The sequence below is a fragment of the Globicephala melas genome, chromosome 6, assembly GCF_963455315.2.
Source record: "Globicephala melas chromosome 6, mGloMel1.2, whole genome shotgun sequence".
In the NCBI taxonomy this organism is placed as follows: Eukaryota; Metazoa; Chordata; class Mammalia; order Artiodactyla; family Delphinidae; genus Globicephala; species Globicephala melas.
The window spans coordinates 74604612-74748790 of record NC_083319.1 but is presented as its reverse complement, the minus strand read 5'-3'; the positions used below and the strand labels follow the sequence as shown (position 1 = coordinate 74748790).

The window sequence follows — 144179 nt, the reverse complement described above, 5'->3', positions numbered from 1 at the left end:
AAGTTTTGCCAAGCATTTGAATCAAAAAGAACCTAAAGAAACTAGGGAGAAATACCTACTGCTAATACCTATGTAAAATACACTGTGGGTCACCTACCGTTTGAGACCTTCTTAAAGATTTCTAAGTTCATAATTCATACAGTCTTAAACAGTAACTTGCTATTTATTTATTTTATTTTGCGATACGTGGGCCTCTCACCGTTGTGGCCTCTCCCGTTGTGGAGCACAGGCTCCGGATGCGCAGGCTCAGCGGCCATGGCTCACGGGCCCAGCCGCTCCGTGGCATGTGGGATCTTCCCGGACCGGGGCACGACCCCGTGTCCCCTGCATTGGCAGGCGGACTCTCGACCACTGTGCCACCAGGGAAGCCCCAGTAACTTGCTATTTAAATTGATTTAACTGATATTCTTGTTCAAAGGCATACCCTGTAGAATTCTCTCTTTGCCCTCAGAAATGTCTCACTGAAAAGAGGCACCAAGTTTTCATGAAAATGTCATTTCGTGTGCAAAAAGCTGGATTTTAAATCTAGGGCTTCCCTGGTGGCACAGTAGTTAAGAATCTGCCTGCCAATGCAGGGGTCATGGGTTCGAGCCCTGGCCCAGGAAGATCCCACGTGCTGTGGAGCAACTAAGCCCATTAGCCACAACTACTGAAGCCCGCGTGCCACAGCTTCTAAAGCTTGCGTGCCTAGAGCCCATGCTCCGCAACGAGAAGCCACTGCGATGAGAAGCTGGTGCACCTCAACGCAGAGTAACTCCGCTTACCGCAACTAAAGAAAGCCTGCACGCAGCAACAGAGACCCAATGCAGGCAAAAATGAATAAATAAATAACTTTATTAAAAAAATAAATAAATCTAACCATCCTACTTACTGAGTACATCATCTTATGCAAGTTATTTCACTTTTAAGTGCTTCAGTTTTCTTCTCTATAAAATGGTTGGTTTGGAATGCCCATCACATAGGTATCATTATTGTAAAAATAAGCTTAAATTATGATGTAAAGCAAAGAATTTGGTTCCTGTTCCATGGTGGATAGGCTTAGTAAGTGTTAACTTTCCTAGCCTACCAAGTCTTCCAAGGCTCCTAGCCTTTCAAGTCTTTGGACTTGGAACATCTTAGAGATAAGTTCAGATACCGAAGAGAGAAATCCTATGCCATTAGTAAGTATTTACTGGACATTGAAGACAAACAGCTCAGATGTGGAGAGGCCTAGAGTCACAAAAACTGTGGTTATATTTTAATAACTAATTTTGGGAATGAACAAGCCTGGATGTCAAAATTTGAGATCTTTCATGAATGAGAATCCTGGCGTAAATGACCATCTCACTCTATGATAGGCCTTGATCACAAAGATCATTTATGTTAGTTTTAAAAGGCTGATTAAAACAAACAAACAAAGCACTACTGAGCTTTAATTTACATCTAAAATTCATCCATTTTAAGTGTACAGTCCAATGATTTTTAGTAAATTTACGGAACCATCATCACAATCCAGTGTTAGAACTTATGCATTACTCCCCAAACGTCCCTTGCATGCATGTTTGCAGTCAATCCCTGCTCCCACCCCCACCCCAGGATAACACTAATTGACTCTATGTCTTTTTCAATTTGCCTTTTTTCAGAAGATGTCTTTTTCAGGAGACTTTAGTCACACTGATTCACACAAGGGTTAGGAGAGTGCATGAGATTAGATTTCTTAGTATATTAACACCTTGGAGGCTGCTGGCTTCCCGGTGATAGAAACCAGCTTCTCAGCAGCAACTCTGAGAACTCCCAGTCCTATTGGAGAGAAATAGGACCAGAAGGCAACTAGCTGCCAGCTGGGGAACCATTATCATTCAGGGTCCCATCAGGAGACAGAAGCCGTGTCAGTTATTTTAACAGAGAGAATGTAAACAATTGTTAGACGTTATTAGAGAATTGAAAAAGCAACCAAAGAGCACTGAGGTATCACAGAAGGAAGACTAAATAGACATTGTCTCCAAAGAATACATACAGATGACCAACAGGCACATGAAAAGCTGCTCAACATCACTAATTATTAGAGAAATGCAAATGAAAAGTACAATGAGGTACCACCTCACACCGGTCAGAATGGCCATCATCAGAAAGCCTACAAACAGTAAATGCTGGAGAGGGTGTGGAGAAGAGGGAACCCTCCAACACTGTTGCTGCATTGTAAATTGATGCAGCCACTGTGGACAACAGTATGGAAGTTCCTTCAAAAACTAAAAATAGAGTTACTATATGATCCAGCAATCTCACTCCTGGACATATACCCAGAAAAGATGAAAACTCTAATTCGAAAAGATACATGCACCCCAGTGTTCCTTGCAGCACTATTTACAATAGCCAAGACATTGAAGCAACCTAAGTGTCCATTGACAGATGAATGGACAAAGAAGATGTGGTACATATATGCAATGGAATATTACTCAGTCGTAAAAGAGAATGAAATAATGCCATTTGCAGCAACATGGATGGACCTAGAGATTATCATACTAAGTGAAGTAAGTCTGACAGAGAAAGATAAATATCATATGATATCTCTTATATGTGGAATCCAAAAAATGATACAAATGAATTTATTTACAAAACAGAACTAGACTCACAGACATAGAAAACAAATTTTGGTCACCAAAGGGGAAAGCAACGGCGGGATAAATTGGGAATTTGGGATTAACAGGTACATACTACTATTATAAAATAAACAAGGTCCTACTGATAGAAGAGGGAACTATATTCGGTATCTTGAAATAACCTATAATGGAAAAGAATCTGAAAAAAGAGATGTACACACACGTGTGTGTGTGTGTGTGTGTATAAAACTCCCTTTTCTGTACACCTGAAACACTGTAAATCAACTATACTTCAATTAAAAAAAAAAAGGTATCATAGAAGGGAGAACTAGCAGGAATCCACTATCAGTTTTTATGTTGGGAAGTGAAGGAAAAGCTTGGAATTATTACAACTCAGAAATTTGGAGGAGGCTCATTTTTGGGCCGGGATCCACACCTTTGAGGAGAGGGGGCAGACAGCTTGTCCTTGTGTCTTCGGGAAAATTTGGTGGGACTGATCAGCAAGTGTTAAAAAAACCCCTGCAAACTGGATTCAATTGAATTCAACTTCTCCTACTGCAAGTAGTGCTGCCTCTGAGGTTCAAAGGTGGTGGTGCTGACAATAACAGGAAACCAAAAGGAAACAGACAGGGGCAGACAGGTTTCTTTCCTTCCTCCAGGTATTCAGTCTTCCCCTCGTACCCGCTGCTGGCAGAGCTTCACAGAGGGTAGTGGGCAATGCTGGAAGCTGTTTCACAGAGTCCCGGTCCCGGCATCACAAAGCTGAGTCAGGAGGCTGGTCTTGAAGCTGGGATGAGCAACCTACTAAGTGACACGAGGTTCTCAGATCCAAGTCAGACTGATTTTCAAACTTGTGTTCTAAACCACTACTCCATACTACCAGTTTTATATTTATATTCTACCTCGTATTTAGCACGTCCTAAATACCTGTACACTTCAGTAAGTGAATGCCTCAGTTCTCCACAAATTCAGGCATTGAGAATCAGGATATATTATTTTCACCTTGTGGAGACACATTCTTTGTTTCATAGATTTCTTCCTTAGGTTTTCATCCAAAAATAGCAACTTGGAATCACATTTTAACATCTGAGTTTAAAATTTTCTTGATATTCCAACGGTTCCACAAATTCTTTGTAGAGCTATTCCCAGTAATGCAAAGGAACAATACACATTTCAGGCCTCCTGATGAGTAGCTATCAATTCAATTGTATGAGTGAGTTTGGATGATATATCCTTGTGTGTGGTGTGGGAGACATTGTTCCTCTTTAACATAGTATCTTTTTCAAAGGAAGATAAAACACAAGTCATCTGTCTCTAAGTCATTTGGGAATTTCATTTTCTTTTAAACTCTGGGCAAATTGAATTAAGTTTTTCCTATAATTGCTTTTCTTCATACTTTACATGGCTTTCATGTACAACCCCCCTTTATAATGCATCTTCCTATATGGATATAGGTATAAAGATGCAGTGTTACCACAAATGTTTTCAGTCATCCTAATGCCTAGCAGAATGATCAAGAAATATTTGTTGAATAAATATATGCATGAATAAATTATTTTCCTTTCTGTTATTTTTTTTTTTTATTTTTTATTTTTTGCTGTACGCGGGCCTCTCACTGTTGTGGCCTCTCCCATTGAGGAGCACAGGCTCCGGACGCGCAGGCTCAGCAGCCATGGCTCACGGGCCCAGCCGCTCCGCGGCATGTGGGATCTTCCCGGACCGGGGCACGAACCCGTGTCCCCTGTATCGGCAGGCAGACTCTCAACCACTGCGCCACCAGGGAAGCCCCTTTCTGTTAATTTTTAGAAAGTTATTTTCCCTAGAAATAACTTACTTATCTGTTGTCTGGATGGGCATATTAGAATTCAAAAATCAAAATTCAAAATGGCTATGTGGGTGGGTGTGGGTGTGGGCGTGTGTTTTAGTGGGTGTAGTAAGTAGTCTAGGCTTTGTTTATTTTGTATAGTTCATTTTGCAACTTTGTCATTGGTTTGAAAAGCCAATGTTAAAACATTTTGGCTTAAAATGATTGGAAGGTACAACTCAACAACAAAAGGCAAAAAACCCAATTTGAAAATGAGCAAAGGACTTATCTCCAAAGAAGATATACTAATGACCAATAAACACATGAAAAGGTGCTTAACATCAATAGTCATTAGGGAAATGCAAAGCAAAACCACAGTGAGTACCACTTTATACCTACTAGGATAGCTATAACAACAACAAAAATGGAAAATGTTAAGTGTTGGTGAGGATGCTGAGAAATTTGAACACTTGTGCATTGCTGTGGGAATGTAGAATGGTGCAGCACTTGTGGAAAATACTTCGATGATTCCTCAGAAAATTAAACATAGAATAGCTATATGACCCAGCAATTCTACTTCTTGGTACCTACCCAAGAGAATTGAAAACAGGTGTCCAAACAAAAATTTCTACATGAGTGTTCATAGTAGCATTTTTCATAATATCCAAAAAGTGGTAACAACACAAATGTCCAGCAACCAATCCATGGATAAACAATTGTGGTATATCCTTACAGTGGAATATTATTCAGCTACAAAAAGGTACTGATGTATAGATATACCTGGTAAACATTATGCTAAATGAAAGAAGCCAGACAGAAAAAAGCCATATCTCGTATGATTCCTTTTATATCCTATATATGTCCAGGATAGGCAAATCCATAGAGGCAGAGAGCAGATTATCTGTTGCTAGGACCTAGGAGTGAGGGGTGACTGCTTAATGGGTATAAGATTTCGTTTTGATATGATGAGAATATTTTGGAATTAGATGGTGAAGCAATACACTGTGAATACAGTAAATGTCACTGAATTGTACAATTTAAAATGGCAAGATGGTGAATTTTATGTTATGCGAATCTTACCTTAATAAAAAAACAAATGATTGATAGGAAACACATTTAGATGAAAGAGACATTTAAAAGAAAGGGGAAGGGGTAACATGAGGAATGAGGGAACAAGCCAGGGACATAATAATAGACCCATTAATTATAAAATAGGAAGTAAACCTAAATTTCTTCAGCTTTTGTCCTTTCCAAAATCTTTAAATAAGAAGACTTTTATTAAAAGTGAAAATCTACAAGGTAAAAAAGAGGAAGAATTACTGTGTATTAGAAAACATCAAATATGGAAGGCTGTTAGAGAGAATCTGATTTTTCTTGAAATAATTAAACAAGCCACTGTATCTCGTCACTGTGATTGGTGTCACCAATAAGCCTGTCTTTCTGTTGTGTTTTTCCCACTTAATAATTTCATAATCTTATTCATACACATTCATAAGTGAGAATTAAAGTGACACTGATTTAAATATGCAGGTGGAAGACATTAGAGCATATACCAATCCAATTTACCTGTCCAGAGGAGACCAAGGTATAATCAGAAAAGGACTTGTTTAAAGTAAGAGTAGCATTTCAATTTTGAGTTTCCTTTCCAGTGATATTGCTGTATATTTCTGTTTAGTCCTGCGTGAATATGGGAACACCAGACACTACATGGAAACTCTTGTTCCCCACCTGATGTTTCCAGTGTGACTAGGATTAATGATCTAAAGAGAGGTAGGGTTTGTGTCTTCCTGAATACTCTCTCCAGGACTGGGTGGCCATTTCCACAAAGTGACAAGAGCTAAGTGACCCTCTGAAGCTGGATGATATGGGAGAGCAAGCATGTGGGCATAATGATCGTGGGCCTGGCTTCATTAGTGCCTGCAAGAGTAGAATGGGGCTGATATTCAGATGGTTTGCCCCAGGACAGCCTTAGACGCTGTTAAAATTCTGGTTGGCAAATATTTAATGACCTGAGCCTCACCCCTGTCCTGCGATCCTCTTCACAATCCAGAAACTAAAGAGTTAATGCATGGCTCATCAGAGAGCTTCTAGGTCCCTGAGTTAGTGCCTTAGCTAGTGCAATTTCTGATCGGCTGTTTGCAAAGTGCACTGAATATTTTTCCTGGAGGAAACCCACCAAGATTGAATTTTTAAAGACCCTACTCTCCCATCCTAACCCTCTGAGTGTATGTATTCTCAAAGTAGGAAGTCTGTCATTCCTGTCATTCCACCCAAACACCCTAGTATTTTTTTCTTTTTGCGGTACGCGGGCCTCTCACTGTTGTGGCCTCTCCCGTTGCGGAGCACAGGCTCCGGACGCACAGGCTCAGCGGCCATGGCTCACGGGCCCAGCCGCTCCGCGGCATGTGGGATCTTCCCAGACCGGGGCACGAACCCGTGTCCCCTGCATCGGCAGGCGGGCTCCCAACCACTGCGCCACCAGGGAAGCCCCATTTTTTATTTTTTGAAAAATCCTTTCAGTTCTCTTTGATTCATGACTTCACATTTCAAATAGCCCTCAGATAGTAATTAAAAATTTCAGACTCAAGATATTGCCTCAATGTTTTTTCTTTGTAGTGGTTTTATTTTCTAAGAAATATTTAGTTTGATACCATCAGCTAAAATCCTGTGTGAAAAAATGAGTAAACAAATAGTAGTTGGAACCTGTTATCATGATCTCTAGGTCAGTTTTGTCTTTACCACAGTAACTGGTTTGGTCTTTTATTGGTCAACAGTAAATGTGCCATTCAAGAATGCCTGCCTTATGGTGAGCTGGAATTATCCTTTTTTCCCCTGAAGCAGTGAAAAAACATCTTGAGGTACAGGCAAGTTGTATCATTGGAGGGGGTGGGCGAGGGCTGGCAGGGGCATAGAATAGTCTAGTTCCAGCTTCCACAGACTGACACATCCCCAGACCACTGACAGCAAAAACATGGAGGTGGACAATTCTCTGAGCTCAAGCAGTCCTTGCTGAGATTTTTTTTTTTTTAATGGAACAAAGGGGAAAAAGTCTATTCCTTTTCTTCCATCTTTTATTGGCTGAGAGGTCTGTCAATTGGTTAATAATTTTTGCAGTTCTTAAGTATTTCAAGAGAATTTGCTTCCCCAAAATATTGAACAAACGGGAAGAGAGTCTCAATGCCAAATAATTTCTATTTTCTCTCCTTTCATTCTGGAGAAGATGTTAATTGATACTCACATTATGGTGGAAAATGCCCTGTATCTATTACCCCTCTTCTCCTTCATAAAAGATTACAGATTTTAAACTGGAACATTGCTTTCCAGCTAAAAGACTGAATTTCCCAGCCTCCCTTTGTAGTTAAGTGTGACTAAGTTTTGACTAATCAGTGTAATTGAAAGTATTGTTTGGGTTATCAAATAGAGGAATGTGCCCTTTTCGTCCCTTCCCTTCCTTCTATCCCTCTGCCTCTGCCTGGAATGAAGATGTAGTGACAGGAGCTCTAACAGACATCAGACATCTTGGACCTTGAGGAGAAGGGCCAGGCCTAATGGATAGTAGAGGAGTGTGTGACAGTGGTCCTTGACCACTTTGTGCAAACATGATACCTCCCCTAGCATTGCCTACATCCAGACTTTCCTAAAAATGTGGATGTGGAATAAAATTCTACCTTGTTTAAGCCATCCATACTTTGGATTTCTCTTTTACTCAGAGCCAAACTAATTTTAACTAATTCAACTTCCAATATTATTTCTACCTTGAAGATCGAGGCTTTTATCATGGCCTTCTGTTGTTCTATATAACACTGCAACCTTATTTATTTAATAAATACTCAATGAATACTTACTGTACACCAGGAATTGTACTAGGCACTATATATTCAGTGGTTAGCAAAGCAAACATAGTCTCTACCATTTGGAGCTTATAGTTTAGTGAGAGAGACATAGTAAAATGTGAGAAATAATCTCTTGTTTCCTACTTTTGCTACTTTTTCTCCTCTCCTGTCTCCACTGAATTTCATTCAATTTGTGTCTTAAAGTCAGAAGAAGGGACCATATAACTTCATCATTTCGTGAGATATAAGCATATTGGCACATATGACTATCAAAATAAGACTCTTCTGACCCTGGCTACTTTCTTTCCACATAAGATTTTAGAGAATCCTATATGAAAAGCCAATTTTAGCAGCCAGTAGGTCTTCAACTTGAGGACTTTCTGTCCTAGTGTAGTAAGGTGTCTGTGCGTGTGTACATGCACATGCATAAGTTTGGGTTTCTTTGCTCCCATTGTGAGTCATCAAATGTTAGGATTTGTTTCTGTCTTCATCCGGCCTCTGCTAAAAATCCATATTTGTTCTTGAATTGCCTTTTAAATGGTCCTCAATCATCTTACGGTTTTCCTAATTAGGTATTATCAACCCACACATTGTCAGAATGATGGTCATGACTACTCTCTCATTCAAGGTCCTAACTCATTGCTAGGACCATAGCAGAAGCCATGCACCCTGACCTCTTTGTTGACTCTGTTGGCCATGTGGGTCTTCAGAGCCATGGAAAATTCACAAAAGGTAGCTCTGCCTAACACTTTGTTCTGTTGCCTTGTCCTCTCTCACGGATGCTATAATTTGGGATACATATAGGTAGGTCCCTTTCTCATAACTCCTCATGCTTTTGGCTTACTCCTTCCTTCATTGATCTGCCCTTTGATTTCAATCTTTCTCCAACATTCCCTCGTCCACTGTGTTGCATCTCCTGTTCCACTAGTTGCATCTCCTGTTCCACTAGTCCTGTTCCCATGATTGTAATGACTTTTCACCTGGGTTGGGTAGCAGCCAAGTATCAAAGACATGATTTCCTTTGACCAAATTCTTGGACCGTCTGTCCCCCAAAAGAGTGGTACATTAATAGACACTACATATTTGTATGGCATCTTTCATTTAGCCAAGGAGTATTTTTGTCACTGTGTCCTTATTTTTGGACTCATAGCTTTAGTAATTCTTTTTTTTTTTTTTTTTTTTTGCTGTACGCGGGCCTCTCACTGTTGTGGCCTCTCCTGTTGCAGAGCACAGGTTCCAGATGCGCAGGCTCAGCGGCCATGGCTCACGAGCCCAGCCGCTCCACGGCATGTGGGATCTTCCCGGACGGGGCACGAACTTGTGTCCCCTGCATCGGCAGGCGGACTCTCAACCACTGCGCCACCAGGGAAGCCCTTTAGTAATTCTTTTATCACACTTAGGACCACTTCAGAGACTCAATTAGTGCTCAGTGAGTAAAATCCAAAAAATATTCCTTTTCCAAAAAGCACATTGCAAGAGCTGAGGAACCATAGTTTGGCCATGAAAGCAACCTAAGAGAGAACAGTTGGAGTTCATTTTCAAGAGAGGAAATGGTTTACTGACTTCAAAAAGTCTAGTCCCTGCTGAAACAATCTGAAAGAAGCAATGGCACTGGGTCCATTAAGTTCAAGAAACGATAAATTTCAGTTATTGGCACAAACATTAAGTATCTTGATATGTAGAGCCAAAGTCTGATAATATTGCTAAATTTGGGTTCATCATGACAAGATATTGAGAAAACCTTGAAATTTATGACATGTTAGGGCAATGTGATATGTCACTTAATTGATGAAAAATCCATCCTCTTTGAATCATGTTATGAAAACTGCTGGCAAAGAAAAAAGAGTCCAAAATTCAGGACTGATAAGCGGAAGCTTTGGAGGCAAATACTGATTAGACTGTAGCATTTCTATCAAAATATCAGTCTCTTCTTTCCAAGTGGTGGGAGTTGCTTGCTTTTATGTCCTTGAGAAGCCTTAGAGGTGCTGAGGGTGTGGACATCCAAAATAGAAAATCTACGGTTGCCTTTATTTAAACATTCTCTCAATTCCTTCAGTCCTTATAAGAGCATAGGTAAACAGAAGAGGAACCAGCCATTGTAAAAATGGGTTTTTGAGTCAGATTCACCTCAGAAATGGTGGAGATGGTTTGCAAATCTGGATGTCTATTCTAGTGTTTAAGACCCTATTTTCCCTCTACTGATAGCGTTCGATGGTCTGCCAGGATTTCACGTTGGTTCTTCCCTCAGATACTATCTCTCCGATTGCTCTTTTCTCCTCATTATGGGTCATATATTCCTGCTGCTTTACATACCTAATAATTTTTTATTAGAAGCTGGCTACTGTGAATTTTACCTTGTTGGGTGCTGGATATTTTTGTATTCTTGTAAATATTATTGAGCTATGTTATAGTACACAGTTACTTGAATGGTTTGAACCTTTTGGGTATGGTGGGACCAGAGCACCCTGTAGACTTAGGACTATTTTTCCATCACTACTGAGTCACCACCCTTCTGAATATTCTACCCACTGCCCATGAATTATGAAGATTTTCCACCTTGACCTGTGAGGCTAGGAATGATTCCTAGTCCAGTGGGAGCACTCTAGATTGTTCCCTCTGCGCCCTCTAGGTGATTCTTCCCATGGCCTCAGGTTATTTCTTCACTCACATGGACTCAGCTGAAGACTTGACGGGGACCCTTTGCAGATAGCTCTGGAGTTCCATCTCTGTGTATTTCTCTCTTCTCTGGTATTCTGCCCTGTGAACATTGGCTGTTGTGACTTTTCAAGACAACAAGCTCCATCCCCTCAACTCTGTGGGAGGAGGTCATCGAGAGGACATGACTGCCAGTTGATGTACAAGCTGGACCCAGGCAGTCTGAGACTCTTCATCCTCTCCCTTGTCCTTGGAATGTATGGTCCATGCACTGGTCCTGTACTAGGAGCCACTTCAAAGATGCAGTCTTGGAAGAGCCCTGTGTTGTTGAGACAGTCTAGACTGTGTAGTGACTTTAAGGCCCTTTAAGGCTTCTATGTAAACTCTTAAGATTCTGGAGAGCTGTGCGGGGTTGTATTCGCCTTGCAGCCTCCCAAGACAAGTGTCATATGTAAGTTCCTTTGCTTATTTGTCTTTTTTTTGCGGTACGCGGGGCTCTCACTGCCGTGGCCTCTCCCGTTGCGGAGCACAGGCTCCAGACGCACAGGCTCAGCGGCCGTGGCTCACGGGCCCAGCCGCTCCACGGCATGTGGGATCTTCCTGGACCGGGGCTCGAACCCGTGTCCCTTGCATCGGCAGGCGGAATCTCAACCACTGCGCCACCAGGGAAGCCCTCCTTTGCTTATTAAAACTACCATCTACCAATCTGAAGTGGTCTGCCTCTTTCTTTGATTTTTTTCTTGCCCTCCATGTGCAGGGGCCAGTTTTGAATTTCACTTGGGCAGCCCTGGAGGTTGTGAATGAAAAAATTCAGGGAGAACATCAGTGTCTCTTGCATTGTTCTCCCTTCCTCAGCTGCAGCCTGAAAACTCTCTGGAGGCAATAAGATGGGGCATTCATAGGGCTCACTGCACAAGTTTCTCTGTCTCAGGAATCACTGTCTTAAGCTGCCTGTCCAGTGTCTGAAAATCATACTTTGTCTTTTTTTTTGTAGTTGTTTCAGGTGGAAAGGAAATCCAGTTCCTGTGACTCCATCTTGTTCGGAACTGACGTCCCATTGCAGGTATGTTCCCTGGGCAGGGTATCACAGCAGGTATGTTCCCTGGGCAGGGTCTCTACGCTAAACAGGGGTCTTGCGTCAGGATCCTGGTGTCTAAGAAGGAGGATCAAAGAGGTATAAACTCATTCCAGTATAAACTCAGCTCTTACTCATGCAATTACATTGCCACACAAGTTTCATCTCTTCAGTCAGTCATGGTCCCAGATTGCATCCCTAAGAAAGTTTCCTCCTTGGTTCATTAATTCATCCGTCCATCTATTCATCCATCTGTCCATTCGTCCATCCATCCATCCACTATTAGCTAAATATCTTTTACATAATGAAACTCACTTAATTTTTGGAGAATAGCAAAGAATAAGACAGACTTGGTGACTTTCTTCTGGGTGCCTAGACTCTAGTTGGGGAAAACAGCTGATAACGATCCAGATGGTTAACTGTGGTATAGGCTATGAGGGAAAAGCAAAGGATGCTATGGGAGCATATAAGTGAGGGCCTAACCTGATCTGGAGAATTAAGAAGATTTCCCCGTGGAGGTGACATATAAGCTGGGATTTACAAAGAGGTGATTATAAGATAGAGACTGTTTTTCTCTAAAGGGCCTGAACTATTCCAAACATATTTTATTGAGCATTTAACATAAACTCTGTGTCCAATAATGAAAACACTTCTGATTTATTACCCAAGAAAACTAACCTCAGTTGCAGAGAAAGACAGTAAAATGAAAAATGCATATCAAAACTTTCCTAAATCATTAGACATAGATTAGAAATTAGTGGTTAAAATGTTAATAGCGATACCTTTGTATTGTGGGACTCTGAGTGATTTTTCCTTTTTCCACGTTTCTGTTATCTCCAAAATTTCTGACGTGAACGTGCATTGCTTTTGTAGAAAGAAAAAAGAGAAAGCAAGGGGGAAGAGAAAAAAAAACATATGGAGTATAATACAGGTGCTATTCTTTAACAGGTATTTCATGAACTGATGCTTTAAGTACCACATTGTGACATTATGTGTCATGTGGCAAAATATCGATGCTGTTTCCAAAAACATTCTCAAGCTGATCAAGTAAGTCATTTTACCAAGCATTTAGAAAACAAGTTTCAGGACTTCCCTGGTGGCACAGTTGTTAAGAATCCACCTGCCAATGCAGGGGACACGGGTTTGATCCCTGGTCCTGGAAGATCCCACATGCTGCAGAGCAATTAAGCCAGTACGCCACAACTACTAAGCCTGCACTCTAGAGCCTGTGAGCCACAACTACTGAGCCCACGTGCCACAACTACTGAAGCCCGCCCGCCTAGAGCCCGTGCTCCACAACAAGAGAAGCCACCGCAATGAGAAGCCCATGCACCGCAACGAAGAGTAGCCCCCGCTTGCCGCAACCAGAGAAAGTCCGCGTGCAGAAACGAAGACCTGATGCAGCCAAAAATAAATAAATATATTTTTAAAAAAAAGTTTCAAAAGAGGATTTGTGTTCAATTTCTGTAAAGTGTGAAGTTTGCATTTGATATTGGTCTTGAAGGTCATGGGCAGATGTGCTTGGTAACCTGGTAGTGAGCCTGTTGTTGGATGCCTATCTCTACAGACCAGTGCGGTTTCTTGGCATGTGGAAATCATGGCAGCTCTGCTCCTAGGAGAATTGTGTGGCAATGTCAAAGGGAAGGAGAATGGGGGAGAGCTCTTAAAAATAGTATGCTACTATTTTTAAGCAAAACTCTTTCATAGTCAGAGGCATAGCCTTTCTAAGTTTGGAGTTTTTAAACTGCATGTACTTTTTTACAGCTTGTCATGTAGATCCCTTGTGTGTCCAAATAGAGGAATATGGGACCAATTTGGAGTTTTGAACTATTTATATATTGTGTTTATGAAGGAAGTAAGGGGTTTCTTGGATCATTTTAACTTAGTTTTTAATATATCTGTATTAGTCACATTGATAGAATATAACATTTGTAATTCATGGAGGAGAGTTGATGGAAATTATTCAACTCTGGAAGGGTTTTCTAAATTCATGAATATGAGTACATGATAGGTATTATTAGTAGTAGGCTTGAATAATTTTAGATTTTGGTGGCTGTAATGATATCAAGGTCCATATCTTAAAGCTCAGAAGGTTACAGTCATGGGTGGCAGATTGTTTATTCCTGCCTGAAATTCTTACCATCAATTTTCATAGATTTATAAAAGCTTTTATTTGATATTGAGTGACTGTTTTTGAAAACATTACTGTATATTTTTATAAAATAGAATACGTAGGCTTTTAAAAATTAAGGTAAAATTAATCTAATCTAAAATTAACCATTTAAAGTATATAGGTCAGGAACTTCTCTGGTGGTCCAGTGGTTAAGACTTCGTGATCCCAATGCAGGGGGGCACGGGTTTGATCCCTGGTCGGGGAAGTAAGATCCCACGTGCTGCACGACATGACCAATAAATAAATAAACGGGCTTATCATATTAAAAAAAAATATGATTCAGTGGCATTTAATACCTTCACGATGTTACGCAAACATCACCTCCATTTAGTTTTAAAACATTTTCATCAGCCCAAAAGGAAACCCTGTATCCAGTAGAGCAGTCACTCCTCATTCTGTCCTTCTTACCAATCTGCTTTCTGTCTCTACAGATTTAGCTATTCTGGATATCCTGTATAAGTGGAATCATACATGTGACCTCGTGTTTATGGCTCTTTTCACTTAGCATGTTTCTGAGGTTCATGTTTTAACATGTACATGTTTTAGCATGTATCAGTACTTTATCTCTTTTTATGACTGAATAATATGCCATTATATGGATATAACCACATTTTGTTTATCCATTCATCATTCAGATTGTTTCCTCATTTGGCAATTGTGAATAATGCTACCATGAACATTCATGTACAAGTTTTTGTTTGCATACTGGCTTTCAGTTCTTTTGGGTATATGCATAGGAGTGGAATTGCTGGGTCACATGCTGATTAATTCTATGTTTAACTTTCTGAGGAAGGATCAAACTGTTTTCCACAGTGGCCGCTTCAGGTATATTCCCGCCAACAGAACCCATAGGATTTTAGATGGTTTTTTTTGTTTTTTGGTTAGCCAAATGTTTGACATCTTCTCCACTCATGAGAGCATTGTTTGATTGAAGCTTTAATCCTAAGTAATAGTCATTGAACACGTACATACACAGGAAGAGGAAAAGAAAGGCCCAGCCTTAAGGATCCTCTTCTTGAACTATTTTGACTTGACTGCATAGCACCCAAATAGGAACATGTCTTAGAGAACATTTATTCATTCTGCACATGGGAAACAATGTCAGTCGAGGTGGAATGACTTGGGAGATAAAAAAGAGGTCACTCAACCAGTTAGTTATTGGTAGAGTTAAGGCTCAGACTGTGGTCTTGCAACTCTGAGCCCACTGTTCTTTTCCCTGCGCTATGCACTTAACCCACTCATTTTTTGATGGGTGAAATTCTTAGATTATGGTTTCCTTCTTTTTATTTTATTTTATTTTTTTTGCGGTATGCGGGCCTCTCACTGTTGTGGCCTCTCCCATTGCGGAGCACAGGCTCTGGACGCGCAGGCTCAGCGGCCATGGCTCATGGGCCCAGCCGCTCCACGGCAGTGGGATCTTCCCGGACCGGGGCACCAACCCATGTCCCCTGCATCGGCAGGTGGACTCTCAACCACTACGCCACCAGGGAAGCCCTATGGTTTCCTTCTTTTGCTCAGAAATCTTCTTAGGAAAGTGGTGGATATATCATCAAATTAGAGCCAGCTTTATTTATTCATTTATTTCTTCATGCATTTATTCTAGAAACACTTAAGGAATGCTAATATATACCAAAGAATGTGCTGAGATCAAAGGATACAGTAGGAAACAAGCAGTCATGGGACTGATTTCAGAGTGAACGTTCTGATAGTAAAGATGGCCATATGACAAACAGTTACACAAAGAATGGGTTATAATTGGGCTAAGTGCTGTAAAGGAGAGGTACACGGTGCTCTGAGACTTTATGGGAAGGACACCTGCACTATTTCAGTTGTTAAATGTGTCAGGGAAAGCACTTAGGTTTATAAAATCTAATGTGGTTTGATTTCAGGGTCACCTGGAAAACTCTCTTAAGCCTCAAAATTCTTCCGCCATCTGCTCATTTATGTCAGGATTTAAAGATTTGATGTGCCAGTTCTATGTTTTCTAATGTACAGTTAAATTTAAAAATCCATTAAATTTAAAAATTCATTTGTGGACTCCCTAAAATGACCTCGCATGCCACCTTTGGTCTACCTACCACACTGCTCTCACTGCTGCTCTAGGTGCTGATGGCTCTTCTGTCATTTTGAATCCAAGAAACAGAGCAGTCCAACTCCAAACAGGGGTATGTCATCCATATAGCAGCAGGGAAGGAAAAGGCAGTGATGAAAGCTAGAGGAAAGAAATGGGAAAGATGTGGGGGACGCAGTAAACAGAAGAGATGCAAACTGAGATAAGGAGGAAGACACGAGGAAAAAGGATGAATTTGGTTGGAGAGAAATAAGGTGATCCTCAGGGAAGCTGGGCTCTGATCGTGGGCAGCTTCACTCTCTTAGCAGAGAATGAAATAAATACCCTCCTTTTCCATCTCATTCCATTTATTCCATTCATCAGTAATTTGGATACAACTCACACACCATGGAAAGAGAGAGGGAGTGCCCTGAATCAACTTCAGTTCTTTCTTGGTGTGTCGAACGTGAGCATAGTTTTCATTTTGAAGTTTTCAACTGTTTTTCTCTTTGTCAAGAGATGGAGATTTGAATTCCTCTTTGGGGCACATCATTCTGTTATGTTTTGCACATTTGTAAAGGTACTTGTGAAAAATCATGAGGTAGATTTTTTCACACTAAGAAGTTTATTATTTTCTCTGCAAACATAAAAAAAATGGCTATTTATGGTTGAACCAGGAATCTATCTTGGAGAGTTTGCTGGCTTTTATTTTCTTGGTGGAGGCGGTTAGGGGAAGGGGGTTAGGAAAATGCTTTTGTTTTTTTTCTATATCTAAATTTTACTGTTAGACTGTTTTGTGCCTATGAACTATTTTTGTGGAAAATTCCATTTTCCTGTTAGTAGTCATGGGCAAAAAATGTGAACCTACTAAGACTCAAAGTTTTATCTTCTGCCTTCCGGTGGAAGAAAGACCAAAAGGAAGCTGGACTTAGTTTGACATAATTCAAACTTGACATCTGTATTAGCTTGCTAAGGCTGCTGTAACAAAGTCTGCTGTAACAGACTGGGTGGCTTAAACAACAGAAGTATATTTTCTCACAATTCCGGAGGCTACAAATCTGAGATCAAGGTGTTAGCAGGGTTGGTTCCTTCTGAAGACCTCGAGGAAAGAATCTGTTCCAGGGCTCTCTTCTTGGCTTGTCAATAGCTATCTCCTCTCTTTGCCTTCACATCATCTTCCCTCTGTATGTGTCTGTATCCAAATTTCCTCTTCTTGTAAGGATACCAGTCATGTTGGATTACAACCTGCCCTAATGACTCAACTTAATTACCTCTTTAAAGACCCTCTCTCCAAAATACAGCCACATTCTGAGATACCAGGGGGAAGAATATTTTTTGGGGGAGGAATACGATTCAGTCCATAACGGTGTCCTACACATTATTTCAGTTACATTAACCTGGAATTTACTAAGATTTCAGAGCATATTCTTTTGCAACTGTTGGGGCCATAGGTTAAGTCTATGATCAGGGTTTTTCTTGTAGCAAGTTCTACTATTCTGGCAAAGACCGAACCAGAGACAGAAAGGAAAATTGAGAAGTCAGGCCAAGGATTGGAGGGAGGGAAAATCTTGTTTCTCTCCGGGCTTCAGGGCAGATGGACCTGGACTTTAGGTTGTGGGAGTGTATGGCGCACGTAGTGGTGAGGGTAAAGAGGAGTCAGTCTTTTGGGAGCAGGTTGGGAGCTAGGCAGCGGGACACTTTAGGAGATACCATTGAGCGTAAGCGTGGGGCCCATGGGCCCCCAGAGTATCACATCTAGTAGCAGGAATACCTTACTGCGTGTAATGTTATTTCCTCCACTTATGCTTAAACTTCCAGTGTCTTGTAAGAAATTCAAGCTAGGTCTCAGTGATGCTATTGAGAATCAAGGGAGAGTTATCTTCCAGACTTGGGCTTGAGTGACATAGGGAGACCAACACAACTTCCCAAACCACCTCCTATGTGTCCTGTGAGCTGCAGCAGATCATGTCTAGGGATTAGCCTGGAGGCTTGATGAAGAACTAGAACAAGAAGAGCACAGACTCAGAAATAACAGTGGGTGTGTGTACTTTGAGCTGCAGTGTAGCTGGTGGAGGTGCTAAGCCATTGTAATTTGGATGTTAATATAAATGTAACCTCGGTTTATTGTCATTAGCAGTGAGGCCTTGGGAGAACGTTCACAGAGCAGTCTTTTTTACAATCAGATGTGTCCATTAAAAATCCTTTACTGGCTATTCATCCATATGAAGGCAACAAAATGTTCGAGAAGAAATGAAAACTTTGTAACTAACTAGACTTCTGCAAGTGCTAAAAACAGTTAATAGTCTCAAAGTTTTGAATGTTTAAATAGCAACTCAGAGGCACTTACTAAGATCCAACTTTAGTATACATCGACTACTTCAAGAAGCAGTAATGCTTCTCATTCTTTTCCGACCCAGGATCTCATCCAAGAACATGTTTTCCTTTAGTTATCGTGTCTCATCAGTTTCCTTCAGTTTGGAACAGGTCTTCAATCTCTTCCTGTCTCTCACATCCTTAACAGTCTTAAAGAGTATAGGTCTTTCATTTTACAGTATGACTCTTACTTGGGCCTACCTGATGTTTCCCCATGACCACCAGATTCTAGTGGAGGATGTCATTTAGAAACCACCATCTGGGTATTCAATGTGATCGTTGCTTCTAGGGTACCCCTGCATCTAGACAATCTCAGAGGATAGAGTTAGGAATATATATATATATATATATATATATATATATGTATGTATGTATGTATGCATGTATGTATGCATGTACATGCATTATTCACACATCTACATCAGCTGCTATTTCCATATTTATCTGAATGTGTATATTAAAAACGCTACAAGTTCATACTGAGGCTTAAAACCCCAGTCTAATACTTCAAGGTTCTTTCTAGTCTCCTCTTTTCCATGCTTATAAAATACCTTCTCAGACAGTGAGAAACCTGGCTTCTGGTATCCTAAGTGTATTTACTTATTTGCTCTATCAGTTAACTTATATGCTCAATTTCCAAGCACTCCAGTCCCCTTCCCTCTGCCGCTTCCAGGCCATACCCTCTCCTCACGCAGCTTCTTCAGATGTCAGCATCTCTGCCTCAGCATGGGAAGTCAAAGGAATGTGAGAATAAAAGGAAAGTTGGAAAGGGAAGTGAAGATGGAAAGGGCACTTTTCTGTTACTTGTAGCCTAAAGCATGCTAAATGATGCAACCCATAATACACTATTGCAATTATTTGTTTGCAAATATGTCTGCCCCACTTGGTTATGAGCTGTGGAAAAGACTCATGTCTATATCTATCTCCAGTGGTTTCCACAGTGCCTGTCACATGGTAGGTGCCTGGTAGTTGCATTTGGTGCCAGTGACACAAAAACGATTAAGACATAAGTTTTGTCCTCAAAGAACTAGTAGGAATAATTAATACAATCAGACAACCTCTATAATAGATACAAGTGGGAAGTGCTATGGGCATAGAGGAAGAATGCATAAGTCTAAATGGGACTTGCCAATATAAATAGAAATCAGAGCTGTCTTCAGATAAATATATATGTTTTAAATATATTTCTTTAATTTGTATAGACATTAACTAAGAATTAGAAGCTGATTGAAGGATTATATATTCTGAGTGAGTGGGTTAGAATTAGAATTAGGAGCTGAATGAATGCTTGAATTAAAGTCCATGAAAACCATGAGATGCTATCTTCCCAGCGACAAAACCTCTTTTAGTAGCATTTACTTAAAAACCTCAAAATAATTTAGTCTTTTCTAGCAGGAGGAATCAGGACTGATCTCATTTCAACAACACTTAACAACAATGGTGACAACTTGCATCTCCATAGTCCTTTAAAATGTCTCTGACTCTGAGCCCTGAGAGGGTAGGAAATGTGTCTGCTGTCTTCATCAAGGCATCCTCCGCTCCCAGCTAAATACTGAATGAAAACGCTTTCCTATGTAACTTTCATCCGGTTTTCTGAATGCACTGAGAATGGCAAACATGATACCCAAGATCAACAGATATCTATTCTTTTTAAATAGAGCTGAGGACCTATATGTCTGAATTAATATGCCACCTGTTTGCCTGCTCCCACCTCTAGTTTCTTTTTTTTTTTTTGTGGTACGCGGGCCTCTCACTGTTGTGGCCTCTCCCGTTGCTGAGCACAGGCTCCGGACGCACAGGCTCAGCGGCCATGGCTCACGGGCCCAGCCGCTCCGCGGCATGTGGGATCCTTCCGGACCGGGGCACGAACCCGTGTCCCCTGCATCGGCAGGCGGGCTCTCAACCACTGCGCCACCAGGGAAGCCCCCCACCTCTAGTTTCTTGAACTGCCCTTTCCTGGGTTCTAAAGACTCCCTATTGGCTCCACACATCTCCCTTTTTTGCTCTTCACTCAATCCCCCTCCTTGTGGACCGATCAATTTCTCTTGATTCACCTTTCTGGCAAAAGACAGTGAAACTTCTCTTTAGGAAGCAGTCTCTGGGTATTCCAGGACCAGGCAATAGACAGAAAGCAAAGTCAGAGAACAGAGCCTAAAGTCACAGAATGTGAGGGTAGCAGAGCCAGAATTTGATTTTTCAACTCCAGGGCAGTTCTGGTAAACCACACTGAAAAGGAAGCCAGAAATGGCAATTTTCACATTTCTGTAGAATTTTTGGAGAGTCTGGGCCCCAAGTTGGTTCAATTAACTCACATTTATGTGCCTTTAACAACAACCTCATATCCCATGGTTAGACTATATAGTCAGCAAGTAAATCAGTTCACTTGGGTCATTCCTTCTGTCTTTATAACTTAAACAATATGGTAGCTGGAAGTGATCAAGTCTAACAGCAAACATGGAAAAGATCACTCCAAATAAAATCTTAACTAATGCATGTCTGCTGTGTAAGTGGCTTGATGCGTGGTAAATTGCATTTGCACTTGGCCAAATGGTAAGTGATGTATGTTAGGCACAAGAATAATAAATACAAGGGACAATCAATTGAACTGAACTAAAGTGGTGCGGTTTTGAAAGACGAGTTAGAGTTATACCTTCCAAACATGGCTAAAAAAAGGACTCAATTAAAAAGTAAATTGGAAAACTATAAAGTAGCTGACACAAATACAAGGTTAAGTTTATGGAAGTTATAAATGCTAAACAGTTTCCCTCTACGATTCCAATTTCTGCCCACTCTCTGATTCTTCTCGTGCCTTCCATTTCTTTTTATGAGTATTATTACTCAATGGGAGAACAATCAGTTATATCAGGGCCATTCATTGTAAAGTTTGTGTCAATAATTTTTATTGAAGTAGGACAAAAACAGAGGAGTTTGTGTCCACAAGCATGCATAAATAGGAGAGAAAAGCAAATTATTATGCTATCAGGGTACCAGGAGGAGTCTTTGAACAGAAGGGGAAAAAAGGAAAAACTCTCCCTGTGGAGAGAATAGAATGTGCTTCATTTCAATATCTCTTACAATTATGAAAGAGCCAGAGCATTCCATGGCTTTGAACAGTCTTTGTGAGCAGAGCTTTGTGTCAGGACCATGGTTATGATTTTCAGGCCCTGAGGCTGGTAGTTCAATAACTAGCAGAAATAGTCAGGGCTTTGGGGATGGAGAGTGATCTGAGGGGTAAGAACTGGGATGCTCTAGCCAGAGTGATGGCAAGAAACCCTTCAGGGGGTTTTTATTTTAAATATGGATTTTTTGGTACCCTTATGGAAACGAAACCTCCCGGGGCACGGTGGGGAGGCACATCCTAAATTAACTATCTTTCCGGTTTCAGGGCTTGAAAATTACAAACATATAACTAATACCAGGCTTGGTGCCATGGAATGTTCTGATTGGAGGGACATGGCAACTGTGGGAGGAATGAGGTGGGCAATGAAAATCTCTCGGTTGGCGTGCTTAAATGGATACTCTGCCACTAGAATGTGAGCTCTTCCAGACAAGGGAGTGTCCTCATTACTTTTGGATCCCTAGATATCCAGTGTCTGGTATATACTGGCACCTGGTGGGTAGATCCTTTTATGTTGGTGTGGTCACCTCCAGATTCAGAGCCAGGTAAATTAATGACAATCACAAGGTTGTTAGGCTGGTTAAAACCTATTTTAAATATCCAGCAAGAGGGTTGGGATAAAAGCCAATAAGAGTAATATTGAATGACTAATTATCACGGCCAGAAGTATCATCATTAAGCAAAGCACAAGGGAAAAACGAGGCAGAAGGCTTGGACTCTGTTCATGTTGCTCTGGAGTCCCCAGGATGCTGCACTGTTGCCCCCTGCACTGCCATCTCTCTGTCTAACTGCAAAGGAGGAAGCTAGATCTTGGTGTGGAAGGCTGGGTCCACTCTCTCCTCTCTTTTTCAGAAGGCACACACAGGAGTTCAATCAGAAGAGCCCTTTTGGTGAACTATCAATGTGGCAAGTTGCATCCTTTTATCAGACCTTGGATCTGGTTTGTGTCATATGCAGATTAGCCTGCCCCAGTGTGCTGATCTCAATAGAGTTAACTGTTTACATAAAAAATAAATGCCAACCCCAACAGGCTGACTGGAAGAAAAACATGTTTACAGGTTAATTTCTTTACCTGTCTAGTGCATACCTCTCATTTATTACCAGGTGTTTTTCTAACGTTGTCTTTGTTCCTCTGCCTTTCATCCTCTATGGTTGAAGCCTCTTGCTCTTGCTGACAGCTTTGACTTGGCTTTTTAGTTCTAATATCGAAAATCAAACTGACGTTTACTTATTTTTTATGGTTAATTCTTTTCAACAAACATAACACAAAAACACAACAGCAGGGCTTCCCTGGTGGCGCAGTGGTTGAGAGTCCGCCTGCCGATGCAGGGGACGCAGGTTCGTGCCCCGGTCCGGGAGGATCCCACATGCTGCGGAGTGGCTGTGCCCGTGAGCCATGGCCGCTGGGCCTGCGCGTCCGGAGCCTGTTGCTCCGCGACGGGAGAGGCCGCAGCTGTGAGAGGCCCGCGTACCGCACACACACACGAAGAAACCAAAACAACAGCAGCCAAAAATTTAAAGACCACAGGTTAGAAATCACTGATCTAAAGCTAAGCCACCCTACCTGGCCTGCCCCCAGGTATGCAGAGACCAGCTAGCTCCAGATAAGGATCCACAGGTGAGTTTCACTGGTTCTGCATAGTGGTGTGCGTGTATGCGTGTGTGTGTGTATGTGTTGGTGCGTATGTGTATTTAGTGAATTTGTTGCTACTTTTAAAAAGTGAGTAATTTCATATAAAACCAGTCTCTGCATCCAGCTTCTTTAGAAACTGACAAGACATATGGATTGAATGGTAGGGTCTCACTTACAAACACTGGGAGTGTACTTTCCATTCTCAGGGTTGGCCTGCTTCATTCCTTTACATTTCCTGCCTGGTTCTGATGGGCTTTTCAATTTGCCACCCCCAGCTAGAAAAGAGTAGCCCTGGTCTCTTGCTTGGCTTTGAAGATCCCTTGCTTTGCGGTCTTCCCTCCAGCTCCTAGTGCGTTAGTAATGATCGAAGCTCTTTAATAGCAATGAACCCTTGAAGGCAGTGCAGATTCACATTCAACAGCAATTATCAAGTGTGTTCTAGGGGGTCAGTTACTGTGTTTTCATATACATTGGCTTTTCCAAGCTTGAGCTTACTGTACAATCACTCAGTCATCTAGGAGAGACGTAATCTTATCTGATGTCCTTCAGACCTGAGGTTAACTTAGACCTTCCATGAGCACTGCCAGCAGGTGTCAGCCACCACCACCCCTGAAACCCCCCAAGGCTTATATGTACAATGAAAAGCTATGGCCGGAGTTGGTAAAGATCAGGTTAAAGTTACTCTTGAGCTCCCTGAATTAACCGCTAGAGATACCCTAAGCTAATGGAGGTGGTGGGGCCTTTCCACAGGCACACCTCACATCTCCTAACTCAAGACATTGCTGTAGCTCCTGGGGAGCCCTGACCACTGCTGAAGAAGAGAAGTAAGATGCTGATGAGGGAAGAGTTGATGCGGTACTGGCCAGCCTGTAGGGGTTGGTTGTCCTTTGGGGTCAGGGGAGGTACTGGCCAACATGGGAAGACGATCGTGCAGTGATGGTCTTCTGGACAGGGCGGTTGCACTCAGCAGCATGAGGTGATGTCACGTGCTATATTGGGTATCCGTCTTCCATGCTTCCCCATATGTGCCTTTCTTGCCTAAAGGGATACACTCTTACATTCTACAGTTAAACAAAGGCAACACCTGAAATCCTTTGTAAATGGCCTGGTATATATTAGGATAAGACCTTTCCTCAAGAGGATAATGTGAAGGGGAGGAGGTGTTACACGGGGATGGGAAGAGGATGGAGAGGAGCTAAGTGCAGGTCAAGAACTCAGCAAAGCACTTATGGATGGGAGGAGATTGGGTGATGACACCCTGAAGCCAGAGGGATCTTGTAAAAATGCAAAGCTAATCATTTCCCTTCCAGGCTTGAAACTTTCATGCCAACCCTGTCCAATAGAAATATAAGGGCTTCCCTGGTGGCGCAGTGGTTGAGAATCTGCCTGCCGATGCAGGGGACACGGGTTCGAGCCCTGGTCTGGGAGGATTCCACATGCCGCGGAGCAACTGGGCCCGTGAGCCACAACTACTAAGCCTGCGCACAGGCGTCTGGAGCCTGTGCTCCGCAACGAGAGAGGCTGTGATAGTGAGTAAGCCTGCGCACTGCGATGAAGAGTGGCCCCCGCTTGCCGCAACTAGAGAAAGCCCTCGCACAGAAACGAGGACCCAACACGGCCAAAAATAAAAAAAAAATTTTTTTAAAGAAATATATTGGGCTTCCCTGGTGGCGCAGTTGTTGAGAGTCCGCCTGGCGATGCAGGGGACACGGGTTCGTGCCCCGGTCCGGGAAGATCCCACATGCCGCGGAGCGACTGGGCCCGTGAGCCATGGCCGCTGAGCCTGCGTGTCTGGAGCCTGTGCTCCGCAACGGGAGAGGCCACAACAGTGAGAGGCCCGCGTACCAGAAAAAAAAAAAAAAAGGAAATATCCATAAATGTGAGCCATATATGTAATTTCAAATTTTTTAGCAGCCACATTAAAAAAGTAAAAAAAAAAAGATGGGTGAAATTAATTTTAAGAATATATTTAACCCAATATAGTAAAATATTATGATTTTAAAGTATAATCAATATAACAATTATTAATGCAGTATTTTACATACTTTTTAATATGAAAAAACATTTTAATTTAGTCTGTATTTTATACTTGCAGCATCTCTCAATTCACACTAACAATATTTGGAATACAAGTTAGGCACACGGTGTTAGTGGCTACCATGTTGGATAGCACAGGCTTAGATGGCTTTTATGTGGTTCAGTAGGCTCTTGATAATAAATATAAAGCATGTTTTTGTTGAATTGTTTTCCTCTCTCAAACTTCTCCGGTCTTGAAAATATAAATTCCTTTGCTGGAAAACTCTCTCTCACATTTGCCTGAATAATTTTTACTTATCTTTATGTATTTATATGTATATTGATTTGAGTTCATGTTGGGCTTTCCATTTATTTTTCTTTATTTTATTTTGTTATGAACCCCATTCTATATGACTTACTGTAGCTCTTCGGTGCATTTTAATATCTAGATTCTAGAGAAATGGAAATCTTATTTTTTTCCTTTTCAAAGATTTTTTAAAATGTTTCTCACTTTTTTACTTCCTGTTGGATCTTAAAATCATTTTTTTCTCTCTTCCAAACAATACCCACATTAATTTGGTAAAAATGTTTATCTTTGCACATATGGAGACTTCCCACCAAGAGTGATGTTATAACTTTTTATTTGACTGTTCAATATCCTTCTTTTTTGCCTTGAAGCACACTTTCCTATGCCTTCTGAGATACCGAATGATGAAGGATGGTTTCCCAAGAAGCTGACTTTGAGGCTGATCTCAATCAGCCTGCAGAAGGGTGCTCCTGGAATTGCTACCTATGAAGAAGGAAGGGAATCAGGATGGAGCAGAGATATTGGGCTCCACAGAGGCTTTGGCCAACCTCATGAGAGCTCTGAAACCCTTTAGAGATGTCCTGAATTGTGGTGAGGGGCATAGTCTTTAGAGCCTCTGGACAGCTTTGGATGTGGCTGTCATGAGATGTGGCTGCCCCCCGAGGAGGGGGTGTGTGACCCCTGGTAAGGTAGCTCTTTGCAGCTGAGGGTAATTTCCTAGGTGGAAGGAATAAATCCTCCAGCCCTGAAGGGGGCTCTAGGTAGCACATGACACCCCACTCTTCTGGTGTACCTACTGTATCTCTGGCTGCTCAGGCTTTGCAGGCATTTTACAGGGTCTTTTTTCCCCTCTACCCCAACTCTAAATATTCAAGTTCTTCTACTCATTCCTAGGTTCTCTTATATTCCCTCTCAACGTTTCTTCTTCTTCAGTGAGTATTTCCTGAATTATACATTTTCCTGCTGGGATCAAAGTTGATTTTAGATGCATGTTAAACTGGAATGTAACTATCATAATAGGAGATTTCACAGATATTACAGCTTTGAAGGAGGTTAAAGTGGGTATTTAAGGGAACATTTTGGTACATTTCTAGAAAAAGTAAATAAAGCACATAGATGTGCTACACAGATATGGCAAATAGCGTGACTCAGTTTGGAACCACTGTCCTAGGCAATTTCATTCTCTTCCTGGCTTAATATGCTATGATATGCTGACAGCTCCACTTATGTCTTTAGCTTAAACCTCTCCTTGGAGTTCAGGCTCTTATACCTGACTGCCTACTTGATAGCCCTTGTAGACATCTCACAGCCTTCTTCCTTTTTTTTTTTTTGCGATACGCGGGCCTCTCACTGTTGTGGCCTCTCCCGTTGCGGAGCACAGGCTCCGGACGCGCAGGCTCAGCGGCCATGGCTCACGGCCCCAGCCGCTCCGCGGCATGTGGGATCTTCCTGGACTGGGGCACGAACCCACGTCCCCTGCATCGGCAGGCGGACCCTCAACCACTGCACCACCAGGGAAGCTCCTCTCACAGCCTCCTTAAATTTATTATGTTCAAAACTGAGCTCTTGAGCTTCCTTCCCCTAAACTCTTCCTTGTCCAGTCTTAGCCGCTTCACCACGACCCGTGTGGCTCAAGTCAGAAGCCTGGGAGTCCTCCTTGATTCCTTTTCCTCTTTCACCTTGTGCATATAATCCTGCAGAACTCCTTTGATTCTGTTTCCAGGCTATTACGTGAATTTATTTTCGTCTCTCTGTCTCCATTTTTGGCCCTTTATTTTAGGCAATGATCATGTATCTCCTGTATTCTAATCATACTGTCCTTCATGGTCTCTGATCCATAGTGCCTGCTGAGCCAAAGTAATTTTTTAAAACCATAAACCTGATAACATAATCTTCTATTACTCATCAATGGCTTCCCATTGCACTTCAAATATAATCCAAGCCGTTTAATGTGGTCTCCAAGGCCACACTCATTTACTTCTCCAGTTTCATCGGGCACCATTCATTCTTCTTGCCCTCTGATCTCTAATGCAATTGGCCTTTTTTTTTCTGTTCTTGGAACACATTTAGCTCTTTTTGAACTCAGGGCCTTGCTCATGTTGTCTCTTCTCCCTGAAATACTGTTTTTCTGGCTCTTTGGATGATAGGCTCTTCCTAATACATCAAGTCCCACCATAAATGTTATCTTCTCTTACTCTCCTGGCCTGGCTGTCCTGTCTAAAGCAGCCTACCTCCCTGTCCCAGCCTCTGGGACAGCCTCTCCGCCCTCTGTTTAGCACCGCCTCTAATGTTTATTGTAATTTTACTTATACATTTATTTATTTGCTTACTTGTTAACTGTCTTTCCCACTAGACCACAAGCTCCCTGAGAGTTCTCCATTGTATACCTAGCACTTGTGACAGTGGCCAGCAGAGTAGACTCTCAAAATATATTTTTCAGTGAATGAATGAGTAAATAGCATAAAAATATTGTTGAAATATTCTGTAATACCTCACAGAAAATTTTTTTCTTCTCCTAATGGAGGCATTACTCTTTACTTGTGAGGAGAGAGAAAAGTTTGTCCCCTGTGTGGCCCTGGAGGCAGCCTCATTCCCCTGTCTGGTAGCTTTGCTATGAGCTGTCAGCAGGTCTGTGCTGGCTCAACAGTAGGACAGCAATATCTCTGGCTGTTAGAGACAGTGTTGATGTTCAAGATCTCCAGGCTGAGCTCATGGTGCCTCAACTCTCTGTCTTTCATAATAAGGCTCTTTCTCAAAACACATTTATTTCTCTTTCTGACTATTATACTCCAATAAAGATGTTCAAAAACAAACAAACAAGCAAAAAAACACATTTAACTCACATCATTGCAAAGACAGTTGGAGTTTCCCTCTGCCCCTCCTCCCCCATATAAAGGAGCGAGGCCATGCGGGGCCCTCTCCTGGAGCTGAGTCCAGCCTCAGCATGGCACTCACTGTGATAATGAGAGCTTGCGAATCAGATGGGTTCTGCGCACTCTGCTTACGTGCCCTTGCACTTAGAACAGCAAACTCTTAGGTATATTACAAGAAATTGCTATTTGTCATTTCATTACTGATGGGATCATCTTCCACCACGTATTCTAATTCATTGCTACTGATATATAGTCAAGCTATCGATTTTCTACATTTTTTTCTACTTGACTATCTTCCTAAACTGTTATTTGTTTAAATAGATTTTAGTTGATTTGCTTGGGATTTCTGGGTAAAAATATAAATTATATCATCTGCAAGTAATGATTTTTTTGTCACCTTTCCAGCGATGATCCATCTTATTTCTTTTATTGTTGTATTTCAGTCTCTAGAATTTACGGAATAATGTCGAAGTGTCAACAGTAAGCATCACTGTTTAATTTCTAATTTGAATGGAAATGCCTCTAGTGTTTTATGGTTGAATAGGGTGTTGATTGATGCTGTGTGGTCTTTACTACATCAGGCGTACCTTCCTATTCTCTTACTTTACTAAAAACATTTTTTTCAATACGTTATTTTCAAGGGTTAGATTGCCTACCTTTAGGCTCAGTCAGCTTCCTTTCCACTTGTTCCTCTTGGTCCCATTTTATAGATAATTGTGCTTCTTGCCCACGTTTCTGATATTGGAAACTTAAAATCCTGCTCAACTTCCCTCTTCTCAAGATTTCCCAAACTGGCCCACATGCACCTGATTTTCAGACCTTTCACCATATGAGTTACTCACAGAAATACATGAGGAGTCCCTTAGAAATATAAGGCCAACTTGAGGTCAGTAGTGATTGACCTTTGTTCTGAGGTGTCACACTTGGGGACAGGGCGGGGCTACTCATGCTTTCCAGGTATCATGAATGCCAAGACTTCTGTCTCTCAGAAGAAATTCTATAATTTTAGAGTCATAAAAATAAATGTTATTCCTGACAGAGCCTAAGCACTGGGATATGAAGTTTGTTTTAAAGCAATTGCTCTAAGGGATTTCAGATGCTCATAGCCTCAAAATCGTGAAGCAAATGTCAGCTCCAAAATCCGACATTGGAAAAATATGACCCACCCGTAGGCATCAGTAGCAGAGCTACGGAGCAATCCTGGGAGAAGGTTCTTACCAGTAAACCTTGTGAATTACTGTGTTTTTGACAATCATAATGTAATAATTTCTGTTGTGGGTTTATTGTCATGCCAGCAAATTGCTCTATGGATGGAGTAAGCCGGCTGCTTTCAGAGCCTCAAAGGTTTATTTCACGACAACCAGAAGCAGGAGGGAAGGAATGTAAACTTCTTATCTATGTCTTCACACCTCTCTCCTAATCTCTAGAGACACGTCTCCAACTGCCTCCTGGGTGCTTTTCATTAACTGTCCCCACAGCTACCTTCGTCTCAATCTTGATTTTTCCCTCCAGCTTGCTTCCTTGCCCTGTTCCTTGTCTGGTTGTGGCAGAGACTGCTTCTTATTCCCCAGGATCTCCTGTAGCCTTCTAACATAACATAGCGACAGAATCTTCAGCTGTTAACTGGGCACTCCAAGTAAATCTACCTACTTGCCTCCCTTGCTTATTCTTTCTAATATGATGCAAGTGAAAGGGTCATGTGACAGCTTCTGAGAACACCTTTAAATGAGTGTCATTGAAAGCATTTTTTCTTTTTCATCCATTTCTTTTTTCCTGATGGCTGAAATGAGGAGATGATGGTTGAAACTAGAGCTGGTGCAGCAACTTGAATCATGAGGTGACCTTGGGAAGAGAGACCTTGCATGGGATCAACAAGATCAAAGGAGCCTCGGTCCCTGACACTGCTGGGCATCGTATCAGTCCTGAATTGCCTAGCTCTGGACTACTCTTGAGGGAGAAATAAACTTCTATGTTGGGAATCTCTGCTATTTTTGGTTTTCCAGTATTTGTAGCTGCCCCCTAAGGCCTGACAATGACACAAGATGAGACGCTTTACCATCATCATTCTTCTCACCCTTCACAGAAACTCAGGGTCATTCTGTTACCTGATTGCTCACTGAAGCCTAGGAGTTTGAATTCAGAGATGTCTCTTGAATCCGGCCATACCCCTCTTTATCACTAACGTTATTTTGACCGTCATCTCTTGTCAAGTTTGCTGCAGCACACTGAGTAGTTCACTCTGTTTCCAGGCTCTTCTCATTTTACTCCATCTGTAATGCTTCCTAACAAATGAACATCATCATAGTACTCTTTTGCATCCATACCCAGTATCCTCAAGATAAAATGGAAGTTTCTGAGAATGTCATTCCAGGCTTTGTGCCGTGTTCCCCAAATTTACTGCTCTAGCACCTTTTCCTGCCTGTGCATAGACACTTTCCACTGCCAGAAATTCTTTTCAGCTTTTCTCTCTCTGGAAAACACCCTCTTATCATTCAAGATTCAGCTCATATATTGTAGTCATAAAAGGTAGCATTGTTTTGAGTGCTTACCAGATTCTGGACACCGTGTTATAAACTTGACATGTCTCATTGAGTCCTTGTGACAACCCCAGGAGATGGGCCATTTATTATCATCCCCATTCTAAAGATGAAACAAAGAAAGATTAAATACTTTGCATAGGTCGTATAGGGCCAGTCCATATTGATGGTTTATCCAACCTAAGCAGGTACATGTAGATGGCTTATTGAAACCTAAGCACTCTGACTCCAGAACTCATGCTTTCAACCCCATGATGATATATCCTCTCCCTATTATTGTGTTTTATTCAGTTGCCCATACGTAACTTCCTCTCTGCAGCTTTGCCTTACTGGCTCGGTCAGGATTTAGTAATTCTTGCCCGCCTCTGTGATGCTATAGTATTTGTTCATACCTAATAGATGGTCTGCTAATGACTTTTTTGTCTGCCTTCTCCTCTAAGTGTGTAAACTTCCCAGACAGGGGTTATGGTTTCTCTATTTTTGTTACCCTGCAATTAAATACAGTTCCTCATCATAGTAACAATCACAATAAAGGTTGTAAAATTAAAATGTTTAAGCCTAAAGAATAATCGAACATGAATATAAAAAACCCTGGCTCTCTTCATATACATTAAAGCTTTTCTTCTTTTTCTCAGCCCCCAGCCCACAACTGCAGTTGTGTTCATCTAACATTTTAACCAGCTTCTGAGTTGGTCTTTACCTGTAGACTGCCCCCTTCACAGCACTGCCCCCTCACTTGGAGAGTGATCTTTTCACAACATGCGTGATCATGTTGCTCTCCCGCATGCCATCCTCCGTGAAAGCTCACAACGTTCACGTTCACCATAAAATGCAAACTCCCAGGATGACAGCGCTCTCGAGATCCGACCCTCCCTACCTTTCCAGTCTCAGTTTTACCCACGCCCGAATTTGCACTTTTCTCTCCAGCTGCACAGAACAACTTATGGTGTCCCCTTAAAAACCAAGTGGAATCATTCTTTCTTGCCTTTACCCACACTGTCTCACCGTCTCCATCCGTGTTCGTCAAGCTCTAATGTGCTTGTGGCACACCTGTGGGCCTGGTTACACTGCAGGGTCTGATTCGGTAGGTCTGCGGTGAGGTCCGATAGTCTGCGCTTCGCACAAGCTCCCCAGTGCTGCTGGTGCTACTGATGCTGCCGATTTTCAGGCCCCACTTTGAGGAGCACAGATCTAGAGGTACGTTCTCCTCTTCTTCTTCTTGGTAAGTCCTTCTAAACCAGCACACAGAACACAGGTTTCGCCTCTTATAGGAATCACTAGACGACCCTCTGTCTAGCGAGAAGAGACAGTAACGTTCATCTTTGTATTCTCAGCTTCTGGTTCCCTACCTGGAACAGAGTGAGTATTCAACAGATTCTCGCCAAGTGAATGCTGACTACTGAGTTCTCGGGCAAAGAGTTTATGGAATGGTAGCCTAGGCTAAAGAAATGTGCCTGGTGTAGTGAGACACAGTCTGACCCACAAACTACTAGCTTGGAAACCTCTTCTACGTGCAAAGAACTGTGATTGGTGTTTGGGGTGCAGAAAAGAGAAGGATACAGTCCCTGCTCACAGGGTCATGCAGAGAAGCTGGGGAGACAGACCAGCATCTAGATCACTGTACAGTGTAGCATGATACGAGGTACAGCAAAAATGATTTATCAATGATGAACAGTCTGAAGAGGGAGCTGTTTGTTCTTCACTGGCATTTGACGATGTGTTTGTGGTCCTATGAATTGAGACTGGATGAAATAGTAGACGCCCGACAGGAAGATGGTGGAGGGAGATATTTCAGAAAAAGGCGACGGGATGCTGAAACTTCGCAGGCTTTTTTTTCTCACTGAAACTTACGTGATTCAGTGGTGTTCCCACACTTGTTACTATGGGAATGTCCATTGTCACTGCAGCTTTTCCCTCCTTTCTCTTGTTACTCACATCTCAAGTAAGTGATGCTGTGTTATCTTAGGGCTAATCTTGAATCTGCTCTAATTTATTTCGAAAATAATTCAAAAACATAACACTCATACTATTGTTAGTAATACACAGCGTATGGAATGTCTCCTTACTGATTGGGATATAGCAAGGGCTTAGCACCGCTGCTGAGAACCCATCAGTAGATGCAAAGAGGTGCGGGAGTAAGTGCTTTCGGAGCACTGTCAAGAAATAAAGTGGCAGAACGGCGGAGTGGTGACGAGTCCAGGTCTAAATTCTGACTTTCTGGGAATAACATCACCTTGCTGCACACTACCTGTGTGTCCTTGGGCACAGTGAGGATAAAGCTAGTTTTATCCGTAGAACTTTGTGATAATTAAATGAATACATACAAGTAAAATGCTTAGACTGGTTCCTGGCTCATGACACACATGCAGTGATTGTTAGCAATGATTATTCCAGCAACTCAGTCCCCTCTGAGGAGGGAAAGGGGGGGACTATCTATGGTTACAGTGGGACAACAGGGAGAAAACAAGACATGGGCAAACTGGTTGTGTAGTTATTCTAAGTATAAGGTATGATGAAGTTGGGAAGGTGAATTGGGCTCATTTTTTGCTTGTTCATCTCTTGGAAGCTTAAAAAATTAGGTCTATTCCGTCAGTGTTTAAAACGTGGACACTTGAATATCTACCACCTGGTTAGAAAATAATAATAAAAATAATAATAATAGTAGCAGTAGGAGGAGTAGTCATCACTATTTACTGAGTAACTACTTTGTTCCAAGTTCTGCACCTACATTCTCTTTTTTTTTTTTTTGGTGGGGGTACGCAGGCCTCTCACTGTTGTGGCCTCTCCTGTTGCGGAGCACGGGCTCCGGACGCGCAGGCTCAGTGGCCATGGCTCACGGGCCCAGCCGCTCCGCGGCATGTGGGATCTTCCCGGACCGGGGCACGAACCTGTGTCCCCTGCATCGGCAGGTGGACTCTCAACCACTGCACCACCAGGGAAGCCCCCTACGTTCTCTTTGAGCCTCCTGTTGACCCTGCAAGGTGACTGCTATCCTTGTATTCATTTCCTGTGGCTGCTGTCACAAACTGCCACAAACTCGATGGCTTAAAATAACAAATTTATTCTCTTATAGTTCTGGCCATTACAGTTAAGGTGTCTGTAGGGCCACACTCCCTCTGAAGGCTGTAGGGGACGTCCATTCCTTGCCTCTTCTAGCTTCTGGTCGATCCAGGACTTCCTTGGCTTGTGGCCACATCACTCCAATCTCTGCCTCTGTGGTCACATTAACTCCTCTTCTTCTGGGTGTCTTCTCCTCTGTGTGTCTGCCCCGCAATTCTCTCCACCTCTCTTATAAGGTTGCATGTAATGATATGTAGGCCCCACCCAGATTATTCAGGATAAGCTCCCCCTCTCAAGGTCCTTAACTTAGTCATATCTTTTGCCAAGTAAGGTAATATTCACAGATTCTGGAGACTAGGGTGAGGGCATATCGTTTTGGGAGCCACATTCAACTCACTATAATTCACATTTTACAGAAGAGGAAACTCAGTCTCAAAGAATTTCATGCAGTGGCCTGAGATTGCCCAGGTAGCAATGGATGCACCACAGTTATCAATATAAACTGTTAAATTTGCAAGTGCAGGTTCCCTAGTGGGGCTTTGAGGCTCCTGGACTGTATGGATATTGAACAAGGATATGTAACATTGAGTTCCACCAAGCAAAGACTCAGTCCTTAGGAGAAAAGGAAACCCGCAGAAATTCACAACAGATACTTGCACCATGTTCTACTTCAATGGTTGTAATAGACCAGAATCAAGTGGCATTAAAACTCAAAGCAAGGGGAGCAAACTTTCCATGTTAAGTTTTTCTCAGAATAAGCTATGAATCCTAATCACGGGGACAGATGTAAGGGGATTTTGTTATCTTTCATATTTTATATCAACTAATTTTATGACAATAACCCAAGAGATTTCAGTTTACTTTTTCTGAGTGTTCTGCTCTACATGGTCAGCCTGAAAGCTGCTACAGGAGAGGGACCTAAGGGGAACAAACCTCCGCACATGTACTGATGTTGCTGGATGAAGGAGACGGTGGATATGAGGTGGAAAAGAACACCATGGTGGTTTTGAGTTGATCAGATTTCTTTGGAACTAGAACTGGCTCTCCCTCAAGAGTATTCCAGTATAAAGTGTTCCATTCCGCTCTCAACAGATACTTGGAAAAAGCCATACCATGAATCTGACTCAGCCAAAGTGAAAGAAATACACCTCTCTCCATGGCTGTCTCTGGGTCTACTCAGATCCCATGTCCATTTTGTGTTTCCCAAGCACACTGTGCCCAAGATAGCATCACTTTCCTCTCTCCGTTATAAATATCTCCTGGCTTGCCTCGTTTCCCTATCAGACTGTGAGATCACTAGGATATTGAAGTTGTGTCTGGCACATACATGTTGGTTGAATTAAATAATCTATTGTTTATTCTCAATGCCCAGCATGGTTCTGATGCAAAGAAAGTACAAAGTAAATGTTTTGTGAAGGAGAGACTGAATCAACCAGGAAGACAAAGTTAAGAGAGTAATGGTATCTAGAGAAACTCATTTAGGAAAAATTGAAGATGAAGAATGAGAGGAAAAGCCGTGAACAGAGCAAGCTGGCTGGAGGAATCCACAGAATACTCGGTTCTGATTGTATTCCTGTAGTTGCCAGTTCACCTACAGACACACAGCACGGGAAAGTAGGGAGGAGGAGTGTCCAAGTGGAGAAAAAGACCTACCCAGGTGGCAAGGGGTGAAGGTCTCTATTTTATTGGAAATGTATGTGACTAACCTTGCCTAGAAAGGAGGTTGTTCTGCGCACTCTGTCCCTCAGAGCTGCAGCGAAAGTCATCGGAAAAGGCGTGGACGCGATGCAAGTGTATGATAAAGGGTACCTCTTCCGAACTTTGAGTATGTCAAAAACTATGAGTACCAGAATTATGTTTTCTCATTTCCCTCTTCCTTCCATCCCAGTCTCAGTGCAGAGCAGCTCAGAACACAGAGACCGAACTCGCTAAACAATAACTTCAGTGTGGCCCTGTCCTGGGTTATGGACACAAATTCCGTGACTCCATGGGGCTCAGTCAGTGGGGTAAGTGGGCAAGCACAGGAAACCCTGCAGATTCTTCACCTCCTGTCCCTGTGATTCAGGCTGTGGGCTGCATAGCTGCTTCCTTCATTGTCAAGATGCTTTTCTTGGAGGACTACACCAAATGAATGACTAGTGAGGAAAAAGCTAGAGAAGATGCTTCAAGTCCTCCAGTAGCCCACCCGTCTCTGTCAGCTTGATAATACTTACAGCACGTGAGCAACTAATGCTGAGGCTGCAATTGTTACAAGAAGTCTTATCTTCGAATGAGCATTCTTACCTGACCCAAAGATCTCTTGGGAATCTACATATTTACTCCTATGAGGCTTCCATTGCTCAAAAACATTGGTGCAAAGTTCTACTTGGGACTGGACTTCAGAGTGAAAATCACTTTCACATTTTGGATCCCAAACTGAATTTTAGTGAGCTTAAGCTGATTACTGTTCATGGCTTGCATTGTATCCCCTATCAACTGTCAATAGCAACCTGCTTCTCCTCTGGGGCATCAGTCCTTCCCCATTTCATGCTGTCCTTCAAGAATCTCCTCCACCCAGGCTGGCCATTCAGAGAATTCCCTTTCCCTGGCCACAGGGGTTCAGTGATGGCAAGGCTGTTATCAACTAGGACCGCACAAAGATAAACACCAAAATCTGTGCGGTAGTAACGTGCTAGATGATCAGAAATAAACATTAGAACTGGGATGAGGACAGCAATAGCAGTCAATTCAGAAAATTATTTAGAGAGGAACTCATCAATTTAAAATCGAGAATCCTATCTGGCCTGCTTTGCCTATGGAAGGATTTGGTCCAAACTAAATAGAGCAAATCCCCAAGATACTGGCAGACACCTTTTAACAGCTTAGTCTTAATCCTTTAAGTCAGTGGTTGATAATGTTCTGGTAAAGTAGGTACTTTTGCTCCACCCCTTAGGAAAAAGTTAATTGTCTTGTAGGCTGCAAGGAAAGCAGAGACAGTAGGATCCAGTTTATAAAACCGGACTGGAAAGAAATGCACAGTTTGATTTTTTATTTGCTACAGTTGCTACCTGTGTTAACAGTTGCTTCTTGGCAGAGTATAAAGAAAGCCTAAGGTTTGTTTCTCAAGAAATCATACAAGAAACAAAAGAAAGCTGTTTTCATAGTCTAGAGTGGTTTTGCCAGCAATTATGTTTTGTAAAATATAAATAATGCATTCTGTTTCCAAAAGGCCCTGACAAACTATGATAGAAAAAAAAAATCAAATCTCTTCTTTTGGTTTTAGGGTGGCGAGTTTCATGACGGAAATAAAGTGGGTCTGTGTTCTCTAAGTAATTTATTACTGCATCTTGGAACAGCAGCACGAATGGGCTTGCTGCCAGGTATTCCAAGCTGCAGTTTGTCATGTCTGACTCTTTAGTTCTTTCAAGCAATTGAAGAAATGGCCTTCTGCAGGCTGTCAGTGACAGATTCTAGCTCACTCACATAGATAAAGCTCAATTAGCTCCTGGAAAAAACATCATTTAAGAATGCAATGAGCTGCACCGTGAAAGATAGGTAGACAACGGCCCAGAAACAAAATAAAATGTTACTGTTGAGGGGAGGACGTGCCCACAATGAACAAGTGTGAGGCTGTTTTATGGGACAGTTCCAGCCACTGAAAACAATGGGAGGGTAATTTTTAATTACTTCAAGAGTCAGGATAGCTCTTTGCTTCAGAAGCAAGGTAAGGGTAGCAGTCCTGAAGGGTTGGCAGGTCATTCATTCATTCATGGCAAAGACCCATACTCTATAACCTGTAAGCAATTCTGGCCTAGAATAGAGGTACCAAAGTAGCCTCTCACTGGTTAAGTGTAGCCTGCCAATGTGTTGTTTCATCCACATAGTATTTTATTTTATTTATTATTATTTAAATTTATTTTATTATTTGATTTTGGCTGCATTGGGTCTCTGTTGCTGTGCATGGACTTTCTCTAGTTGCAGTGAGCGGAGGCTACTCTTCATTGCAGTGTGCTGGCTTCTCATTGTGGTGGCTTATCTTGTTGAGGTGCACGGGCTCTAAGCATGTGGGCTTCAGTAGTTGTGGCACACGGGCTCAGTAGTTGTGGCTCGCAGACTCTAGAGCACAGGCTCAGTAGTTGTGGCCCACGGGCTTAGTTGCTCCGTGGCATGTGGGATCTTCCCGGACCAGGGCTCCAACCTGTGTCCCCTGCATTGGCAGGCGGATTCTTAACCTCTGCACCACCAGGAAAGTCCTCACATAGTATTTTAAATGTTGAACTAACATTTTAAAAATCGGAGTATTTTACACACACAAAAATACAGGCTTTGACACCTCTTAAAATACTGAAACACCTGGAAACTGCATATTTATTTCTTTGGGGCAAAAGTGACTTATGCTAAGTAACTGCTCCACCCGGCAGGAAAGGCAAGGCTTCCTCTCTTCACCATGGTCCCCAAAGAACTTGCTTTACTCATTTCTGCTGCCTACCTTGCCCTGGTCTAGACAGAAGCCTAGTTTGAGTGTGCATATGTCTGATCTCCAACAGTGATTCTGACGACCTCCTGTGTCAAAAGCACTTGAAATTCTTATTAACAATGGAGACTCCTGGGTCCCTGCCCTGAGCTGAAGAATAAAATGCATGGATGTAAGGCATGGTAATACTTTTGCTACTAAAGTTATCGGAATAACTGATATCAATGACCAAACAGAACTACAGTCTTTAAAAAATGGATCAAAACGCTAATATCATAAATGGACCCTTGTCTGAACCCTACATATTTTTTCTTCTAATTACATTACCTTACTCTTAATGGCTACTTTTTTCCTAAAAACTCCAGCTAGCCAAACTTACCCTACTAAGAACAAAATCAAACAACTTAGTGTCTGTTACTGACTTTGGCCAAATTTTTAATTTGGAGATAAAATCCACTACGTTTTATGAACTAATTCGTTCTCCGTGCAAGTGGTTGAACTTGACAGCTATATTTGTTTCTGGTACCACTAAATCATAATTACAGGAAATAGTTCTAGAGTTAGAATTCAATTGGCACAAAGCCTACATGAATTAATAAAAACTCTGTATTTCCCCCCCCCCCAGGCACTATTCTCTGACTTCTGAAGGTCATTCGCTAGAAGGAGTCTTGAATATCTACTGTAATAATGATGACAATAATCCCACGTTAGTGTGGTGTTTCAGAGCCTACAGAGCACTCTCAGATACATTATCCCCTTTGATTCTCTCAGTCACCCTGTGAGATGGGGACAGATGAAGAAATGAAGACTGAATTCATAGTGCAGATGATTGTAGAGTGAAGAGAAGATCCTTACATTTTACAAATTCAGGGTTGCTTTTGTTCCATGACCTTGGATCCAAATTTATAATATGAAATCTATCCCTATTAAAATATCCTTGTAGGTTTCTCCCAACTAGGTACCATACCTTGTGCAATAAACCACTAAGGATTATCAACGGAATCTGTTAAATTGCCTGAAAAAGCCCCACATTATGTCTTGTTCACGACATAATCCTGCAAACGTCATCATTATCATGTTCTTTGGTGAGTGGCACAATTTGCACTGTAGACTTAAGGTTCTAACCCCTTTCTGTGCATTTTTTAAAGAGATTGCCTCATCTTCTTATTCCTTGATATAGGCAGCGCATCCATCTGCCAGAAAAAAACGATAACAAATTCGACTTTGTGTGATCTCATCACTCAACCTTCTTCCAACATCCTCCCATCATTCCAGGGACACGTGGTCCTCTTGAAACAATGACCTAGGCATTTGGAATTGTCAGAGGTTCTTGGTGGTATAGACTCTTCTCCCAGTCTGCAAGAGTGGCCTCATCATTAAAAATGCATATTTTGGGAGTTTAATGCTTGAGTTAATATTTGAGAATGGAAAGGAACCAAACGAAAACTTGAATATTAGTCACGATAAAACCTTAACTTGAAAATTTCCCAAAATGCCGACTGTGTGGGCTGTAAACATGGGCTAAGAAATCATCCCTCCTCCCTTCCCCACCCCGTAAAGAACACTGGCCCCTCTCCAATTTTTGACTGGCACCTCGACAGTTAAACATGAAATGCTCTTTAAGTTTGGTTTTTTGGAGTCAGGCAGTCCTGGACAACTTCTGAACTGCCAGTTGGGAACTTGTGACTTTCAGTAAGTTAAGTAACCTTAGTTTCATCATCTGTAAAATGGTTTGGTGAGAATTGAGATCACACAGAATAAGCATTGAGAATATGCACATTTTAAGTACAAGGATATGTTAGCTATTATTCTTGCTATTCTAGGAGAGTTAATATTAGGTTGTTAATGTCTGTTAATGCCCTAGTGAAAATGAATTTATTCTTTCCTCAAGAAAGAATGTGGAAGGAAGAATAGAAGGCTGGGCAGATTAGTTTAGATGGGTTGTCAAGGAGGCAAATCCAGTCCAGGTCGTGCCAGAGGACAGAGTCTCAGCTTACTCATGAGACTGTGAAGAAGTAGGCTCTCGGGGGACATGCAAGGACAACGAAAGCAGGACAGGGGCACAGTAGAAGGGTGGAGTAGGTTTTACACAGTGTCATGATGGAGTGAAAATAATTAAATTGTGTCATGAGACCCACCTGAGTTGGTTTTCTGGCTCCTAACACCCAATATTAATATGGTTTTCTGGAGATTTAGTTTCCTCAGTTGCGAATTTTAAATTATTTTGAATTGCAGGATCACTGAGAGAACTTGCAATAATGTGTGCAAAGAGCCTGTGGTGGGTACCCAATGACTTTAAAAACAGCTGTGTGGCTTTTATGTTTTTTTTTTCTTTGCAACTTTGCTGTGGGCTCGCTTTTGTTCAGAGAACTAAAAAATATGTATTAGGATTTGCAGGGTCCTCTGAATTCCTGCCTCTGATTCTAAGGCTAATCTCTGTGGAGCCATTGCTTCAAAGGAAGCCTCGTCTGCATTGGCTCAGCTGAATGAAAGGACAGCTAAAGAATTTGACCCAGTCTTTGGGAGAAATGAAGATGAGCTAATATATGTAATATATTTATTAGGTGCCTGCTATGTGCCTAGAAATAAGCTAATTAGTTTATATATGTTATTTTCCTTTGAGCCTCATAGCAATTCTAGCTCAATTTATACAGGAGGAAACAGACACAGAGAGGCTTCCTAAATTGTCCAGGGTCACACAGATTGTACATGACAGATGAGGAATTTAAAAACCAGGCAGCCTGACCCTACAGCCTCCTCTCTAAGCTGTTTTTGGTCAGAAAGGCATTTTAGCCAAAGAGAACTACCCTTTGCTTTGTTATGATTCTGACGGAATTGCTGGAGTCAGCAAACTTTTTGCCATGAAAAGCTGCTCAGCGATGTCAGGAGAAAAATGAGGTTATAGATCTCTTCCTGTCTGGGATGTGTATTTATTGTACAGTAGGATGTAATCTAAATTATTCACATTTCATATTTTATGGAAATTTTAGCTTCTGTAAATCTGAGATTTTAGGACTAGAGTTATGTGTAATAAAGTTCTTATAAAATCCATTTAAAAGATTAATGATAGATGTATTGGTAGAAAATTAAATCTCAGTATTTTATTTTCTCCAGTTTTCTGGATCTTCCAATTTCATTTGCAGGGATTGTCTTTGTGACAAAGTCTTCTCTTTATGTCTCTTGGGCAAAGCCAAGTGCAAAGCGGCTTTCTCTGCTGGTCCGGTGGATGTAGAACCTTCTCTTGGGAAGAACAGATCAGTTAGTTCTTCTTGGAATAGCTTTCTTCTAAGACCTCTTTATAAATTCTCCTTTGCGGACTTGGAATCAAACATTCTGCGGTGAAATCTAGTCTCCAGCACTTATTTGCTGAGTTGGAGATATGTCTGATCTCCAACAGTGATATGTCTGATCTCCAACAGAGATCACGAAACTACTTCTGAGCCTCTGTTGTTTCTTCAGCTGCAAAATGAGGATAATGCATCTTATCTCACAGGTGGTCATTAGAATTAAATAAATACCAGTTGAATGGGAATGGAAAAGGTGGGTCTTGAAATACAAACAAGTCCATATGTAGAGAAACAAACACCATCCATATCCTGGAATCACGTTGTTGGTTGATGGGTTTAACACCTGGAGAGTGCCAGCTAGGACAGTTCCTTCCACTTAATTTCGTCAGCTCATTCATTGAGAGCAAAGGGAATATTTCATCATTCATTCATCTCATCTCAATTAGCACTAATTAGATTTTTCCTTTGCATTAGGCGCTGGGTTCAGTGCTGAAGAGCCTCACATGAGTTAAGACATGGATTCCCGGAAGGGTCTTGAAGCCACATCGTAGCCGTGGCGGGAATGAGGCTCTAGAGTGACCTTTTCAGTTGAATTGGTTATGATAAATGGAAACCTGTCAAAGTTTAAAAGAGAGTACATGTTCCTTCAGTATACATTTGCTATCATGGTAAAGTCTCTTAGTATGTCATTATTCTTTAAAAGAAGTTGTGATTGCTGATCGTGTGCAGGTGAGTTGAGAGGTTCAGGGAAAGCAGGGCAGAAAAAAACATGGCGGAAAGGGATCAATGAAGAGGCAGTCTGGTGCTGAGGACAGAACATGGACTTTGGACTCAGACCTAGATTCAGATTCTGACTTTGTCAACTCCTGACAAATTCCTTCCTAGAGATATTTTCCCATCTGTTAAATGATGGCTTGCAAGATGGTTGTGAAGATTAAATGAGATAACATATTTGAAAGACAACTGTACCTTATTTTAAGAAGCACAAGCTATGATGGTGTGTGATATACAAAGGTCATCACCATGTTATTAAACAGAACGCTCCTATGTCAGTCAGCTCCCACCACCTCCATCTGTTGAAAACCTAATCATCCTCAAAAGCTTAGAGCAGATCTCATCTCTGTCTTGATTTTCTCCAGTCAGCTAGGTCAAAAGTGATCTCTTCTGTATCCACAGAGTATCTGTTTTCTATCCCATGTATTATGGGTTTTCTCACATGCTATCTTAATTGTAGCCATAAATCTGCTGCTTCAGTAGTCTCACTGCTTCAGCTGGATTGCAAGCTCCCAAGGGACAGGCCCATGTCTATGCATCTATGTCTGTCATCATTTAGCATAATGTCTGGCACATGGTAGGTAATTGATGAATGTGGGATAAATGCAGCAGAACTATTTATAAAGTAGATGACAGCCACCAGGCAGGAATTTTCTCATATTCTGAGTTTTTCCCCTCTCTATTCACCACCCCACCTCTCAGAAAAACCATTTGCGTCTTTTCTTTCGTTGTGGCGGACAAGGCTTTACTCCTGCAGCTGAGGCTAGTCCCTTCTCCTGTGCTCAACACTCATCCTTCTCAAGAACCACACTCTATCTCTGTTTTCTCTCCTTCTTCTCTCCTATATTTTTAACTTCTTTACGCTCATCACAGTGAAAAGAACAGGGTCTTATGCAGGAAAGATACTCAATAAACGTTTGCACAAGAAATGGAAACAATTCTTTGGTTTAGGGAAGGATTTGCCAAAGGATTCCTTTAAACTGTGTGTTCCTTTGGTGCAGTGATCTTCAAAAGTTTCAGCTGTAAAATCCTTTGCTCCAATACATTCTTACCTGAAGACTCTGTTCATAACACGTAAAAGCCCAACTGCTCTAGGTGGGTGGAGACAAGCAGAGCCAATGGAGGCCTGAAGCTTTGCGCACTCCCTGCCTTTTCCCACTTCAGTGATAGAGCTTCCGTGCACTGCATTTGGCATACCATGGGCACATTAAAAATGAGATTTTACTTATAAAAATTAATGACCACAAGTTCTGAAGCTTATATCACTTGCATTTAGATAGCTTGATTATCATAGGCTGTTTCTCATTTCTACACGTTGTTCACAACGTTGACATTTACTGCCATTAGTGGGTAGCTTTTCTATTTGGGTCTGCTTCAATAGGAGGAGTATAACAATGAAACACAAAGTGGTGTCTGAACTCTCCTCTTACTTGAGAAGGGTTGGCAGGGCAACGGGATGGAGCTGTTCTCATCGGGTCTCAGAATATAAGCAAAGAGTGATAAATACATTGCCATACACGAGAAAGAAGAGTCGCTTCCATTAATCCCGCTCCTTTGATGACGAAGGAACACAAAACACCCCGTACACATTGTTTCCTCAATCCTCAAAGACGTTTTATTAAGACACAAAGCCTCATCAAACCTACTTTTCTTTGCTTCCCTAGTAAACCACCAGTGACTGCATAGGATGAATTTGGATGATGTTATTTGCTGGTTGCTAGGTTTTCTCCCCTCCCGTTGCTTTCATTTGTTCCCTCGCTTTTGCTCCTGCCGCATTTCTTTTGTTGGGATGCCTGATGAATATTTGTAATCCTTGTGTCAGATTTACATGAGCCTGGGTCACCGTTAGAGCTGCACGGCAAAAGAAGCGGACAGAAATTCATAAGTCCCCTCCCAGAAAGCTAAGGAAACATGTCTGTTGGACACTCTAGTAGCTGTCCCCAACTCCCCCCACTGAAGGTGGGCTGGCTACAGTGACTCAGTAGAGTAAAACAACCTCTTCCAAGGCCCACAGTTTTATTCCAAAATTTACCAGTTTTATCTAGCCTCCAGCCTCACCCCTCACCCCTCCCTGCCTCTGAAGGAAACCTCGTTGCTCCTGCTTCAGAAGGGCAGAGCAACAGGCAAGAATAAATGCTTGAAACTTCTGTCCCTCTCAAGTCCAGATTTGTTTCTGTCTTCTTTTATCCTTGTTCTTTTTCTACTTCTTTTCGGAGGAGAAAGGTTCTTCCTTCACTATCTTGATTCTATCTCTTCCTGCTACCTTTTGGACCCCATCTACCAGTTATTCTTTTTGACACTTCAATTTGCAATCTCATCTCTGGCTTGATCTCTTTCTCTCTCTCTTGTCAATTCCTAAACTGAAAATGTGTGTGTGTGTGTGTGTGTGTGTGTGTGTGTGTGTGTGTGTGTGTGTGTTGGCTTCACCACCTCAAAGCAGTAGAAAATCTTTTATCTTCCTTTTAATGCCAAACTTCTCCAAAGAAAAATTTCCTGTAATTGACACCACTGTCTCACCTCCCAGCCAGTCCTCTAGATGTGGCTTCCAACCCCACTGTTTTGCAAAACTTTCCCTACTAATCAGGGTCACTGGTTGCCTGTTTATTGCCATGTCCCTTCTTTCCTTCTTAGCCCCAAACTTATACAATCTCTGTAGTATTTGGCACTTTTAACCACTCTTCTTTATCTTTCTAAAAATAATTTCTCCCCTAAATATTGTATAGCCACATTGTTCAGGGACCTGCAAGGGGCCTGCTCTCTCAAGTAGGGTAACTAATGATGGTTAGTGAGAGACTACAAAGGTGTGAGCAGGGTTAAGAGAAAACAACAGAGGATTGTGAAGCTCATGGGGGCTACAACATCCTTGAACTATTACTCACCCTGCTGCCACACCCAGGCCTGAAGGGGCAACAGGGAGCTTTTTTAGAAGTTGAGTAGCTGATGGGAGTTATGGTCTTTGGCAAAAAATACAGCCAACGTTGGCTACCTGTCAGGGAAAGACCCAGGGGAGTACGTACTCCAACCTTACTCCCCTCCCCTCATCTGCTATCTGCGGTCATGGCCAAACTCAACTGGCAGCTAGAGGGATGGCATTATTTTGATGCAGTCCCCAAAGACCAACTTCCTCGGGGCACAGAACACAGCAGAGAAACATAAACATAGGGTAACTGAGGTGACACATTGAAAATATCCATCAGAGTAAACATGAATGCATATTTACAAAATAAGTGTAGAATATAAAGAATAATAACACAACGCCTACCCTTACACCCTTTCTCTTACCCTCAGAGTGAAAGATGGCTTCAGTGCTCTCCTAACCTGGATTTCCTCTTTCACTTATTCGTTGGCCCCTGAGAATTTCTTAATCGTTTACCAGCTCATTGATACATATTATTTATATTTTGTTTTCAGTAGAAGAGTTCCTCAGGGTATCTCGTCTGAGAATCTGCTAGATACAGAAGCTCCTTGTTCCTTTTCAGACTGCTTTTTCCTGGACTTCTTAGTGTGGCAGGATGGAATTTTTACCTTGCTCTCTATTGCACTTTTTATTCTCACAGGTAGGAGAATTTGTCTTTGGCATTTTATAAGACAGAGTAAAGAGACAGAGATTTTTGCAAACGTATCATGTATCAAAATTATGCTTATGATTTGTGAACTTCTCAATGTGAGCAAGAGAAAGGTTTCTTTGTCCTCAGGCCTCTTCGCTCTTTTGAACTTCCATCCTGTAATTTCTTTTTTGTTATTCCAAATCTCCTTCAAATTCTCCTTCTCAGAAATGCTTCTTTGCTTCATATTTCTAACTCAGTTTCATCCTCAAATCAAAGGCTTCCTGTCCACGTACACTAACTTCTCTCTTACTCTTTTATTTTTTTAAAAAAATCTGAGCTAATTGAGTCTTATTTCATCCCTAGAACAACTCCAGGTGGTAGGTAGAAGACGGGATACTGGTATTAGCTTTGTGTAAGAAGACAGCAAGAATGAAAGCACTGAGCCTGTGTGTGCCCAAGGTTAAAAAGATATCTAGATGAATTTTAAATATTTTGACTGAGAGGGCGTAGAACAGCTGTCCATACAATTAAAAATAACTTTTTAATTTAAAATAAAGAGCAGCAACAATCTCCAAATAAAGTTAATAGAATTTTTTTAAATGCCATGAATATGTTTTTCTAAAACAACCAAGCAAATCTGTGAATTTAGGTAAACATGTCCAGGTCTCCCAATGCCCTTGTTAGTTTTGTGTGCTTTAGGCCACTTGCTTCCCTTTGTAAACCCGAATTGTCAATCTGACCATTTCTTAAAAATATCAAATATATTTTAAATTTAAAAAAATGCTCACAAAAATTTTCTCTTTGAATTCCAAGCCAGGGTGAAACTTCGTTGCAGTTATAAACCCTCCAAGCGATGGTTTATCTGGAATTGCCAACATAACCCCATGTTCAGCAATGCAAATGACACAGCTATAATAAAAGAAATAAGAAAGGTTTAAATAAGTTGTTTAAGAACTTGAGCACATTGAAAGCGATTTATGAGCAAGCAGATTAAACATTTAAATGCCTTTCCTAGCAATGGTGTATTTTTCAATACAACAGGTGCTCTCATATATGATTCTGTATTCCACGACGGCACTGCTTCTGACAATATAAGTCCTTTCTGAAAGGGTAACATTTCCAATCCAAGATTAAAATCTTGGAAACTTGTCAACAGCAAAGAATGACTATACGAGTGAAACGGCAGCTATCAAAGACAAATGCCTTGAAAGTAATTTCTGTAATGGTCAACTTCTAGAAATTTTTCCCTTCCCCTTTTACTCTTAAGTAAAGGGGTTGGCCTGAAGGTCATTTTAATATTTTTGATAAGTACAGTTACAAACCAGAAATTCATGAACACAGGAAAAAGCAAGTCATTTACTACCGCAAAAATCAACTTTTTACACTGCCTTTCTTATTTCTATTTCTAATGCAGACCATAGGGAATATATTTCTTTTGATGAATAGGGGTTTAAGCAATGAGTTGACAATAAATCCTTGAATTTCGAGAGGCACTAAAAATTAGAGGATCAGAGAGTCTTAAGTTTTCTTGAGTATATTTCCATAATTTTTTCCTATGTTACTTTATTTAATCTTGTAGTACTCCAGAGACTAGAAGTGAATGACCTACTAGGTCTCTTCCATTTTTTCCTTATAATTCTTTTTCTGTTTAAGATGTTGGTGATCTCTTTAATCTCTGGTGTGCCCTTGGCTATACTGCAGGTAAATGGGGGTGATTCTCAGTTCTACTAGCTACACAGGATGGAGCTTTGTGGGCCAAAGAGTATATCTGAAAATGTTCAAACCATTTGTACACTTTTATTACTGTGATATTTCTAAATTATTCTATTCCCATCACACACTATGGTAGCTAAAGTGAATTTCAAAATCTAATTTCTTATTTTTCCTTTAGTTAGATATATCTTGCCTCTTTTTTTTTTTTTTTTTTTTTTTTGTGGGATCTTCCCGGACCAGGTCACGAACCCGTGTCCCCTGCATCGGCCGGTGGAATCTCAGCCACTGCACCACCAGGGAAGCCCTTGCCTCTTTAATACTCTTTTCTTCCCTGAATACTCAGCGCTTTCCTTATCACTGTTCTGAGTTCTTCAGATCACAAATACACACACACACATACACACACACATTCTGTTTCTTCCTCAAAACTTACATTTTCATTTATTTGATGATCAATCAAGTATCATTCAACGCCTAATTATTAACCATCTACTACTCTGCCATGCAGGCCCTGTGCTGTCTCCAGGGGCTGTGGAGTACGTGTCTAAACTAGACATGCACTTGTTTTAGGTAGCATAAAGGAGCATAAAGTTCTGATCAAGGAGCTAGATGTGTTATCAGCCATCAGACTCCAGAGTGATGATTCTAGAAGAGGGGTAAACAGATGGGGGAGGGAGGCTCATAGAGGACCAAGGTACCCAGTCTCCGGGGTCAGAGAAATCTCCCTAGAGCAGCACTTCCCAAAGTGTGGTCCTTGGGTGAAGCCTCATCATCACCTGGGAACTTGTTAGAAATGCATTCTGAGGCCCCATCCCAGGACTACTAAATCAAAAACTCTAGGGATGGGTCTTCTGTCTGTTTTGTAATAAGCCCTCTGTGTGGTTCTGATACATGCTCGACTTTACTAAGCACTGCCTCAGAGGCAGTAACAACTTTATAAGGAAAAGATGCTTTCTTTACCATCAGACTGAAAGCATAATTGATTTACATAATTGATACCTCTTGATAATTGTCATCTAAGATCTCCCATTGTTCTCTTTGTCTCTAAACTGTACCAAAAAAAAAAAAAAAGAAAGAAACAGCTTCCATTTTAAACAAATATTACTTACATATACTTTCTCTATCCAGCACATTTAAATGGTTTAAAGGTAGAAGACAAATAACTAATTACTTTAGAGTTGCACAATGCAAAACAACATCATTAACAACAACAACCCATTTCTATTGAAAGCAAAATAGGCAGAATTGTCCAAATGGGTCTTCCTGGAAATCTAGTTTGGTTTGTGAATGTGAGAACATCTGTGTCCTAGTACCCAATATTTTGGAGTACTGTTCTGACTATTTCTGGGAGATAATGGAGCATTCAAGTTTCCATTCTTATCCCTATGGCATAAGAGTAGAATTCACAATCTTCTTGCCCCATACCCTCTTCTCCATGGGAATGAAGGCAAATGGAAGAAATGAAATAAACTAAATAAGAGCTGAACTAATTAAGTGATGTTTTAATTATAGTTCTACATTATAAGTAGAATGATAGAATTTATTTTTTGATAACAATATATACTTATCTTTGTGTATGAGAACCAACTTTATACAACTACTTGTGAATCATTCTATAAAGAATTATTTGGAAATTAAATGGGCATCTTAAGCAAAACTCAAAAGTTGTTCATTGTACAATGGTAATATGAGAGTTTTTCACAATTTTCGTAAACATTATTCTAATATATTATTTTTTCTTACTTAATAATGTTATTAATAATTCAATATACTATTATAATGATTCAGATTATGTCATGTTACAAATCATTCCCTGAAATATAATTACAAATCTAGTGGGTCACTAAATTCTTTAAATATTTCTCATCATTCTTAAAAATACGCCCTTGTACACACAACAGTGTTAAAGCTATTCTTAATCTGTTCACCTCATCCTGATTTATTTTAAACTCCCTCCATCATCCCTTTTTAAAAAAATTTTATTGAAACATACTTGATTTACAATGTTGTGATAGTTTCAGATGTACAGCAAAGTGAGTCAATTATACATACATATATATGTTCTTTTTTTACATTCTTTTCCATTGTAGGTTATTACAAGATATTGAGTATAGTTCCCTGTGCTATACAGTATGTCCTCATTGGTTATCTATTTTATATATAATAGTGTGTATATTTTAATCCCAAACTCCTAATTTATACCTCTCCCCCTTCCTTTTTGGTAACCATAAGTTTGTTTTCTATGTCTGTAAGTCTATTTCTGTTTTGTAAATAAGTTCATTTGTATCATTTTTTTTGGATTCCACATATGAGTGATATCATATGATATTTGTCTTTGTCTGGCTTACTACACTTAGTATGGTAATATCTAGGTCCATCAATGTTGCTGCAAATGACATTGTTTCGTTCTTTTGTATGGCTGAGTAATATTCCATTGCATATATATACCACATCTTCCTTATCCATTCATCTGTCTGTGGACACCTAAGTTGCATCCATGTCTTGGCTATTGTAGATAGTGCTGCTATGAACATTGGGGTGCACGTATCTTTTTTTTTTTTTTTTTTTTTGCCATGCCGCACAGCTTGTGGGATCTTAGTTCCCTGAACAGAGATTTAACCTGGTCCTCAGCAGTGAAAGTGTGTAGCACTAACCACTGGACAGGCAGGGAATTCCAAGGTGCATGTATCTTTTTGAATTATGGTTTTCTCTGGATATATGCCTAGGAGTGGGATTGCAGGATCATATTGTAGCTTTATTTTTAGTTTTTTAAGGAACCTCCATACTGTTCTCCATGATGGTTGTACCATTTTACACTCCCACCAACAGTGTAGGAGGCTTCCTTTTTTCTCCACACCTTCTCCAGCATTTATTATTTATAGACTTTTTGATGATGGCCATTCTGACCAGTGTGAGGTAGTTTTGATTTGCATTTCTCTAATAATTAGTGATATTGAGCATATTTTCATGTGTCTTTTGGCCATCTGTATGTTTTCTTTGGAGAAATGTCTATTTAGATCTTCTGCCCATTTTTTGATTGTTTTTTTGATATTGAGCTGTGTGAGCTGTTTATATATTTTGGAGATTATTCCCTGTCGGTTGCATTGTTTACAAATATTTTCTCCCATTCTGTAATTTGTCTTTTTGTTTTGCTTATGGTTTCCTTTCCTATGCATTTTTATACATTAACAATGAAAGATCCAAAAGAGAAATTAAGGAGACAGTCCCATTTACCATTGCACCAAATATAATAAGGAATAAACCTACCTAAGGAGGCAAAAGACCTGTACTCTAAAAACTATAAGACACTGATGAGAGAAATCAAAGATGACACAAATAGATGGAAAGATACTCTGTGTTCTTGGATTAGAAGAATCAATATTGTCAAAATGACTACCCAAGGCAGTCTATAGATTCAATGCAATTCCTATCAAATTACCAATGGCATTTTTCAAATGGGATTTTTCCAAATAGCCAAAGCAATGTTGAGAAAGAAAAACAGAGCTGGAGGAATCAGGCTCCTTGACTTCAGACTATACTACAAAGCTGTACATTAAAACGGTATGTTACTGACACAAAAACAGACATATAGATCAATGCAACAGAATAGAAAACCCAGAAATAAACTCATGCACCTATGGTCAATTTAATCTATGACAAAGGAATAAAGAATATACAATGGATAAAATAATCTCTTCAATAAATGGTGCTGGGAAAATTGAACAGCTACATATAAGAGAATAAAATTAGAACATTCTCTAACACCATACATCATCTCTTTCTTGGACTTTTTCAATACTTGCCAACTTGACTCCCAGCCCACTGTCTTTACCCCACCCACCCCATTCTAACCACATCATGACAAGGTTTATCTAACATGCATATAAATCATATTATTCTCATAATGAAAATTCTTAACTGTCCCTCTCTGGCATAAAGCCTTTTGTGATCAGGTCCTTGTTGATTTCTCAGTTTTCATCTTCTCACACTTCCAACTTCCCTAAAGCAATATAAACTTATTTGCAGTTTTTTGAAATTGCCAACTCTTTTCTTGCTTCTGTAAGATTGAGACTGCTGTTTCCTCTACCAGGAACACCCTCCTCTTCCTAGAAAGCCTAGATAACTCATACCCATCATTCAACACTAAGCATTATCTCTTTTCTTCCAGTAAACTGGACTCCTTCGTATTTGTTTCCTTACAAAAATACAAATTTATTTATTATTATTATGTATACACATGGCATTAAAATAAAACATATCGTAGCCAGAGTACACAAGCTCATACCGTCTTTAAGATAATGCTGTCTCTGGGTGGGGAAGAGGAAAACACAACTATACTTATAATGATTTATTTTGTAAAAAGTAATTTGAAGCAAATGGCAAAATGTTCAAATTAGATAAACTTAAGTAGTGGATATACGAATGTTGGTTCAGTTTTCTCTGTACTTTAAAATATTTTCAATATGTTTCATGATTTAAAATAAGTTGAAAAAATATAGTAGCTTATAGTTAAATCATGGGATAAATAACCAAGGAGGTTGGTAGAATCTTTGCTTTGGGAGATTATAAAATCTACACTTAGAAAAAAACTTTAGGATTGCAAGATATGGGTTCCAGCCACTCACTGGATATTTGTGTTCCAGTCCACACTTAAGTAAATTCATTTGTAGAAAACTCAGCACCTTTCTGAGCTCATCTGGAATTTCTGCTCTGTCCCACTTCTACTTCTTTGAAGGCACTAAAGTAACTGTGGGTTTTCTCTTTTTAATATTTCATTCTGTCTTCTCAATATGATTTTATTGCTGTCTTTTCATCATCCTGATCACTCCTTTTAGGATATAATGCAGAGTTTCTCTTAGTGTATGGAGCAGAAAGTGAATGCAGTCTACATAGAGAAGAGCAGAGGCATTGCCTCACTCATTTTAGACACTTTATTTGTCTGACATAATCTCAGGTTTACATGAACACTTTTGAAAATCAAATCACCCAAGTGGAGCATTTGAAGGTTGCTGCTGTCAAGTCTGATTTCCTTCATTCTCTGTAAACTTGAATCACTAGCCCTTGACATAGGGCAAGCATAAGAGGTTGGGAAAAAATTGTTAATTGAATTAAAACAATTTGTTGAATGTATGATCAATCATTATTTCCTTTTGGGTACTAATTGTCCGTTGGCTATAAGTCTGTACAATTGTAATATCATTTAGGCTGCTTTTCCCCCATCTTGCCCTCAAGGGTATCATGAGAGAACTTGTCAAAAGCTTTTCTGAAATCTAGTTACACTATTGCTACTCTATTTCTCTGATCTCCCAGTGCAGTAACTCTGTCACTAGGAAATGAGGTTAGTGTGACAGGACTATTCTTAGTGAGCTCATGCTAAGTTTACCACTTCTTTTCCTAAGTGCTCAGAAGCTATTGTTTTTTAAAAAAAATTGTTCTAGAACTTTGCCCAGAACAGATGTCAAGCTCAGTGCTCTCTAGTTCATGAATACACATTCTTCCTCTTTTTATAAATCCAAATGACACTTGCTTGTGTCCAGTTTTCCAGGAGCTCATTTCCTCTGCGGGGTTTCTCAAGTGCACTGACAGTGATTCAGCCATTTCTGTAAGTTCTCTGAGGACGCTGAAACATACTCCTGGGCCAAGAGTCTAGGATTCATTTAGCACAGCACTTCTTAATCTCCTCATTTATTTAAGAATACATCTATCATCTTTTTCAGAAGGGAATAGGAAATTGGTTAGAGTAAGCTGTAGTTGAGGTCCTGTTTGGTTTGATGGTCAATATCAAAGTGAATCAAGTCAGGAGAAGAAAGTGTTATTAAAGGGTTTGTAGCATATGCAACGCTATGCTAGGTGCTGAGGGATGACAATAAGATAAAGACAAAGCCCTGGTCTTATAAATTTGATAGTCAAGTTGAGGGCCATAAAACTTGTAATACCATAACCCATATGGTTTAATTTGGGAACAAAGTGGGCCTTCGAAGGACACAGTCCTTGCCATCAAAAGGAATTAAAAATAACTCAAGTTGTCTCCTTACATTCCTGAACACTATCAAGAAGGTGTATTAAAAAGCTTCTATTAAGGGTTGCAATATAGCTACGGTGTCTATTGGCTGCTTCGGTGGCCAGAGATTGTTAGTAAATTCTAAACCTAGGTGTACGCTAAAATGAACCTTCATTTGTGGTAAAATCTGGATTTGAGATGAAATGTTGGTCTGCCAATAGGAGAAGAAAGGGGTATTGGTTCTACTGCTAAGCCAGCCCCTCATGCTACCAGGATTGTTGGGAGAGGAGAGGGTAGGAGTAGAAAGCAGGACAGCAGGAAGAGTAGCTAATGAAGAGAGCAACAAGGCCTTGGTCCTTGGGATCTTTCCTACTTGGTACCTCCTATGCAAAGAGATTCCCATTTATTGAACACCTTCCTTGTGTTGGAGCACTGTTCGGTACTTTGCATACTGTATTACCATCATTCCTCCACAATCCTGTAAGATAGTCAGTAGTATCCTCTTTTACAAGTGAGGGAATTGAGCTCAGAGAGGTGAAGTCATTTGCTCAAAGGTCACACAAGTGCTAAATGGCAGACCCGGGGTTTAACCTCAGAGGCATCTGATTTCAAAGCTATTTCTTTTTTATTACATGACATTATCTAGATTAAAACAAATCAGGACTTGAAGAGACTTTTCTTCTTGTCCTTATAAAATGTCTTGTCACTGAAAGACAAGGCAGAATTCCATGCCATGTTTCAAATAGATTGCCATATTCTGCTAGTTTTATTAAATATACTTTAACTTCTATATTATAGAATAAATACAGTCTAATTATTTCAATGAAGTAATGTCACTCTATTACCATGTACAGGTGAAATGTATTTTCACAAACATTCTCTTTGGGACATAATATCAAGAAAGTGAACTCTGCAAAGATAACTCCTTGCTACCTGATTATGTACTGCATGAGAACAATGCTTGGCGAATGTCTGGCCCTTGGCTGAACTGACTTTCCTAGTTATTAATGGAACAGGTGCTGCAAAGTGTGAACTGAAGGCCAATTTTTGTGCAGAGGATAAAATGTGAAGCAATAGATAGCTCAGGAGAGGACATGGTATATGGGGATACCGTGTCCCTGCAAGGGACAGACATATATTGCTGAGCAAGGGCTCTTCCAGAGTGCCTTGGCAGTTAATCCAATCAGAACTCTGTTCTCTACATTAAAGCAGGAAAAGAACAGCAGAAAGACAGAGCACCCATAACCAAGAGCGGAAAGGTCCCCAGAGAGAACACTGCAGGAGCAATAAGGCTCTTTTTCTCTTTGTTTCTGTTTGCTTCCTTTACAGGAACTTGGAACGCCTGGTTGTAAGGACTTGAGTTAAAAATGCAGATGTGTGAGTGAGGATTATTAGCTTTTGGGAGGTAACCGACTGGAGACAACTAGAGATGCCAGAATATTCCTGTGTGGGCATAAAAGCTCTGTGTGTGTGTGTGTGTGTGTGTGTGTGTTGAGGATGGTGTTAGGAAAGGGGCAGCCATTTTCAGATGGCCCTGACCATCTCTTACCTGGAGGGATTTTTGGAAGGAATAGGCAATGGATGTCTGGACCATCTCTCAACAGCGTAGTGATGCTGCAGCCTTTACACTGGACTTTGTCCATTCTTTTGCCCATTTCCTCCCCTAGCCACCATGAATGCCTGTTGCCTGGGTATGACATGACCCTTCATAGTTCATTCTCAGACAACATACCTGACAGTGACCTATGTGGAGTTTCACATAGTGGATCCCATCCATTCATTCATTCTCAAACATTTACTGAATTTCTACTGTGTGTAGGTAGCAGTTCTAGGCACTAGGGATTGATATCAAGTTAAATACCCCTTTTAAGACCTCATGATGGTTTGAGCCATGTGAAAAACGACTAATAGCCTGAGGATAGTACCATAACACAGATGCATAAAGATACAGAGTTGGCACAAAGGAAGGTATGGTTGATTATGCTTGCACAAGGCAGAAAATGCTGCAGAAAACCTTCGTGGTTAAGATGCTAGGTTGTTTTTGGAATCAGACTCAATGAATTCAAATCCTGGTTTTGTCACTTTTGAGCTAACTAAACTAGAACAAATTACTTAACTAATCTTGAGTGGCCTCCACAAAATGCGTGACCATTATCACATGGGTTCTTGTAATAATTAAATGAGATGATGTGGTTTGTAAATGCCACAGAAATTATGCATAGAAATTACTCAGTAAACTTTCATTATTGCTATATTATTATTGTTATTTTTGCTATCATTAGTTGTGAAAATAATAAGGCTTCCCAGAGGACATATTTCAGCTGAGACTGGAAGGGTAAGTTGTGGTCACTAGGCCAGTGATGGGAGGGTAGTGACTGGGGTAGGGATGGAGACGACTTTGCAGAAGAGGAAACAGGATATGCAATGGCCCAGGGCCTCAAAGAGCATAATGTCGATAAATTTGAGGTAGTCAGTCAGGCAGAATTAGTTTAGCTCTAAGCACTTTATTTAGTTCTCCATTCTACTACTTATCATACTACCTTGTAGTTGTTTGGACGTAATCTGTCTTTCTTGTTTCCTCACCTGGTGAACTACTCATTCTTCTGATTCATCTGTTTCTACTGAAGCCACCTTTGCTGTAATATTTCTGCGTTCCTGAGGCCAGCTTACTTGTCTCTCCCTCTGTCCTTGCCCCCATCACACTGCATTGTGATTACTTGGTGGCTGTGCCTTTTCTCCTTACCAGGATTCTAAGATGTCTTACTCATCTTTGTCTGTTCAGCACCTGGGATTGTGGACCTGTGAAGACTGTTTTTTGTTAATTAAAAATAAAGCAGAATGATGAGAAATCATCCGTAAGAATGGAATATCTCATTCTCTCCTGGAAGATCTGAGTCACTTTGAAACAGAGAAGTGGCCTGATTTCTAACCCAGCTGCAGAGCTTCAGATGGGCTTTTTAAGACACAACTTTCTACATTTATATGAATATTGTAGTATCTAAGGAAATAGAACCCTGAGTCCACTATGGAACCCAGGCTTCAGGTTAATCATTTATACGTAGTCCTGCTTGGTCCTGAGCCTATCAAAATTGCTTCATTTTTACCTGCCTTGCATCTTCTCCCCAAATCCTGTAATAGCTCTGTTCCTTTGATGAGATGCCCGATGGTTCCTCTTCATATGTGGTCTCTTTGCTGCAGTTAGTTAATAAGGAGTGTCCCTGATGGTCCTAATCAGATGAGGTTTAACAGTCTTGTGGACATAGGAATCAATAAATGTGGATTCTGGACCTACCTCTATGCTAATGGAGAGACCCAGAGCCAGAGAGCAGATGGTTGAAAAGGTGGGTTCTGTTCAATTCTGTCCCATATGGGTGCTTCCTAGTGGTGTAACCTAGACAAGTCCCCTGAGATCTCTGAGCCCTCAGTTTTCTGCTTTATAAAATGTAGGTGATGATAATGTTAATTTCATAAGAAGGTAAAAGAAATATGATGGTTAATATTATGTGCCAATTTGACTAGGCTATGGTGCCCAGTCATCTGGTCAAATACTAGTCTCCATGTGGCTGAGAAGGTACTTTTTAGATGTGTAGACTTTGAATAAAGCAAATTACCCTCCATAGTGTGAGTGGGCCTCATCTAATCAGGTGAGGATCTCAAAAGCAAAGTCTGAGATTTCCTGAAGAAAAAGCAATTCTTCCTTCAGACCGCAACATAGAAAACCTGCTTTCTTTTCCAGCATGTGGATTTCAGACTCAAAACTGTAACGTCAACTCTTCTTTTTTTATTTTTAATTTTTTTAAATTGGAGTATAGCTGCTTTACAATGTTGTGTTAGTTTCTGAATCAGCCACGTGTATACATATATCCCCTCTTCCTTGGATTTCCTTCCCATTTAGGTCATCACAGTGCATTAAGTAGATTTCCTTGTGCTGTGCTATGGGTTCTCATTAGTTATCTATTTTATACATAGTACTGTATATATGTCAATCCTAATCTCCCTGTCCATCCCACCCCCCCTTCCCCCCTTGGTATCCATATGTTTGTTCTCTATGTCTGTGTCTCTAACTAATTTGCTTTGCAAATTAGTTCATCTGTACCATTTTTCTAGATTCCACGTATATGTGTTAATATACGATATTTGTTTTTCTCTTTCTGACTTACTTCACTCTGTATGACAGTCTATAGGTCCATCCACCTCACTGCAAATAACTCAATTTCATTTCTTTTTATGGCTGAGTAATATTCCATTGTATATATGTGCCACATCTTCTTTATCCATTCATCTGTCGGTGGACACTTAGGTTTCTTCCATGTCCTGGCTATTGTAAATAGAGCTGTGGTGAACATTGGGGTGCATATATCCAACTCTTATCTGAATTTCCAGTTTGCCAGCCTGCCCTATAGGTTTAAGACTTGGCAGTTCCTTAGGAGTCAATTCCTTAAAGCCTCTTCTCTTTCTCCGTGTGTGTCTCTCTCTGTGTCTCTCTCTCTCTGTTTGTGTCTGTCTCTCTCTCTCTGTGTGTGGGGAGAGAGAGAGAGAGAGAGAGAGAGAGAGAGAGAGAGAAATCTATTGATTTTATTTTTATTTCTCTGGAGAACTTTGACTAACACAGGGAATAAAGCACTTGGTACACTTGCAGGCACATAGGCCTCCATTAGTATGAACAACTATTATCACTAAACTTCCCAGACCCTAGATCCTCACTTATACAATGAGGGCATTGAGTCAGTAATCTCTGCTGTATTATCTAGCTTCATACTCAGAAAACTTAATGGAGAGTCCTGCTTCATCAAATCTGTCCTTCTGGGGCGGGAAAACAAATTAAAGTGCCTAAATCCTTTTCTACTTGATTGCAATACTATTTATGCATGGCTACTGCTTAAGTTTCAAGATGCGCTTAAAAGTATGCCAGTGTGTTCTTGGTAAGTTGAATATGAGAGAAATTTTGTAATGTTCCTGAAGATTTTCACATTCAAAGAGAGCTGTGTTGTTGTTCTTGGTATATCAGAGGATAGGAATTGTTGGCCCAGAGGGAAAATTCAGAAAAAGAGGAGGTTGGGAAGGAAGTCTCATTCTCTGGGAGCCTCAGTGCTGTGTGCTTGTAGATTTCACAGGGGAAAAGTAAAAGTGGAGATGGGAATTATGAAAGTAAGGGCAGGGTCTCAGCTTCTGAGCTTGCTTTTTGTTTTTGTTTGTTTTATTTTGTTGTTATTTTTCTTTAAAAGGGAACAAAGCACTACATTTTGTTTTTGGAAATAATGTCAATATTCATTTATCAGAGATCTCCTTAACTATGTCAGCCCATACCCCTGCCTCACAGAGGATCTATTCTCTTATATTCCTCCATCTCTGCTTTATTTTTATTAATAGAATGTATTACCTCCTGATATGTATTTATTTGTCGCTTTGTCTGTTGTTGGTTATTCCCACTAGAGTGTAAAGTCCTTGGGAGCAGATATTTTGTCTGCTGTATTCTGTGCTGTATCCTGAAAGTTAGAATTATATTGAAGATATAATAGATGTTCAATAATTACTTTTAAATATAAAAAGACCTGGAAACAAATTTTATATTCTCTGACACTCTAACAATATTACTGTCATTCCCTGAGGCCATGGTTGCATTATTTTTGCTTTTTCTTTACAAGGCAGAAGACTTGGTGGAGAACATGGCATATCTGGTTTCATCCTCCCTCCATAGAGACTGAAGAACTTCCAAACTGCAAATCTCTGGTGAATGGTGAGTGGCTTTATTTCTAGGTTCATGCTATGATTATATTAGCAAAATATCTCCTGTTATGTCTTCTTCTGCTAAGGTATCACAATCTTAGTAATCCCAACCTGAAGCCATTGGACAGTCCTGTGACCAGCTATGGTCATATCCTAGGTCAACCATTAGCATGTGTCTCCTTGTCTCCATTTTCCCATGTGCTTCAGGAGCATTAAGTGAGATAGATATATAAATAGTCAGAAACTTTAGAATTTTCTATGTATACTATCATGTCATCTGCAAACAGTGACAGTTTTACTTCTTCTTTTCCAATTTGTATTCCTTTTATTTCTTTTTCTTCTCTGATTGCTGTGGCTCAGATTTCTAAAACTATGTTGAATACAAGTGGCAAAAGTGGGCATCCTTGTCTTATTCCTGATCTTAGAGGAAATGCTTTCACCTTTTCACCATTGAGTATGATGTTAGGTGTGGGTTTGTTATATATGGCCTTTATTATGTTAAGGTAGGTTCCCTCTATGCCCACTTTCTAGAGACTTTTTATCATAAATACATGTTGAGTTTTATCAAAAGATTTTTCTGCTTCTATTGAGATCATATGGTTTTTATTATTCAACTTGTTAATGTGGAGTATCACACTGATTGAGTTGAAAATATTGAAAAATCTTCGCATCCTGGGATAAATCCCATTTGATCATGGTGTATGATCCTTTCAATGTATTGCTGGATTCGGTTTGCTAGTATTTTGTTGAGGATTTTTTGTGTCTATGTTCATCAGTGATATTGGCCTGTAATTTTCTTTTTTTGTGGTACCTTTGTCTGGTTTTAGTATCAGGGTGATGGTGGCCTCAGAGAAAGAACAATGTTATATGATATTGCTTATATATAGAATCTATAAAAAATGAGATACAAATGAATTTATCTACAAAACAGAAATAGACCACAGACATAGAAAACAAATTTATGGTTACCAAAGGGGAAAGTGGGGGGGAGGATAAATTAGGAGGGTGGGATTAACATATACACACTATTATATATAAAACAGATAACCAGCAAGGACCTACTGTATAGCACAGGAAACTATACTTAATATTTCATAGTAACCTATAAGGGAAAAGAATCTGAAAGAGAATATATATAATATATAACTGAATCACTGTGCTGTATACCTGAAAGTAACACAACATTGTAAATCAACTATACTTCAATAAATTTTTTTAAAAAGATCTAAGGTAGAATGAAAAAAAAAAAGTCAGCAAATGGTAAACTGACTATACAAATGTTCATTACTGCAATACAAACCAGAAAGATGGTGAAAAGAAAGAGAAAGTTAAATTTCCTGAACATCTATTATGTACTTTTATGTTATTTAACTTAGTCTTCATGTCAATCTTGCAAGTTTTACAAAAATATTATCCCCATTTTAAAAATGAGGAAACTATAGCTCAGAGCTTTACTTAAGTTTCCCAAGATCAGATGACAGTAAATGGTTCACGAGATTTAGCTGAAGGTTTCAAAGACTCTCAAGTGGGTGTTCTTTTCATCAGGTCACACTAACCAACATGAGGAGTGCCACGCCTGGCTTTTAGGCACATGTATATGAATTAGAGAAAGGGGCCTCTTCTGGGTGGTCACAGCCCTGAAAGTGTAAATCTTGGTCAGCACAGGGGGCCTTGCTGGGAGGAAAAAGACGTGCCTTCCTCTGGGTGGAGGTGACCGTGCACAAGGGCAGAGGTTCTGCAAGCAGAGCATGGGCTGTTTTCAGCCCCACTTTCCTCTCAGCTGCAGAACCATGAAGTGTAGCCTTCAACACGGAAAGGATTCCTCTAACAACCTCAGACGACTCGGCATTAGCTTACACAGCAAAGTTAAACAGCATCTGTCCAGGTGTCACTTTGTGGAAAGTGATGATGTAGCTGAACTCAAAGTTGTATTCACCACACTTTAGAGGAGAGCATTTGGAATTGTTTCTCTAATCATCATTTAGGCGAAGCCTCTTTTGAAAACCCAACAGGAAGAAGCGATGTGCAGGAAAGAGCTCTGTCATTTCTGGACTCTGTGACCTTAGCGATTCGGGAATCATTTGATTATTCGTCACTGATCACAGACCTTCAAGTCAGCATCGGCTCTCAGACCAGTTAGGACTGCGAAGAATTACCCAGGTGTAAATGTGGTATTGAGGAACCTGTCTCACTGCCAACAACCATGACACTGCAGAAGTGCCCTTGCTTAATTTTTAGGAAGTGTAGCAAAATGGAGGGGCATGTTAGGCAAACCGAAAAAAAAAAAAAATGCAGCTCTGCATTGAGATGTATTTCTTCGATCGTTTTTTTGACATCGGTCAAATAATGCAAAGGAGAACTTGAAGACTGAAAACTACTGCAGCAGGTCATTTGAAAGATTTCTAGTGTCTGGAGTTAAACTCACATGAAACAAACTCTTTGGCTTGCAGGATGCAATTGGGTTTTGATTGCACCTGGCTGCAGACCTCTCATTACTGGAGGGCGTTTTCCTTCACTTAACAGAAACCCATGGTGGATAACAGATTCCTGGCTGCTGGGTGGGGTGTGCACCCTCCATTCCCCGTTCGACCTTCAGATCTCTGCCTCGAGGACCTTCATGCTCTGAGAGTGCTTCCAGCCAAGGGACCTTGTTAACAATTCCTTAGCCTATCTTTATACCTCATTGAAAAAAATGAGAATTGATGCTATTTTGAACAAACACCTGAGATAGAGCTAAACATTTGGCTGATTTGCTACAACTCTACTGTAAATATTCAGTAGGGACTTTTTTTTTTGTATTCTGTTATCATGTCACACGGGAAGTGTCCAACCCATTCTTCTAAAGGGTGAAGATCATTTCCAATCACTAGAATCTTTACCTGTCCACTAACATAGTTACTACCATCATGCTTTCACTGAACTTTTCTAAAAAAATGAAAATCATTTCATGTTTTTTACTGTTACAGTTATTGGTGGATTTGTTAACCAAACTAGGTGATTTGGAGAGTGCTGGTTTTGAGGGGCAAACTACGTGTTTCTTTTTATTTATTTATTATTTTCTTGAAGTTTTGAATTTTATTTTATTTATATTTTTAATACAGCAGGTTCTTATTAGTTATCTATTTTATACATATTACTGTATACAGGTCAATCCCAATCTCCCAATTCATCATACCACCATCCCCACCCCTCCACGGCTTTCCCCGCTTGGTGTCCATAGGTTTGTTCTCTACATCTGTGTCTCAATTTCTGCCCTGCAAACCGATTCATCTGTACCATTTTTCTAGGTGCCACATATATGCATTAATATATGATATTTGTTTTTCTCTTTCTGACTTACTTCGCTCCGTACGACAGTCTCTAGGTCCATCCACATCTCTACAAATAACCCAATTTTGTTCCTCTTCATGGCTGAGTAATATTCCATTGTATATATGTACCACATCTTCTTTATGCATTCGTCTGTCGATGGGCATTTAGGTTGCTTCCATATCCTGGCTATTGTAAATAGTGCTGCAATGAACATTGGAGTGCATGTGTCTTTTTGAATTATGGTTTTCTCTGGGTATATGCCCAGTAGTGGGATTGCTGGGTCATATGGTAATTCTATTTTTAGTTTTTTAAGGAACCTCCATACTGTTCTCCATAGTGGCTGTATCAAGTTGCATTCCCACCAACAGTGCAAGAGGGTTCCCTTTTCTCCACACCTTCTCCAGCATTTGTTCTTTGTAGATATTGTGATGATGCCCATTCTAACTGGTGTGAGGTGATAACTCATTGTAGTTCTGATTTGCATTTCTCTAATAATTAGTGATGTTGAGCAGCTTTTCATGTGCTTCTTGGCCATCTGCATGTCTTCTTTGGAGAAATGTCTACTTAGGTCTTCTGACCATGTTTGGATTGGGTTGTTTCTTTTTTTATGTTGAGCTGCATGAGCTGTCTGTATACTTTGGAAATTAATCCTTTGTCCATTGATTCATTTGCAAATATTTTCTCCCATTCTGAGGGTTGTCTTTTCGTCTTGTTTGTAGTTTCCTTTGCTGTGCAAAAGCTTTGAAGTTTCATTAGGTCCCATTTGTTTATTTTTGTTTTTATATCCATTACTCTAGTATGTGGATCAAAAAAGATCTTGCTATGATTTATGTCAAAGAGTGTTCTTCCTCTGTTTTCCTCTAAGAGTTTTATAGTGTCAGGTCTTACATTTAGGTCTCTAATCCATTTTGAGTTTATTTTTGTGTATGGTGTTAAGGAATGTTCTAATTTCATTCTTTTACATGTAGCTGTCCAGTTTTCCCAGCACCACTTATTGAAGAGACTGTCTTTTCTCCATTGTATATCCTTGCCTCCTTTGTCATAGATTAGTTGACCATAGTTGCATGGGTAAATCTCTGGGCTTTCTTTCCTGTTCCATTGATGTATATTTCTGTTTTTGTGCCAGTACCATATTGTCTTGATCACTGTAGCTTTGTAGTATAGTCTGAAGTCAGGGAGCCTGATTCCTCCAGCTTGTTTTTTTTCGCTCAAGACCACTTTGGCTATTCGGGGTCTTTTGTGTCTCCATACAAATTAAAAAATTTTTTTGTTCTAGTTCTGTGAAAAATGGCAGTGGTAGTTTGATAGGGATTGCACTGAATCTGTAGATTGCTTTGGGTAGTATAGTCATTTTCACAATATTGATCCTTGCAATCCAAGAACATGGTATATCTCTCCATCTGTTGGTATCATCTTTAATTTCTTTCGTCAGTGTCTTATAGTTTTCTGCATACAGGTCTTTCATCTCCCTAGGTAGGTTTATTCTCAGGTATTTAATTCTTTTTGTTGCCATGGTAAATGAGAGTGTTTCCTTAACTTCTCTTTCAGATTTTTCATCATTAGTGTATAGGAATGCAAGAGATTTCTGTGCATTAATTTATTTTTTATTTTTTTTTGCGGTACATGGGCCTCTCACTGTTGTGGCCTCTCCCGTTGCCGAGCACAGGCTCCGGACGCACAGGCTCAGCGGCCATGGCCCACGGGTCCAGCCGCTCCGTGGCATGTGGGATCCTCCTGGACCGGGGCGTGAACTCATGTCCCCTGCATCGGCAGGTGGACTCCCAACCACTGCACCACCCGGGAAACCCCTGTGCATTAATTTTGTATCCTGGAACTTTACCAAATTCATTGATTAGCTCTAGTAGTTTTCTAGTGGCACCTTTAGGATTCTCTATGTATAGTATCATGTCATCTGCAAACAGTGACAGTTTTACTTCTTCTTTTCTAATTTGTATTCCTTTTATTTCTTTTTCTTCTCTGATTGCCGTGGCTAGGACTTCCAAAACTATGTTGAATAATAGTGGTGAGAGTGGACATCCTTGTCTTGTTCCTGATCTTAGAGGAAATGCTTTCAGTTTTTCACCATTGGAATGATGTTTGCTGTGGGTTTGTCGTATATGGCCTTGATTATGTTGACGTGGGTTCCCTCTATGCCCACTTTCTTGAGAGTTTTTATCATAAATGGGTGTTGAATATTGTGTAAAGCTTTTTCTGCATCTATTGAGATGATCATATGGTTTTTATTCTTCAATTTGTTAATATGGTGTATCACATTGATTGATTTGCATATATTGAAGAATCCTTGCATCCCTGGGATAAATCCCACTTGATCATGATGTATGATCCTGTTAATGTGTTGTTGGATTCTGTTTGCTAGTATTTTGTTGAGGATTTTTGCATCTATAATCATCAGTGATATTGGTCTGTAATTTTCTTTTTTTGTAGTATCTTTGTCTGATTTTGGTATCAGGGTGATAGTGGCCTCATAGAATGAGTTTGGGAGTGTTCCTTCCTCTGCAATTTTTGAAAGACTTTGAGAAGGGTGGGTTTTAGCTCTTCTCTAAATGTTTGATAGAATTCACCTGTGAAGCCATCTGGTCCTTGACTTTTGTTTGTTGGAAGAGTTTTAATCACAATTTCAATTTCATTACTTGTGATTGGTCTGTTCATATTTTCTATATCTTCCTGGTTCAGTCTTGGAAGGTTATACCTTTCTAAGAATGTGTCCATTTCTTCCAGGTTGTCCATTTTATTGACATAGAGTTGCTTGTAGTAGTCTCTTAGGATGCTTTATATTTCTGCAGTGTCTGTTTTAACTTCTTTTTCATTTCTAATTTTATTGATGTGAGTCCTCTCCCTCTTTTTCTTGATGAGTCTGGCTAATGGTTTTTCAGTTTTGTTTATCTTCTCAAAGAATCAGCTTTTAGTTTTATTGATCTTTGTTGTTGTTTTCTTTGTTCCTGTTTCATTTATTTCTGCTCTGATTTTTATGATCTTTCCTTCTACTAACTTTGGGTTTTGCTTGTTCTTCTTTCTCTAGTTCCTTTAGGTATGTTTAGATTGTTTATTTGAGATGTTTTTTGCTTCTTGAGGCAGGATTGTATTGCTATAAACTTCCTTCTTAGAACTGCTTTTGCTGCATCCCATAGGTTTTGGAACATCATGTTTTCATTGTCATTTGTTTCTAGGTATGTTTTGATTACCTCTTTTATTTCTTCAGTGATCTCTTGGTTATTTAATTGTGTATTGTTTAGTCTCCATGTGTTTGTTTTTTACATTTTTTTCCCCTGTAATTGATTTCTAATCTTATAGCATTGTGGTCAGAAAAGATGCTTGATATGATTTCAATTTTCTTAAATTTACTGAGGCTTGATTTGTGACCCAAGATGTGATCCATCCTGGAGAATGTTCCGTGTGCACTTGAGAAGAAAGTGTAATCTGCTGTTTTGGGATGGAATGTCCCATAAATATCAATTAAATCTCTCTGGTCTATTGTGTCATTTAAAGCTTGTGTTTCCTTATTAATTTTCTGTTTGGATGATCTGTCCATTGGTGTAAGTGCGGTGTTAAAGTCCCCCACTGTTTTTGTGTTACTGTCAAATTCCTCTTTTATAGCTGTTAGCAGTTGCCTTATGTATTGAGGTGCTCCTATGTTGGGTGCATATATATTTATAATTATTATACCTTCTTCTTGGATTGATCCCTTGATCATTATGTAGTGTCCTTCCTTGTCTCTTGTAACATTCTTTATTTTAAAGTCTATTTTATCTGATATGAGTATTGCTACTTCAGCTTTCTTTTGATTTCCATTTGCATGGAATGTCTTTTTCCATCCCTTCACTTTCAGTCTATATGTGTCCCTAGATCTGAAGTGGGTCTCTTCTAGACAGCATATATATGGGTCTTGTTTTTGTATCTGTTCAGCCAGTCTATGTCTTTTGGCTGTAAATTTAATCCATTTACATTCAAGGTTATTATCGATATGTCTGTTCCTATTACCATTTTCTTAATTGTTTTGGGTTTGTTTTTGTGGGTCTTTTTCTTCTCTTGTGTTTCCCACTTAGAGAAGTTTCTTTATCATTTGTTGTAAAGCTGGTTTTGCAGTGCTGAATTCTCTTAGCTTTTGTTTGTCTGAAAATCTTTTGACTTCTCCATCGAATCTGAATGAGATCCTTGCTGGGTAGAATAATCTTGGTTGTAGATTTTTCTCTTTCATCACTTTAAGTATATCCTGCCACTCCCTTCTGGCCTGCAGAGTTTCCACTGAAAAATCAGCTGATAACCTTATGGGGATTCCTTTGTATGTTATGTTTTGTTTTTCCCTTGATGCTTTTAACAATTTTTCTTTGAATTTAATTTTTGTTAGCTTGACTAATATGCGTCTTGGTGTGTTTTTCCTAGGGTTTATCCTGTATGGGGCTCTGGGTGCTTCCTGGAGTTGGGTGACTATTTCCTTTCCCATGTTAGGGAAGTTGTCCACTATAATCTCTTCAAATATTTTCTCAGACCCTTTCTTTTTCTCTTCTTCTTCTGGGACCCCTATAATTCAAATGTTGGTGCATTTAGTGTTGTCCCAGAGGTCTCTGAGATTGTCTTCAATTCTTTTCATTCTTTTTCCTTTATTCTGCTCCTCGGCACTTATTTCCACCATTTTGTCTTCCAGCTCACTCATTCGTTCTTCTGCCTCCGTTATTCTGTTATTGATTCCTTCTCGTGTATTTTTCATTTCATTTATCATGTTGTTCATCTCTGTTTGTTTGTTCTTTAGTTCTTCTAGATCTTTGTTAGACATTTCTTATATTTTCTCAGTCTGTGCTGCCATTCTTTTTCCGAGATTCTGGTACATCTTTACTATCATTGCTCTGAATTCTATTTCAGGTAGATTGCCTATTTCCTCTTCATTTATTTGGTCTGGTAGGTTTTTACCTTGCTCTTTCATCTGTGACACATATTTTTGCCCTCTTATTATTATTATTTTTTGAGTGAGATTGTGTTCCTCTTTTACTGGTTGTTTGACCTGAGGTGGCGTTCGTAGGCTACTGGGTAAAGCTGTCTTGGTGATGAGATGAGGAACTCTGTGAGAACTCACTCTGATGAATATTCCCTGGGGTCTGAGGTTCTCTGTTAGTCCAGTGGTTCGGACTCAGAGCTCCCACCGCAGGAGCTTCTGCCTGACCCCAGGCTCCCGAATCAAGATCCCACAAGCCATGTGGGGTGGCAAAAAAAAAAAAAAAAAAAAAGAGAGAACAATAACAAAGTAAAAGATAAAATTAGACTTGGAAAGTCATAGATATGTTAGAAAGAATGTAAAAATAAAAATATAAATGAATCAACAACCAGAAGGTACATCAGTACCACAATATAAAAAATAGGAGAGAAAAGAAAAAAAAACCAGTAAGTGAGTGGGGAGGGCCTTGGCTTTGGAGAGCCTGGCATAAGTAAGGGCAAGGTTTGGGCAGTGGGCAGGGCCAATGCTCAGGACCCACAGGGCTGGAAAAGGCCCTGGGGGCTGTGGGGGGTGGGGCTTAGCCTCAAGGAACAGAAGGGGCCCAGGCGTGCCCCCACCCCTGATGTCAGAGGGCAGGAGACCACACCTGGGAGCCCAGCAGGCTTCCTGGGCTTGAGTGGGCAGGGCAAATGCCTTTCTCTCCTCTCCTACTCCTCCCCAAGGGTCCCTCCTGCCTGCCTCTCCTGTTGTCCCCTTGGCCTCCTTCCTATTCCCCCAAGGACCTGTGACTTGGAGGGGGCTTTTGAGTGCAGGGGATGGGCTTGGGAGCTCAGCAGGCTCCCGGGGCCGAGTGGGCGGGGCCATTGCCCTCGGTTCTTTTCCCACTCCTCCCAGAAGGCCTCTCCCTCCTGCCTCTCCTGATCTCCCCAGCCTCCCTCCTATGTCCTCAAAGACCCATGTAGCCTGGATGGGGGTTTGGAGGGGGAGGAACTGGCTTGGGAGCTCAGCAGGCTCCTCAGCCGAGTGGGCCAGGCGATCGCCCTCTGCTCCTCTCCCGCTCTTCCTGGAGAGTCCCTCCCACCTGCCTCTCCTAATCTCCCCAGATTCAGGGGCACCGATCTTGTCTGGCCTCCACTTCTCCTCCCAACTTGGTTCCCCTACATCCTACCCCTTTGCTCTGGGATTCCTCCCATCTCCTTGGGGCTCAGAGTTCCCCACCAGCTACCAGCAGGTGCCCTAGTTGTGGGGAGATGCTAACTCCGCATCTTCCCACACCGCCATCTTGACTCCGCCCCCATGGCTACATACTTTTATCTGTAGCAATGCTTTTTGTTTGAGGTCTACTTTTTCTGATATTGGTATGGGTATACCAACTCTCTTTCGGTTTAGTTTCATATCTTTTTACTTTCAATCTTACTGGGGCATGTACTTTGGTTATGTGTCTTATCAACAGAATACAACCAGCTCAAACAATCCGTTTGACAGTTTTGCTAATTAGAACATTAAATCCATTTACATTTATTGTAATTACTGATATGTTGAATATTTTTTCTAGCAATTTATTTTGAAGACTGCTTGTCTCATTTATGTTTCTTTTTCTCCCTCTTCTTTACTTCTTCTGGATTGATTATTTTTCTTCTCATTCCTTTTTTATCCTCTCTACACTATTGGTGTAAAGGTTATTCACTATATTTCTGTTCATTTAGTTGCTATCATATAAATTTCACTATGATTACTTTTCAAAGACTAAAGTAACTCAATATTTCTACCTTCTCCCAAATAATATAAAGACCATTCCACACTTTAACTCCCATCACCTTCCTCCCTCATAACCTCTTTTGACTTCTATGCTATTGCTGCCATAAATATTAGTGCCATATCTTTTATCCTAACCACACAAGCCATTATTATTTTTGTTTTATACAGTCTGTGTCTCTTTAGATTATCCCATATATTCATTTCTGCCTTTGTCCATCATTCCTTCTTGAATCTCAGAATTTTCATCTGGGGTCACTTTACTTCTGCCTGAAGTACTTCTTTTGGGATTTTACTGTTGTCTGGTGTCACTGTTGCTGTTGGGTTTCATCTCTTGCTCTTTCATTGGCAAACTGTCTCTCTTCTTTTTCTGTTTATAATATTTATTATCTTTGGTGTTTTCAATTAAATCTTGATATGTCTAGGTATGGTTTTCTTGTTATTTATTCTGCTTAGGATTTGTTGACCTTCTTGAGTCTGTGGTTTGATCACCTCATCCATTCTTAAAAAGTATAACCATATATTTTTTATTTATTTATTTATTTTTTGCGGTATGCGGGCCTCTCACTGTTTTGGCCTCTCCCGCAAGCACAGGCTCCGGACGTGCAGGCTCAGCGGCCATGGCTCACAGGCCTAGCCGCTCTGCGGCATGTGCGATCCTCCCGGACCGGGACACGACCCCGTGTCCCCTGCATCGGCAGGCAGACTCTCAACCACTGCGCCACCAGGGAAGCCCAACCATACACTTCTTAGTACATTCTCTCTCTTTCCTCTGGAACTTGATTTAGATATCTATTACACCATCTGAATCTATCCTCAGTGTTTCTTCTCTTTCCAACTTTCCATGTCTCTGTCTTTATGTCCAATATTCTGAAATTTTTTCTCTGTCTTCTAGTTCATTCTATTTTCAGCTATGTCTAAGTTATACATTAGTTATCCATTGCTATGTAACCAATTACTGTAAGACGTAGCAATATAAAATAACGTGTATCATCTCTCAGAATTTCTGCGAAACAGGAGTCCAGGAACAGTTCAGGTGTGTGGTTTGGCTCAGGGTCTCTCATGAAATTATATTCAGTCTGCAAGCTAGTGTTGCAGTCACGTGAGCGTGCGGGAGGACCTACTTCCAGGCTTGCTTATGGGGCTGTTGGCAGGAGGCTTCCTCATTTTTTGGCAGGTTGGCTTCTTCTAGAGTGATGAGAGATGATTATGGTGATGATGATAGTGATGTGTGAGACACACACACACACACACACACACACACACACACAGAAAATAGAAGCCACAGCATTAAAAAAAAAAAAGGAACTCTGGATTATCTTCCTTATGAGCTATCATCACCCACAGAGAACACACAGTCATGAATGCTTGGCCAGCACAGTGTTTTGTGATACAAATTGTGTCATCTGTCTTAGCAGGAGTGTTTACTCCTCTGAGTTCTGGGGTGCTCCTGAGGTGTCCTTAGCTCCACTGTTACTGACCTTGACCAAGATTCTTTCCTGAGGCCTCTCTGCAAGGGAACTGTGTGCTCGTGGCCTTGAGCGCTGCACATCTGGCACAGCACCTTTTAAAACCTAAACTCAGAAGTGCGCACCGTCTCTTGCACCATATTCTGTTGGTCACAGAAACCAACTCTGGTACATTGTAGGAATGTACCATACAAGGGTGTGACTACCAGGAAGGATTATTTAGGGCCATTTCAAAGGCTGGCTACCACAGCAGTGAAACCTATTCACTGAGTTATTAATGGGAATGATTATATTTTTCATTTCTGAATATCTTTGTTTTTAACATGCTTCCTTTTTCTCTCTTCATATTTTTAACCTCTTACTTTAAAAATACATCAAATACATTAATTTCATATTTTATGTCTGATAACTCCACTATCTGAAGATTTTTCTGGTCTGAATTTTCTGACTATTGTTCTTCTATATGTCACTCAAGGTGTCTTGCCCAAGTCTGTATTTTGTTTGGTTGGTTTTTTTATGCAACATTATTTTTCCTAGAACTTAATTAGTAGGAATTCTTTGAGGACATATATGGGGCATGCTCTTTCAGAGAAAATATACATTTGATTCTGTCAGATGCCAGGGGGCACTTTTAGCCCAGAACTACTTTAAACTAAGTTCTCGGTTTTGTTTAGTTTTTTTTTTTTTTTTTTGCGGTACATGGGCCTCTCACTGTTGTGGCCTCTCCCGTTGCGGAGCACAGGCTCCAGACATGCAGGCTTAGTGGCCATGGCTCACGGGCCCAGCCGCTCCGCAGCATGTGGGATCTTCACGGACCAGGGCACAAACCCATGTCCCCTGCATCAACAGGCAGACTCTCAACCACTGCGCCACCAGGGAAGCCCTTGTTTAGTTTCTTAATGTCACTCAGGTAATGTAAATTAAGGCAAAACTTCATGAGGATTAGTTTATGTTTATAAATTCTGAAGGAAATCTCCCTCTCAATCAGTATCAAATTTGAGATAAACAATTATCCTTGCATTCACTTGACTAGGTTTATTTTTGGTTTGCCTTTATACTAAGGTCAGATGCCTTTGGAATTGCAACTTCATGCAGAGGAGTCTTCTATTAGACTGCCCACCTTGGGTGGACCATGATCTCGTTGTCCTCTGTGCCCTTCATTGGTGTAAAACTAAAGCTCAAGTTTGCTTGCAGCAAACGTGCTCAGAGCTCTACTTCTCTGCCTGACTTCCTAATTTTGCCTAGTTTTTGGCCTCTGAGCATAACTTGCTAACGTATTGGTGCATTTTTAGAACCATACTCTTAGTAGCATATTTTATTCAGTATTTTAATTACTTTCAGTTGGAAGGGTTGGCCATCGTGTCTCTTCCCCCATGTTGCTTGAAGTAAGTTTTCTCCTCTTCGTTACTTTCCAAGCTCTGTTGGATTTCATTATATATAGCCCAGAATTGGAATATTCTGATAGCCTGCATGGTGTCTTTTGACTGTTTTTGGAAGATTATATTCCAGAGCAATATGCAAAGAATAGTTGCTGACTTTCTGATATTCTCAGTAGATATTCAAAAAGGATGTCCAAATTTTCTGGGGTTTAGTAAGATTTCTACAGCAGAATTTGCTGGTCTTGGATAAATTTAACTTCTTTATTTTAGTAAGTATATTCTGAACTTTTGAAATGTTTAGAATATACAGTGATCTGAATAGGAATCCAAAGTATCATTCTTTCCAAACACAGAAGGATGGGCTAATGATAATGGAGAACCTTTTAAAACTACGATTTCTCATTTATTCTTGATATTGTATTTTCTCTTTCCTGGTTCCATCTTTCACATTAAATATCTAATTTTAAATTCTATTGTCTAATTGATTTAATGGTTAAGAAAATGTTCCTGATATTCAGCATAAATTTTCTTCCTAATTTATTCCCATTACTCCTGGTTAAATCTTGAATAACTAGGATTGATGAGGTGCTGAGGACTAATTAATTGATCTCTAAAGCATCGTGGTATTTTCCAATTCCACAGTGAATTCTCTTAGTTTTAGAAACACTTTTAACAGTAAACTTCATTGTAAGGCTATTTGTTTGTATGTTTGTTGTTATTTATGCATTTTTTTAACAGACAAGTTCAATATTTTCCCCAAAGACGTCACATGAAGGCATAAAGTAATAAAAAGCTTAATTTTTACTTAGAGGTATTCACTTGCTCTTCTGTAGTAGAGTTTATCATATTTGTGGAAAAGGCTTTCCAATCTGAGTGACCCTCAAGGAACCACATTCTTTTTCTCTTAATTTTAATTTTTTAATTTAATTTAATTTTTTATACAACAGGTTCTTATTAGTTATCTATTTTATACATATTAGTGTATATATGTCAATCCCAGTCTCCCAGTTCATCCCCCCCCACCACCACTTTCCCCCCTTGGTGTCCATATGTTCGTTCTCTACATGTGTCTCTATTTCTGCCTTGCAAACTAGTTCATCTGTACCATTTTTCTAGGTTCCACATATATGCATTAATATACGATATTTGTTTTTCTCTTTCTGACTTACTTCAATCTGTATGACAGTCTCTAGGTCCATCCACATCTCTACAAATGACCCAATTTCGTTTCTTTTTATGGCTGAGTAATATTCCATTGTACGTATGTACCACATCTTCTTTATCCATTCGTCGATGGGCATTTAGGTTGTTTCCGTGTCCTGGCTATTGTAAACAGTGCTGCAATGAACATTGGGGTGCATGTGTCTTTGACTTATGGTTTTCTCAGGGTATATGCCCAGTAGTGGGATTGCTGGGTCATATGGAAATTCTATTTTTAGTTTTTTAAGGAACCTCCATACTGTTCTCCATAGTGGCTGTATCAATTTACTTTCCCAGCAACAGTGCAAGAGTCAAGGAACCACATTCTTGATGATACCTTATAGGTGCCCTTTGAACATTAAATGACTCTCACTGAACATGCTGTCTGCTCCTATTTCCTAAACTTATTCTGTTTCTTCTTACTCTGAACTCTGCTTACATTCTGCCTTGTACCCTTAAGTATAGCCCTGTGTGGTTTTCTTTGGTGAGTTTTCCATCCCCAAGGTGATTGAAGCTCCTTGAAGGAGAATCTTGTGGCATCTTCCATTTTCTAAGGACTGAGCTGGAAAATGCAATAATAAGTTCTTAGTTAGGGACAAAGTGTGCCCTTAATAATCAGAATAGTGAGAGTAACTTAGATGTTAAAATCAGGAAAGAATCCTTAAAGGAAGTGGGGTGTGACTTGAATCTAGATGGTTGAATAGGATTTAGGCAAGTGGGGAACTGAAGACAGGCTTTTTCAACGAAGGGCGCTGACTGTGGAAATTCACTGAGGCAGGGGCTGTTTGGAAAATTGCTGTTGGTGGAGCAAGGGGTATGTGAGTGAGGCAGGTGAGGTCAGGTCTCAGAGCACCTGTGTGCCATAACTCATTTGATCCTGAATGAGATGGGTGTGTTCATAATAGGGGACTTCATAAGTATTTGTTGTTGATGATGATAATGACTTTGTATATTTTTGTTCAAAAGGAGTGGTTTGAATGGAAGATAAACCACTGCATCTTTTATTTACCACATGTGTGTGGTTTGTAAGCTGCTGCAAGATTCCACATCAAAACACTGCTTTACTTTTCCCTTTTCAGATATTTTTAATGTCCTATTTATGAGAGAAATTCTTGTGGGAATTCCAGTCCCCCTCCTCCCTGCACCAGCCCTGCCCCCCCGCCCCCCGCCCCCCCCCCGCCCTCCCCCGCCCATCCAACATGTCTTGGGGAAGAAAAGAAGAAAAAAAAAAAAACAATGGGGATTTGACAGTTCTGGTATGTCCAATTCTTAGATAATTAGCTGACCTGGAGGGCTGTTAGATATTTCTTTTCTCATCTGTTTGACAGACAGGTGAGGCATATCACTGGATATAAGGAAAACGCATGAAAAGGATAGACTTTAGTTTTATAATTTGAATATTAGTAGTAGTAGAATGGAAATGGAATATATTTTTATTGATTTGTCAATTTTTAAAAAAAAATTTCTTTATTAGCCTTTAGAAAAATGCCTTTCTTCTTCTTTTTTTAAAATATGGCATGGTATTGAAGTCTGTCTTTTTAGTAGTCTTCTAGAATTTTAAGCTTCTATTTTCATTCTGATGAGATCTGGAAAATGTAGCCTTGTAAGTGCCGTATCTTGGTATTGTATTAAAACATGACTGTGGCATTTATAAAATTACCTCAGCACAGTGCCCAAAGGATCCTTCTGTTGTTCGCCTTTTCCTGCTAATGAGCAGTGTGTGGAAAGCAAGCAGGGTCAAGTTTATTCAACCATGTTTTGTATATAGGTTTTGTTGGCCAATGTGGGATTCATCTTGATACACTCAGACTTTATTGGTTGGCAACTATATTAATAAAGGAAAATAATTTTTTTCCCTTCAGGGAGCTCTGTTAGCGTCACTGTGAATTCTTTTACAGGCTGTTAATTTAGTGTTGGATGAGAGGGTCACGGATGTTCAACACCTTTTTTTCCCTTCAGCTCTTCCGACTGCTCACTTAGGTATGTTGGGGAGAAAAGAAAGAAGTCATTCAAGGAGTGAGAAGCTGGAAGGTGAGAGGTGGGGTAGGTGGAAGAGAGGGGAGTGGAGATGGGAGGAAGGAGAGGGAAGGGAAAAGAGGGGAAAATGAAAAAAATGGGAGGAGAAGGGGGAAGAGAAAATGAAAAAACAGATTCTCGTTTCCGTATTTCAGCATTTCTCTTTACACGACACATATGCATGGAGCAGTGCCTTGGGAGCATGGAGGCATAAAGGGAGACTTACTGGGTACTAGGCAAGAAAATTCAAATGAACTCATGGCCTCTGAAACAGTTTGAGACAGCAGCTGTAAAGAAAAGTAATAGGACTAAAATACATTGGACACGTGGTTGTAACTTTCATTTGTATGAAGGCAAAATGCATTCATGATTTATGTCCTTTTTGATTAACACCTTGAGATGTATATGTACGTGCATAGGCATAGTTTATTTACAACTTTGTTTTAGCAGTCATCTAGCATCTCAACCACTTATTGAAATATTGCATAGGGTCAAAGAAACAATTCTAAAGTTGGTAATAATAGAAATTAAAAAGAGGAAGGAAATGCAGGAAGGCAGTTTACTGCAGAGATATCAAGTTTTATTTTAATTTTTCAGCTTGAAGTTTAACACAAAAGATAAATCTTTCCCGACAGGATAGGCTAAGGAATATATCATATCAACTCGCAAGTTATTAACTGAGATTTTGGAGACAGATATCACCTCAGTAACTGTTCCAAATGCATTTACTTTATTTTAAAGGTTGTTCTTTCCATTATTAATGCTATACTGAATCACAGAGCTGTTTATGATGAAGTGTGCTACTCTAAAAATCCCGTAAATGCATCTGCAATGGTGGCTGACGTTTCAACTCGTCCTAAGATATACTGTAAATTTTTGGAAGATGTTTTTATCTTATTGCATATTCTCTGAAGACTGTTAGAATCCAATTTATTAGCTCTCTGGAAGTTGAAAGCTATGCTTGAATAAAGGGATACCAATATTTGTCAGGATTGGCTCAAATTATGTATTTTATGAGATAACAGCATAATTCCAGACTTTGAATGTCTTACATCAGTAATGATTCTGGTGCAGGTAGTGTAGACAGGTTTTAACGAGCTTCAGGAGGGATTTCTTTGCTCATTAAAGTCAGAAAATATCTTCCCTGTAGTACTTTCAGTGTCCCCAGTAAAACTGGGAAATTTTACTTAAAGAAAAAAGAAGACTTTAATCAACCCCAGAAACGGTTTTAAAACTTACTCAGCTGTAAAGATATAGGGAGAAGTGGTGTGGGAAACCTCAACTGGGATCCCAGAGGCCTGAGTTTAAGTAACATTGTTTTTTTCTCTTGCTGGCTGGACAACTTATGCTAGTCACTTAACCTCTCTGAGACACAGTTGCCTCAAGTATAAAATAGGCAAGATGAAAATGCTGGTCTTTATTTTAGGACATTTTGTCTGGTCTAGTCATCTCTCTAGACCAGGTAGGGTTTCCCAAGGTGCTCAAGCAACAAGAGAGTGAGTAGATGGTCATTTACTGAGATGTGTGTACCTGTGCGATGCCAAAGCTACTTAAGGGAAAAAGAAGTAGATAATGTTAACCTAGATTCCATATTTAGATTCTAGGGCCGTAAAAGGCCAAATGGCTGATCTATGGACTCTCACTGAGATCACCGAGGTCAATTGGATCCATGCTTCTCACTTTACAGATGAGGAAGCTGAGTCCAAGAAAGAATGAGGGGCTTGGAAATCTCACACATCCAGCCAGTGTTGGCAGGACCTGGAATCCAGACTCCTAAGCCCCTGGACTGGATATTATTTGACAAACTGTTTTCCCTCGTCTGTTCCCTTTTCAAAACCTGCTCGCAGGAAAGGACAGCATAACCTCATTTTAGGCACAGATGTAAATGTCTCATAAGTCTTCAGTTATTTTTCTGTGGAGCACTGTAATGAAATATGATTACTGACAGCAATAAACTGGGAGGGGTCTGGTACTTGGAGGGCACATGAACACTTGTTTTCAACATCTCACAAATCAGCCCTTCATACTTTCTTACTACCCTTGTCATTATTTTTTTTTTCCTTCCCTTGCTGTTCAGGTAAAAACAGATCTCTACTCAAGCAGTAGCTGAAAACTTCGCAGGCCTTGGCCCGCATGTTTTCAGAGCAAGAAGACCAATCTTTCATTTATTTAACAAGCATTTATTGAGGATCTATTATCTCCAGGTACTGTCTGGTTCCTGGGGATAATAGCAATGAGCCAGACTAAGTTTCTGACCTAATAATTTTTTAGTCCCAGTGACAGATGTCATGCCTGTCTCTTGGGCTAGCAGAAGAGGAATCAGCTATGAGACACATGTTCAGGAGTTCCTGAGTGAGTCTTTGCCGTCCTGTTTTTCTTTACCTGCTCTTTTCAGAGATAGAAATGCCTTCAGGAGGGGTAAAATGAGAGAATTCTTTTTCACCATCATTTTTCTTGGTGTTCATTCTAAATATCAGATTTTCCTAAAAGAAATGACTTAATATCAATTCATTCCTCCTGATTTTTTTTTTGCAAAATATGTTGAACCCAAGCTAGGGAACACAAAAGTGGGCATCTTCAGAATCCCAGGATTCAAAAGTGGTCTATACTCAGTTTGCAAAGGGAAGCACAAGACAGACCGCATCTAGTGTATTTTCAAAACCCGCAGCCCACAGTCTTTGTTACTGCAATATTCTGGTTCTGTTTCAAACAATTTCTTCCACCTTGTGTAATCATGGCACTGAATAAACGTTCAACATTAAAACAGTTACTGCTTTTCAGCTCCAGGATGGCTGTGTTTCAGAACCGAGGGAAGCATGTGCCTTCCGGATGAAAGGTGCAGTGTAAATGCAACTTATTACCATTTTAGGCAGAATTCCCAGGCTGGCATTTAGCAATTAAAAAAGCAAAGCTAAACAAGCCCAGGAGATCAACATTCCCTTTTCTTCCAACCCAAGATGCTCAGTTATTGCGGACAAAGAACTCGAGGGCCCCACTGTCCTTTGTTGACTCTCTTCGGAGCCTCCAAAGCAGCGCAGGCGGGAAGGGAGAGAATTAGTTTTTCGTTTCCATTAATCAATGGAGGGTCTAAATGAAGAGGTACAAATGGCTCTTTTAAGAATTCGTCAAAGCAAAATTCACATTATAAAAGATTTACTGATTTTCTCCTCTCAGTTGAATAATCTCTCTTGATATTTCCAAGCCTTTATCTTCTCTTCAAAGAATGCTCTGTCTTGGGCTTAACTTTGCAAGGTGCATGGTTGAGTGGCAGAGATTAACCTTCACAGGAAAATGTAGATTTAGACAAATTTACTTCTGGGTGAGCATGGTTTAGTAAAATAGACGTTTTCCTAATTCAAAGAAAAGAAACTCGGCATTTTTAAAACCTCATATACTGGTGATTCCTGAGTGATGGATAAAGTGTTTTCCTCAGAGATATATATCCTTCTCTGTTCGGATTCAGGAATTTGCTGTGAGACTAAGTTTTTCTCCCAAACATTGTTACCTTTACATATTCAGTATTGATTTCTGCCTATTCTCTTTCCCAAGTTCAAGGTTATGAGCTCCTAGACTAATTTGTAAGGTATCTGTACTTGCAAGGAAATGTGAGGTCTCCTTTCCAGGGACTTTTGTAATCTTCTCTCTAATTCTGCTGATATAATGAATCTGGGAACCCTAACCATAAGGTCAACTAATTTATTGTTAGTGACCTGTATTGAGGGAAACACAGCAACAGAGGGATGATGATAATTTTTGTCATCAAAGCAAGTGTACTGCTTACAAGTATATGAACCTAAATTTCTCCTGAACATATTTTTAAATCTTTTATCTGTAAATTTTCTCAAGAATAAGCAACAATAGCATAGGAATATATATTAAGCTGAAGGAAAAAATATCTTTCAAATGAAGCCCTTGTTGCTATCTTTTTAACATTTTTATTCTGTTTGCTATTTATTAGGTACCATAAATGTGAACATGGTTTTAATTCTTCCTCAGGTCTCAAGCACAGGGGCTTCATTTGATGTTTTACCTGGAGGGCAGCATCCCATTACACCACATGCTAAAGGACAAGTTGGAGTGTTATATACCCAGAGAAAGGCCCGTACAAGTATTCAGTTACAGTCAACTTCCAAAATTAATACTTGGTATTTGCTCTAGGTCTAATGACAATTAGATTGAGCAAAGCAGGCATGGGGAGGACATTGCATCCACTAAAGCAATTGCATGACACAAGAGCACAATATTCTAAGTCCAGCCAGAACCATTCTGTATGACCCTGTAATGATGGACTGTACATTTGTCAAAAGCCCGTAGAAATTTACAGCACAGAGAATGAGCCTTAATGTATATATTTCTTAAATTTGAGAAAATCATTTAGGAAGTCAGAGGATCATAGGGTGGATTGCAGTCTATGACAAAAGAACCTAAGTGCGTTACAAATGTGTGAAGCAATATCACTAAATGAGCTAGAGAAACACGGTCTGAAAATACCCAAGAAAAGTGTTCCACCTAAGAGAGGACTAGTGCACCACTGATACACACAGGGCTCTTTTTTGAGTGCCGCCTGCATCAGAATCACCTCTGTAACTTTCAAATTCTATTTTTAAATAAACATGAAGCTATCGCCATTTTTAGATATTCTGAGTCAGTTGGTGTTGGGTGGATCATTCATTAAAGAGGTCAATGAATGTTAATAAAGCAAGAACCTAATATTAATCACATAGAGGCTTAATATTCATACAGAATTGGGATGAATTATGCAGAAACGTTTAATATCTGTTTCTTCTCCCTTTTCAGCTGGGTTTCAACCAGAAATCTATGTGAGTTACACATTCCCTGAGGCCGAATTGACTTGTTTATGTAATTGCCCATTTTCTTCTCCAAGTTAAAATTTTTATGATGGAAAATAACGTTTCTTTTTATTCTGTATTTTTCCTTCTATCAAGGCAGATTTCTGCATTAGACTGCAATGGTTATGGGACAGGAAAATCAAGTATTTAAAAAAAATTTTATTATAAAATCTATGTGAAAAAAGAATTTTGATGTATGGATATTGGTTCTTAAAAATAATACATAAGAAAATAAAATACACGCATCAGGAATTTGAAATAGTTAGAAATGTGAAATATGTAGGGCTTCTGAATGGTTTTGCAGTGGTAGAAACTCATAAAGAAAATCAGACCCCTGACAATGCAAATTTCACAAACCTCCCTCTCCTGGTTCTGGTGTTACCGATTCTAGTTGTTTTCAATGGAATTCAGGTTACTTTAGTGATGAGTTCAGGGAGGAATTGGGAGATAACAGTCAAAAATATTGTAACATTGGGCAGTGCCTCTTCATAAAATCTTTTTTTTTTTTTAGTTTCCTCATTGGATAATTTTATTTTTTTAATTTTCTTTTAATTGGAGTAAAATTGCTTTATAGTGTTGTGTTAGTTTATGCTGTACAATGAAGTGAATCAGCTATATGTACACCTATATTTCCTCCCTCTTGGACCTCCCTCCCACCCATCTAGGTCATCACAGAGCACTGAGCTGTGCTCCCTGTGCTATACAGCAGGTTCCCACTAGCTATCTTTTTTACACATGGTAGTGTATATATGTCAGTGCTACTCTCTCAGTTCATCCCACCCTCCCCTTCCCGCCCTGTGTCTACATATCCATTCTTTACGTCTACATCTCTATTCCTGCCCTACAAATAGGTTCATCTGTACGATTTTTCTAGATTCCATATATATGCATTATAATATACAGTATTTGTTCTTTTCTTTCTGGCTTACTTCACTCTGTATCACAGACTCTAGGTCTGTATGACAGACTCTAGGTCCATCCACATCTCTACAAATGACCCAATTTCATTCCTTTTTATGGCTGAGTAATATTCCATTGTATATATATACCCCGCATCTTCTTTATCTGTTCGTCTGTCGATGGACACTTAGGTTGCTTCCATGTCCTGGCTATTGTAAACAGTGCTGCAGTGAACATTGTGATACATGACTCTTTGAATTATGGTTTTCTCAAGGTATATGCCCAGTAGTGGAACTAATGGGTCATAAGGTAGTTCTATTTTTAGTTTTTTAAGGAATCACCATACTGTTCTCCATAGTGGATGTATCAATTTACATTCCCACCAACAGTGCAAGAGCATTCCCTTTTCTCCACACCCTCCGCAGCATTTACTGTTTGTAGATTTTCTGATGATGGCCATTCTGACCAGTGTGAGGTTATACCGCATTGTAGTTTTGATTTCTCTAATGTTTAGTGATGTTGAGCATCTTTTCATGTGCTGCTTGGCCATCTGTATGTCTTCTTTGGTGAAGTGTCTACTTAGGTCTTCCACCCATTTTTTTTTTTTTTTTTTTTTTTTTTTTTGCGGTATGCGGGCCTCTCACTGTTGTGGCCTCTCCACATGGCTCACGGGCCCAGCCGCTCCGCGCCATGTGGGATCTTCCGAGACCGGGGCATGAACCAGTGTCCCCTGCATTGGCAGGCAGACTCTCAACCACTGCGCCACCAGGGAAGCCCCCACCCACTTTTTAACTGGGTTGTTTGTTTTTTTGTTATTGAGCTCCATGAGCTATTTGTATATTTTGGAGATTAACCCTTTGTCCATTGCTTCATTTGCAAATATTTCCTCTCATTCTGAGGGTGTCTTTTCACCGTGATTATGGTTTCCTTTGCTGTGCAAAAGCTTTTAAGTTTCATTAGGTTGCATTTGTTTATTTTTATTTTCATTACTCTAAGAAAAGGTCTTGCTGTGGTTTACATCAAACAGTGTATTTCCTACATTTTACTCTAAGAGTTTTATAGTGTCTGGTCTTACATTTAGGTCTTTAATTCATTTGGAGTTTATTTTTGTGTATGGTATTAGGTAGTGTTCTAATTTCATTCTTTTACATGTAGCTGTCCAGTTTTCCCAGCACCACTTATTGAAGAGGCTGTCTTTTCTCCATTGTATATTCTTGCCTCCTTTGTCATAGATTAGTTGACAATACGTGCATGGGTTTATCTCTGGGCTTTATGTCCTGTTCCATTGATCTATATTTCTGTTTTTGTGCCAGTAGCATACTGTCTTGATTACTGTAGTTTTGCGGTATAGTTTGAAGTTGAGGAGCCTGATTCCTCCAGCTCCGTTTTTCTTTCTCAAGATTGCTTTGGCTTTTCAGGGTCTTTTCTATTTTCATACAAATTGTAAAATTGTTTCTTCTAATTCTGTGAAGAATGCCATTGGTAGTTTGATAGGGATTGCACTGAACCTGTAGATTGCTTTGGGTAGTATAGTCATTTTCACAATATTGATTCTTCCAATCCAAGAACATGGTATATTTCTCCATCCGTTTATGTCACCTTTGATTTCTTGTATCAGTGTTTTATAGTTTTCTGAGTTTAAGTCTTTTGCCTCTTAGGCAGGTTTATTCCTAGGTATTTTATTATTTTTGTTGCAGTGATAAATGGGATTGTGTCCAATTTCTCTTTCTGATTTTTTGTTGTTAGTGTATAGGAATGCCAGAGATTTCTGTGCATTAATTTTGTATCCTGCAACCTTACCAAATTCATTGATTAGCTCTAGTAGTTTTCTAGTGGCACCTTTACGATTCTCTATGGATAGTATCGTGTCATCTGCAAACAGTGACAGTTTTACTTCTTTGTTTCTAATTTATATTCCTTTTATTTCTTTTTCTTCTCTGATTGCTGTGGCTAGGACTTCCAAAACTATGTTGAATAACCATGGTGAGAGTGGACATCCTTGTCTTGTTCCTGATCTTAGTGGAAATGCTTTCAGTTTTTCACCTTTAAGTATGATGGTTGCTGTGGGTTTGTCATATATGGTCTTTATTATGTTGAGGTAGTTTCCCTCTATGCCCGTTTTCTGGAGAGTTTTTATCATAAATGGGTGTTGAATTTTGTCAAAAGCTTTTCCTGCATCTATTGGGATGATCGTATTGTTTTTATTCCTTGACTTGCATATATTAAAGAATCCTTGCATTCCTGGGATAAATCCCACTTGATCATGTGATATGATCCTTTTAATGTTTGCTAGTATTTTGCTAGCAATTCTGTTTGCTAGTATTTTGTTGAGGATTTTTGCATCTATGTTCATCAGTGATACTAGTCTATAATTTTCTTTTCTTCTGAAATCTTTTTCTGGTTTTGGTATCAGGGTAATGGTGGTTTCATAGAATGAATATGGGAATGTTCCTTCCTCTGCAATTTTTTGGAAGGGTTTGAGAAGGAAGGAAGTTAGCTTTTCCCTAAATGTTTGATAGAATTCACCTGTGAAGCCATCTAGTCCTGGGCTTTTGTTTGTTGGAAGATCCTTAATCACAGTTTCAATTTCAATACTTGTGATAGGTATGTTTATATTTTAAAATTTTTCCTGGTTCAGTCTTGGAAAATTGTACCTTTCCAGGAATTTGTCCATTTCTTTGTGGCTGTGCATTTTATTGGCATATAGTTGTTTGAAGTAGTCTCTGATAATCTTTTGTATTTCTGCAGTGTCAGTTGTGATTTCTCTTTTTTCATTTCTAATTTTATTGATTTGTGTCCTCTCCCGTTTTATCTTGATGAGTCCCTTTTTCTCTTGATGAGGCTAAAGGTTAATCAATTTTGTTTATCTTCTCAAAGAACCAACTTTTAATTTTATTGATCTTTGCTATTGTTCTCTTCGTTTCTATTTCATTTATTTCTCCTCTGATCTTTATGATTTCTTTCTGTTTACTGACTGGGTTTTCTCTGTTCTTCTTTCTCTAGTTGCTTTAGGTGTAAGGTTAGATTGTTTAGTTGAGATTATTTCTTGTTTCTTGAGGTGGGATTGAATTGCTATAAATTTCCCTGTTAGAACTGCTTTTGCTGTGTCCGATAGGTTTTGGGTCATTGTGTTTTCGTTTGTCATTTGTTTCTATGTATTTTTTTGTTTCTCCTTTGATTTCTTCAGTGATATCTTTGCTATTTAGCAGCACACTGTTTGGCCTCCATGTATTTGTGTTTTTTTACAATTTTTTTTTCCTGTAATTGATATCCAATCTCATAGCACTGTGGTTAGAAAAGATGCTTGATACAATTTCAATTTTCTTAAATTTTCTGAGGCTTGATTTGGGACCCAAGATGTGATCTATCCTGGAAAATATTCCATGTGCACTTGAGAAAAAAGTGTATTCTGCCACTTTTGGGTGGAATGTTCTATAAATATCAATTAAAACTATCTGGTCTGTTGTGTCATTTAAAGCTTGTGTTTCCTTATTTATTTTCTGTTTGGATGATCTGTCCATTGGTGTACATGGGGTGTTAAAGTACCCTACTATTATTGTGTTACTGTTGATTTCCCCTTTCATGACTCTTAGCATTTGCCTTATGTATTGAGGTGCTCCTATGTTGGGTGCATAAATATTTATAATTGTTATACCTTCTTCTTGGATTGATCCCTTCATCACTATGTAGTGTCCTTCCTTATCTCTTGTAACAGTCTTTATTTTAAAGTCTATTTTATTTGATATGAGTATTGCTACTCCAGCTTTCTTTTGATTTCCATTTGCATGGAATATCTTTTTCCATCCCTTCACTTTCAGTCTGTATGTGTCCCTAGGTCTGAAGTGGGTCTCTTGCAGGCAGCATATATATGGGTCTTGTTTTTGTGTACATTCAGTGAGCCTGTGTCTTTTGGCTGTAAATTTAATCCATTTACATTCAAGGTTATTATCGATATGTATGTTCCTATTACCATTTTCTTTATTGTTTTGAGTTTGTTTTTGTGGGTCTTTTTCTTCTCTTGTGTTTCCCGCTTAGAGAATTTCCTTTAGCATTTGTTGTAAGGCTGGTTTGGTGGTGTTGAATTCTCTTAGTTTTTGCTTGTCTGAAAAGATTTTGATTTCTCCGTCGAATCTGAATGAGATCCTTGATTGGTAGGGTAATCTTGGTTGTAGGTTTTTCTCTTTCATCACTTTCAGTATATCCTGCCACTCCCTTCTGGCCTGCAGAGTTTCCACTGAAAAATCAGCTGGTAACATTATGGGGATTCCTTTGTATTTTATTTTTTGCTTTTCCCTTGGTGCTTTTAATATTTTTTCTTTGAATTCAATTTTTGTTTGTTTGATTAATATGTGTCTTGATGTTTTTCTCCTAGGGTTTATCTTGTATGGGACTCTCTGCACTTCCTGGACTCAGGTGACTATTTCCTTTCCCTTGTTAGGGAATTTTCCACTATAACCTCTTCAAATATGTTCTCAGACCCTTTCTTTTTCTCTTCTTTTTCTGGGACTCCTATAATTCGAATGTTGGTGCATTTAGTGTTGTCCCAGAAGTCTCTGACATTGTCTTCAATTCTTTTCATTCTTTTATCTTTATTCTGCTCCTCGGCAATTATTTCCACCATTCTGTCTTCCAGTTCACTTATTCATTTTCTCCCTCAGTCATTCTGTTATTGATTCCTTCTAGTGTATTTTTCATTCCAGTTATTGTGTTGTTCGTTTCTGTTTGTTTGTTCTTTAGTTCTTCTAGATCTTTTTTAAATGTTTCTTTTATTTTCTCAATCCATGCCTCCATTCTATTTCCAAGATTCTGGATCATCTTTACTATCATTTCTCTGAATTTGTTTTCAAGTTAGTTGCCTATTTCCTCTTCATTTATTTGGTCTTGTAGGTTTTTACCTTGCTCCTTCATCTGTGATATATTTTTTTGTCATCTCTTTTTTTTTTTTTTTTTGATGGGTGTGATTGTGTTCCTGTCTTACTTGTTGTTTGGCCTGAGGCTTCCAGCACTGGAGTTTGTAGACTGTTGGGTAGAGTTGGATCTTGGTGCCAAGATGAGGACTCCTGTGAGACCTCACTCGGATGAATATTCCCTGGGGTCTGAGGTTCTCTGTTAGTCCAGTGGTTCCGATTCAGAGCTCCAACTGCAGGAGCTCTGTCGAACCAAGATCATGCAAGCCACAGGGGGTGGCAAAAAAAAAAAAAAAAAGAAAAAAGAAATAAAGGAGCAGAACAATAAGTAAGAGTAAAAAATAAAATTAGATCAGAAAACTAACAGATGTGTTAGAAAGAATAAAAAAGTAAAAATATTGATGAAACAACAATCGGAGGTAAAACAGAACCACAATAGTAAAAAAGAGGAGGAAAAAAAAAAACTGGAAAAGGCCTTGGCTGTGGGGAGTGGGGCTTAGGCAGGGACAGGGTTTGGGTGGTGGGCGGGGCCTATGCCTAGGACCCACAGGGCTGGAAAAGGCCCTGGGGGGCGTGGGGGTGGGTCTTAGACTCAACACAGCAGAAGGGGCCCAGGTGTGCCTGTGGCCTTGGGGGGTGGAGGACCAGGTCCAGGTCCCCACAGGCTCACTGGGCCCGAGTGGGCAGGGGAAACGCTAGATGTGCTCCCCCCGATCCTCTGATCCCAGAGGGCCCATCCCTGTCTGCCTCTCCTCTTCTCCCCCTGACTCCCTCCTATGCCCCTAGGACTGCCACAGCTGGAGGGGGTCTCAGAGGGTGGGGGACCTGGCCTGGGAGCCCAGCAGCCTTCCCGGGGCCGAATGTATGGGGGAAATGCACACTGTACCTCCCCTGATCCTACCAAAGTGTTTTTTATTTTTCCTGTCCCTGTTACTCATGAGATGGGGCTCAAGGGTTTTAATTGGAACCATAGGTAAGGCATCATGAGATCAATTAAACCTCCCCAAACTGTGTGTCCATCTGGCCTATGATCATTCCTCTGTTGTGTAGTAGCCCCAAGAGGGCAAAGGAGAAGAGCTCTGGTATTACCCTCGACTCCATCTCTGGACCGTTCCAGGAGGTACTGAAGGAAACAGCACTTTGAAAGTCTTCTGAGAACCTTCTATTCATTGAAACTTGGTATAATGTGAAACTGCATTCATATCATGGTATCTATCTCCATGAAATTTCTATAGAGTTGTGTTTTGGGAAACAAACATATTCTTCATAAATGCACACACACATATTAGTAAAGAGTCATAAGTATCTATATGTTAACTTTTGTATGTGGGAGTGACTTCAGAAATCATCCATTTAGGAAATCTGATTTTACAATGAGGAAATCGAGATTCCAGAAAGAAACACAATGGCAATTCTTATTCCCGCTAGAATATGGATAGGCAGGGCTTAAACCCACAGCATAATGCTCTTTCTGCCATAATTACAAGAAGATATATGGATACAGACAAAGGTATAGGTATATACCTGTAACACAAAATTGGTTGGAAACAAATAATTTCTAAACAATCTGGTATGTTTCAATGGGGTATGAAATAAACCCCATAGATTCTAGCTTGAGTCTGAGTGGTTTGTTTTTTATTATTTTTTTATACTGAACACATACACCCCCTAAAGAAAAACAAATACTTAAGAGGCCAGATAATCTTGATTACATATTATCATAACTGATGAAAAAGGACTTCAACAAATGCTTTAATTTTATAGATCCTGTGCAGTAAAACTTGGTAACCTTTATAGTACTACCAGAGAGTTTTGTCTATTAGTAGTTCTCAGTAAATCTATGTTAATTAATTGAAGGCATAAAATACAGGCATCTCAATTTGTTGTCTGTGAGAAAAAATTTCTCTCATCTCATCACAGATTTATATGGAGCTGCTATGTGGATGATTGCATCTTCATGTGTTTAAAGGAAAAACTAAAGAAAGTACATTGTAATAAATGCTTACTAAATGACAGTCACTTTATATCTGTTATCCCACTTAATCCTTAGCACATCCATATGCCATAAAAATATAGCCTCTACGTACAGGTGAGAAAGTTGAGGCTTATGTCAACCAGTAAGAAGGAGTATTTTCAGGGTTGGAACCAAATTCTCTCTCACTACAAAGCCCATCAATTTTTTACACTATAATCAAATCTGTGATACAGTAAAGAGGCTTCATAATATGCTTTTCCTATTGTTATTTTCAAATATCTATGTGCCTGGGTGGGTCATAAGAAGAAGAAAAAGAAAGCAGAGTCAAGATTTTCAACCCAAATGGTATATACTGTTCTGTCTTTGTGTGACTCTACAGAGCATCCCAATACCGTGCAACTCTATTCATCTCAAGCCATATGGAAAGAGTTTTATGTTTTAAACAATCAGACTTGACAGCACTATTGTTTCTTTCTTATTTAATATCCCTCATCCCTGGAGCCCAGCCAGAATCTGTGTTCTCTCTCTAAATTTAATTCTTATTCTTCGTACGTATCACTCGTTTGTCAGGAGACAGCAACTTAATGGCATTTGTTCCTGTGGCTTAGGAGCATCTGGGTTATGTCACTTTTTTAGGTGACCTCTTAGCTCAGAGGGAATAAAGTTCTTTGTCTAATGATCTTTCAAGGGCCCTTGTCACTGGTGTTTTTGCTTTCCAGATCCTATGTTGTTTGGTAAATGTCTTGAGATGACAAGATTTCTAGATATTTGTTTCTGCTCAAAAGAGGATGGCAGTTAAAAATGTAGAAGGAACAGTGAACAAGGATATTATAAAGGAGAAACTAACAAAGTCACAGTTGTTGGTGTGTAACTTGATGGACTGACAAGTCTTAAACTCCAGAGGAAATGGAAACAAAAGCTATGTAATGGGGAAAAAAATGCATCTCTACATTTTGTGTCATTTCAGCTCAATTCAATTCATTCAATTCAGTTCAGATCAATTCACTTCAACATATATTTCTTTGAGCCCTCAGTGAAGAGCAGGTACTATCCTAGATGCTGAAACAACTTATGTTTCCCTAAGGTCTTATGTGGCCAAGCAAGATGGAACCACACTGTGGATAGCTTTGAGAAAGTCCCTTTACCTCCCTGGGTTTCAGTTTCCTCATCTGTTAAAGGGTGATCTCTTCCAGTCATTCACATTATGTGACATTCCTTATGGGAAGGTTACACTATAATTGAAAGAGCACTTGCTTTAAAATTGGTGATTAACATTTTAGTCCCAACTCTGTTACTATTTAGATGTTTGCACTTGGCAAGTCACTTTGCTTTTTTGGGTCTCCTCCGAGAGATCAGAGAAAATGATTTTGAAGGTTCCCTTTTTGCTATATATTTCTATTAGACTGGCTATAACCTCACATGTCCATATTCATATTGCATGGAGTAAGTAATCAAACCATGAAGATTTTTGTTGTTGTTGTTGAACCTAATTGTTATTCTTTACTCACAGTGGGATCCATACCGGTGTGGTTTGTAAACTGTGACCACACAGACATGCAACTGGTGCCTGTGGCAGAAATCATGACTTTGTGAAAAATGTCAAAAATTTCCAAAATGGATATCTCTTTGAATAGCAGAGAAGTTTCTGGTCAGATTTTAATTGGTGTGGGGTTTGTGTTTGTCAACTTGCAGCAAAGAAATATTTTATTAAATAACACTTATTGAGATCTGTTGTATCTATTACAGATCACTAAATATTGTAGTTTCCCTCTCGGTAGCATCCTTTCTGCATAAGGATTTCTCACCTGATCGACATCAGGCTTTTCCATGTGACTTGCCTTGGCCAATTAATGTGAGGAGGAGTTAGATGTGCCACTTCTGAATGGAAGTTTTAAGAGAGGAAGTGAACAATTACTGGGTTCCGTTTCTCTCTACCCTGAGATAAGCAATGTCATAAGGTCTGGGGTGACATGGGACTTGGCGTGAAAACACTGTGGAGCTGTCCTGTGATTATTGTAGTGTGATCAAGGATTAATCTTAAAAATAAAGGCTTTGCCCAAAGCCATCTGGGAGTTTGGGCTTTTTGAGCTCTAGCTGTCCCAGACTCCTTGTATGGTACCTTACAATAAACACTGCACTTTCCTTCACCACACACACAAAAAAGGACTAGTCTTTTGTCTTTGTAATTTGCTAGGATTTCTTTTTCTGTTGCATTATAATCCGGTCCGCCCTGAGTACTTTGCTTGCTACTGAGAAATACAGTGGTGAGCAAGGAAAATCTAATCTTGGGTCCTTTATGAACATTTCAGTGAAGCAAGATGTTATAGTAATGTATCGTGCATATTATAGTAGAGGAAGTATGCAATTCATGCATATATTGGGGGAAGCAAACCTTGATAATATGCGTTTAAGCTGACAGTTTATAAATTAATAGGAGTGAAACTGGCTAAGGGCCAAGAGGAGGCAGAGGGTGTTAGCAACAGGAAAAAAAAAAAAAAAAAACTACACAGGCCAAGGCATAAGGGCTAGAAAGATCATGGGAGAGTTCCGGAACTCATCGCTGAGTGTGGCTTCAAGAGAGTCCAGGGGAACAGAGAAGAAACAGGGCTGGTTAGATACCATCAATAATAATAATATTGAGCATTGATTAACTTTGTTCTAAGGGCTTCACATACATTTTCTTCACGATTATTATCACCATTTTTATAGAAGAGGAAATTGAGACAGAGAGAGGTTTAATAACTAGCCTGTAGTCACACAGCAGGAATGTGATTTTATCTGAAGGGCAATAGGAAATCGCTGAATGGTGTTACACAGAGGCGCCTCGTGAACAGATTCACATTTTAGAAAGATCATCCGGCTGCAGTAGGTTCCCAACTCCAAGTCCCACTCTGGGTGGAGGAAGCATGGGCCTCAACTTGTACTTCTCTTGTCAATCTGACTCCATTGACTAAAACAGTTGGCAAGATGGAAGCTGATAGCCAGCTAGAGCACTGCAGAAAAGGAGGTCACTCTTCAAAAAGGCTTTTTAAAAAATTAATAAAGTTTGTTATTTTTTTAAATTTAAAAGATAGAGAGTGATTCACGAATTTTCATGTCATCCTGTGCGGGGGCCATGTTAATCTTTTCTGTACCGTTCTGATTTCAGTATATGTGCTGCGGAAGTGAGCGCAGAAAAGGTGGTGTTTTGAAGGAGTGGGGTGTTCTATGCAAGGAGAAATACATTGTGGGTCTCAAGAGCATTTAGATTTGGGTAATAGTTTTAATAACAATGTAAATATAATGAATTGATCCACCCAATGAGCCCTTGTACCTAATTCAAATAATGGACGTGATGTTACATCAATATTTTGAGCATTTCAATTTACTTTTGACTGTAAAATAGATAATACAGTGCACAAGTTAAAGGCAGAGCCAAACATCTTTAAAGCAGATTTAGCTAGTGGTCCACGTGTTCTGCCCTCCTTGTTGACTGACGTTGAATAATAGTGGTCATAATTTGCGTTTCTCTTTGTCATAAGTAGAGAGATGTAAAGACCTCGCAGGGAGAGAGCCGTTCGTGGATGACAGTGACATCTCTGACTGTTTTCTGTGAGTTCTCTGGTATCCGTCAGAAGCCTCCAGAGACTTGAGCCTGACTGAAGAGGTCCCCAAGTCAAGATGCTAGGGGCTGTGATTAATATGTATGCTCTTCAGGATTTTGTAGGGTCTCTTCTGTTTCAACAGAATTCAAAGGAAGAATTGTAGGTAATTTTGACATTGCTGGTTTGCTTTCTATAACCTCCTCTATACACCATCCTTGGAAACTTGACTCTTTCTCTTTCCCCTTCTCTTTTCCTTTCCTCCCTCCTCTTTTTTCTTTCTTCTTCCCTTCCCTGCTTGCTCCTTTGACTATACTTTTTCTCCTTTTAAAACAGCCAGTGTCTGTGGCAAATAACATGCTAGAAATGAGCTGACTGCTAATATGCATAGGAAGAGTTCTTACAACAGAGAAAGGATGTTATGAGACATCGCATACTAATCTTTTCATTTTGGTCTGTAAAGACCCGGGTTCGGCCACGTTACCTCATATGCTTTTAAGGAGATGCTGTTAGGTCGGAATAGGAGATTTGGGGGGTGAGAGGCAGAGATTTGCAGCTCAAGTGTCCAGGAACACAGGTCGACTCTGCAGTTGCGGCCTGTCTTTAACAGCCACAGGCAATGCGTCCTTTGTGGTACCATTTCGAGGGGCAGGCTTGGCAGAGGTTTTTAATGCTACTCTTTCCAAACCAACTGTCCTGCCAGGGAAGTTGTCTGAAAAAATCAGTGCAGGTTTAGGGATGGTTTTTTTGAATTTTCCTAAAATAACCAATACTGAGTTGCCAGATTTGATAGCCCTTTTTATATATATTGCAGCAGCTGGATCAAAATCTAATGAAGATGTTTGCATCTGACAATGGCAGGCCTGCACGTTTCTATCCTATTTCTTGAGTGCGCAAATGCATTTCATTTGGAAACATGAAAGGCATATTTAGTGACAACTGATGGTTCTTTGTTTTTTAATTCCCAGTAATGTCTTCAGTTAGTGCTTTTGTTAACATTTTTGCATTATACAGTAGGTGACACAGGAAGATAATCAGTGTGCTGAAAGCAATGAAAGAGTTTATATCCAACTTGTTCTGCCTAGTAAATGGATCCATTTGGCATAGAAACACATTAACATCTTTACAGTGGAATGATTGTGGAAACAAGTTATTCATGGGGCCTGTACATCTTCCTCCTGCTGCCATAAGACGTATTTTCTAGATCGGAGAAAAGGAATGAGCCATTTTTCTCCCCTTGGAACTGTAAACAAAAAGTAAAACTATTAATAGATGCTGTAGCTAATCCTAAGAAGCTGCAACCGAGAGATTAAATAACGTTGTGAAGAGAGAAAACTGGAATGAAAGTGGGGGGGGGAGCGAGTTCCCCGATCACTGAGGTACATTAGACAAGGACAAACTGAAGGACTCTAGCTGGTCAGAGGATTGACAGTTAGTATAAGAGGGGATTCCTGGTTTCAGCAAAGTAAGTATCAGTTCATCTATTTCCTGAAAACTATTCTAAGGGGAAGATTTATGTTTTATTTTTTAAGTAATAGTCAAGATGATTTTAAATGGAGTTTGGATGCCATGGTGATGCAGCTGAGCCTAAAGAGCCTGCAAGGAACTTGTGAGCAAAAAATTGTGTTTTGTGATTAAAGACACAAAACCCGGAGAACTGGGAAGCCTTTGGGTACATTCACAATTTGAGACTGGGACCCCATTTTAATTGCCACAGAGAATGTATCATAACAAGGGGGATTGGAACGTAATTAAATCTTGTACCTGATATATTAGAAATGGTTAAATGTCCGCGTGTTTTCTTCCTACTACTATTCTTGGACTTCTGTTCTGCCTCTCTTCAAAGAATACATGTTGAGTGAGAGGCATCATGAGTCAGCAGCTCTGCTAAGGATCCCTACATCCCTTCAGATCTTTACACAAACTGTGAAGTTGGCATTACTGAGACAATGTATTACTATTCAAAGTGTGGTCCATGGACAGCATCATCATCATCATGACTTGGAAACTAGCAATGCAAATCCTGTGGCTCCACACCACTCCTAATAAAACAGAATCTCCAAGCTCAGGCCCCGGGAATGTGTTTTAACAGGCTCTACAGATAGAGTTTGAGAAGCAACATTTTACAGTTGAGGAATCTGAAGGTCAGGGTGTTTGGGTGATTTAAATAGTAAGACCACACACTGTCAGAAAAGCAGGGTTGAATTTTGGTTTATGTCTCAAGTGGGATCTTTCACAGGATCACTGAACTATCTGGTCATGTCACACTTGGTCTCTGAAGGTGGTTTTTCATTAGGGAGTGGTGACTGAGAATGCTTGGGATCTATGACTAATTTGAGCTCTTTGTTCTCTGCCAGAATGTAAATTCTCTTGTCTCTGTCCGTGTGCCTCACTTTTGATGGAGGCCAGACTGGCCCTGCTCCTGTTGCGTAAAGAGACTAGTAAAACTCAAATAGTGATTCGCTGTTTGGCTAAAGGGGTAAAGGATGAGATTATATGACCCCCGTCTATTTCACCTATTGAAACATCATGGAGAGGACTGTTGATCGTCTCTCAACATTTTTATACCTATTAAGCTCTGGGGGAAAGAATAGATCGTGGCATGTTACAGAAGTGAAGCAAATTTATTTGAGATTGCAGATCATTAAAAATCAGCAGTGAGGACTTCCCTGGTGGCGCAGTGGTTGAGAGTCCGCCTGCCGATGCAGGGGACACGGGTTCGTGCCCCAGTCCGGGAAGATCACACATGCCGCGGAGCGGCTGGGCCCATGATCCATGGCCGCTGAGCCTGCGCATCCGGAGTCTGTGCTCCACAACGGGAGAGGCCACAACAGTGAGAGGCCCACATACTGCAAAAAAAAAAAAAAAAAAAAATCAGCAGTGAATTGACCTAGATCTACGAATTCATTGGGTGCATGAGAATATAGACCAGCACATGGGAAGGAGGCTTATTGATGTCTGGCCCTATTGACTGTCATTCTCCATGCTTGAATAAGCATTAACTCAGACCTTTGATATTCAGGTTGCACTGAGCCTTCATAAAGAGCCAGATTCTCATTAGGATGTGACTGCCTTTACTGGCCTAATTTTGCTTTCATTTCACCCATTTTTTTGCCCTCTTTCATGATAGCATTTGGAAGTCATGACCCAGAGCTTGAAATATGTTATTCACTCAATAAAGGCAGGCTTTCAAAACAAAATTAATGCTGTTGTTTGGCAGCTGGTATCATGACTAAGGGGTTTCAAGGAGGGAAGAACCTCTTGCATCTTATAGACTGAGGTTCAACCCTGAGTCTGCCACTTGCTAGTTTGTATGTCCTTGGACTTGTCACGTTTAATCCCTCGGGATCATCCTCTCCTCCTGTAGAATAGGGAGTATTTTATATCTCATAGAGTGATTGCACTGATTAAACATGGGGGAACCATAGATTCAGTTTGCCCAAGACCATCCAGGATTATACCTGTTGTCTTGATGTAATTATGCATAGCATTCCCTTTCACTCTGAAAGTGTCCTGATTTAGATGATAAATTATACAGTCATGCTAATAAGATACTGTATATAACGTGTCACATCCCATTGATATTTAGCAAATGAGAGCTATTATTTGAAATATTGCCTCTGGGAGTCCGTTGTACCTTCCTACTAAGCCAGACTTAGTTTTCCTCCCTGGAAATTGAATGTTGGAACACTCAGGCCTGTGCCTATCTGTGCTAGAGGGTTTGAGGAGGCCGTGCTTCCCTTTCCCCCTCCTTCAGCAAGAGCCTAGGGCAAAACTCACTGGTCACTTCTGCAGAATCAAGTGTTGCTGTCGCCTATGGATAATTGGGCCATTGCTATAGTGTTCTGGAGCTTTCAGATGACAACTCATGATTCAGCATGTAAGTATATTGCATTTATGAGTACCTACTCAATGTCAGGTACTCTAAAGCTCTGAACTTAAGATGGGCATTATTAGTTCCATTTTACACATAAGGAGCCCAGACTCTGAGATGTTAAGAAATGTTTTTAAGGTCATACCTTTGCTAAGAGGAGAAGCTAGAAGTTAAGCTCTTGTTTTTCTGTCTCCTGAGCTCTTTCCACAGCAGTGCTCAAATGCCATTCATGAGGAATAATTCTAACACCACATGAAACGATGAGTAATACCAATCAGTTTAATATTATCCGTGGCTTCCTATCTTTGACAGGTGGAGTAGACACTCCCTGTCTCAAGGAAGGAGGATATTTCTAAAACCAACCTGTCACAGTTTCTTTGATCTTAATGTTTTTCCCCCATATGCCCAACATAGATACAGCTTTTCAAAGATCATTGAGCATCCTGGGTATAAATTGCTGCTATCCTGCTGTCTCTGCCAAACATCCCCAAATGACGGTTATTCAGAAGCAGAAGGTTTCATTTGGGCTTGATGTGGGAGACACTAATGGACAAAAGGAGAGGAAGAGGAGAAAGAGAAAGAAAGGCAGGATGACGGTCAGATCAGACCCATCTCCGCATAAACAGATGGAGACTTTTTGGAGAAATCCATTCCTTCCCACTTCTCTAACCATTTTAGGCTAATTCTGACCTGCGTTAGGTAGATAAAGATAAATGTGAATTTTAAATTATATTTAATCTTCATTAAAGTAATTATCTCTCTTAATGAAGAATTTGCTGGGTTGTGGTTGTGCAATGGAGTATAAAATCCTAAGTGAATAAAATCAATTTCATTTTCAGGCTAGCTTTTCTGTCCATTAATAAACAAGGCACAGAAAATATATTTGCGCAGAGTCCTGCAGCCTGCTCATAGCTCACACAAAGCCAATACCACTTACAAAAGCAAGAAATTTGGCTCTCCATTTCTTAGCCTTCATTTTTCATCCCGAAGGAGAGTTTTTGCCCTGAGGAAGTTCCATGCGTTTCCATGTTGGGGCTGTTTACTGAGCCCAGCAGTGAGACAACTGTGGGTGATATCTCATATCCGAACGACTGCTCTAATGCAATAGTGTTCGTATGGTACAGTTTACTTCATCTAAGTGCCCTGGTTTATTAATCACATAAGTATAAATTAGACTCTGGCATGCTTATGTTTCCTAATGTATGAAAATTGCTTATTTATTTCCATGCTGTTACAATGGAAAGAAACAGACTGGTTCTAAATAGCAGTGTACTGTAGTGTGAAGCAATTAAGTGAGTTATGCATGGCCTTCAGGAAGAGGATAATGGGGAAGTGGTACCAGCTAGTCCCTCATGGCTGCTGGTCAGAGGAAGAAATGGACATGTCACAGAAGAGCAGAGACTTGTCCATATTTCATTGCAAGCATGTGAGCCTATTACTGTAGGTGAATCTCAAGATTTAGCTCTCATAAACTTGCTGATTGCCTTAGCTGCAACTTGGAAAAAAATACAACAGAGATGAAACATGTATAACCCATGGGTAAGAATTAATGATGTTAATGACAAACTTCACCTTTATCTTTACTCCTCTTTCTTTTAGGCACCACTCTTCCCCCTAAAACTTGACAAAAACAGAAGCAAACCACCCTTCAAAACATAGTATCCACATATTACCACCCCTGCTGGTGGAGGCAGCTATAGTTCAGTGTGAAAAGCTGCTCTACACTTCCTTCCATGGAGTATGAATTTCCATATATTGGGTTATTGACTTATTTGTTACTTCTTATTAATTAAATTACATAGTATTTATTATATGCCAGGTTCTGTTTGAAGTACTTGTTTACTTAATCTTCATAACAACCCTATGAAATAGTTGCCCTTACCGTTCTTGTTTTACATACGTGGAAACTAAGGCACAGAGAGATTAAACAACTTGCCTAAGGTTACATAGCTGGTAAGTGGCTGAGCTGGGATTTGAACCCTGCCAGCCTGGTTCCAGAGTCCATGCTCTTTACTGCCACGCCTCCTTGATTCTATCATTTTTGTGTGATCAGCGTCACATCCCTGAACCCCTCAGAATTTTGGTCCTTTCTTCTGTGAAATGAGGGAGGTAACATTCACTGAGGGCTTCCTCAGGTCCATGTTCGGCTCTTTATAGATGTCATCTTATTTGACCTTTAACCCTTACATTTTACATGTGAGAAAACTGGCTCAGGTATTTTGTAGCTTCAAGGTCACATAGAGTGTAAAGGATGGAGCAAAGTTTCAGGCTCAGGTTTGCCTATTTTAAACTTTGCATTTCTTCTCTCATATTGTGCAATTAGGGCTCTGAGGGGTCATGCGAGACAATATATGTGGAGGCAACTAACACTTACTGGCACATTAAACACCCAATAAAAGTTGACCTTGCAAGTTCTTGGCAAATGTATAGAAAGGTTTGTTACTATTGTCAGTATCTTGGTCTGATGGTAGCAGAGCAAAGCGTTCTTAATGGGAGGATATGCCCTATAGGAGGCTGATCTATTAATAGCCAGTAGTGATGCTTACTGCACTTACCACTATGAGACTTTAGTTCAGAAGTTTCTGAAATGGAAAAACTGATCCAGATTGCTTAATCACAAAATTATAGACCACATTCCTCTTGAATTCTCTACTGAAGACATGGCTTCTGTGGCTATCCAGGAGCTGGATAGGCAAATTCCTTTTTGAAATCTTTTTTGGATTGAGAAAATAACACAGAAGATACAAGGACACTGCATCAAATGCCATGTACTCACTACCCAAGATGAGCACATTGTTAGTAATACTGGTTTCAGATCATTAAAAATAATATGTAACCGCAGATAGATTAAATTCCCCTATATTCCCATTATAAATCATTATTACCTTTCCTCTTTCCTTCCTTGTTTCCTTCTAGTCAACCACCGTCATAAATTTTGTGAATATACAATCTATATCATTTACTTTTAAAAAAATTTATTGAAGTATATTTGATTTACAATGTTGTATTAATTTCTGCTGTAGAGCAAAGTGATTCATCCATGAAACAGAAACAGACTCACAGACATAGAGAACGGACTTGTGGTTGCCAAGGCGGGTAGGGTGGGGAGAGAGGGATTGGGAGTTTGGGATTAGCGTATTATTTACTTTTTAACTAATATGTATGTAACCACAAACAGCAGATGTCAATACACATATCTCTAGTTAATCCGCTGATTTCTGGATAGCATTTCATTCTTTGAATATGACAAAATTTATCAAGATCCCTTTTTTTGGACAGTTGAATTATTAACAATTTTGGTCATACATAATTGAATACTGATTTTTAGTTTTCATGATTAGGATTGTGTCAGTATGGCTCGCAGCTTCATCATTAGGTTCCCATTTCTTTTTCTCTTGGTAATATCATTCCTGGATTCTTTGGCCCTCTTGCTTTGACCTGTACAGGACCTGGTATTTTGCCATCCTCCCAGATTTCTCTTCACTATCATCCTGGGAACCTCTTTCCTTTCTCTCTGGTTGGCCTGTTTCTGCGTCCCACATCTTGCTGTTCCTGTGAAAGATTGCCTGTTGTGCACGTAGCATCACCGTCATCCTTTTTTTTTTTTTTTTTTTTTAATATTCTCTGCATTGCATGGAAGGAGTTTGAAACTCCTTTTTCCATAATTCTTTTTCTCATAGAATTTTGAGTTAGAGCCTCCCAAAGACAAGTACTTGCACGAGATTGTTGGAAGGCAGAGGAAAAGACGTTATTCTCTAGTGGCAGTTACATGCAGACCTAGACGAACTGCAAGCTCTTGAGAATAGCCCTGGCGGGGGGAGGGGGGCTGCAGGCAACTGGGAAGGAATTCAGCTCTTTCTCTGAAACCCACTTCGCTAGCATCACCATTGGCTGTGTAATCTTCAAATTCCCTTTATGAAAGCCCTTTCTACTTGGAATATTTACACTGATTTTTGATTGACTATTGTATTGTGTTTGAGCACACCCTCCAGTAGCTAACCTTAGACTTGATTGATAGCTTGCTGGGTACAAAAGTCAAGATCAGAAACATTTTTACCTTGGAAAATGTGTAAGGTATCTATATACTGTCTTTAAGCTTTCATTTTGTTTATTATTGGTTGTTTGTTGTTGAAAAGTCTAAGAACTCTGATATTCTGATTCTTGATTCATTTTTTCTTTTTTATGATTCTTGACCCTTTACATGTGAAATCCAGCCTCTGCCTGCTATCCCTCACGCCTCTGCCCCAGAAGCTTATAAAATTTCTCATAATGTCCAGTTTCAATAATATGAAGATTGTGTGTTTTCATATGGTCATTATCCTGGACAATCAATGGTGCTATTGTATTTGGAAACTCTTTCTCTTTAGTTCTGGGAAACTTTCCATTTTCATTTTTGGTAACTTGCTTCCTTCCCTTTTCTTTGCTTTCTCTTTCTGTCACCTCTATTAGTCATAGGTTTATGATCCTGGCTCTGTACTTATATTTATTTTTCTCCTATTTTTAAAAAAGAATTTCTTTTTCTTTGAATTTTGGAGAGTTATTTTAATTTAAAATGTTTATACTGATTTTTAAAATTTGGTAATTGGGGATATTCAACACTACTGATATTTCTGTATTGATGTTAAATTTAGAGATTTATAGAACTATTTTCTATTTTTTTCCTATAAATTTTCTTGGAATTTTTAATGGATATGTATTTTTCCATCTACAAATAATGACAGTGCTTTTCTATTTTCCCTCTCAAGCTTTATGTCTTTTTTTTTTTTTTTTTGCGGGGGCCTTTTTTATTGTCTGGAAACTCTAATACAATGTTGATACTACTGGGGAAAACAGGTATCCTTGCCTTAACTTACTGTTCATGGGAGAAGTTGTACATTTTATCGTGTAACATGAGGTTACTTTTTGCTCTCTTTGACTGCGACCCTTTGTAAATTTAAGAACAGTTCATTCCAAGACTAATTTACTAAGAAATTTAGTTATGTATTTTTTTCATCTTTATTGGAGTATAATTGCTTTACAATGGTGTGTTAGTTTCTGCTTTATAACAAAGTGAATCAGTTATACATATACATATGTTCCCATATCTCTTCCCTCTTGCATCTCCCTCCCTCCCACCCTCCCTATCGCACCCCTCTAGGTGGTCACAAAGCACCTAGCTGATCTCCCTGTGCTATGCGGCTGCTTCCCACTAGCTATCTATTTTACGTTTGGTAGTGTATATATGTCCATGCCACTCTCTCGCTTTGTCACAGCTTACCCTTCCCCCTTCCCATATCCTCAAGTCCATTCTCTAGTAGGTCTGTGTCTTTATTCCCGTCTTACCCCTAGGTTCTTCATGACATTTTTTTTTCTTAACTTCTATATATATATGTGTTAGCATACGGTATTTGTCTTTCTCTTTCTGACTTACTTCACTCTGTATGACAGACGCTAGGTCCATCCACCTCACTACAAATAACTCAATTTCGTTTCTTTTTATGGCTGAGTAATATTCCATTGTATATAGGTACCACATCTTCTTTATCCATTCATCCGATGATGGACACTTAGGTTGTTTCCATCTCCTGGCTATTGTAAATAGAGCTGCAATGAACATTTTGGTACATGACTCTTTTTGAATTATGGTTTTCTCAGGGTATATGCCCAGTAGTGGGATTGCTGGATCATATGGTAGTTCTATTTGTAGTTTTTTAAGGAACCTCCATACTGTTCTCCATAGTGGCTGTACCAATTCACATTCCCACCAGCAGTGCAAGAGTGTTCTCTTTTCTCCACACGCTCTCCAGCATTTATTGTTTCTAGATTTTTTGATGATGGCCATTCTGACTGGTGTGAGATGATATCTCATTGTAGTTTTGATTTGCATTTCTCTAATGATTAATGATGTTGAGCATTCTTTCATGTGTTTGTTGGCAGTCTGTATATCTTCCTTGGAGAAATGTCTATTTAGGTCTTCTGCCCATTTTTGGATTGGGTTGTTTGTTTTTATGTTATTGAGCTGCATGAGCTGCTTGTAAATTTTGGAGATTAATCCTTTGTCAGTTGCTTCATTTGCAAATATTTTCTCCCATTCTGAGGGTTGTCTATTGGTCTTGTTTATGGTTTCCTTTGCTGTGCAAAAGCTTTGAAGTTTCATTAGGTCCCATTTGTTTATTTTTGGTTTTATTTCCATTTCTCTAGGAGGTGGGTCAAAAAGGATCTTGCTGTGATTTATGTCATAGAGTGTTCTGCCTATGTTTTCCTCTAAGAGTTTGATAGTTTCTGGCCTTACATTTAGTTTTTTTTTTTTTTTTGCAGTACACGGGCCTCTCACTGTTGTGGCCTCTCCTGTTGCGGAGCGCAGGCTCCCGACGCGCAGGCTCAGCGGCCACGGCTCACGGGTCCAGCCGCTCCGCGGCATGTGGGATCTTCCTGGACTGGGGCACGAACCCATGTCCGCTGCATCGGCAGGCGGACTCTCAACCACTGTGCCACCAGGGAAGCCATACATTTAGGTCTTTAATCGATTTTGAGCTTACTTTTGTATATGGTGTTAGGGAGTGATCTAATCTCATACTTTTACATGTAGCTGTCCAGTTTTCCCAGCACCACTTACTGAAGAAGCTGTCCTTTCTCCACTGTACATTCTTGCCTCCTTTATCAAAGATAAGGTGACCATATGTGTGTGGGTTTATCTCTGGGCTTTCTATCCTGTTCCATTGATCTATATTTCTGTTTTTGTGCCAGTCCTATACTGTCTTGATTACTGTAGCTATGTAGCATAGTCTGAAGTCAGGGAGCCTGATTCCTCCAGCTCTGTTTTTCGTTCTCAAGATTGCTTTGGCTATTCGGGGTCTTTTGTGTTTCCATACAAATTGTGAAATTTTTTGTTCTAGTTCTGTGAAAAATGCCAGTGGTAGTTTGATAGGGATTGCACTGAAACTGTAGATTGCTTTGGGTAGTAGAGTCATTTTCACAATGGTTCTTCCAATCCAAGAACCTGGTATATCTCTCCATCTATTTGTATCATCTTTAATTTCTTTCATCAGTGTTTTATAATTTTCTGCATACAGGTCTTTTGTCTCCTTAGGTAGGTTTATTCCTAGATATTTTATTCTTTTTGTTGCAATGGTAAATGGGAGTGTTTTCTTGATTTCTCTTTCAGATTTTTCATCATTAGTGTATAGGAATGCCAGAGATTTCTGTGCATTTATTTTGTATCCTGCTACTTTACCAAATTCATTGATTAGCTCTAGTAGTTTTCCGGTAGCATATTTAGGATTCTCTATGTATAGTATCATGTCATCTGCAAACAGTGACAGCTTTACTTCTTCTTTTCCAATTTGGATTCCTTTTATTTCCTTTTCTTCTCTGATTGCTGTGGCTAAAACTTCTAAAACTATGTTGAATAAGAGTGGTGAGAGTGGGCAACCTTGTCTTGTTCCTGATCTTAGTGGAAATGGTTTCAGTTTTTCACCATTGAGGACGATGTTGGCTGTGGGTTTGTCATATATGGCCTTTATTATGTTGAGGAAACTTCCCTCTGTGCCTACTTTCTGGAGAGTTTTTATCATAAATAGGTGTTGAATTTTTTCAAAAGCTTTCTCTGCATCTATTGAGATGACCATATGGTTTTTCTCCTTCAGTCTGTTAATATGGTGTATCACATTGATTGATTTGCATATATTGAAGAATCCTTGAGTTCCTGGGATAAACCCCACTTGATCATGGTGTATGATCCTTTTAATGTGCTGTTGGATTCTGTTTGCTAGTATTTTGTTGAGGATTTTTGCATCTGTGTTCATCAGTGATATTGACCTGTAGTTTTCTTTCTTTGTGACATCCTTGTCTGGTTTTGGTATCAGGGTGATGGTGGCCTCGTAGAATGAGTTTGGGAGTGTTCCTCCCTCTGCTATATTTTGGAAGAGTTTGAGAAGGACAGATGCTATCTCTCCTCTAAATGTTTGATAGAATTCACCTGTGAAGCCATCTGGTCCTGGGCTTTTGTTTGTTGGAAGATTTTTAATCACAGTTTCAATTTCAGTGCTTGTGATTGGTCTGTTCATATTTTCTATTTCTTCCTGATTCAGTCTTGGCAGGTTGTGCATTTCTAAGAATTTGTCCACTTCTACCAGGTCGTCCACTTTATTGGCATAGAGTTGCTTGTAGGAATCTCTCATGATCTTTTGTATTTCTGCAGTGTCAGTTGTAACTTCTCCTTTTTCATTTCTAATTCTATTGATTTGAGTCTTCTCCCTTTTTTTCTTGATGAGTCTGGCTAATGGTTTATCTATTTTGTTTAACTTTTCAAAGAACTAGCTTTTAGTTTTATTGATCTTTGCTATCATTTCCTTCATTTCTTTTTCATTTATTTCTGATCTGATCTTTATGATTTCTTTTCTTCTGCTATCTTTGGGGTTTTTTGTTCTTCTTTCTCTAATTGCTTTAGGTGCAAGGTTAGGTTGTTTATTCGAGATGTTTCCTGTTTCTTAAGGTAGGATTGTATTGCTATAAACTTCCCCCTTAGAACTGCTTTTGCTGCATCCCATAGGTTTTGAATCATCGTGTCTCCATTGTCATTTGTTCCTAGGTATTTTTTGATTTCTTCTTTGATTTCTTCAGTGATCACTTGGTTATTAAGTAGTGTATTGTTTAGCCTCCATGTGTTTGTATTTTTTACAGATCTTTTCCTGTAATTGATATCTAGTCTCATAGTGTTGTGGTCGGAAAAGATACTTGATACAATTTCAGTTTTCTTAAATTTACCAAGGCTTCATTTGTGACCCAAGATATGATCTGTCCTGGAGAATGTTCCATGAGCACCTGAGAAAAATGTGTATTCTGTTGTTTTTGGATGGAATGTCCCATAAATATCAATTAAGTCCATCTTGTTTAATGTATCATTTAAAGCTTGTGTTTCCTTATTTATTTTCATTCTGAATGATCTGTCCATTCGTGAAAGTGGGGTGTTAAAGTCCCCTACTATGAATGTGTTACTGTAAATTTCCCCTTTTATGGCTGTTAGTATGTGCCTTATGTATTGAGGTGCTCCTATGTTGGGTGCATAAATATTTACAATTGTTATATCTTCTTCTTGGATCGATCCCTTGATCATTATGTAGTGTCCTTCTTTGTCTCTTTTAATAGTCCTTATTTTAAAGTCTATTTTGTCTGATATGAGAATTACTACTCCAGCTTTCCTTTGATTTCCATTTGCATGGAATATCTTTTTCCATCCCCTCACTTTCAGTGTGTATGTGTCTTGAGGTCTGAAGTGGGTCTCTTGTAGACAGCATATATATGGGTCTTGTTTTTGTATCCATTCAACCAGTCTGTGTCTTTTGATGGGAGCATTTAATCCATTTATATTTAAGGTAATTATCAGTATGTATGTTTTTATTCCCATTTTCTTAATTGTTTTGGGTCTCTTATTATAGGTCTTTTCCTTCTCTTGTGTTTCTTGCCTAGAGAAGTTACTTTAGCATTTATTGTAAAGCTGGTTTGGTGGTGCTGAACTCTGTCAGCTTTTGCTTGTTTGTAAAGGTTTTAATTTCTCCATCAAATCTGAATGAGATCCTTGCTGGGTAGAGTAATCTTGGTCGTAGGTTTTTCTCCTTCATCACTCTCAGTATGTCCTGCCACTCCTTTCTGGCTTGCAGAGTTTCTGCTGAAAGATCAGCTGTTAACCTTATGGGGATTCCCTTGTGTGTTATTTTCCCCTTGCTGCTTTTAATATGTTTTCTTTGTATTTAATTTTTAACAGTTTGATTAATATGTGTCTTGGCGTGTTTCTTCTTGGATTTATCCTGTATGGGACTCTCTGTGCTTCCTGGACTTGATTAACTATTTCCTTTCCCATATTAGGGAAATTTTCAACTATAATCTCTTCAAATATTTTCTCAGTCCCTTTCTATTTCTCTTCTTCTTCTGGAACCTCTATAATTTGAATGTTGGTGCATTTAATGTTGTCCCAGAGGTCTCTGAGACTGTCCTCAGTTCTTTTCATTCTTTTTTCTTTATTCTGCTCTGCAGTTGTTATTTCCACTATTTTATCTTCCAGGTCACTTATCCGTTCTTCTGCCTGAGTTATTCTGCTATTGATCCCATCTGGAGTATTTTTAATGTCATTTATTGTGTTGTTTATCATTGTTTGTTTCATCTTTAGTTCTTCTTGGTCCTTGTTAAATGTCTCCTGTTCTCTATTCTATTTCCAAGATTTTTGGATCATCTTTACTATCATTATTCTGAATTCTTTTTCAGGTAGACTGCCTATTTCCTCTTCATTTGTTAGGTCTGGTGGGTTTTTATCTTGCTCCTTCATCTGCTGTGTGTTTTTCTGTCTTCTCATTTTGCTTATCTTACTGTGTTTGGGGTCTCCTTTTTGCAAGCTGCAGGTTCGTAGTTCCCGTTGTTTTTGGTGTCTGTCCCCAGTGGCTAAGGTTGGTTCAGTGGGTTGTGTAGGCTTCCTGGTGGAGGGGACTAGTGCCTGTGTTCTAGTGGATGAGGCTGGATCTTGTCTTTCTGGTGGGCAGGTCCACGTCTGGTGGTGTGTTTTGGGGTGTCTGGACTTATTATGATTTTAGGCAGCCTCTCTGCTAATGGGTAATGGTTGTGTTCCTGTCTTGCTAGTTGTTTGGCATAGGGTGTCCACCACTGTAGCTTGCTGGTCGTTGAGTGAAGCTGGGTCTTGGTGTTGAGATGGAGATCTTTGGGAGAGTTTCACCATTTGACATTACGTGGAGCTGGGAGGTCTCTTGTGGACCAGTGTCCTGAAGTTGGCTCTCCCACCTCAGAGGCAGAGCACTGACTTCTGGCTGTAGCACCAAGAGCCTTTCATCCACATGGCTTAGAATAAAAGGGAGAAAAAGTAGAACGAAAGAAAGAAAGAAAGAAAGAAAGAGAATAAAAGAAAATAAAATAAATTAAGGCAAAATAAAATAAAGTTATTAAAATTAAGAAATAATTATTAAGAAAAAAAGTTTTTTTTAAAGTAAGAGAAAAAAAAAAAACGGATGGATAGAACCCTAGGACAAATGGTGAAAGCAAAGCTATACAGACAAAATCTCACACAGAAGCATACACACTCACAAAAAGAGGAAAAGGGGAAAAAATAATAAATCTTGCTCTCAAAGACCACGTCCTCAATTTGGGATGGTTTGTTGTCTATTCATGTATTCCACAGATGCAGGGTACATCAAGTTGATTGTGGATATTTAATCCGCTGCTTCTGAGGCTGCTGGGAGAGATTTCCCTTTTTTCTTCTTTTTTGCACAGCTCCCGGGGTTCAGCTTTGGATTTGGCCCCGCCTCTGCATGTAGGTCGCGGGACGGCATCTGTTCTTCGCTCAGACAGGACGGGGTTAAAGGAGCCGCTGATTCGGGGGCTCCAGCTCACTCAGGCCAGGCAGAGGCAGGCTTACGGAGGCGGGGCGAGCCTGCGGTGGCAGAGGCCAGCCTGTCGTTGCACCAGCCTGAGGCACGCTGTGCGTTCTCCTAGGGAAGTTGTCCCTGGATCACGGGACCCTGGCAGTGCCGGGCGGCACAGGCTCCCTGGACGGGAGGTGTGGAGAGTGACCTGTGCTCGCACACAGGCTTCTTGGTGGCGGCAGCAGCAGCCTTAGCGTCTCATGCCTGTCTCTAGGGTCCATGCTGTTAGTTGCGGCTGGCGCCCATCTCTGGAGCTCCTTTAAGCAGCGTTCGTAATCCCTTCTCCTCGTGCACCAGGAAACAGAGAGGGAAGAAAAAGTCTCTTGCCTCTTTGGTAGGTCCAGACTTTTTCCCGGACTCCCTCCCGGCCAGCCGTGGCGCACTACCCCCTGCAGGCTGTGTTCACTCCGCCAACCCCAGTCCTCTCCCGGCGCTCCCACCGAAGCCCGAACCTCATCTCCCAGCCCCGCCCGCCCCGGTGGGTGAGCAGACAAGCCTCTCGTGCTGGTGAGTACTGGTCAGCAGCGATCCTCTGTGTAGGAATCTCACCACTTTGCCCTCCGCACCCCTGTTGCTGCGGTGTCCACCGTGGCCCCGAAGCTCCTCCCACTCCGCCACCCGCAGTCTCTGCCCGCGAAGGGCCTTCCTAGTGTGTGGAAGCTTTTTCTCCTTCACAGCTCCCTCCCACTGGTGCAGGTCCCGTCCCTATTCTTTTGTCTCTGTTTATTCTTTTTTCTTTTCCCCTACCCAGGTACGTGGGGGGTTTCTTGCCTTTTGGGAGGTCTGAGGTCTTCTGCCAGCGTTTAGTAGGTATCCTGTAGGAGTTGTTCCACGTGTAGATGTATTTCTGATGTATCTGTGGGGAGGAAGGTGATCTCCGCGTCTTACTCTTCCGCCATCTTCCCCTACTCCTAGTTATGTATTTTTAAATAATACAAGAATTTGATGTCAGCAGTTTTTTTTCTGCACCTACTGAGATGACTATTTAGTTTTGCTCTTTGTGCTATAATTCATGATGTATTTCTTATTTTTCTATTTTTGAATAAAGATGACCTATTTCTAAAAAACTATTTTGGACCTACTGTGTTAAGAGATATTACAGACTTTCACTTCATTCTTTCTTTGTGTTTTTTAAAAATCAGGTTTTAAGATATTTAAATAATCTATATTTTAATCATAAATTATCAACTTTTAAATTTATTTTTTGATCTAATGTTTTATAGTAGTATTATTAATATCTTTTAACTATAACTATGCTTCTAACATTTTAACTCCTAATATATATTTTTATATTTTTCTTTTATCTTTGATAAACCTTCCCAGAGGTTTGCACATTTTATAGGTCTTGGCAGCAAAAAAAAACAAAAAACAACAAAAAAATTTGTGTTTATTTTCTTGAACTTTTGCTTTTATCTTTATTATTTATTTTCTTCTAAATTTACTGAATTGTACATTTTACTTTTTTTTCCCTGGTAGTTGATTTGAATGCTAAATGGATTTATTGTCAATATTTTAAAAAAAAGAAATTTAGAGCTATGTATTTTCTTCAAGAATTTATTTGGCTGCATTGTAGAATCTTGAAATGTGGACTTCCTTTTTTAAATTAATTTCAAAATATTTGAAAAATTTTCTTGTACTTTCATATTTAACTCATGAATTAGAATACATTTTAATGATCTAAAAGTTCATTTTATCTTTTCTAAAAGTATCTTTTGTTGTTTTCTTATTAACTAGCATTTATAGTTAAAAACTATTAATGTATTTATTTTAGTTGAAATTTTTTTGTGTGATTTATTATATAATCTATTTTCAGAAGTAGACTCTAAATATATTTGTTAGATTAAGCTTAATAATTGATCTATTAGTTTCTGGTGTGTATTTTTAAATATCCCACTATACTTGTGGCGGTAACAATTTCTTCTAGTAATTCATTCAGCTTATTCTTTATATATTTTAGAAAATATTGTTAGATGCTTACCAGTCTATAGTTGTTTTATTTATTTTGTGAATTTCTGTCTCCAGTTTTATGTCATATCCCTCTAGATTGCTACTAGTGCATTTTGCTTTCAATTTTGTTTCACCTAACAGAAATATTGCTCTGCCAGTTCATTCATTCATTCATTGATTAGCAGTTTTAATGAGGCAAAATGTATAAAAAGTAAATTGCATATATTTAAAATATACAATTTGCAAAGAGCTCTGAAATCCTTACCTCAGTCAAGAAAGTGGACATATATAATTTCCTAGAATTTCCTTGTGCCCCTCTGGAATCATCCCCTCCTGGATTTCCCTGCCTTCTACCCTGACAACTACTGATGTACTGTCACTATAGGTTAGCTTGTATTTTTCAGAATTTTATATAAATGTTATTATACATTATATAGTCTGGTTTGAATGGCTTCTTTCACAGAGTATAATTAGTCTGAGATTCTTGTTGTTTGCATTCTTACTGTTGGCACCAATCTTGGTCTTGTTTTTCTATTCAATCTGACAGTCTCTGTCTTACTTGAGGTGTTTAAACCATTTACATTTTAAAAAAATTGTTATTGGAGTATAGTTGATTTACAGTGTTGTTTAGTTTCAGGTGTACAGCAATATGAATCAGTTATAAATATACATATATACACTCTTTTTTAGATTCTTTTCCAATATAGGTCATTACAGAGTACTGAGCAGAGTTCCCTGTGCTATACAGTAGGTCCTTATTTATTATGTATTTTATATTAATATATAGCAGTGTGTATATGTCAGTCCCAAATCTCCCAGTTTATCCCTCCCCTCTTTTCCCCCCTGGTAACCATAAGTTTGTTCTCTGCATCTGTACATCTGTAAACACACTGTATTTCTGTTTTGTATGTAAGTTCATTTGTACCATTTTTTTTAGATTGCACATATAAGCGATATCATATGATATATGTTTTCCTCGGTCTGTGTTACTTCAATCGGTATGACAATCTGTAGGTCCATCTATGTTGCTGCAAATGGCATTATTTTGTTCTTTTTTTATGGCTGAGTAATATTGCATTGTATGTATGTACCACATCTTCTTTATCCATTCCTCTGTCATTGGACATTTAGGCAACCTAAATGTCCATCAATAGACCATTTACATTTAATGTCAATTTGTAAGTCTACCAACTGGCTATTTGTTTTCTCTTTGTCTCACCTATTTTTTGGTTCCCTTTTTCTCTTTCACTGCCTTCTTTGGATTAATTGAATATTATTTATAGTTTCATTTTACCTATCTTTTTGGCTCATTTGTTATAATTCTTAATTATTTAAGTGTTTGCTTTTGGGTTCAAAATATACATACTAAACTTTTCAGTCTATCTTGAAATGATATTATACTGCTTCATGTATAGTATCTAGATTTTATTTCCCTTATTACGTTTTAAAAATATCCATATTTATAGTAGGACTTCTAATGGTCTAATTTTCATCTCTGTCTATTCATTAACATCTGCCTGTTTTTAGCTTACAATTTTTATAGATCATATTCTTTAAGACATTAAGCCTATTTTATGTCAAGGTTTTTCTGAGAGTTTTCCATTATTTCCATTTTATTGGGGCTAAATTTATCTCATTTATTGTTAAGTTTGTGGCTATCTTTCTACATGTTGTGAGTATTTTTTAAACTTTTTTCTTCCCTTATCTAGCAGGCAGATACTTGCATCCACCTAGTTTTCCAGTCCCTCAGTCTCATATTAATGGCTCAGGCTCCTATTGTGTTTCAATTTTAATCTTAAGGAAGATGCAGCCCCTGGACCAGAAAGCAACTTGGCTCTTTGTATTCTTTGTATCTGTTATTCTTTGTATCTGTTCATGTATGTGTGTGTGTGTGTGTTTTAACACAGTGGTTTTCAACCACATTTAGTTCTAAAAGCACTTGGAACTTTTAGTCAGCCTTCTTCTTCAGGAGGGAAGCTTGCTCTAGCCTTCAGTTCAATTAGTGATTCTGTCTCTATTTCATATAAAGAGAAGTGTTGTGTTTTTCCCTGTTACTGTGCAGCAATGCAAGAATTAAATGTATAGTTACTTTTGTCTGCTTGCAGACCTGGAGCTCAGCAGGCTCGTGGCTCCATCCCTGCTGATCATTATGAGTTTCTATTCCATTTCTTGTTCACTGTACTATATATCTAATTTGGGGCCCTAAATATGTCTTTAATTTTCATGTTAAATATTTTATTTTTCATTTATATTTTGGAGCAGTACAAGGAGAAACTCACAGAGTCATAGTTATTTAGAGTTTCCTCTCCTTTTCTTTCCCAAGACATTGACGGTAAATAGTTTCATTCTTATTACAAAAATAAAAAAAAATCTATAAAGTCACCAAAAAGTGAGTGGAACCCACTTTACTTTGTTCCTAGAGAATCTTATTTGTGATATGAATATGCTTAGTCCTTTCCTCAACTCCATATAAATTTGCCTTTTGGTGTAAAAATTTGAGAAGCAGAAAATCAATTATAGGTCTGGTATGACCTATACTGTAGGGTAGTTAGGGATGATTGGTAGTGTTTTTTTTTTAATAGTTATATTTCAAATTTAAAATCAAATTGAACTGGAAAAAATAAATTACAGAGACATGCCATTCTCTCTGAGCAAAATAAGCCTTTCCAATACAGTAGAAACAAATCCACGTCTTCCTGGGGCATTCTGGGCCTCTCTCTAGGACTAGTACTTTACCTCTTATATTTCCCATTGCCAGTCTCTGCTTGCCTCTACCAGTAGGGGCTCTCACAATTATGGAAATTTTTAACTTAGAAGAAACAGTTTGTTGTTTGCTTTCATCCTACATAGTGCTGTGATGTGTCCCTTTTTACCCTCAGATAAGCTGGAGATGGAGGGAAAGAAACACCTCATTTTTGCTATTCTCTTTCCCAACTAACTCTCACATCCTCATTAAAGCTCCACAAACATGACAACACCTGCATCGGGCCACCTGCTTCTGTTTGTGTGACACAAATAAATTCTTCTCAGAGGTGACATTGGAACTACTACGATGCTTCTGAAGATACAAGGGATTCTTGATCTGATTTCCTTTAGAAAGGAGTTGCTTGCCTTGATAGAATTTAGGCCTTTATATTTATATTCCTAATAATTTAAGAAAAAAGCTTAGATGAAAGGTGAAAAATAAAATCTTCATTTAAACACTGAACTATTTAGCAATGATTAATAAGTGATTTTCTAAGATGATCTGAATATTTAGCTGTTCACTTTTTTTTTTTTTCTTTTTGCGGTATGCGGGCCTCTCACTGTTGTGGTCTCTCCTGTTGAGCACAGGCTCCGGACGCGCAGGCCCAGCGGCCATGGCTCATGGGCCCAGCCGCTCCACGGTATGTGGGATCTTCCCAGACCGGGGCACGAACCGGCATCCCCTGCATCGGCAGGTGGACTCTCAACCACTGCGCCACCAGGGAAGCCCATAGCTGTTCACTTTTGAGAAGTTTCCAAGAGCCTGGATTCTGGAGTCAGGCTATCTGAGCTCAAGTGGCTCTGCCATTTATTAGCTGTGTGGCCTTGAGCAATTTACTTAACCCCTCTGTGCCTTGCTTTCCTCATCTGTAATATTTTAGACTGTAGCTATATTATATGATGTGGCATGTATTTAATGAATTAATATATGCAAAACACTTACAACAAAGCCTAGAGTATAGTTAACATCTAGCAAATGAAAAATTTTAAACTTTTTTTTATCGTCTATGATGTGTTAAGCTTTAGGCACTAGGGATACATTAGGAAGCATGATACAGAAGTTCTCTGCTGTCAAAGAGCTTCCATTTTAGTGGAAAAAAACAATAGTAAATAAGTGAAGCAAGTAATCAAGATAATTACAACTTGTAATATGTGCCATGGAAGTAAAGAAAATAAGATTCATCATTCCTAATACTGGAATTGAAATTGCTAACTGAAGTTGAGCAAAATATAAACACTTCTCCTCAGATTATATCAGATTCTCAGAACTATTTGGCCTGAGGCCATATAAGAAGTATGGATGGTAGTAGCTCCAGAACTTGAGCCTAATTCTGTGTATACCACGCTCTTATGTTGGAGAATTGTGTGTTTATCTTTCGTCACCCTCTTCTATTACCATGGACCATTCTCCCTGTAAGGATTTCCCCTTAGACCACTGATCCTGATTATTCTCAACGTAACAATTTTCATATAAGTGAGATCACTTGCTTCCAAATTCACCATTGCAGTGGGCTGCAGTCCACATCAGGGCTGCATCAATATTATTTTATCTGATATTTTTTTCTTGTATTATGCTTGATTCCAATAGGTATATTTAATAACTGATGAGCTCATGTATAAAAGTAATAGAAATAGGATTACTTCAGGAATATAAATATAAGCATATAAAATTGTGTAACTAAAAAATGATGGTGTACTTTTTTTTGCCTATTGTGCAGATGGTGGACTCATAAGACCCCAAATGATAATACTGCTGAACCTACAGTTTCGTTTCAGAAAAGGACACACAATAACAACAGCATATTGTGTTAGAACAGCAGTAAGGATATTCATTGGAGCCAGGGACTGCTTCATAGCAAAGGGTTTGATGAAGCTGGAAGTCGGCTGCTATTCTCCTTCCTCTGCAGGGCCATATCAGATGTGCCTTCCTTCTCAGATCAGGAACAAATTATGTGTGCGTGGAAAGCCTCAGAACCAGAAAGCCCAAGATGGCGTCTCAAGTGTGGCTTATACTCCTGTTGGGTACGTAGGTACATTATTGCTGTATGGCCAGACCCAATGGCAGAGTCCTCTGGGTCTCACCGAAACTGCATGCAAACCATCGATCTTGCTCTAATTAATAAACAATGCTGATGGGCTGGTACAGATGGGCCCCAAAACTTGTTCCAAAACCACACTATTAAAAACTGCGTTTCATGCCTTGACCAGATGTCAGTGCCATGCATGTGTTTCAGAAAAACAGATCAGAACAATTCCAGGCCTGCTGGAATTAACCCTCTTAGCACACCTATTTTAATGATGAGTTAAATCTAATCCCTTCAAGGTTTCTACAGTTGCCTCTATATTTAGTATAGAAAAAAATCACCACAGATTTCTGAGTAAGAGTATTGTATAGAATATAAATGTAGCTGTGCTCTGAGGAATATGGATAGTAGAAATACAGAGTGATGGATTTTAACTGTTTTCTATTAAAATTCTCAGAGTATTAAGAGATTTGGGAAGACTTAAAAAGTGAAAACACTGATCTCCAGACATCACTGAGGGTTCATTAGGACAAGTCACACCACAGAAATTTATTTTCTGATGTCTAAATAATACAGCAGTCTGCTGCATATTCATAATCATTTTAATTTGCAAAGCATTTGACAGAGAATGTTGTGATATTTTTGTGGATAATGTGGAGTAATATGGTATAGACAAATGGAACTTATGTCTGGGTGGAAAACCTGTGCCCAATTTGTTTTTGTTAGTGAATTGGTACTAATGTGAGAGGAGATCTCTAAGAGGCATGCCACATAAGACCCAACGAGACACAAATATGGAAGAGATAGTTAATATGCTCCAAAGATGCAGAGATGGTAATAAGCTGTAAAGCTGGGCCAAAATGATTAAAACTGCATTTAATTGGCATCTATCTGTCATTTAACACTGGCTACTACTTATCAGATACTTCCTAGATGCCAGACACTGTGCTGGCCTTTATAAGTGTTAACTCACTGTGTCTTTATAACCCGATAAGGTAGGTGTTCTTACTGCCTCTGGCATCTAGATGTGCTCACCAAGGCCCAGGGAGCTTAAATAACTTGCTTGAGGTTATACAGCCTGTAAGTGGTGAAGACAGGTTTCAAACTCAGGCAATTTGATTCTAAATCTCATAGGTCTCAGTTGGAATCAAGAAAAGGATTAGGAAAACCTGATTGATAATCTTAACAAAATATTTGAAGTATACAACATGCTTAATATAAACCCAGTGAAATATCCTCTACAGCTATTGAAAAACAGGCTGCATTAATTTTCCTCCCTCTTTTCCCCCATTCATTCACATTGCTTTAAGAGTAGGTAATAAATTCTGTTTTTTTGTTATCACTTTGCTGAAAAACTTTTGATAACTCTCCATTGCTCACTAAAATCCTTTTGCTCAACTTTCATTTTAGCCTCATCTCCCATTTTCCTCCCCACACTACACAGTAGTGCCTTTGGGCCAGGGGTCCCCAACCGCTGGCCCTGGACCAGTACCAATCCTCGGCCTGTTAGGAACTGGGCCACACAGAAGGAGGTGAGCTGGGGGAGAGGGAACAAAGCTTCATCTGCAGCTCCCCATTGCTCCCCATCGCTCTCATTACCGCCCGAATCACCCCCTCCCCCCTCCCCATCGGTGGAAAAATTGTCTTCCAAGAAACCAGTCCCTGGTGCCTAAAAGGTCGGAGACTGCTGCTTTAGGTTATTTCTGTTTGCTCAAGCTTGTCCTGGATCTTCCTGTTCCTTTGCAAATTAAACTATTGAAACCTTATCCTTCTTTAAAGTCCCAGGTCAAATTCTCTCTCCTCCAGGGGTAGCTGAGACGCTGACAGAACTATACAAGAGTAGAAATCATTGTCATGATAATGATGTATAAATTATTTATGTGCCAAAGGATACCACACTAGGAAGTATTTGATAAATAGTAGCTAGTGGGTTTTTTAGTTCAACCACCCGCTGAGTCTTAGTCCTGCTTACTCTTGAGAGAAACTGGACTCACATATGCTGGCCTTTTATACAAAAATGGATAAAGCCCAAACACAGTCTATCTAAGGCTGTCACAAAAAAGTCACCATGAACAGCTATTTGTGCTGTCACGATGCTTTCCCGGAGTACTATAGCCATGTAATGGGCCCTAGCTATGTAGTCCTACGTGATGTCCTCAGGGTTTTAGAAGTGGAATATACTGAGTGTCTCAGAAGCCTATCAGAGTTGTCAATAACCTGTACCTGGAAATTTTCCACATGAATTTTCCCCCAAGAAGTTTCTTAATCTTGCCCCAAATGCCCCAGCTCTATGAATTATTTTTGCCATCTGTTTCTTATATGATTCAAAACACATAGTTATCTATAAAATAACACCGGACACTTAAAAAAAAACTTGTAGAAAACTTTCTATCTCAATTCCAAGGATAGATGTGATTCTTTTTTTTACTGCAACACCCGTCAGGAATTGTCTTAGATTTAACTAGACATTCATTTTTATTTTATTTTTTAATTGAAGTATAGTTGACATACAATATTGCATTAGTTTCAGGTATACAACACAGTCTTTCAACATTCATATACATTGTGAATATTACAATCAACATGATAAGTTTAGAAACCATCTGTCATCATACAAAGTTATTGCGGTATTGTTGATTATACTTCCTATGCTGTATATTATATACCTGTGACTTATTTATTTTATAATTAGAGTTTGTACCTCTTAATTCCCTTTGCCCAGCTCCCCACCTTTTACTCCTCTGGCGACCACCGGTTTGTTCTCTATATCTGTGAGTCAGTTTCTGTTTTGTTATATTCATTTGTTTTAATTTTTAGATCCCACATATACGTGAAATCATATGGTGTTTGTCTTTTTCTGATTTATTTGACTTAGCATAATACCTCCAGGTCCATCCATGTTGTCATAAATGGCAAGATTTCGTTCTTTTTAATGGCTGAGTAATATTCCATTGCATATATAAACCACATCTTCTTTATTCATTCATTTATCAATGGACACTTAGGTTGCGTCCATATCTTGACTATTATAAATAATGCTGTGATGAGCATAGGTTTGCAGATATCTTTTCAAATTAGTGTTTTTGTTTTCTTTGGATAAATACCCAGCAGTGACGTTGCTGGGTTGTATGGTGGTTCAATTTTCATTTTTTGAGGAGTCTTCATACTGGTTTTCATGGTGGCCACACCAACAGTTCACAAGCGCTCCCTTGTTTCCACATCCTCACCAATACTTGTTATTTCCTGTCTTTTTGATAATAGCCATTCTGACAGAGTGAGGTAATAGCTCATGGTGGTTTTAATTTGCATTTCCCTGGTTATCAGTGGTGTTGAGCACCTTTTCATGTGTCTGTTTTCCATACGTATGTCTCCCTTGGAAAAATGTCCATTTGAGTGCTCTGCCCATTGTTTAATTGTGTTGTTTGTTTTTTGATGTTGAGTTGTGTGAATTCTTTGTATGTTTTCAATAGTAACACCTTAATGGATATATGATTTGCAAATATCTTCTCCCATTCAGTAAGTTGCCTTTTTGTTTTGTTGCTTGTTTCCTTCACTGCAAAATTGATGTTGTCTCATTTGCTTATTTTTGCTTTTGTTGCCTTTGCCTGAGGAGACAGAACCAAAAAGTATTGCTAAGACTGATGTCAAAGAGTGTAGTGCCTAAATTTTCTTCCAGGAGTTCTACGGTCTCAGGTCTTACATTTAATTCTTTAATCCATTTTGAGTTTATTTTTGTATATGATGTAAGAAGGACGTTCCGTTTCGTTCTTTGGCATGTAGCTGTCCAGTTTTCCCAATACCATTTGTTGAAGAGACTGTCATTTCCCAACTGTATGTTCTTGGCTCCTTCACTGTAAATTAATTGATCATATAAGCATGGGTTTATTTCTGGACTCTCTATTCTGTTCAGTTAATCTGTGTGTCTGTTTTGTGCCAAAATCACACTGTTTTGATCACTATAAATTTGTCATGTAGTCTGAAATCAAGGAGCAAGATACCTCTAGCTTTGTTCATCTTTTTTAAGATTGCTTTGGCCTTTTGGGATTTTTTGTGGTTCTATACAAATTTAAAGGTCATTTGTTCCAGTTCTATGAAAAATGCCATTGGTATTTTGATAGGAATTGCAGTGAATCTGTATGCTTTTTCTTTTGGTAGTATGGACATTTGAACAATATTAAATCTTCCAATTCATGAGCAAGGTATATCTTTCCATTTATTCATGCTCTCTTTGATTTCTTTCAGCATTATCTTATATTTTTCTGAGTACAGATCTTTCACCTCTTTGGTTAAATTTATTCCTAGGTATTTTATTCTTTTCGATGAAATTGCAAATGGGACTGTTTTCGCAACTTCTTTTTCTGACAATTTGTTATTAGTGTATAGAAATGCAGTAGATTTCTATATATTGATTTTATATCCTGCAACTTTACTGAATACATTTGTTAGTTATTGTTTAAACTTTTGGTTTTTGGTGGAATCTTCAGGGTATTCTACATATAGTATCATGTCTTCTGCAAATAGTGATAGTTTTACTTCTCTTTTTCCAATCTAGATGCCTTTTATCTCTTTTTCTTGTCTGATTGGTGTGGCTAGGACTTCGAACACTAAGTTGAATAAAAGTGACAATATTGGGCATCCTTGTCTTGTTCCTCATCTTAGAGGAAAAACTTTCAGCTTTTCACCATTGAGTATGATGTTACCTGTAGATTTTTCATATATGCCCTTTATTATGTTGAGGTATGTTCCCTCTATACCCATTTTGTAGAAAGTTTTTTTTTTATCATAAATGGATATTGAATTGGTTGTATGCTTTTCCTGCATCTCGAGATAATCATATAATTTTTGTCCTCTGTTTTGTTAATGTCATGTATCATGTTGATTGAATTGTGGATATTGAACCATCCTTGCATCCCTGGGATAAATCCAACTTGATCATTGTGTAATATCCTTTTAATGTATTGTTGAATTCAGTTTACAAATATTTTGTTGAGGATTTTTGTGTCAGTGTTTATCAGGGATATTGGCTTGTAATTTCCTTTTCTTTTTTTTTTTTTGTAGTCTTTATCTGGTGATGCTGACCTTATAGATTGAGTTTGGAAGCATTTCTTCCTCTTCAATTTTTGTAATAGTTTGAGAAGGATACAAATTAACTCTTCTTTAAATGTTTGGTAGAGTTCACCTGTGAAGCCATCTGATCCTGTACTTTTGTTTGTTTGGAGTTTTTTTATTATTAATTCAATTTTATTCCTAAGCATCAGTATGTTCAGATTTTCTATTTCTTCCTGATTCTGTCTTGGAATATTGTATGTTTCTAGATATTTATTCATTTCTTCTAGGTTCTCAAATATGTTGGCATCTAACTGTTCATAGTAATTTCTTGCGATCCTTTGTATTCTGTGGTATTTGTTGTAACTTATCTTTCATTTCTGATTTTACTTATTTAAGCTGTCTCTTTTTTTCTCAGTGAGTCTGGATATCAATTTTGTTTATTGTTTCAAAGAACCAGCTCTTATTTTCATTTACCTTTTCTATTGTTCTTTTAGTTTCTATTTTATTTATTTATACTGTGATCTTTATTAATTCCTTCATTCTGTTAACTTTGGGCTTTGTTTATTCTTTCTCTGGTTCCTTTAGATGTAAGGTTACGTTTTTTGAGATTTTTGTTGTTTCCTAAGGTAGGACTGTATTGTTACAAACTTCTTTCTTAAAACTGCTTTTGCTGCATCCCATAGATTTTGGAGCTTGTGTTTCCATTTTCATTTGTTTCAAGGTATTTTTTTTATTTCCTCTTTGATTTCTTTGTTGACCCATTGGTTGTTTAGTCACCTGTTGTTAACCTCCACTTGTCTGTGTTTTTTTTCTTCATGTAATTGATTTCTAGTTTTATGCCACTCTGGTGAGAAATGATGCTTGGTATGATTTCAGTCTTCTTAAACTTATTGAGACTTATTTTGTGGCCTAGTTATGTGATCTGTACTGGAGAATGTTCCATGTGTACTTGAAAGGAATGTGTGTTCTGCTGTTTAGGGGTAGAATGTTTTATGTATATTTGTTTATCTTATCTAATATGTTGTTTAAGGTCAATAGTTCCTTATTGATTTTCTGTCTAGATGATCTATCCATTGATGTAAGTGGGGTATTAAAGTCCCCTACTGTTACTGTATTTCTGTCGCTATCTCCCTTTATGTTTGTTAATATTTTCTTTATGTATTTATGTGCTCCTATGTTGGGTGCATAGATAATTACAAGTGTTATATGCTCTTGATAGATTTATTCCTTTATTGTTAAGTAATACTTTTCTTTGTCTCTTGTAACAGCCTTCAAGGTCTATTTTGTCTGATATAAGTATTGCTATCCCTGATTTCTTTTCCTTTTCATTTGCATGGAATATATTTTCCCATCCCTTCCTTTTCAGTCCGTGTGTGTCTTTAGATCTGAAGTGAGCCTCTTGTAGGCAGCATATATATTCGTCTTGTTTTTGTATCCATTCAGCCACTCTGTGTCTTTTGATTGGAGCATTTACTCCATTTACATTTAAGGTTATTATTGATAGGTATGTACTTATTGCCATTTTGTTAACTGTTTTCTGTTTACTTTTACGGTTCTCTGTTCTTTTCTCCTTTCGTTCTCTTCTCATGATTTGATGACTTTCTTTAGTGTTGTATTTGTGTTCCTTTCTCTTTGTTTATTTACTTATTTTTGTGTATCTGTTATAGGCTTTTGGTTTGTGGTTGACATGTGATTCATATATTATGACACATGCATATAGCAGTCTATTTTAAGTTGGTGGTTGCTGAAGTTTGGGTGCATTCTAAAAGCACTGTATTTTACTCCTCCAGGCTACCATGTTTATGTTTCTAATGCCATATTTTCCATATTTTGTGTATTGCTTAACTAGTTATTTTCAATATAGATAACATTACTACTTTTGTCTTTTAAACTTCATACTAGCTTTATAGGTGGTTGATCCACTACCTTTACTATTTGTTTGCCTTTGCCAGTGAGATTCTTTCTTTATCATTTTCTTGTTTCTAGTTATTGCCTTTCCTTTCCATTTAAAGAAATCCCTTTAACATTTCTCTTAAGGATGGTTTAGTGGTAATGAACTCCTTTAGCTTTTGCCTGTCTGGGAAAACTCTTTATCTCTTTTTCAATTCTGAATGATAACTTTGATGGGTAGAGTATTCTTGGTTGTATGTTTTTTCCTTTCAGTACTTTGAATATATTTTTGTCTGTTCCTTCTGGCCTACAAAGTTTCTGCTGAAAAATTGGCTGGAAGTCTTATGGATATTTTCTTGTATATAATTAGATGTTTTTCTCTTTATTATTTTTAAGATTCTCTCTTTAACTTTTGACATTTTTATTATCATGTGTCTGAGTATCTTCATCTTTTGGGGACTCTCTGTGATTCCCGTACTTGTATATCTGTTTCCTTCACCAAGTTACGAAAGTTTTCAGTCATTATTTCTTCAAATACCTTTTCTGTCCCTTTCTTTCTCTCTTCTCCGTCTGGGATCCCTATAACGTGAACGTTAGGAAACAGTGTTGTTCCAGAGGTCCCTGAAACTATCCTCATTTTTAAAAATTATTTTTTCTTTTTACTATTCCAATTCTGTCATTTCCACTACCCTGCCTTCAAGATTGCTGATCCATTTTTCTGCATCTTCTACTTTGCTGTTGATTACCTCTAGTGTTATTTTATTATTTCAGTTATTGTATTTTCCAGTTCTGCTTGGTTCTTTTTATATTTTCTGTTTCTTTGTTGGAGTTCTCATTGAGTTCATCCATTCTTCCCCCAAGTTTGGTTAGTATCTTTATAACTATAACTTTGAACTCTTTATCTGGTAAATTGCTGATCTCCATTTTGTTTAGTTCTTTTCCTTAGGTTTTGTCTTGTTCTTTCATTTGGAAGGTATGTGTCTCTTCATTTTACCTAACTCTATGTATTAGGTTTATCAGCCACATCTCCCAGTTTTGAAAGAATGAGTTTGTGTAGAAGTTGTCCTCTGGGCCCAGTGATACACTCCTCCTTGGTCTCCAGAGCCAGCATCTCCAGGGATATTCCTTGTGTGGGCTGCCTGTGTCCTCCTGTTGTGGTTTGGCTGTGATTGCTGTGTGCAAGCTGGTTGGCTTGGCTTCTGGCCCAGATATCTGCAAGGCCTGGCCATGATGTACAGGGGTGATTCCCAGCACGACTAGCTGTGAGACTTGGCCAAGACTGCTATGAGCGTGCTGGCATGCCAGTCTGGTCCCCCAGAGTGAGAGATACTTTGGAGGTATCACCTGGGGCAGGCACCTTGGCTGGAGGCTGGTCCGCAGGGAAATGCTTGGGTGGGGTGCACAGTGTTAGCCAGGGTGATGGAGAGTGACAGAAATGGCACCTGCCAGCACTGGGCCAGCTAGGTGGAAGGAAAGTTTTAAAAAATGGTACCCACCAGTGCTACTGCCCCTGTAGAAAGTTCCACCAGATCCCTTCTCCTCTGGAGGAAATTAGCCAGTGAATCTCCTTCATGTAAGGCCTAGGTGTCAAACTGCTGCCTTGTACTGGGACTTGGAATGAGTGAGTTTACACATGAGACTTTCAAGAGTGGAATCTGGTTTCCCACAGCCCTCTGGCCCTCTTGAACATAAGTCCCTCTGGTTTTCAGAGACAGACATTATGGGGGCTCATGTTCCCAGTACAGGTCCCCTGGGCTGGGGAGCCACATGTGGGCCTTGGACCTCTTGCTCCTCAGGAGGGACCTTGGTGGTTGCGATATCGCTCCTGCTTGAGGGTCACTGCAACTTGGGGGGGGGGGGTTCTGATTAGACTGTCACTCTGCCCCTCTTACCCATCTCAATGTGGCCTTTTCTTTATATCCTTGGTTCTAGAAAATATTTTCTGCTAGTCTTCAGGTTTTTATAGAGATAGTTGTTCTATATGTAGTTGTAGTTTTGGTGTGTCTGTGGGAGGAGAGCTCAGGATCTTCCTACTCTGCCGTCATGATCAAGGCTCTTAACTAGACATTCAGACTCACCAGACTTTCATAAGCTACCCTTGACATTAGTCTAATCAGAGGATGTAGGATAAAACCACAGCTGGAGTCCTTGCAGCAGTCTATACAGCAGTCTACACAGCTACCCATGGTCAACTCCCTTACAAGGAAGTGAAATCCACATTGAACTGCTGCCTTGGCTTAAAATCCTTATGGCTGAGAGGAGCCAGGATCTCTTGTGACATCTCTATAGGCATGGCTTCTAGATTCCCCACAGAGGACAGACCAGAGTCACCACATTCAGAGAAGCCCAAAGTTTGGCATCATATCAGGGATATATTGTTCTCTCAGGTTAGATTCAATTTATCTCGCATTTTTTTTGGTCATAATCGATGTTGCCTAGTAACATAGTTAACACATATGATCTTTGTTCATTTCCAAGGAAACAACAAGGAAGTGAACCAAAAATCAGACCCTCACATAGAAGGGGTAAGTTTTTGACCCTTTGCCCCAACTTAGGGACTTTTATAACTGCTAAATTTCTGAATTTTTGTAAGTGCTTTAATTTTTGGGGGTTGATTGCTAGGAAATTTGAAGCCCTGTGACTAGAAGGCAAGGTACAGAATGAAGGATTTATGATCACCTAGCATTCATTTCCTTAGGTGATAGTTGAATGTCGTATTACTTACAACTTTTTGAGGTAGTATAAAATGGTAGTTTCACAATTTTAAGGAACTTTTTGAAAGGTAACTACTGTAGTTTCCCTAATTACAACAATGACTGTGAGCCAAATCTCTTTAATTATGCTGTCTCATGGAATCTTCACGATGATAGGAAGTAACCCCATTTTATTAATGTGACATTAGGACTCAGTAAGATTTAACCATTTGTCTGTTTCCTATAGACAAATCCATACATGTTATTAGTCAGATGATTTAAGGTAGCACTTCTTGTACTAAATTAAGTGTACATGATTTTCAAAGGTTGTACAATTTTATCATATTTTCATTTAACATTATATCATAAACATTCCCAATAAATTTACCTAGATTTAATGATCGTCATTTATAAATACTTGCATACTCTTGTAAAATATTAAAATAAAATAATTTACTTAACAATACCCTGTTCTCACACATATATTTTATTTCCATTGTTTTAATTCCATAGTTAGTGTTTCCAGGACATCTTCTTTCATATAATTTCTTTTTTTGAGTGGGGGGCAGGTTGCTTTCTAGTTATTCCTTTCGCAATTTCTTCTGTTGTAATGCAGAGAAAATGATCATCTCTTCTGAGATCTGATAAAGCACATTGTATTGTGCTAATTTTACCATGATTTGATTTTTTTATATTTAAATTTTTACTCCGCATGAGATACTTTACTTTTCAGAGAAAAATACGGATGACTTTGTTCTTTTTCATATTGCTAACCCAAAAGTTCAGTTCATATTTAAAATAATCATTTTCTACTTATTTTCAAAAGTGTAATTGTAATACAGAATGTTCTTATATATATTTGGGCTAATTCTAATCTTTCTCTCCTCTAATCCACTGTAGAATATATCCATTTCTATAGTAGTGACATGGAGTTTTATTTGTTGTTTCTGTATAACACATTCTATTACCTGCTAAGGTAGTCCTTCCTTTCCCCCTACACACTGTTGATGTTATTTTAGTGTATTCCATGCTATTTTCCTTGTTTATTTTTGAAAATAAATTTGAGAATCATTTGGCTAAGTTTCACACACACACAGACAAAAGTATCAGATTTTAACTGAGTTCCATTAACTCTCTAAATTAACTAGATTAGACATGATTGCAACATTTAGTTCTCCTTTTCTGGAATAAGTACACTTATCTACATTTTTCTCTCTACTTCTCTCTCTCTGTCTTTGTCTTAAACTTCATTTATTTTGCCTTTTTCTTAAACTGGGTTATTCATACCTCTTTAATTATTTCTTTTTTTTTTTTTTTTTACTTTTGTTATTCTGAATGAAACACCTTCTAAAAAATTTTTGTTTAATTTCTGGCTGTACCAGCACACCAAGTATAATTTTTTTGTGTAATTATTTTACGTTCATGCATTTATATATTTCTTACTATCTCAGAAATCTTAGCAGCTTTATAATACTTTTAGGTATATTACAATAATTTCAAAAATAATTGTTTTTTAAATTTTTAATACTTAACTTGATAATATTAGTTTTCATCCTTACTGAATTTCCCAGAACTCTTCAAGTAACTCTTCTTTTCCTCTCTTCAAGGGGAGGAGGAGAGGAGCCTCAGATTGCCTGTGTCCAGTTCATTGGTCATCCAGCAGTCATATCCTCTCAATTACTTCCTCCATCAGATCTCAGATGTTTTCAGAGATAGAAGCATCACAATATGCTATCAATACAATAGCTAATTGCAATGACTACTATGAATTGAATTGTGTGGTAGTGAGCATTCATTCAGAGTTGTTCCTTTTTCTTGTCCTGGGGATGGATTCCCTGTGGACGGAACACACTTGCCTGCCACACTGACTTTGGGGGTTGCCCATGTGACTCACTGTGGCCAATTAAAAGTGTGCAGAAGTGATAGTGTGTGAGGTCTGAGCAAATTTCCTACAGCTTTCTCATACTTCTGCTGTCCACAGTGAGAAGAGCATACCCGAGACGTGCATTCTTCTTTCATCCTGAATCTCAGATAGAGAGATTTATGGAGCAAATCTGAACCCAAACTACACATGTGAGCCAAGTGCAGTTGAACTGGGCAGGTAGGCTCAAACCCATTCAGCAGAGCCACAGACAACATGAAGATTCCTGAACAAGAAGCAAATGTTTGCTCTCGCAAACCACTGAGATTTCAAGATAGTTATAGCTTCCTTTTTTAAGCAAAACCTGACTAATACAAGTGTCTAATTTCCTAGGTACTAGGAGCTCTATTTTTGTTATTTTAACCCTTCAAAACTATTATTATAAACTATTATAACAATATTATAATTATTAAAATGAAGTGATACTAATATCTCAATGTTATAAATGAAAAGACAGGCTCAGAAGGATGAAAAAATTTAACTTAGGCCATGCAGGTAATCTGTGGTTTAATTGACATTAGCATCTGAATTGTGTCTGAATCTAACAGCTGTTTTCTTTCTACTTCTTGCAATACATTTAGGAAGGAGTTCTTAATTGTTTTCCTTGTGCCCATTAAAGAGCCATGGTCAAATATGCTTCATGTTCTGACAGTCAGAAGCTCTTCTGTATTTGGAAAAAGAGATGTTAGCTTTTTGAACTAAACAGCATTTTTTTGAGTATGACTATACATAGGAAGGTGTTTGCAAATGCATAAATTTTGGCTGTTAATGAATTATAACATAAAAATGTACATTGAAGTTACTTCAAAAGTGCAATCCATGCGAAAGGATAATATGTGGCCACCATAGGCAATAAGTGGAGATGAGATGAGAACATCATTCTGTTACACTTACATTAGCTCTAATCACATTTTGTAGCTGATGCTCTTATGAGGGCTGCCAACTAACATTTTAGGTAAATGAAGAGCTAGGATATATAGCCTTCAGAAAGCAGGCACCTCTCCTGTCAAATAGGTAATTACAGAGGCTATGACTCCATTAGGAAAATGGTGGCCAATCAATGTAAACCCTAAGAGCTCAGATCCTTTGTAATTGATTGAGAGATTCAGTGACTTCAATGCAATTGAGTTTCAAATCTAAGAAGCAAATATTTGGCCAGATGGCTGCCATGAATTCCAGAGGGAGTGTATGAATTTTAATGAGAGAGATGGCTACACAATTTGAGTCCCATGTGCTAATACTGAATGAGATATGCAGATCAATATTGAAACTGCAACCTGGGGTATCCAAGCTTTCATTTGTTATATCCTAATACTCATGTTTATTTCTGCAGGTATGCAATTGCTTATCATACAAGTTCTAGAGGAACTTGTTAATGCAAATCACAATTGATATTTGGGATTGTGGCCTACTTCTTATTTCTGCCAAGATGACCCATTACATAGTTTAGGATAATTTAGAGGTTCTATTTCAGAAGTATGCAGTTTGTGCAAGCAAGATACATTTAGATTTATTCATTCACTTAGATCCTATGAATAAGATGCAGGGATTGGGAATCAGAGGAATCAGAGGAATCTGATTCCATAGAGGAATCAGACATGATTCTGTCCTAGAAGAGCTTAAAATAATTTATTTAGCTGTGCGTTTATGTGTACTTCCTCTATATGTACTATATAGCACAATAAAAGTGTACAAAAGATATACAAGAGCTAAAACATATATTTCTATCAGATTCTGTAGAATATGTTAAATCTATGAACGTTATTATTTTCTCCAAACTTCCATAGCAACCTTAGGCGATAGATGATGTTACTTTTTCACCATACAGGTGGAAGAACAAGACAGCTAAAAAAAGTTTATGGTCACAGAGCTGGGAAATAGCAGAGCCAGGTTAAGAAACCTAGATTTGCCTGCCTTCACCCTGAGCTCTTAAGTCTATGCTAGTAAAGGCTTAAGTCCCTTTGAGAAAGAATTGTTTCTGCCGGTTGTGTCAGTGATGTTGCAGTGGCTAAATCTTCTGATCCAGCTAGTGATGCTAGTCGTTCTTAAAGAGACGATGATCCTATTCTGCTGGTATTGGGTCTCTTGGTTCTCAGCCAAGGGATTTCCATGGAAACTTGACTGGGGCTTCTAAGCCATCAGTTGGGTTTATCCACAGTGTCCTCTTTAGAGCCCAAGTGTGTCCCGGGGTGGGGGTGGGGTGGGGGGCACTGGGTCCCAACTAATGGAAACTTCTAGTTCTCTTTTCCTCCTTTGACTGCAAGGAGGAGGCATATTGCTCTGTAGCTCCATGGTTCTGTTATTTCAGGAGCTTGGCTGCTTTTTTCTACCATTGGGTCCTTTTCTTCTCAGAAAGGGCTCTTCCCCCAGTTCTTTATGCAACTTGTTCTTTCCCTGCTCTGCACCAGAGCTTGGAACTCCAGGGGATGTTGGGAGAAACAGACTTGGCCAAGCTATGGAGACAAAGATCCTTTTATACTTTTCTCCATAGTGATGGGCACAATTTGCCTTACAATTTTGCAATGAATGCCATCCAAGTGATTCTTCCAGAAAATAAGGATTTATTTGGAGGTCATTTGCTGGCTCTATTTCTAGATATAGAAGTGGCTGGCATTTTCAGTTCTCACCTCTCTGGTTTTAAAAAAAACAGTTTGCCTCACTAGGCATTCTGCCACACATCGTAAACAGTGAGGCTCTGCTTTAACCCAAAAAAGTTCTATCAACAGCTGTTTGTGTCCTTCAATGACTTAGTATTCAGTAAAACAAAATAAAACGGCACTGTGCAGGCCATGGTAATCAGTGTCCTACTGTGCTGGCCACACACAGTCATTCTCTCCAGCTGTGCACATCACATTAAATTCATTCATTTAATGACGTTAAAAATGAAATGGAGCATATCTGGGGGCATGGGAGCTGGAATCCACATTAGGAGAAATAATTCAAGGAATTGGGCATGTTTACAGTGGAGAAGTGGAGACAAAAGTAGCAGGATGGCTCCCTGAGTCACGATGGGAGGATCCGCCAGGTGGTAGGTAGAGGAAGATTGTAGCTGCATGCGAGTAGATTTTAGCTAATGTACCAAGGGAGATGTCCTGAAAAAGAAATGGACTGCCTTAGGAGCCATGAGTGCTGTCAGTAAAGGTGTTTAAACGCTGGGGATTCAGCCATCTGTTACAGAGGTTAGATACAGGGTATACAATATGGGTATAATCATATGTGGACTCATCTCAGAAGTCAACAGCTACAGTTTCCATGGGAAATACCTTCTGAGCTTTAATCAGTTAACGTAGAACTTTAAGACAATGGCCCACTTGAAATTGGGAGTTTCATATATAAAATTTTATGTTTTCTATGACTAGGAAAAAATGGGAAGAAATTTTTGGACTACATCACTGACCTAGGAAAGAAATCTAAGGCTGAATTGGTATTCAAAGTTTTCAGGCATTATAAAACTTGAGGCTCAGAAAAGAGCATGGGGGTTTTATTTCTTTATTTCCTTAATCATGTTAGACAGTGTCTTTATTTTTTAACTCTCTTGCTAAATTGTATAGCTGCCATGATATGCCATGTGAAGTCCATAAGAAGTCACTTTGCCGTTGAGTCAATAAATGATGTGGCACAGACCAGTTTAACCCAGAATGTGATCAAGAATTTGTGCTTTGAGTGTTACGTGTGGAAAGAAAGAAAATATGCTTTGAGACCTTGCTTTCTGAAAACTGGTATTGAGTAAACACAGCTTTCACTTACCAGAGGAAGTCTTTTAATAATATAAAAGTGGGAGCACTCCAAGCTCTCTGATTCCTGCTTTTCTGACCTATTTGGTATTGGAAGTTAAAGAGGCTTGGATTTTCTAATCAGTTTTATCTCAATAATCTCTGACTTCAGAGACAGCAGTAACAGAACTAACTGGGCAGAAAAAAATCCCCCTGAGAACCATTTCACTCTGTAAACCCTTGGTAAGCAGTTTAGCACAAGGATCTTCAGCCCTGGAGGAATCATATCAAGGTTTAATAAACCTAAGCTACAAAGGAGACTTTCAGATCTGCAAGATCTTATTTGAAGGCAAAAGTGAAGACAGTGGGGGGGAAAGTAGACTTCTGGTTTCAACTGTAGAACAAAAGCCATTGATGGTTTTATTTTTAAACTTAATCACAGCTTAAAAGAGTGATAATTCACCTTAGGTTTTAGATTTTGTTGTTGTCAGTTGTTTTTTGGCACTCTCTGTGCTTGATGACCTGAGCTGCTTACCATCTTAATCATATGCCTCTGAGTAGGTGGATTTGCACAACAGAGGAGTAATTCTCTCTTTCTAGGACAGGAAAAAAGTTAGATATGGAAATGTGAGTTCCTTTGACTATAGTGCCCAATTCCTGTGCTTCTCCTGATTGAAAGATCCATATTTTACATTTGTAATGTGCAAAACACAAAGGTTTCACATCAAAGTTTTTGGTGGTTTAAATGATTTCTTGAGTCTGATCACGAGGGGGTTTCTTCCTCTTTGAAATTTACAATCTAGCTCCAAATATTACAAGCTCTGGAATGACTGCTTTTATACTCAGGTTTTAGATATGTCCTTTTCTACTTGTGTATGCATTAAGCATTACAAGCAATACAGAATCTTGGTGAAGTTTCCCTCTTAAAATGATTCCCTGGGAGTAAGGTATACATGAGGGGAGAGAGGAGGATGGGAGAGAGGGTGAGCAGGGTGATGGATAAGTCCAAGGGAAAAGCTGGAAGTATTAAAAAATAAATTGCAACTTAGTTGCGTCGTTTAGATTAATTCCATATTGTTCAACTTATTCTTGACTATAGGCATTTTACCCAAGCCTGTGACTGTATCATTGTCTTACTTCTCAGCAAGTCTGTCAGCTGGGATCCTACATTTTATAAACAATTTATAGAGGTAACCATTTCCTTTGTGATGGTTTTTCAGACTCCAGGAGTGATTAGATTCAGGGTATCCTTTTTAAGGACTCATTTATATAAATGAGGCAAGTCAAAGTGACAGGAATATATGGAGGGCAGTATGACAAATGATCCTCCGTTTTAAGCACTGGATGGTCCTTTACAAAAGAAGTTTCTTATGTGAGTGAATTTATAGCTGGCCTCCAAAAGACTAGTCAGCCCCATCTAATCACTTTAATGCTTTCAAAATGTCTCCTACTTTCTATGTTTTGGAATAATTTCTGGTATAAGTTTAACAGTTCTGAGACCACTCTTGAGTACTTATGATATGCCAGTCACTGTGCTAAGCACTTTTGTATGAATTATATCCTTTAATCCTCATAAGAGGGTCATCATTTAATCACATGTGTTGGGTTCTATTATTATTTTGACTTTATAGATGAAGAAGTCACTGAGGCTTGGAGAGGTGAAGTTGCTTGCGATTGTAGGAAAAATGCTCATACAGCTGGTACACTGAGCAAAGCCTGAAGGCCAGGCAGCCTAGCTAATCACTCTGCCCCACTGCCTCCTGATCAATTATCTCATTGACCCGTTCATAGATAATGGGAAGGTTCAAGTATATATTATATATCTTTACATATGTATACGGTATATATACATGCATATGCAGTATAATCAGTATTTTCATGATATTTCCTGTCAAAGTTTATGACTTCTTTAGGGGTATATTTTCCTCTCTAGTAATAGGCTATGTGTACTTTTTAATGAAACTGGACAAATAAATGTTGTCCAAATCTCCCTTCTGGCAAGTGTGCTCTATAAGCTTAGCTCCGGGTCTAAAAGCGGTATTGTTTTATTTTCCCTTTAGGCCCTTCATATTTCCCCAGGGGCTGTGTCAGCGTGCTCCCTTCACAGGCAGAGACTAGGAGGAAGACTGCGCTAACGACTGTTTAACAAATTAACAAACAAAAACAACGGTTGATTTTGAGACCACTTATGAATATGAACTAGGATTAGGTTGTGCTTTGGCAAATGTTTTTCGGTTCGTGTGTGCACGCCCGTGTGTGCCGGGGCACATATATTTTTCACAGCGCAAACATTCTGAGTATGTTTTTCGTTTCCAGGCACATTCAAGTAGAGTATAACATGCTATATGCCTTTCTTCAAGAAGCTCATTGATAAATATACAATACCTTTATATTTTTATTTATTTTGCGGTACGCGGGCCTCTCACTGTTGTGGCCTCTCCCGCTGCGGAGCACAGGCTCCGGACGCGCAGGCTCAGCGGCCATAGCTCACGGGCCCAGCCGCTCCGCGGCATGTGGGATCTTCCCGGACCGGGGCACGAACCCGTGTCCCCTGCATTGGCAGGCGGACTCTCAACCACGACGCCACCAGGGAAGCCCTTTATATCTTTTTATTTAACACGTACTCCTCCACCCCTTTCCCATGCATTTGCCCTGCTCTTGGAGACTTTTCTTCCTTTTTTTTTCCCCCTTGGTAACTCATTTATTCTTTAAGAACCAGGTTGGGCAATCTCTTTTCTGGAATACCTTCCACCATCTTGCTCCTGCCAACTTTGCCCAGACTAGTTTGGGTGAATGCCCTTCTCTAGGCTCCACAGTAAATCAGAGAATAGCTTCTCTGCCATAACTATTCTCACGCCACTTGAGTTATCTGTCCACATGTCTGATTCCCTTTCTGGGCTTTTAGCTCCTTGAGCGCACCACTCTTGTTTTTCTAATCTCCACAGTTTCAGTGTGCTGCAGAGTGACAGGTGATGGGTGTCGGTGAAAGTTTGTTGAAGCGATGTTTAAAGATACAACTCTCAGTCTCTTCAGAAGTCCTTACTTCCCTGACCTCCTATGGCAGGTACAAACTACCACTTCCTGGGAAATTAATGATGTTGCTCTGGGAATCTCCCTTGTGTTACTGCTATTTAAATCCTGTAGTGTTATTGAATGTTTTCTCTATGTTCTCAACTAGATTTTGAACTCCTTGGAGGTAAGAGGAAGATTTTCAATTTGGGGTGTCCTCAGAGTCCCCCCAATACTGCTTTGTACATATTATCTTCTTGATAATGTTAGTTCGTGAATTGTTAAAACACTTCAAAAAGCAGCAAACAAGAGCTCCTTCCAAAGTACATATTATAGGGCAATTGCCTTTTCACTCTCCATCTCTTCAAAAACTAGGTATGTTATGTGATTACAGGGACTTCAGAAAAGCCCTTTTATTTCTCAAAGGAATCACAGGAAACTCACAGTGGGAATGGATTTCAGTTGCTTTTTTCTTATAGAAAGATAAAACCCAGTGACTGTGGATATCCTCTTCATTTTGGGGCCTCACTTTCCTTATCTGTAAACTTGGTGTAATAATATAGTTTCCTGATAGGGGCTGTGATGAAGGGTAAATGGGATAATGTATGCAAAGCACGTAATGGCACCTGGAACGTGGTGATTCATCAGTGAAAGATAGCTGTTATCATGAACGTTCACTATGGGCGTGATCATTTGGAGGAGTTCCATAGAAAAGAGGCACTTGGAGCTTATTCAGTTGGTTTATCTGTTCTTTTTACAAATAATAAAAAACACTTATACAGTGCTTCCTATGTTTAAATACTATTCTCTGGGTGCTTTACATATATCAACTCATTTAAACCTTTCAACAATCCTATTAAATACATTCATTCTATTATTAACTCCATTTCAGAGTCATTAAAGCACAATAGTCCAGTCACACAGCTAATAAGTGGCAGAGCTGGAATTTGAACGCATGTTCTTTGGTAACAGAGTCCATGCATTTAATCATTATAAAATAGAGGGCTTCTTAAGGAAACATCGATTCAACATCTAATCTGGGTTGGGTACTGAGGTTAGAGAGATGAGGAAGTGCTATCCCTGCTTTAATGGCTTTCACAGCAAGAGTAGGAGACAGGCAGGCAGATGTGCAATTACTGATTGATATCATAGGGGCTATAAATAGGGGGATCTGATGTTCCAGTTGGCCAGCGTTAGTCCCAGTTGACACCTGTCACCGAGCATAATTATTAGTAGTGTTTTCTTTTACATTCAGCAATGTGTTGTTTGGGATCATAAATTACATGGCCTCTGTTAGCTCTATGAAAGGGGTATGGGAGGTGATCTGGGATCTCCAGATGGGGGGACCTGAGTGTTCGGGACAGAGCTTCGGGACTGAGTCTAATAGAATGAGAAGTTTTCCAGGTAGGAGAGGGACACTGAAGCAAAAGGAAAGGGCACAGGAGGCTGAGAGTTCTGGATACGCTTGGGAAAGAGCCAGCAGATTGGGCTGCTGTGGTGGAGTGCTGACACTGAAACCCGGCTGCACTTTAGAGTCGCCTGGACAGCTCTTGAAACTCCCCTTGCCCAGGCTGCACCAATTAAATAGAATCTCTGGAGCTGACTTTTAAAGCTCTCCAGGTGATTACAATGTGATTTGAGAACCTTGGTGGTGGAAAGCCCTTGAGAGGCAGGTAAGAAGTGATGGGTGAGTGGGAATGGGGAAACCAGGCAAGGACCAATTCATGGAGTAATGTGGTCATAACCAAAGGTGCTTCTACATGTCCCTGAATGTCCAGTCTTTCTGCAGAGCCTGAGTCTGGTTTGGGCAGGTATGGTGAGCTCCCTTTCTTTTCTCTTAGGGCAGCAACATGAGTCTATAACAGACTGCAGTTAGTAGCTTGTACGCTCTATTTACAGCCCTCTAAAAGTGAGCATTATGGCCTTCATACAGCTTGCAGAAATTCTCTCCACGGCCCAGAAAACCTTTCAGTGATACTAAGGGTGCCAAGGATGATTAGACATGTGAGGCAGACCGCGTTTCCATATCATAAGGGTGGGCATGAAAACACCTTCGAACGATTCTTTCTGTGAAAACACAAGCCCTAAAGTACATTATGTATGAAAAATATTCTCCATAGATTCCTGTGAAGGAAACTGAAGGTTAATTAGCTTGTCCTGTCTCTTGATTATTTACCAGTCTAGCTAATTGTTAAGAAGGTGGAACCTGCTAATTAGCAAGACTGATTTAAGGTAGAAAGTGAAATTACAAGGGTTAATAGTAATGGCCACACTGCCCTTTGCAGAAGGACTGTCTGCTCTGGAGCTACCTTAAGGGTAGTATCCAGCTCCCCTGCAGGGAAGATATTAACACCTGCCCCTCAGGTCTGCAACTGGGATGAGGAAGAGATAAGTTCACTCTACTGAACAAGCAGGTTTTACTGAGCTGGGGGAAAGGGACCCTTGCACAGGGCTCTGTGCCTCAGCTGCCTCTTCTTCAGCTCTCCCCTGGCTCTGCCTCTCTTTCTCTGCAGTGCCGTGTGTCCTCAGAACCACCTCCTGTCTTCACGGCCACCTGGAGCCTGCCTCCCCCACTTCCGGACAAACCTTTGGATATTCGGGACACTGGAATTTCCAGCCTAAGTAGTCCTGAGCCTGCTTCCAAGGCCCACATGAGTCTCTTTCCGAGGAGTTTTCTCTTGGGAGAGGTACAACCAAGCTGTCGGTGGGCCCACGAGTGGGCTTGGAATGTGGTCTTGGGGTGGCTGTTTGTGAGGGTGGGGATAGAGACGGAGTTTGGATGTGAGGATTGGAGCGCCCACATGCATGCAAGTTGCCACCCAGTGGAGGACAGAGCCAGGGTGGGGAGTAAAGGAGGAAGAGCTGGCTCTTCCCAAGCTCCGTGTCCTGGCACAGAACCCCACGGGGTCCAAGAGTTATGAATTTGAATCTAACCTTCTAGGTCATTATTAAGGTACATTTGTTTAGGTAAGAGGATAGAAACTATTTTATTTAAATTTTGTTAACTGTTTTATACGTTTTAAATATTTAGGTATGTGGGTTTCCATTTGGACTCTTGCCCTGGGCCCTTAAAAAGTTAAGGGTAAGCCTGGAGCTGGATCACGTAAATGGTACATAGAGAAACATGGGTCACCTGAGAGGTGGGTGACAGACAGGATAGCTGTTTGTTTTAATTAGCTGAAGCTCATTTGCCCAATATTCTGCATAATATCAAATGAAACTCATCCAATTATTATCCCAGCACCGGGTGCAGGTAAAAGTGCCATGTCAAAATCTGTGACTAGGTCGGACCCTGGCATTGCAGAAGCAGGAGGAGGGGACCACGTTTGTATCTTAGCACTTTCTAGTGAATCCATTCACGGGTGGAATCAATAGAAATTGAGTCCTTCCCCTGTGTCAGGTATTGTATTCACCACTTTGCTTTTGTTATCTTTTTTATTCCATGCCAAGCAGGTATTATCATTCCCATTTTAGAGATGTAGAAACCTTTGTCTGAGAGATTAAACAACTTGCCTAATATCCTCTAACAAATAACAGGATTTATTTGTTGGTCCCCAACCAAGACTCAGCTTCTTGAGGTCATGCTTTTTTTTTAACCCTGATTCCCTACCATCAGAGTGGGAGATGTCTTTTGAGGCAAAATTATCCTAAGATGTTGTTTCGCTTTTTCAAGATTACTTTTTTTTTCCTTTTTCCCATTTCACCCCCCACTCAGCTGACCCCCTTCCTCCTCCCCCTCCCCTGCCTTTTGAGTAAATCACCCTAATTATTAACTTTGTAAATGAAGCTCTAAATAAACCATTTAAGTTTATTCCTATTAGATGGAACAACGGATTAGAAATCCAGTGCCACCTGGGGTGGGAACGTGGGAACGTGTTAGATTTCCATGCTAATGCTCATGCATGTTGTATGCCTTAGATTAGCAGCTAATGTGGTCATTGATCATCTCATGTCATACGAGCTACAAACCTGCTGCTTTGAGCTAATTCTTTTAAAAACTTGTTTCCAAATCAGTATTCAAAGTCCAGACGAAGGTTTCTGGTTTGGAAACGAGGTCATATTTGCTTTTGGTAGGGGTCAAAAACATTTCTCTAACTATTTATGCTCTTTGTAGATAATAAACAGGGTGTAATATATCATTGGAGCAAGTTAGGTTTGAGAAATTGCCAAAGGAAAAATACTTCCTAAAATGTAGTCCTACAAAATCCTTTTTGTACCCTATGTAGTTTCTTTCTATGCGATGTATAAGTCAAAAATATGTTAAAAGTTTTCATTTGAAAGCCTATTCAATTTGTATTTAAATTGTCTAAGCATTTACCCCATTAAGTAGGAAACTGAGGGCATTTTTTTTTTTTTTGCGGTAGGCGGGCCTCTCACTGTTGGGGCCTCTCCCGTTGCGGAGCACAGGCTCCGGACGCGCAGGCTCAGCGGCCATGGCTCACGGGCCCAGCCGCTCCGTGGCATGTGGGATCTTCTCGGACCAGGGCACGAACCCGTGTCCCCTGCGTCGACAGGTGGACTCTCAACCACTGCGCCACCAGGGAAGCCCTGCGGGCATTTTTATTTCAAGTTATATCGCTCTGCCATTACTGAGGTCTAGCTCACATTCTGGTCTGTTCACTTAAGTACTGTGTGACCTTAAAGAAATCCTTATCATCTCTTGAGTCTCAGTTTCTTTATCGGAAATGTGAGACTCATGGTAGCACTTACCTCACTGGGTGGTTATAGGATTGACCAAGGCAATGAATGGGAAGTATTTAGTTATAAGTCGGGCGCTTAGTAAATACTCATATAAACATTTGTGATTATTTGATTGCTCTTCCATGTAGAAAGTCATCTTGGCTAAAATATGATGAACAAGAAGTTCACTGATGAAGTGGGGCAGTAGTTGCTCACCTCTTTTTTTTCTTTTTTTTTTTTTTTCTGAGCAGATGTAGAAACCAGCCACAACTCAGTCCTATGCACTGGAAAACTGGTGGTGGGTTGACAAGAAATTATGTTTACACTTCAAGAAGGACACTTCCATGTCTTCAGAATCTGAGCTGGACCTCCAGCTAACTCACGGGTAGAGGACGAACAGAGGACCCCAAACAAACCCATACTCTGGAGGAACCATCTCAACACTGAGCAGGGACACCACCCCTTCAGCCTAGAAAGAGGGTAAGTTCAAACTGTGCTTTACGCAGTTGGTCATGGAGAGGTACGGTTCATTGCTCTGCTACAACCATTAGGGGAAGAAGCTAAAAGTTGGCCGATGCCAACTCCCTTTCTTGACTTTTGACCTCCCCTTCTCTCTATGCATACATCTCTGTAAACCTTGAAATTAATGCATCCCTGGGAAAAATGGGCAGGGATAGCAGTTGTTGTTGTTTTTGTTGTTGTTTTTTCCATTTCTGGGGAATTTCTCCAGGAGCACCCATGGGGAGCCAGGGCTGCTCTGATGCTGGCAGAGTGCAGGCAAGGCAATCTGGGCTCTGGGTTTGGCGTTCGGCTCTCTCTCTTGCAGCTGCATCACAAGAGCCTGGGGAGCATTAGGCGGCAACGTGAGGCTCTGGATGATTCTCTGGCTGCCAATAACCTCATGCATTTGAGGCTGAAGGATAGAAGTTTCGGTGATTAGGGAATATTTGATTCAATAGTAAAGTCCCTGAAGTATAGTGGAACCAGCCACGGCTAGTGGCAAGGGTGGGTGGTCTGGGTGAGACAGTTCTTTCTGAAAGTGTTTGCTAGGCAAAGTTTCCTATATAATCTTGTTTTTATTTATTTGTTTGATGGTTGAGGGGATTCGGATGGAGCTGTGCCACCAAATCTACAAAAGTACTGCAGAATTCACTTATTTAGATTTGCTCTTTCCCTTTGTGAAACTTTGCAATGCTCTTTAATAAGAGAGAGTTTCAAAGACAATTACAGGATACTTTCCTCGCAGGAAACCTGAGGTTTTCTTCATCCATTTTATTTCTATATGCAGAAAGAGTGACTTTAAACATACGAATATGTGTATATATTTTTGAGTTAGGCTCTTCTCTTTTACGTAGAGACCAGATGTATAATTTCATAATTCATTGAAGACAACTTTGTTTAGATATGTTATCCTCCCCATTGAATGTATAATTAGGATCTTTGTTAACAAATCAAAACAGCTTTCCTATTTAGAAATTCCACCCAAGCTCTTAGTACAATGCTGAGAACATGTTACATACTTAGCCCATTGATGAATGAACAAGGTTGGATTCAATAAAGAAAAATGTAAGGTATTAAACTTGACAAAGAAGAAATATTCAGAGACTCAAGATGGTAATGGGCTTCCCAGGTCACAGAGTTGAAGAAAATGTTCTAGAAATGTAAGATGGCAAAAATAAATCAGAATAAAACTATGGTTGTAATTGTTGTTAGAAAAATATGGAGACTAGAAATTGTCTCCTGTCTTAAAAGATGGACCAACAGTCTGCTGGATGTCCTAGAGTATAGACTCTGGAGACAGATTGTTGGTTATGGGTCCTGAGAATGCCCTTTCCATCTATGGGGTCCTGGGCAAGTAGCTTAGTTTCCTCTTCTGTAAAATAATAATATAGTAGTAATAATATCTGCCTTAGAGGATTTTTGGGAGGATTAAAAGAAGTCACTCACATAAAAGGGACTGGACCATAATAAACATTTAATAACTGGGGCCATTATTAGATACATTATTTGGGAGCATAATTAACCTTTCAGTAAGGTCATCTTGGTGAGACTTGTATATTCTTCTGGGGTTACTGATTTTTGAAATCTGATTTCTTTACAGATGCCAAAGACAGAGAATAGGCTAGGGTGATAGACTCTATAGTGGCCTAATAGGGTGTTGGATCTCCTATAGATCTCGAGATCCTATACTGGCACTGTTGCTCTTTCTCATTTCCCTTACGATGCTGTTCCTCGCTGGACTGACTTCCCTGGGCCCAGCTGCTGCTTTAGGGGCATAGCCAGTACCGTGAGATTGGTCCCGCTTCTTCCCTTTCTATCAAGCCCTGAAAATGATAAAGGTTGCATGCTTATGAAACCTGAGGATAACACTGCTCCGAGAGGGAGAGCTAATTCCTGGATAACCAAGCAAGGATTCAGAGGTTACAGCTAAACTATACTGAAAGATACAATTCGCTAAAGCTAAATACATAGTCTCTCATTTATATAAAGATAAAGCAATAAATTATTCAAGCATGAGCTTGAGAACAGTGATTCCATAATCTAGAGAACTTTCTTGATTTCAAGGTCAAGATGAGACAGTAAAATGCCTTGGGGCCTGGTATGTTCCATACTACAGTTGACTATTGCCATCCATGCAGGAGTTGGCCTGAACTTCTGGGTTCCCAGATCTAAAATGACAGTCACTGATGTTGGAAGACCAGGCAGCTAGCTAGGCTGACTCATTAGGGAAGTAGCTTACCACTAAAGTGCATGTGCTGTAATTTGAGCCACACATTGTGTCTTCATTATCTCATTTAATGGAAGCAGCCTATAAAATACGTATCATATCCTCATTATAGTACGCATGTCACAGACCTGCTGGTTTGCTTTCGAAAAGTCAGAAGAATCAACATTCAATCAGATGTGCTAAGTCCTCTGGTCTGCCGTTCAGGACGAGGAAGAGTAGAGTCACAGGAAAATCTCTCGAGGTCAGCTCGTAACTGATGCCTCCACTTAAATGGTTGTTGACAAACAGTTGTAGCGAGGGGAGAGCAATCGGAATATTTTCTACAGATTATGTCATATGAAAAATAGTTGAAGGAACTAGGAAGTATTTCGTTTAGAAAAAAAGGAGGTTTAAAGGAAATATGATTGCCTTTTTCATATACTTCAATGTCTGTCATGGAAAGAGGCATTTCGCTTAGGTATTCTGTGCTCCTCCAAGGAATTGAGCCAGGACAAAGAGGTATAAGTATCAGTTATACAGATTCAATATAAGGAAGGACTTCTTAAACTGGAGATGTCCAAAATACCATGTGTGGCCTAGAGGGAAAGTGAGGGTCCCTTCTTCAGAATTGCTTAAGCAGTTACTGAAGGCCGTGCCTAACCTCAGAGACTGAAAGGCTGTCAAGTACAATGGATAAGCTCAGGAAATCTGCCACTAGGGAGTCTGGATGCTCTTCCTGGCTCTGTCTGACACTAGCTGGGAGATTGTGGGGAAGTTCCTCTCTGACTCTCAGTACCTACCTCATAAATCCTCATGGATGTTCATAGATGTAAAGTGATATATAGTAACAACACAGATAATGTTAGTTATTTCTTATGATTATTACCTGGAAATGCTGTAGAGAGATTTCTGTAAAGAGCAGAAGGTTTGTTAGAGCTCTTTCCCACTTGAAGACAATTATTGATAATAATACAATAAAACTCTGTTAATTTTATGGATGTACCATTGAGCCTGTGAAACACCATATATACTCAGGGTCAACATGACAGATTTTACTTCATCAGTGTAAATACAACCCAAGTACAAATGGAGACATACAGGTAAAAGAAGAGAGATGAGCATACATTCTATAAGGCTGATACGCTGATAGCTGTTCTGAAGAGACTGGCTTAAATGTTCATTTTGGCAATCTCTATTGCCTCTTCCATCTATGAGTTATAGTGTGCATAAACAGCATAAGGTGTTTTATGTTAATGCTCGAGAATGATTTTTTAAATTTCATGTGAGTAAACCAGGCATATTGTTAACAATATAATTTGGGCTAAATTGAGCTCTTAGTAAATTGTGAACGGTTTATTATTATTCACTGGAATGCATTTACTCTGCTAATGCAGTATTGCAGCTTTTTAATTATATGTTAATAGTTTAACAGCCAAAGTCAAGTGCTATTAATAAAATGGTATAACTAAAAGATCACATTTGTAGCATTCTATGGCTTTCTTCATATTTTATTAGTAAAGTTGAAAAATAAGATGTGACAGAAAAGAATAAAAGCAAAAGCAATTACTACATTCAGTATAAATGATGGAAAACTTGGGTTGTGTGCTCTCAGCTAAAGCAAAGCAAGATGTAATACAGTGCCTGGTCCATTGCTCTACAATGACCGAATGAATGGCGGTTGATCAAGAAACAATTCTATTGACAGTTTCATTCCCTTAAATTAGAATTCTTGTTCAACCTGTGTCTGTACCGGTAAAACGAAGCAGAGAATTGTTATTTGTTCAGCAAATTAAGGAAGAAGAGAAAATATGAATAACACATTCCCTCCCTCCATTTTTTCCTGTAGTGGAAGATCTATATTCAGTAGTTAGATGTTTTCAACTCTTTTTCCACTTCATTTTGTCTGTGAAAAAGAGGATGGTGTGATCATCATATGTAATGGAGAACGAATGTAGCAGTTTTCAAATTTTTCCTCTCATGAGTTGGATGTTCTTGAGTAATAAGTATATCCGTATCAAATAAATAACTGGGGTAAATCTAGAATCCTGTACTTATATTTAAAAACATAGTGATGGGGCTTCCCTGGTAGCGCAGTGGTTAAGAGTCCACCTGCCGATGCAGGGGACCACGGGTTCGTGCCCCGGTCCGGGAAGATCCCACATGGCATGGAGCGGCTGGGCCCGTGAGCCATGGCCGCTGAGCCTGCGCGTCCGGAGCCTGTGCTCTGCAACGGGAGATGCCACGGCAGTGAGAGGCCTGCGTACCGCAAAAACAAAATAAAACAAAGCAAAACATAGTGATGTAATTACAGAGAGGAGATTGGACTTCACGGCAATAAATTTAAAATGTTAGGGGATTTCCCCAAACTCAGTTCAATGTCAGTCAAGGATGTGATTACAACTCCAGGAACATGAGCATTCTCCTGCTGCCCTGGAACCCAAAGGAAGGGCCATGAGTCCTGCTAGGGTGGAGACCAATGGAGATGGTTGAGCAGATGGAGACCAATGGAGATGGTTGAGCAGAAGGGAGAGAAGACTCAAGCTATGTCAGATGAGTAATTATGGGGAAAACCTGATAATGGGGAGACAGCCAGGGGACAATGATAACTATGCTTAAATATTTTAAGGGCTATAATGAGAAAGATGGAATAGATTCATTTTGTATCAAGGGTAGCCAATAAGAAAGGCATATGTGTGAAAACCATAAAAAAGATTATAATAGGAAAATGCATTATTAGTATATTATGATGTACTACCTTTCTAGTGCGAATTCTACTATTTAGGGTTCTTTTATCAAAACCATTTCAGCACTTGAAAAGGATTCTATGGAAGTTTTTAAATCCTAAATTGAGTGATTGATAAATTATCTTGTGATTCTGTGAGTCCACAAGTTAAGTAATCAAATTTTTATTGCTCTGCCATAATCATGATATAATAGTTGTTAAATAGTTTGAATTTCTTAACTGAAAAATTCTATAAATATAGAGGTTGTTATTTTCATAAGGAGTTCAATGAAAGAAAGAAAAACAGAGCTGTGAACTATTTTTAAGTAGTAATAGGTTTTAACTAAAATATGTGAGGATAATATTATAAAAATAGAAATGCATTTACTAATTAAAATTCTAAGGAGCTGTTTTCATGAGGGTTTTCTGCCCTTTTCCACCACACATCCCTCAGAAGATCACATTATCACTGATAAAAGCACCGTCTAAAATAGTGAACTTTGTGCCATTAAAATTAACATTGATTTGTATAATTTTGGAGAGAAAAAGGGAGGCAAGTAGAGGATCATGAAAGTCATGCAAAAATTTTCATCAAAATAATTACAAATATATATATATATGTATACATACATACATACATACACAATGATGTGAATGTCATCACTGGATAGTGAATATGAAAAATCAGTCAGGTAACAGCAGCTGGTATGAATTTCTACCATATAAACCAGTGGTAGAATTTAATGCTATGCTTATGTTTGTTATTGTGTTTTCCTTTGGAATTGCTTCCCTTCTTGCATCTGTGCTTATATAAAATGGGTTTAAGTGCACTGAGCGCTCTTTAATATCATATAAGCCCTGTATGTAAAATATTTTCTCAGTGAGAATTTGACTTAAATTTTCTTTCTATCGTCTTCAAACCACTGACCTGAGAGACTAAGGATTTACTTAAAATTGTTACAATAAACAGAAAGGCTTTCAGTTTTCATTGAATAGTCATTTATTGGAGCTGTTCTGGCCTCTCTTGTGTAGCCTAGCCTCTGTTTCTCTGCTCCCATATCTATCAGAGTTTGCATGTCTAACTGGACATTCTATTAAAATGAAAATCTTAATTAGGGACAAGTCCAAAGAAAATGTAGGTTTTAAGAACTTTTTGATGTGAGGTATATGTAGATATGACTTCAAGAGACTACTGTCTAGTCTATGGTAGTATGAAAATTAAAGCCATAAAAATCAGCTGATCCCTAAGTAACTTTTTATTTTTAATTTTTCCAAAAATTCAGGGCAATGTATTTATTATCTTGACCAAGGCTTCTATGTAACATTAATCACAAGTCCTTGCCTTTGTTGTTATTGTTGTTCTATGATAATGTTGTCAAAGTTTTAAAAGGAAGATTATTGGATAATAATATTAAATTAACATAATTTAAATAACTATAAATTTCATAATAAAGAGTTCTTATCTATATATTACATGCATCATATAGCCATATTTAGAAATTATTTAATTTTAGGTATTCATACATATTTTTAAATGGCTCAATTGAGAAGAAATCCGAAGACGTAAAGAGGCATCTGAAAAGAGAATTGCTGCCATACGTTTTAAAAAAAACTATAATGTAAATGTAAAGTTCACTGCATTAGAGATAAATTTAATTAAAAATATGAAACTCACATGTATTTGTGCAATACTAAAGCTTGAGTTTCACAGAATTTTATTTTTCGGATTTTGTTTGTTTTCCCTTATTTGCAATCAGAAAAGAAGTTTGATTTTTTTCTCTTTTCAATCAATCTTGTTAAAGGTTTATCAGTTCTTAAAAAATCTTTAAAATATTATCTCTTGATGTTGTTGATTATTGTACTGATATTTCCTGTTCATTTATTTTTTCCCTTAATCTTCTTTTTTGTACTTTCTTTAG

At 39.4% G+C, this 144179-nt stretch overlaps 1 non-coding gene across 1 annotated transcript; it reads right to left on the bottom strand.

The window, feature by feature from the left end:
* Nucleotides 1–91366: 91366 nt before the first annotated feature.
* Nucleotides 91367–91472, bottom strand: LOC115839036 (U6 spliceosomal RNA). The gene has a single exon (XR_004033893.1). It is a non-coding gene; the product is annotated as a U6 spliceosomal RNA (small nuclear RNA).
* Between the last annotated feature and the right edge of the window lie 52707 nt (nt 91473–144179).